The sequence below is a fragment of the Papaver somniferum genome, chromosome 9, assembly GCF_003573695.1.
Source record: "Papaver somniferum cultivar HN1 chromosome 9, ASM357369v1, whole genome shotgun sequence".
In the NCBI taxonomy this organism is placed as follows: domain Eukaryota; kingdom Viridiplantae; phylum Streptophyta; class Magnoliopsida; order Ranunculales; family Papaveraceae; genus Papaver; species Papaver somniferum.
Window position 1 is genome coordinate 92,109,567 of NC_039366.1, and position 144,179 is coordinate 92,253,745.

The 144,179-nt window shown below is 36.2% G+C and overlaps 8 protein-coding genes across 9 annotated transcripts; 4 read left to right on the forward strand and 4 right to left on the reverse strand.

Moving 5' to 3' along the window:
* Positions 1–37,156: 37,156 nt before the first annotated feature.
* LOC113312271 (pentatricopeptide repeat-containing protein At5g16860-like) lies at positions 37,157–38,554 on the reverse strand. The gene has a single exon (XM_026561031.1). The coding sequence runs from the start codon at positions 38,552–38,554 to the stop codon at positions 37,157–37,159; it is 1,398 nt and encodes a 465-aa protein (XP_026416816.1).
* A 195-nt stretch (positions 38,555–38,749) lies between these two features.
* Positions 38,750–42,824, forward strand: LOC113309639 (homogentisate solanesyltransferase, chloroplastic-like). Its single transcript, XM_026558093.1, has 10 exons — positions 38,750–39,095; positions 39,310–39,434; positions 39,520–39,666; positions 39,756–39,981; positions 40,532–40,605; positions 40,758–40,850; positions 41,134–41,251; positions 41,377–41,439; positions 42,382–42,414; positions 42,581–42,824. Exons 1-10 carry the CDS (start codon positions 38,856–38,858, stop codon positions 42,653–42,655), a joined length of 1,194 nt encoding a protein of 397 aa, XP_026413878.1. The 5' UTR covers positions 38,750–38,855; the 3' UTR covers positions 42,656–42,824.
* A 10,646-nt stretch (positions 42,825–53,470) lies between these two features.
* LOC113312272 lies at positions 53,471–54,589 on the reverse strand. Its single transcript, XM_026561032.1, has 2 exons — positions 54,391–54,589; positions 53,471–53,870 (listed from the first exon to the last, which is right to left on the reverse strand). Exons 1-2 carry the CDS (start codon positions 54,587–54,589, stop codon positions 53,494–53,496), a joined length of 576 nt encoding a protein of 191 aa, XP_026416817.1. The 3' UTR covers positions 53,471–53,493.
* A 6,750-nt stretch (positions 54,590–61,339) lies between these two features.
* LOC113312273 lies at positions 61,340–62,770 on the forward strand. Its single transcript, XM_026561034.1, has 2 exons — positions 61,340–62,166; positions 62,398–62,770. Exons 1-2 carry the CDS (start codon positions 61,340–61,342, stop codon positions 62,768–62,770), a joined length of 1,200 nt encoding a protein of 399 aa, XP_026416819.1.
* A 2,203-nt stretch (positions 62,771–64,973) lies between these two features.
* Positions 64,974–73,100, reverse strand: LOC113312274 (probable serine/threonine-protein kinase kinX). Its single transcript, XM_026561035.1, has 8 exons — positions 72,747–73,100; positions 67,532–67,699; positions 66,845–67,093; positions 66,614–66,742; positions 66,372–66,568; positions 66,162–66,257; positions 65,933–66,022; positions 64,974–65,757 (listed from the first exon to the last, which is right to left on the reverse strand). Exons 1-8 carry the CDS (start codon positions 73,098–73,100, stop codon positions 64,974–64,976), a joined length of 2,067 nt encoding a protein of 688 aa, XP_026416820.1.
* Positions 73,101–76,655: 3,555 nt separating this feature from the next.
* On the reverse strand, positions 76,656–80,218 carry LOC113313818 (IQ domain-containing protein IQM2-like). The gene is made up of 8 exons (XM_026562612.1): positions 79,988–80,218; positions 78,958–79,531; positions 78,662–78,842; positions 78,455–78,543; positions 78,268–78,358; positions 77,934–78,173; positions 77,738–77,839; positions 76,656–77,628 (listed from the first exon to the last, which is right to left on the reverse strand). The coding sequence occupies exons 2-8, from the start codon at positions 79,428–79,430 to the stop codon at positions 76,879–76,881; spliced, it is 1,926 nt and encodes a 641-aa protein (XP_026418397.1). The 5' UTR covers positions 79,431–79,531; positions 79,988–80,218; the 3' UTR covers positions 76,656–76,878.
* A 48,218-nt stretch (positions 80,219–128,436) lies between these two features.
* Positions 128,437–130,560, forward strand: LOC113307822. Of its 2 annotated transcripts, none has more exons than XM_026556278.1 (6): positions 128,437–128,750; positions 128,832–128,934; positions 129,022–129,145; positions 129,261–129,324; positions 129,793–129,846; positions 129,964–130,560. In XM_026556278.1, exons 1-5 carry the CDS (start codon positions 128,664–128,666, stop codon positions 129,832–129,834), a joined length of 420 nt encoding a protein of 139 aa, XP_026412063.1. In that variant the 5' UTR covers positions 128,437–128,663; the 3' UTR covers positions 129,835–129,846; positions 129,964–130,560. The 2 variants fall into 2 exon arrangements, with proteins under 2 accessions (XP_026412063.1, XP_026412062.1); XM_026556277.1 differs by having other exon boundaries at positions 129,793–129,825.
* Positions 130,561–133,247: 2,687 nt separating this feature from the next.
* On the forward strand, positions 133,248–134,669 carry LOC113312275 (F-box protein At3g07870-like). Its single transcript, XM_026561036.1, has one exon. The coding sequence runs from the start codon at positions 133,248–133,250 to the stop codon at positions 134,667–134,669; it is 1,422 nt and encodes a 473-aa protein (XP_026416821.1).
* Positions 134,670–144,179: the final 9,510 nt, after the last annotated feature.

Sequence of the window (144,179 nt, forward strand, 5' to 3'; positions counted from 1 at the left end):
AGGAAAGCTCAGAAACGCGTGAAACAATTTTGGGAAGAGATTATTGCCGTAACTGCCAAGGAAGGAAAGAAGAGATTTCGAGGAGTTTTGGGGAGATTAAATCGCTATGTTTGTTATATATAAATTTCTGAGAGGTCAAGGAAGGGGGTCGAACAGTTTGGGGTAGTTTAGAGAACCAAAGGAGACAAAAATCAGAGTTACAGACATTTGTTTCTGCTGCTGTAGAAGGAAGAATACGAAGAACATCAACCCACAGAAACTGTCGCAGAAAACTATCGTTGTTCTACAACACTTCCCTTCTATCGTTCTTGTAACAGTCTGCAACAATTATTCCTGTTAGAACTTTCCTGTAACAGTCTGCACTCTCTCTATAAAAATTATATTTGTTGCAAAACTCGCTGCTTTATTAGTTTTCTCTTGTTTTTCACCTATTTGAGCTATGAACACCTATTTTGAGAACGTGAATAATATGAGGAGCTAAACCCCAATACTGGGACAAAGAAGGAAGCTATTTTTCATGCATGTGGTAATTCTATTTATTTCTTGTATGACTTTTCGCACTTGATTTAATTGTTTTATGATTTTCACTAATTAGTTGTGATTTCGTTTGATAACGTATGCTTAGTCTTAATACTTTTGATGCGTTATGCTTGTGATTTACAATTAATCTTTTAAAAATCCACCTTGGAAAAAGAAGAAGAGTCTATAAAAAGTTAACTTTGGAGCTATAAATGTCTAGAATAATTAGTTGAACCACATGAACATGAGAATTGGTGGAATCCGAAGTCCTAATATCTCTCGTTATCGTGACAATCTTGTGAATATATTTTATTTATTTTAGTATTTTCTTTTATTAAGTCTAGAATCGAGTCTCTACAAGTCTTTGAACGAATCTTATTTACCACTTCTACAATCACATCAATTTTTGGCGCCGTTGCCGGGGACTTGTATTTAGATTTGTTTTAGGTTTCTTTTTATTTTTATTATTTTTTGTTCTTTTTTACGCGTTTTGGTATTTTTCGATTCTTTTCAGATTTGGAGCGAAGCTACAAGGGAAAAAAAGTGTTATAAAAGGAAAGCATCGCCAAAGAAGGAAAGAAAAGTGGAATCCGAAAGGAGTGAAGAAGAAGATTTTGTATATAGTTATTTTGTTTTATTTTTAGAAACTGTAAATAGGGTGTTATTTTTGTAATTTTTCTTTTCCTTTTTGGACATTCTTGGACATTATTTTTAAACCCTAAGGAAGGGTCAAAATTAAATATCAACTGTTTGCATGAAAGGACGATAGTTACGATACTGTCTCGGCCCCTCGGGTTCGTACACTGACATCGGAGTCGGTGGCCTGAGTCGACTTCAACGGTTCATCGCCCGTCTGGTGCGGGAGGTAAGATTCTATCCACCCACGAATCCCCTGTCAGTGGGTTTTATTTTGTGTGACAACTCACACCCCTGCAATAGAATGTCGAACTGGTATTACAATAGCCAATACAACGAATATCAGACTGAGTTTCAAAATGGACGTTACTACTTTGACCATAGTGTGAATAATGGTTGGGAACATCAGCCTTTTGAAGCTTATGGTCCATACCATGGTGAGCCCAATTTCTATCCACACGCCAACCGGCCATACGAGCAAAACTCCTCTCTACTAGAGTCAACACGTAAGTTAGCTGAGTCGACACGTAAGTTAGCAGAAATGAATAACTTAGTTATGGATGAAAGCAATGCAATGAGTGAACTTTCTTTCCTAGATTCAATCAGGAAGTCATGTGAGTCGACTCAAAATATTTTGTTAGAGGCCCAGAACATAACTGCTCTTAATTTCCAATATAGTGTTTCCAATCTTGAAAATGAAGATAGTTATTCACATAATCAAGATAACGAGGATAAAATTGGTAACACTACTTGTTTAGATGAGGTTCAACCATTTTCATGTTATTATAATGATGATTATGATGAGGATACTGTTGATGAAGAATTTGAAATAAGTAGGCATAATGATCAGGAATTTGTTACTCCAATTGAGCTTAATAATGATAATGTTTCTAGTTCAAATCCAAATAATTTTAATAATTATTCACCTATTCAAAAGGACGAGGATTTGACTAGAGATACTCCCGTTTTAGACGATGTAGTATTTCCTTTTGATTACGAAGCTAATAATGATTTAGAGGAACGAGTTTTTTCTGAGAATATTGTTTTAGAGTCTAGCGATTTAGAAACATTAGTCTTAGACAAAGAAAGTGAACTCGTAGAGATGAGTGAGGATGAACCTGACTTAGAAGAATCAATTGACCATTTTCAGGAATCATATGACCTTAAAATTAGGGAAGTTGTGACTAGTCTTTTTAGAGACACTGAAAACTCTAAGTTTGGGGGTGATTATCATTCTCCATGTGCTTTAACTATTAGAAAGGTCCCTCACTTGGGACTTGACATATGTGCCTCAACCATTTTACAAGATTATCTTCATACATGTTTTCCTGAACCTAGTGATGTCCATAAGGAAGTTCAGTTGTTAGAAACCCATCCTCTGGTTGATGTGGTTTACCCAGGCTATGATATCCAGATTGACTTTGTTTTCCCACCAAATATTTTTCGACCAATTGTGGGAACGTATAAGTTTCATATGTGTCAATTATTAAGTTTTGAGACTAAACCTAATTACTTTAGGAGATTAGGGTCGACACATTTATTTAAGGAAGACCACCACTCTCATTGTGGTCAGCTTTGTGAGTCAAAACTGATTGACTTTAAGGATCCACAATTATTCAGGTTATTATTATGTGCTTCTAAGTTTTTACTTGAGTTTTTCCAGAATCTAATACCTGAACCAGACCTTAGCTTTGAGGAATTCCATCGCATGAAAATATTTTATCTAGACCCTTTCATAGAGCCTGAACCTGAACCACAGCTAGATGTAGTTGTCTTAAACAGGAAACTAGACAAGGGTGCGCTTTATTTGTTAATTTTCTTGGCATGTTGCAGATTCCTTTTACTTGTGATAGCTCTATTTGGTTTTGATGACCCACAAATATTTCGGCTATTACTTTATGATACGAGGTGATTAATCCTTTCTTATGTCTGGCTGAAGACGTTAAACTTAGCACTTCTTGGGAGGTAACCCAATCTCATGCAACATGGTAATATCTTGCCTTATCTCTTTTGCTTCAAATGGTAACAGTTTCTCCTTGTTCATGCTTTTAATTTTATCTTTAGAACATTGAGAACAATGTTACATTTAAGTTTGGGGGTATGGGAGAAACTTTTTAGTTGCAATAAATAAACTCCAGAGCCTAGAAATTTATGCCTATTAAGGATTGCACTAACCAATCTAAGTGGATGGAAGCATTTTGATCGTAGGAGTTGAGGAACCAATCTGATTAGATGGAAACATCTAAAGAGTCTATTCATAAGAGCACAGAGTTCAGGTGTTAGAAATAACATGGTAGTTTCGCCATATCTCGTTGAGTCCTTTTCACTTCTGTTTTTATTTTTCTTTTCAAATATGTTTTTAAGTGATTTGGTGGGGCTCACGATTCAAGTTGTTACTAATGCTAGGGTGAATTAGAGTGATTGAGATACAATTAAAAAAGTTAAAAAAGAAAAAAAAAAAAAAAAAAAAAAAAAAAAAAAAAAAAAAAAAAAAATTGAGACCAGACCATTTGACCAAAAGGAATAAATTCAATAAAGTCGACCACTGGTACCCTTGTATATGCCAGTTGTGTTAACCTATAGTTAGGTTATCGAACACTGGTTCCCTTGTATATGCCAGTGTGTTGATATTAGTCAGACTAGTACCTCAATCCATTAGTATAGGTTCATTTTGGCGGAGGCCTTCAGACAGATATGGGAAACGCCGTTCACTTAGTAAACATCAAAAACATTTATGTTTTTCTTTATATCCATCTTCTTGATCTATCCATGTGATTAGTTTTGACTCCGGATATTGATTTCCATAGTGCGACTATCTGAGTATAGCTCTGTCACTTTATATGAATTTTAGTATGCTTGAGTGCAAACTCGTGTACAACAATTGGAATTTCGCATCAGGGTACTTCCTCTTATAGTCAATAAGTATGCCAACCAAGGAGATTCTTTAGTGCCTTCCAAGGTTCTGCGTAGATAGTTAGGGTCTGGAGTAAAAGTTTTGTGGGTATATCTCTTGTAAGCCCTCCCGAGACTATAACTCGGCCACTAGGGCCACCTAGGGGTTTAAAGGCTTATTGCATACGCTAAATGCAATCGACGATGCCTGCGACAGTGAGTTAGGATTTTATTTTCTATTTGATTTGCTCGAGGACTAGCAAATAATAAGTTTGGGAGTATTTGATAGGCACATTTTTGTGTCTTATATAATCTCAATTGTATATATATTATTAGTGCTCGATTTTATATTTATTATGGCTTTTTATGTCCCTGTTGGTATTTTTGGAGAAATAAGCTTTTGCGGCGAAATTGGCTAAAAAAGTGGTTTTTGCGCTCGTGGGAGAAAATTACTATACGGACTCTCACTTTGGATAAGGGGTAACCTAATTACTAAGGGGTGACCCATATCCATGCATCTGCTAAAGGGAGACCAGCCACAGATAAGGGGGAGGTCACTTTCTTCCCAAATTCAAATAAAAATTTTGGCGGGAAAATATTCATCACGTCTGCATGATTTTTGGGTGATGATTCGATCGAGTTCCAGAGCGATTCAATGGCTGAAATTGATTGGGTTTACTCCTTAGGCCTAAACAGGCCTGGTGAAGTCTTTTGTTTGAACCCAAATTGGCTAGAATAGCCGGAAAAAGAAATAGAAGTCAAGTTATACACGGTTTGTTGTTGAAGCTATTTTTGGGAGTTCTAGGGAGATTAAAAGAGGGATATCCTTCCCAAAGATACATATCTATCTAAGGAAGAGTTTGAGATAAGTAGGAAAGCTCAGAAACGCGTGAAACAATTTTGGGAAGAGATTATTGCCGTAACTGCCAAGGAAGGAAAGAAGAGATTTCGAGGAGTTTTGGGGAGATTAAATCGCTCTGTTTGTTATATATAAGTTTCTGGGAGGTCAAGGAAGGGGGTCGAACAGTTTGGGGTAGTTTAGAGAACCAAAGGAGACAAAAATCAGAGTTACAGACATTCGTTTCTGCTGGTGTAGAAGGAAGAATACGAAGAACATCAACCCACAGAAACTGTTGCAGAAAACTATCGTTGTTCTACATCACTTCCCTTATATCGTTCCTGTAACAGTCTGCAACAATTATTCCTGTTAGCACTTTCCTGTAACAGTCTTCACTCTCTCTGTAACAATTATATTTGTTGCAAAACTCGCTGCTTTATTAGTTTTCTCTTGTTTTTCACCTATTTGAGCTATGAACACCTATTTTGAGAACGTGAATAATATGAGGAGCTAAACCCCAATACTGGGACAAAGGAGGAAGCTATTTTTCATGCATGTGGTAATTCTACTTATTTCTTGTATGACTTTTTGCACTTGATTTAATTGTTTTATGATTTTCACTAGTTAGTTGTGATTTCTTTTGATAATGTATGCTTAGTCTTAATAATTTTGATGCGTTATGCTTGTGATTTACAATTAATCTTTTAAAAATCCACCTTGGTAAAAGAAGAAGAGTCTATAAAAAGTTAACTTTGGATCTATAAATGTCTAGAATAATTAGTTGAACCACATGAACATGGTAATTGGTGGAATCCGAAGTCCTAGTATCTCTCGTTATCGTGACAATCTTGTGAATATATTTTCTTTATTTTAGTATTTTCTTTTATTAAGTCTAGAATCGAGTCTCAACAAGTCTTTGAACGAACTTTATTTACCACTTAAAAAACTACATCAAGTACGCATACTGGTACGCGGACTTAAGTACCCGAAATAAGTTTGTTTTCAGTTCACAAACTCCAGCAGAAATTCACGGAATGTGAACTTCCGACAGTACGCGTACTGGTACACGGACTTCAGTTCCGGTTTTCCTGAGCAGCAAAGTACGCATACTTTGGTTCAAGGAATAAGAACTTACACACGTATGAGTTATCACACAATATTTATATCCTTTCAAGATTATATTCTAAACTCTCATTTCAATCATTGAAACATTCTTAGAGGACGTTATATAGTTGTTGTTCACAAGCTATTTTTCGTCAAAGTTATTTTCAAGTAATTGAAACTAATATGACTTTTGTCACTAGTAAAGATGAACTTTCCCAAAGCGAAAGCTTACCAACTCATATTTCGAGAAATAGATAAGCGAGATAAACTCGGCTCGAAATAGCAAATGTGTATAATCATAGTCTATATAGCAATACGACTTTTGTCTCAAGACAGGAGATAGAGTATATAGACTTTTGAATGATAGATAAGTTCAAGTCTTCACATACCTTTTAGCCGATGAAGTTCCACCAGTTCGTTGAGTAGTTCTTCGTCTTTGTATGATGATCGTCATGGAGTCTAGAGCTCAACTACACTTTCTATCCTAGTCCGAGACTTAGTTATGAGTAGACTAGAAATCAAGACTTACAGTTTTGGAAACTAAACTTTACAACAAGCTTGAGATAGCAACGCTTGCGAGTTCGACCGAGAAGTGCTATAACAATCTCCCCCTTTGTCAATTTTAGTGACAAAACTATCAATACATATGGAATACAAAATAAATAAATAAATAAACTTTTGTAGCTTCTCTTCCACATGCATGATCTCCTTGGTTCTTCAACATTACTCAAAATCTTCGTCATTTCCAAGTACTCCAATGATTCCAAAGGTTGTAAGTTTAGCATCATCGTTGTTGAAAATCCGTAGCTATAACAATGAAAAAACAAGAGTTCTCAATCATTATTCACAGTGTCATAGTATTATTACACAGTATCAAAGTTCAATTGTATCACAACTTCGACAACAATACTATGGGGATATGTATCACTCCCCCTTAGTCAATACTCCATCTCACATGGAAACCACTCCCCCTTACATAATGATCCGAAAACCATATGTATTTATAGTGTGAACTACACATTAATTATCCCCCTTTTTGTCAATAAAATTGACAAAGGTACGAAAACTAGTGGGATCCTAATGAAATTTCCATAGAGACATTTCATGACCAAAAGAAAGCACATATCAACTTTTTAGATGCCATCATATAGCCGAATATAAATGCATTCATCAAGGAGTTTATAAAGATACAAGATAACCCCTATAATATTCCACAACCGCACTCACCACAAAGTTTTGGAAATTAAGCACAAGTTCAATTAAGAACTCTCCCCCATAAAATGTCATTCCCGAAGAAAAACAAGAGCGAACTTACTTTCACAAGAAAAGAAGGATTTCTTTGGACATAACAAATCACATACGAATATGAATTTGAATCCAAAATACTCAATTAAATTAACCACAAGCAAACCCATGATTAATTTAATCGGAAATGCTCAACATAAGAGAACTTATGGAGCCGCACAGTATATACATAAAAATATGGATCATAGAAGATCAATACTGCGAAATAAACAAGGATTCATTCTATTTTCCATCACTATTTGCACAATGACATACAATAAACATAATCCTCGTAAACAAAAGTTCATCCTATCTTCCATCAGTATTTGCATAATGACATACAATAGGCTTAAATACTTTTGTAATGTCAAAAGTTCATTCATTCTTTTAACAATACTTGCATATCGACATGTGAAAGACTTAGCTTTTGACAAAGTATGTTTGTAGCACAATTTAGCGATTTAAATGAAAGAAGCAATAATCATTCAAAGCTAAGGTGCCATTAAAGTTATTACATCACCATAAAATTAAGTTCAAGAAGTTTAAACAAATAACATAACCAGTTTTAACAACCCAAGAAAAGCCAGCAAGAGATTAACTTGAGCAGAGATCACTCACTTCTCCCATAATAATCTCTAGCAATTTCATAAAACTTCTCGATTAGATTTGGATTTTTTGCTTCAGCATAATCCAAATGCTCTTTCATGCAATCAACTTCATTTTGAAGACGAACCAGTTCAGTGTTAGTAGCTGCAGAAGAACTTGATGGTGCACTTGATGAGGATTGCTTCATTGCATTGATAATTGTCATACTCAGAATCTCTGGACCACCACTCTCGGATCCAAAAGGAGTGATCTTAAAATTACCACAAATCCTTGAGATGAGGCAGGGGAAACATGGAGTTTTCTTCGGGGTCTGTTTCACACTTATCATCTGATTGACAATAAGTCCACGGAAATCAATGTTTCTCCCTTCAACAATATAACAGACCAATCTGCAAGAGATCTAGTCCATAAGTTTTTGTTGATGGTGCTTGGCATCATGTTGGCTACAATAAATTTTTCTACAACTTTCAGAAAGAATTCAGCACCACGAACATTGATCTTTCCATCTTTTCGAGAAAAATCTCGATCAAAGAGGCGATTAGACATCACTTGAGGAGTTAATCTTTCATTCTCAGGAGGAGGAAATCGATCACCCCCAACAGGTACATTCATCAGATAAGCAATAATATGGCGATCCACAACAAATGTAATACCTCCTACCATAGTTTTGAACATACAATTTGCAGGATCCATTTCATGCGTATTCGCATAAAACTGCGCAACCATTTCAACACGAGCAGTTCCTAAAGGTTTGTGAATGATTCCCCAAGAGTGTCTTTTGAAGAAATCAGTTAAACCTTTTACCTCAATCTCTGATTCATCATAGTATCTTTCAAAGATATGTTGTTTGTCCATATACTCCAAATAGAGTACACGAGCAGCAGGGTTGACAAACCTAGCACATACACGGATCATAGAAAGAATCATCCCTAGCATGACCACTTGGACTACTAACATAACTAGTTCTTCTATTTTCCATTCTTAGTCTGAAAAATTCTCAAGGAAGAGACGAAACACTTACCTGGTTCGAGAACTGTTGCTAATGGTGGAGCACAAAAAAGAGAGTGAGAACAAAAACCGTTTTTGACCAACGTGCACAACCTTCCTCTGATTCTAATGGTGCAAACACCACGCAAAAATATTAAGAAACAGGAAGAGAATAAGGGATTAGTACGTGAACAATTGGCTTTTCTATTGAGTTCTCGAACTGAAGAAGAATGGTGAAAAGAACGAGGAGGAAAAAAAATCTATTTTAAGAGACACGCGGTGGTACACGAACATGACGTGTTCGAATTGGAACAAGATCCATTCCGACGAACTCAAGGTATTTGATCTGCACATGTAACATAAGGACATGTTTGTTTTAGTACAAATATTAAAGGGCACAATGAAGTTGAAGCAAAGCTCACCGACACAATACCCTTTGATTTATCACAACGTGCATACCATGGCACCAAGAGAGGGTTTCTTTCCAACAAATCTCAAATTTTCTAGAAGCGAGATACACCCAAGAACTTGTCTATATATGATTATCACAGAACTTCAAGAGAACCCAAAAGAATTTGTGTTTCTGATTTTTCGTTTTCCATCTTCTAAAGAACAATTTTTGCGGATAGTTTTTAGTACTACGATGGGAACCTTTTTTAGTAAAAAGGGACATTCTAACCTCTTCATCCATGAAGACATTACAACCATCTTGATAGGAAATTTCGGGGATTGAGCACTGAATCAATTCATGTTTTAAGATGATATACTCAGATGACTGAGATTTAAACTCTTCTTGTAAATCATTTAGTTTGTTACAACTAATTGGATTACTTAGAGGAGGATCAATGTTCTCACTGATTAGTAAATCAATGTCGACCTCAACATAAATGTTATTCATCATAACTTGATTTAGCTTGTCAAGAGAATCTTGTTCTTTCTGGAGATATGACTCATCATCAGAAGATAAACTTTCAAGTTTCTTCTCAATTCCTGAAAAACTTCAAGGGATTTTAAAACTGGTGGAGGTTTTGATAGAATTTCTTCTACAGATTTTATTAAATCATTCATGGAAAATAATTCTGGAATTCCTGGATCTGGTGGTGCATTTATTGAGATAGCATTACTGTCCATATCAGATCGTTACAAGCACAAACTTATGAGGTTTTTAATGTGTTTTCCTGCTCTAATACCAATTGAAAAAGCGGGGGTCTAACAACCACACCCAATATTTCGCTTAACAATCTGTATGGAAAAACTCCAATATACTTTTAAGAGAATCAACTAGTCAGTCAGTCTCAATCTTAGTATATCAAAGAGTTATATCTCACTTTGCCGATTCAATACTTACTCAACCAAATAGAAATCTGCGAGTTTAATTGAATACAAGAGAAATCACTTGAACGGTACCAAAGACCAATGTTCAAGGATCAATCAATTTTAATCAACAACCAAAGGTTGGATTTCCCAATTGATCGATTCAACGCACAACCTGTGATATTTCAATTATATAACAAAATATAATGCGGAAACGAAATAACACAGACACCAGAAGTTTTGTTAACGAGGAAACCGCAAATGCAGAAAAACCCCGGGACCTAGTCCAGATTGAACACACACTGTAGTTGAACTAACTTCGGTCTGGACTGTAGTTGAACCCCAATCAATCTCACATTGATCCAAGGTACAGTTGCACTCCTTACATCTCTGATCCCAGCAGGATACTATGCACGTGAATCCCTTAGTTGATCTCACCCACAACTAAGAGTTGTTACGACCCAAAGTCGAAGACTTTAATAAACAAATCTGTATCACACATAAAAGTCTACGGTAATAGATAAATCTGTCTCCCACAGAAATACCTACGAGATTTTGTTCTGTCTTTTGATAAATCAAGGTGAACAGGAACCAATTGATAACCCGGACTTATGTTCCCAATGAACAACCTAGAATTATCAATCACCTCACAATAATCTTAATCGACTAGCGAAAGAAGATATTGCAGAATCACAAACGATGCGACGAAGATGTTTGTGACTTCTTTTATATCTTTCCTATTGTAGAAATTAATCTCAAGCCATGATTGTACTCAAACACGATAGAAACAGCAAGATCAGATCACACAACTACAAAGAAAATAGTTGGGTCTGGCTTCACAATCCCAATGAAGTCTTCAAGTCGTTAATCTACAGGGTCTCGATAGAAACCTAAAGTTAAAGGAGAATCGACTGTAGATAATACAACTAGTATCACACAGGAGGTGTGGGGATTAGGTTTCCCAGTTGCTAGATTTCTCCTTTATATAGTCTTTCGAATCAGGGTTTGCAATCAATGTTAGCTTAGTAACAAAGCATTCAATATTCATCGTGGTATGAAAACCTGATTAGATTCAAGCTAATATCTTTCAACCGTTAGATCGAACTTAGCTTGTTACACACAAATGAAATGCATGTTTATTTAGGTTTGTGAAACCGTACCCAAACATGTACATTTTGTTGGTTCAATAGTAGTTAACCAAATGGTTAGCCATATGAGCACTTTCATATCAACCATATTCATCTTAACCATAACTAGTTCAAATGACTCAAATGAACTAGTCAGAGAGTTGTTCAATTGCTTAGATCTCATAGAAGTATATAAGACACAATCGAAGCAAAAACGATTTGATTCACTCGAATCCTTTATAGCCATGGTTTGCAAGTATGCATTCCTTAGTTTATATAAGTTTAAGTTCACGAATAATCGTTTTTAGAAACTAACCCACTTAAGTACGCATACTGGTACGCGGACTTAAGTACCCGGAATAAGTTTGTTTTCAGTTCACAAACTCCAGCAGAAATTCACGAGATGTGAACTTCTGACAGTGCGCGTACTGGTACGCGGACTTCAGTTCCGATTTTCCTGAGCATCAAAGTACGCATACTTTGGTTCAAAGAATAAGGACTTACACACATATGAGTTATCACACAATGTTTATATCCTTTCAAGGTTATATTCTAAACTCTCATTTCAATCATTGAAACATTCTTAGAGGATGTTATATAGTTGTTGTTCACAAGCTATTTTTTGTCAAAGCAATTTTCAAGTAATTGAAACTAATATGACTTTCATCACTAGTAAAGATGAACTTGGCCAAAGCGAAAGCTTACCGAAACATATTTCGAGAAATAGATAAGCGAGATAAACTCTGCTCGGAATAGCAAATGTGTATAATCATAGTCGATATAGCAGTGCGACTTTTGTCTCAATATATGACATAGAGTAGATAGACTTTTGAGTAATAGATAAGTTCAAGTCTCGACATACCTTTTAGCCGATGAAGTTCCACCAGTTCCTTGAGTAGTTCTTCGTATTTGTATGATGATCGTCGTGGAGTCTAGAGCTCAACTGCACTTTTTATCCTCGTCCGAGACTTAGCTACGAGTAGACTAGAAATCAAGACTTATAGTTTTGGCAACTAAACTTTACAACAAGCTTGAGATAGCAGCGCTTGCGAGTTCGACCGAGCAGTGCTCTAACAGATTCGTGTGAGATAATTATTTGATGTAGACTCGGAATGTTTCGTATTGATCATTCGATCACTTGAATATTTCTTTTGAAGCTAATAGTTTGTGTGGGACAGTTATTGCCACACAAACTATCCCCCAGTTTGTGACATGTTTGATGTCTCGAATGTGTGGATCGTGGGACCCACAAAAAGTAGCATGTGATGTTAGACTAAATAACTAAGTTATTTAGGAAGTCGATACTTGTGAAGTATCGTGTGTATTTTATGCAGGTAATGCATCGAATATATTCATCATGTGTGAAGCATCGCTGTTTTAAGGCTTAACGAAGTAAGCCGCGGATTAAGCATCTTAAAATAGCACCACGTCCATCGTTTGGAGGCTGTACAGGTAAGTCCTGACTTGGACGATCACTTTGTGTGGAAGAGTGGTGGACAGTGATCGTGGTGATGCCTTACTGGTCACCTAACTCCTGTCTTAGGATGTCCGTCCAAGCTGGTGAAGTTGGATGGACGAGATGGCTTGCGACCCACATCTGCGACCGTCGGATTAGGGTTTAGGAGGTGCTTGAACACCAACCTTTAGCTTGGTCGAATCCAAGCATGAGACCGTCCAGGAGTGCAGTCAGCAGGCCAGTGTACACGTCCGTACCTTACTGTCCCGTGAAGATGTGATCTAAGCCACTCAATTTTTCCGACAAAATTGAGTGGTCGAGATCGATTTGCAGTTGCAAACGCGTGGCCATGCCTAGTTTGGGCGCACGAATCGAGACGACCAACCATAGTTGGTCTTGACCGATTAGTCATGTATGTAAGCGGGCCCACGGTGATTGTGTTGACATGCTCTGGGCCCTTTGAATCTACATCTACACCCTCCATCTATGCCTGCGAAGATGGATGGTTGAGACTTATTTGTGACACATGTGATGTCCCGCAATCCCTAATTAGGGTTTCACGTCCACGCTGCTTTGGCTGGACGAATTGGCAAGCCTCGCTTCTCTTTTGGGAAGGCCGACCATGTGGGGCCAACGTTGGGCCGGTGGTGAACACGCCAATACCTGCCTGGTGGCTATGGGTCCGATCTAATCCATCCAATTATGTCGGTGAAGTTGGATGGTCGTGATCATTTCTAAGACTGACTTAGACAGTCCAGATGCTCGATCGGGCTAGTATAACACACCGAGAGTTGTAGCATGTACGCGTATTTCTTGCATGCCTCATTATTAACGCTTGGAGATTCATGTTACTCTGCTGAGAGCAACACTCAGTCGTCATGACGCACAAATGAGAGTTCAGCGGAACAGGAAATACAAGGCTAGTCATGTATTAATGCTATAAATTCACAGTGTACAAGAGATTGTTGCCACATGCTCCAACCTGGATGAATCAGCGAAGTGAAGAAGTATTCATCATTTTATTAGTGGCTTTATCCTTTGCAGGATGTCAGCGCGTAATTTTGGCTTTTTCAATTTTAGCCTCAAATGAAAATCCACCATCAACAGGATTAAAGGGTTTCTACATCCCTGAACATTCCAAGCCAGGATTTTCATTGTTCTTAGATTAAATTAGTAATTATGCAATACAAGTTGAGCATATGATCAAGAGTAAATCAAGATTGTAAGGCTATAATTAGTGTTTCTAGTCAAGTCTCTACACCTAAAAGAAAAGTAAGACAACACTGAAAAATTGATAGTACTTAATTAAAATTAATTCAGAATTGGGGAGAATACCTGTGTCGCTTCCTTATGCTTTGATGAAGGGGATAGGGAGAAGGATAAATATAAGTATGGTATTTTTCCATTGAGGCGTTTTTTTAAGTTCGATATGTATTGATTAATCGAGGGGGCATTCCCAAATTTCGGAGAGATATAATAGTATTTTCGAAGCAAATAAAGAATAAATTCAGGAGCTGAAATTTGAAACTAGATTCAAAATGCAATTTAGGAGATGTAGAGATGCAAAGTTTAGGCTAAAAAGAAGGGTTGAGACCAAAGGATACGATCCTCTGATAAGGGATGAAATAGATAAAACAGAAAGAGAGGATTTGAAAGACTCCCTAGAGATCTCATAAGAAGAGATAGGAAAAAAAAGTTCAGATTGAGAAGAAAATGGCCCTGGTTTAATTAAAACCGGGTTAGAGATATCTTAGAGTAGATCCGTAGCTGGGAACAAATCTGATCACCGGATCAGGATGTGTCAATAACTCAACTAGGAATTACTGGCTAGTCCAGAAATGAGGGAATCGGTTACTGGCTAGTCCACTCCCAGAATTGATTTATCCTCTGGTCCAAAAACATGTTTTTGGACCAGAAACTTTATCCCCTAGTCCATCCACGTGCGGTTTACACAAGACCAGTTTTCAAATATTCCCAACATACCCTTCTGCAACTCAAAGTGACGAACATTAAACCAAGTCAGTTTCTTTCCTCTTTTTTTCTTCTTAGATCGGTTTCTCTCACTCACGTGTTGGATAGAATCAATTTCTGGTACTGTTTTTCAATCATCTTCATCTGAGCTTCGAATTAGGTTCTTCTTAGTTTCGAATTAGGTCATCTGAGCTTCGAGGTATTTATCCTTTCAATCATCCTCTTCTGATGCTGTTCTAGAAATCTTGATGAATAATTAGGTTTATTCTGATCCGATTTCTATCAGGATAATTGTATATGATGTACATTGTTATCTTTTTATGATTTCGTTTTATGATTTCTGTTTTATGATGATTTACAATGTTAATTCAGTTTCGAAGTAATTTCCGTTTGTTTTTTAAGTAATTTTCGTGATTTTTGTGTGTTTCAATTAGGTATTTGAGCTTCGAATTAGGTTTATCTCAGATTCGAACAAGGTATGATTTCTTTTTATGATTTCTGTTCTGTTTTTTGTAATCTGATTTTTTGTATTTTCTACGTTTTTCTGCTGCTGTTCTGTTTAGTTTCATTAGACAGATCGTGTAGTATGTATTACCAATACGTACTGCATATAGCGTGCTCTCTTTTCATTCTGCAGTAGATGCCAATACATATGAATATGAGTCAGTACATGCCAATATGTACTGCATATATCATGCTCTCTTTTCATCCTACAGTAGATGCCAATACATATCAATATGAGTCAGTACATGTCAATACGTACTGCATATAGCATGCTCTTTTTCATCCTACAGTAGATGCCAATACATATCAATATGAGTCAGTACATGTCAATACGTCCTGCATATAGCATGCTCTCTTTTCATCCTGCAGTAGATGCCAATACATATCAATATGAGTCAGTACATGTCAATACGTACTGCTTATAGCATGTCAATACAAAGACTATTTTTGTTTCATCTCAGTACATGTCATTTTTTACAGGGTTAACATGTCTGACGTTGCTCCCAAACCAGACTTCTCCATCTATTATCATGTATACCATAAGCAATATCATTTTGCATATGAGGTTACATCGTTTTCAACTTTAGAGGATTTGAAATTTTGCATCTGTAATATGTGGAGCTGGTTGACTCCATCGACTATTCTGGTTAACTATTTCCAGAATCAAGCGATAGTTCCTATTCTTGCCGATGTAACACTCCAGGGCATCTCTGCATTACATTCTTCAAAGCAATAAGCTTTCTTTGATTTGCACGTGGATGTAATTTCAAATGGCGCATCTAGGCGTATGGAAGTTGACAGTAATGCAGACTTAGTTGTCAGTGCAAAGAATAGTTATTTGAAAGAAGGTAAAGAAGCCCCAAGAGTGTTTTTTTCCAGATGGTTGGGATAAGATTTTTGATGATACAGATCAATTATTCTATGGTGGTGTTGATGCCGTATGTATAGCATGCCAAAAATACTGCATGAGAACTGGATATGAGGTAATTAAGAAGAAGAATGACCTTGAGAGATTCACCGCCATATGTAGTGTGAAAGGTTGTTCATGGAAGCTTCACGCAACTGCCATTGGTAGTTCTATTGATGTTTTTAAGATAAAGGAATATGTGGGAAGGCACACCTATGGCGGTGGTTATATGTTGAAGAATCCAAGAGTTACAAAAAAACCCATGAACAGTCTAATTCATGAGATGGTCAGGCACAACCCTCGCATAACACCAGCAGAGATCATAGATTATCTTAAAGTTGGTGGTGGCATCGAAATACAGTATCACCACGCATATCATGCAATTGAGTTGTCGCATAAACAGATTTTTGGTAAGGATGTGAAGTCGTACACTGATCTTGCTTGGTGGGTGAATGCTGTTAGGGAAACAAACCCTGGGTCATTTATTGATTTCGATTTCAATGATGCTACAAAAAGATTCAACAGAATTTTTGTTTTCTTTGGAGCTTGTATAGAGGGATATAAACTATGTCGTCCCATGATTTTCTGTGACTGTACATTTCTCACTGGAACTTTTAAAGGAGGTCTCATGGCAGCAACATGTCTTAATGACAATCAAGGTAACTGGTTTTTTTTTTTTGATATGTAGTGTCTGGTAGTTAGATCACTCATATTGACCTTACTTCACTATCTGACAATGAGTATTGACCATACTACATACTACATATTGACCTTACTGAGTATGAGATAAACCATACTGCATGTGAAAATGTAGTGTCAATCAGTTGCTTAACATGTCATTATGTAGTGTCAGGTTTTCACATATCAACAAAGAGGTAAACCATACTGCATGTCAATATGTAGTGTCAATATTAGTTGCTTAACATAACTAGTAATTCCTTTTTGCAGGGTTTTATCCGCTTGCGTTTGCTTTAGTACCCGGTGAAGACAATATCAGCTGGGAATGGTTTTTCAAGAAACTGAAGGAGGCTTTGAATGATGATCGCCCAATCACTTTTATGACTGACCGAGGTGAAGGGTTGGTTAAATATATTCCCAAAGAGTTCCCTGATTCTCATCAAAGATATTGTTACTTCCATTTGGAAAAAACTTACCTATCGCAAAGTCTGACGAAAAGTATAAGGAAGTGACTGATGCTTTCCGAAAGGCGACATATGCTCTTTCTCCTGCAACATACGAGGAAGGTCTTCAAGAAATGGTTAATTTGGGAAGGCCTTGGGTTGCTGACTACTGCCGCAACATTCCAAAAGAAAAGTGGTCCAGTGCTTTCTTCAAGGGCTGTAGTTATGGTTACACTTCATCTAGCGTTGCTGAATCGTTCAATAGCTGGATTAACAAAGAGAAGAAATTACCTGCGTGTGCGTTCGTTGACTCGATCAGGTTTGTATCAGTTTCCTTAGTCACAGTACAAGCTTATATTAGTTTTCTTTTGTAACAGTATTAGCATATATGTTCTGTTAATCTACGTATATTTTTAGTATAATAGACTTGCTATTCCCTTGTCGTGTAGGATACGTATGATGGAAATGATGTCAGAACGTCGTGAAGAGAGTCTCTTGATGGACCCAGAACTGCTAACCCCTACGTATCAAGCCTTGCTTGAACTACACATCCAAATTGGCCGTCCCTGGAAAGTTAGCCAGTCAGATGCTAATCGTTATGAAGTGCATTCTCCAAGGTTAGCGTTTACCCCTAATCTCTATCATCTGAATGTTATTTACTTTCTCTTTCTTTTTTTTAAGTACCATGTTTCTGTGAGAACATATTAATATGTACTGTGTATATTAGGTGTACTGAAAAAAACATATGAATATGTACTGTGCAGATCTCATATGGTAGATCTAGAGAGAAAAACTTGTACTTGCCAACGATGGCGCGTTTATGGTTTTCCATGCTCGCACGCTACTGCAGCTATTACTAGATCTGGAGGAAGGATTCTTGATTACGTTGAAGATTATTTCAAAGTTACCACTTTTCGTAAGCTATATTCAATAGCTATTAGACCCGTTCCTAACCACGACAGGTATGTGTCTTTAATCAGTACATTTTCATATTTTGCATAACAATATGTAATGGTAGATACCACTTACACATGTAATAGCAATTGAAACTGTCAACATAAACCTACTTACATATGGATGTTACATACTGATATGTAATGGTAGATACCACTACATTTTTTGATATTTGTTTTTTCAGGAACAATATACCGTGTACATATTCATATGTAGTTGTGGTTCATTCCATTTATATGATACTGTTTTTTTCTCACAGGCCCGATGAGTATCACGTAGACGATATCGTTCTCCCAGCAGAAGTAATTAGGGCTCCACCAGGCAGGAAAAAGGGGAAACGTATTAAGTCTGCATATGAGACTAGTAGAAAATCTGTCAAGTGTTCAAACTGTAATTTGAAGACTCATCACAACAAGGCACATGCAATCTTATCCGACAGTATGAACTTTCTGAAGAATGATTTTGTGTCAGGTATGTATTTCAGTCAGATACATATTAATGTCTTAATTAAGTAAGTATGATACAATACAATGTACTTTTAAGCAAGTAGTGTTCTGATTTCTCTTTTTCTTTTATCACAGGCTTGAACGTGCAGCAAATGTTATATCGATGATGTTGCCAGATTCCTTTTCCACAATTCTTTCCTCTAGCCCTTGTTCTATTCTACCGTTTTTCTTTTTGATTTTGTCAGTACCAACTGAATTTGGTTAATAAGTATTTCATTTACAGTACATACATTACAAGTGTACTGAAAATACTGTTTTTGTTGTTTCTTAGAACATCTTTTGGTTTTTGAAACATTATAAGTCTATCAAAATGTAGTTATTGTAGTTATTTTCGAATAATGAAATATGTTGTTAAGTCTATCAAAATGTCAGTATCTATCACCAGTAGTGAAGTATTTACATACTGAAATTACATGTCAGTATTGTAGTGTTAGTATCTACCACTACATACTGATATGTAGTGGTTGTAGTGTAACCATACTAGATGTTTGTAACAAGAAAACAATCAAATATGTACTGGTTTGTGGTTTAACCATCTTCCACTAAGATTATTTAGAACATATCATAATTACAATTCCACAAAAACTTTTGTTTCAATCAGGTTAGTACATATTAAAGAAAACAATCAGTACTTACTGATATGTAGTGGTTAGTTTAATTATGATATGTTCATGCTGATTCACCATTTTAGTAATTGTGATTAGTTTTAAACTTTTTGTGGTTTTCCAGCTGATTCACCATCTTCACGGGGGTCGAGGGGGCAGCGCCCCCTCGTATCAACAACACAAAATCATGTTTAAGTAACACAATTGAAATATCACTACATTAAAGTTAAACCCAAATTCAAATTAAAAATCACTACATATTAGATATACCAAAAAAAACATGTTTGGAAAAGCTATATGTTTTTGAACATTCTTGAACTCATGAAATGAAATGTAACCAAGAATAAAAAGAAAAGAAAATAGGTAAATAGTGATATGTACTGTCAGATTACTTTTAGCAAGTAAGACTATTTTGTGTCATCTGCCAACTGATTTCTGGTGGAGATGCTTTCAGCAATTTGCATGCTAACGGGACCCTTTTGTTACGAATCTTCGCTTGCACTTCTTCATCATCTCCCAAAGGCACTCCCACATATTTGCTTTTTGACTTCATCTTCATAAAATGCATCACAAACAGTAGACAGTCTGGCGATCCCCCTTGTTGAGGTGCTTCACATTCATTCACTATTACATTCTTCATTGTTACTTTGTTCTTCTCCAGCAAGTACACGTTGATAGGTACGTACATGTAATCTGCCATTTTGCAGGCGTGTGGATAACAAATACCTCCCCATTCAGCCTTAGAAGAATTGTAGTGGTTGAACACCATTTTTTCGCAGTCATACTCAAGTAGCGTCCAATGAAGATTGTGGTGGCACATTGGTACAAGAATCTTCTTGATACTTTCATCCATCGCCAATATTGGTTTGTAAACAGAATCATGTGCTGCTCCTTTGAGGTTATCCGGGAACTCGACATTGTACTGAAAACATGGATGTACTTGAAATAGTTTATATCTAATTTTGTTTTATGCAATATCGATATGTAGTGTACCTACCCCTACATACTTTTTTAATTTTTGAATATGTGTTGTAGTAAATATGCAGTGTAAGATAACAACTTACCCAAGCGGACGGATCCAGATGCAACACAGGCAAGTATTTCCTGTATACTTCGTGCATCGGTTGCTCATTCTGAAATTTGGTTAAGCTTGTATTGTGCGTAGTTGAGAAGATCTTGTTCTAATAAATCGTTCTGCACCAAGTCATCAACTGTAGTTCCACTTACACAAAGACCACCTTCTCCCACTCTCCAAGCAATTGAGCTAGAAAATAAACGACGTAAAGGTTAGTATTCTTTGTGTAACAGTACATACTGATATGTCTTTCTCAGTATTTTTATACAAATATGTATGTATATCAAAAGTACATACACAAACTAATAGTACATATCAATATAAAAGTGTCAATTGAGAACTCACCTAAGATTTTTTGCATTATTGATGTATGTGGAAAGAGTACTCTTTTGTTCATCGTTCATGTCATTATAGAATGGTGATTTAGTCAGTTTCCGGAAATACTTGCGCAATTTAAGCTTTCTCTTTTTGTTTAGCGGTATTGCTTCTGCTGCTGCCAGCTTTCGGTCCTTTATATGATGGTGAGAACTTACTTCCACTCTCATAAATATCATCTACCTTCTTTGCAGGATGGGAACGAGTAACAGGTCTGGTGGGTGTTGTTACCTGCTGCTTTTCGGGCTTTGAAGCGCGCTTTTTGTTCACTTTTACCATTTTTTGTTTCTGGCTTGGGCTAAACTGTTCCTGCATTTTTAATCAACATAAAAAAATATGTAAATATCTATATTGCATAAAACATAGTTACATCACCTAATCATTTTTGAAAGCATGTAGTGGTATATGATTGTATGGTATAGTGATTTCTAGTGCTACCATACTGATATACATATCAGTATGTAGTGATTTGTAGTGTAATATTAACTACACAAAATGAGATTTTTAGTACATATCATTCACCTGTGATGGAACCTCCAAAACATCTTGCGAGGGGACATCCAGAACATCTTGTGATGAAACATCCAAAGGATCTTGTGATGCAACCTCCAAATGACTTTTTGAACTGGTTGTAGGTATGTATTCTTGTTGCTTACCTGTAACTTCACCTGCATCTTTCGGTTCAATGGGTTCTTGTTGCTCAGTTGTTTCTTGTGGAATTTGTAAAGGCCGCAAATCTCTTCCAAACAGATTATCAAATTGTTCTCGTAAGTTAATACCAAAAAGACCATCGTTGTTATCTGGAAGGAGGTCTGCAAACTCTTCGACATAAACACCAATGCCAGAGTTTGCCATTTCTATAAAATCTGGCATAGACAGCTTTTCAATGTGTTCCAAACTCGACATCATAGTAAACAAAGGTACATCCAGCAAATGAAACTCTTCCGCCGCCAATCCGGCGTTATACTCTGCAAATTTCTGCGAATTAACTACAACTGAAGCCTTCGTTTCTAGCATAGTTGTAAGCAACTCCTTTGCTGCTTCCTGCCTAACTTCAAGTTGATCAACCTGCAAAAATCAATTGAAACTGTCAACAAAAACCTACTTAGCTTGAGTTTTTGCTATGTCTACCACCACAAGAATGTACTGTTACATATAAATATGTTCCACTACAAGAATGTACTGTTACATATCAATATGTAATGGTAGATACCACTACATATTGATAAGTAACAGATAGATATTGATATGTAACAGATAGATAGTGGTATACAAGAATGTACTGTTACATATCAATATGTAATGGTAGATACCACTACATATTGATATGTAACAGATAGATATTGATATGCTACTTAGACTACGTACTGATATGCTACTTACCTGTGTGTTTTCTTTGCCCTTTTTCCTTGTATCTCTTTGACTTTTTGCTCCAAATTAGATTTAGCCCAATTTTTAACCTCAGAACGCGGAACTTCAACATCATGGAACTTCAATACTGAAGTTGTTGACAATTCAACCTCAGAGGTGGCATTAGCATGAGTTTGATCTTTCGGTGTTGACAAACCAACTTCAGGAATGTTGACATTAGCATCTGTTTGATCTTCCGGAGAACCTTGCATTTCGTTCTCAACTATTTGGTCCACATTCAACTCTTCATTGGGGTTTCTTGGAGTAGGTGTACATCCCAAGCTAACATAATCTTCCTGGATGGCTTCTCTCTGCAAAGGGAAAGCTTTCCGGTAAATATCATGCAACATGAACTCAAGCTTTGAAGCGTCAACCGGTTCGCCCTCTTGCTGCATTGTGTTGAATTCACTCCATTTGGCAGATATTGTACTCCTCAAATCATCGTATTTAATCTTCCAATCTTCTCCCCCCAATACTGAGTCCTTCTTCTTTCTCTTCTCTCTTCTTCTTTCTCTCTTTCTTCCGATTCGGAATTGTCATCTAAACAAAAAGCATCATCATTTGCTTCCTGTTGAATCCTTCTTGAAATACGATTAAGGATTTGTCTTCTTCTGTGTGATCTCGTCTTTGAAATCAACATGGAACTGGTACAAATCAAATAAATGTAAAAAAGCAACTACATATTAGATATTACCAAAAAAAAAACATGTCGTAGTTCTTTCTCTATTAGATACACAGGGAGAACTACATATTGATATGCTAATAACTACATATCAATATGTATCACCACAAATTGATATGCTAATAACTACTATTGATATGCTAATATGTAGTAGCATATTGATATGCTAATAACTACTACATATTGATATGCTAATAACTACATATCAATATGTCGAACTACATGTACTTATCAATATATATTTTTATTATGACAAAATATGTACGGCAAGTTTACCTGATACTCAGAAAGATCAATATCCTTTAGGAACTCAGCACATATCTTTGTATGATTCCACCTAGCCACTCTTGGCACATACATTCCTGCAGGTTCTGTCACTATATCCTCGGGCTCCACCAAATGGGTATGCTCCGCAAACCATGGCTGCAAAATATTGATATGCAGTATTAGATATACTATCAAAATGTAGAAAACACATAAAACAAAAACATTTTGAAGTAGAATAAACAAATAAAATAAATTCTTACCAACAAATAAATAGCACAACCATTTGTGCGTTCTACAGATTCCACGTTTTCATTCAGCTCTTTCTCTAAATGAGAATGGATGAGGTCAGGCCATAAAATATTCTTAGCCTTCTCAAGATCAAGAACGAAACCAATATATTTTTCAATCAAATCGTTTGCATCACTTGTAGCGAAAAATAATGAAGTGCACATATACAGGCAGATAAGCCTAACAAGATCTTCGGCATATTCCTCGTCTTCCTCGTCTTCTTCAGAATCTTCATTTGATTGATCAACCACGCTTTGCAGAGACTCTTCATCAGACTTCTTCTTTTTCAGATTAATTGATGTTCGTTTAAGGATTTTCAAGATTGCCTTCACAATCATTGGCCTAGTCACTTTATCACCAGCTTTCATATCAGCAGGAAAAGTCCTTTTGAAAAATTCTGTTTCACGCCATCCACTTTTTTTATTGACTTGTGTAAGCCTATAATCAAGATATTCCCTATTTGGAATTCTCGGCATCCCATAAATAAGTGCCATTTCTTCTGGTGTGGATACTAGCTCATTCGGTTGGCCATGCCTTTTAAAGACAAATCTAAGCTTGTTTGGATCTTGACCCCTAACGTAACAGCGTAACATTTTCGTCATTGCATCTTCAATCTTCAACCAATGTTCCAACTCAAATCTTATGTACCAGAACATTGGGAACAGGTTACCGAATGATGCTTCAGAAATCATCTTCAGCTGCAACTCACTCAACTCAAGGTTTTCAGTGGACTTCGCAATAGCCTTCTTAGTGGTCCTAATAGTCTTCGCAAGCCCCCACAAGCCCCTGAAACCGCCACGGTATAAACTTCGTGGTTTTCCATCTCCTTTCTTATGTTTATTAGCACCTACACAATAACAAGAACCAAAAACTATTACAGTACATATCAATATGGTATATCAAATATGTAGTTACATCATCAATATGTAGTTGTAATATCTACCAAGTCTTGAAACTACATATTATTAACAGTACATACGAGAATACAAGTATTTACCTCTACATATTGATATGTAATATGTTATGAGAGTATAAGTATTTACCTCTACATATTGATATGTAATAGTAGATACCACTACGTATTATTTTAACTACATATCGATTTGTAATAGTACGTATGGCATATGTATCTGCTTTGATACAGTAAAAATGTAAAAACACTTAATACCAAAAACAAGCACAACAATGCATCATTACATACTCATAAACATATGTTATTAAGGATACATATTATTCATACGCTTTGTTCTTATATGTAGTTGTACTACATACCTTCTACATTTGCTTTCCCCCCTTTTGCTTTTGGTGAAGGAGTAGCAGCTCTCCAGGCAAGTGCTTTCTTCCCTTTCTCTTCCCCTACACCATATCAAATATGTAGTTAATGTATCTACCATGAACATGAAACAACTACATATCAGATACACAACATACTGGTAATTTTATAACTACATACTGATAACTACATATGAACCACAATTTACGGGGGTCGAGGGGGCATCGCCCCCTCGTTATTAAGAATTAGCTTCACTTTTAACATTACAAACCTTCTTTCAGGAGCGCTTTTGCTTTCCCCCTTTTTTCTTTTCCCTTTCCTTTTGGAGAAGGAGTAGCAGCTCTCAGGACAAGTGTTTTGTTCCCCTTTGCTGGTGGTGAAGGAGTAGCAGCCTTTGTCGCTGTTTTTCCTTTTGCTTTAGTAGTTGCCGCTGCTGTTTTTCTTTTGCTTTTTGCTTCAGGAGCAGCAGCTGCTTTCCTTCCTTTGGTTTTTGCTGTTTTTGTAAACCAAAAGTTTTGTACACATTACATATTACAGGCAGATAATAATATGTAGCACACATATCAATTTGAGATGCTATCATTACATATCAATAAGTACAAATTGCAGACAACATATTGATATGTAGTACAGATATAAATTGACACGCTTTGATATGTATTAGTTAAGCAGCACTACGTTTCAAAATGTACTGCACATATCATTTTTTGAGATGATATCATTACATATTAAATAACAGCACTACATTTCAATATGTAATGTGTACTACATATAACTTGTCACTATGAAGTACAAATTGAAGACAACATATTGATATGTAATACACATATCAATTGACATACTAGATTTTAGTATGTATTAGTTAAACAACACTACATTTCAATATGTAACAGTACATATTTCAGGTTTTGGAAATATTGCATGTCAATATAAAGTACAAATTAGGCTTTTGAATTGATTTACCTTCTTTCTGAGGAACCTTAGTCATACTTATTGTTGTGGGAGATTTAGCAGGTGAGGATTCTGTTGGTGAATCATCAGAAGATTTCCTTCTTCTTTTCACTGGTGAAGGAGATTTAGCAGCAGGTGAGGATTTTGTTGGTGAATCTTCGACAGATTTCCTTCTTCTTTTCGCTGGTGAAGGAGATTTAGCAGCAGGTGAGGATTTTGTTGGTGAATCTTCGACAGTTTTCCTTCTTTTTTTCGTTGGTGAAGGAGATTTAGCAGCAGGTGAGGATTCTGTTGGTGAATCTTCGTCGGATTTCCTTCTTCTTTTCGCTGGTGTAGCTGGTGTAGGAGACACTTCAGTAATTTCTTCTGTAATCGTCCTCTTAATTTTCCTACTTGTACCCATTTCTGATTCAATTGAATTAGGTCAGGAACTGAAATAGGAGATGAAACTGATCAATTTTGATTTGAAACTGAAATAGGAGATGAAACCGAGATGTTTTGAATTAGGTCTGCTATAGATTGAAAACTGTTTTTAAAGGGTAACCTAGTAATTTGAACTTCTTTTAAACTTTTTTGGACCAGACACTAAATGATTTTTCCCAGTGGACTAGCCACTAAATCGGGTCGGGTTTAGTGGACTAAACAGGAAATTCCTCATAACCCAATACAATTCAGAAATAATAGAGCAATCTGACTCCAGATTAGAGACGACAGAAGAATCATAATTTTCAGAAAAAATGAATGGAAAGTTACTTTTGTCTAAGATGCTATCAGAAGCTATGGTTGAAGGACAAAGAAAACCATGTAAAGAGTGTGGACCCTACAAACTACACAATATATTAAGTTTTGTTTTAACCATGTAAAGATACAAAACAAAGATAATTTGAAATTTGTACTCCGGTCGAACGACTCGGACCCATGAGTAGACAGATTAATACATAGATTGGTTACTTAAAAAGTTGGTTGAGATTCAGTACGAGACTTCAGGTTTGGATATTAAAAAAATTGGTTTGTCGAGCTGTGAATCTAGCTTCACCGATTCAAGTTCTCCCGTAAAGACGGGTTTTACTGTTCTATGGTTACGTTTCGATTGTCCGGTGGAGATTCTGGTTAAAGGATTCGGGTTACAGGAGATTCTGATTATGGGATTCGGGTTACAGGTTTCGGGTTACGGGATATGGTTTGAAAGTCACTTAGTTGTAAACTTTGTTTGTTTGGGATTTTCCTTGTAATTTCAGGGACTTCCCTGCTTATTTATTAAAAAAAAAAGGTTACTTAAAAAATGTGCTCCAATAAAGGATCAACAACTTCAAATGAGTTGTTCAACAAAACAGAGAAGGTACGACGGTTTAAATGTTGATAAGAGTCAAAAAGAAACTACTCAAGATTTTTGGAAAGAGGGACATAATTTTTGGTGAGGTCTCAAAAATTGACTATGATTATTTAAATTCTTAGAATCCAGGGAATAAAAAGAGTAGAATGATTAATATTAATTTTAGAAGCAAATTCAGATTTAATGCCTATCGTATTAGATAGATGAGGGGTTATGTTGCCAGAATGCAACCTACTTGAATTAGACTAGTCTCGGATTCAGAGCCACCATGAGAAGAGAAATGGGGGATTAGTCTAATGAAGGGACATTAACGAGAATATAAGAGGAGAATACAAACTAAGAGAGGCTTGGATGTTGACTTAGCATTTAATTTTAAGTACATATATCAATTATCCTTAATAAAACTAGAAAAGAGAAATGAGAAAATTGCGGTATGGATTTTGCATATGAAGAGAAGAAGGAGGTGAAACAACAAAAATGGTCGGAAAAATGTTGCAGTAAAAGGAGTTTTATTCTCGAAGATCGTCCGAGAAAATACCTTAAATTCTATTTCATCGTATCTATAATTATGAAATGCTTTGTGAAGACTCTAGATGGTGGAGTGATGGCACACACTGAGAGTGTAACATAACTTTTTATTTTATGCAATTTGGTTTATGTTTTTAGTTTAGAGAGAAAAACTATACCGAGATTAGAGATTTATAGGATTTTTAGATGATCGTTAATGCTCGAAGATAGATTTCAGCAGGACAAAAACTAGAAGAAGGTAGAAATCAAAAGTCAAAAAGGTTAAACTAAGATAATGAGTTTTAATATCAAAAAAGAGTAGAGAAGCAAAGCAAAAGACCATAATTGTAAGGAATCCATCCTTAAGATTATGAAGGGAAATCTAAGAACGTAAGTTCTGAGATCAACTAAACGAAGCTACAAAGGAAACGTCATGCAGAATGGGGATGCAAAGAATGGAAAAAATAGTTCTCAAAGTGTCAAAGTTCTCGACAAGTCTTAATATTTTCATTAAGGTTCAGGATATTTATACAATCAAAAGCCTTGGCCACCAAGACTCAAGACTTGTACCATATGGAAAACTCTTCCTAATATAACTCTCAATAACTTAAATTACATACGACTCAAATATAGTGTATTTCCTAATACCCTCCCTCAAGATGGAGCATGGAGGTCATGAATGCCCATCTTGGACAATAAAAACTGAAACTGAGCTTTTCCTAAGGCTTTTGTGAAGATATCATCCAATTGCACTGTTGTAGGAGTGTAGGAGGGTGATATAATCTTCCTTATTATGGCATCTCTTACAAGATGACAATCTACTTCTATATGTTTTGTTCGTTCATGAAATATTGGATTTTAAGCAATGTATAGTGCTGATTGACTGTCACAAAAGAGATTCATCCCATGAGTATGATGAACTCCTAAATCACCAAGTAATTGTTTCAACCATTTCAATTCACATGTTATTGCAGCCATATACCTGTATTCTGCTTCTGCTGAGGAACGAGACACTGTATGCTGCTTCTTAGTCTTCCAAGATACATGAGAGAAACCAAGAAGAATAAACCACCATGTTAACGAACGTCTAGTCAATGGACAACTCGCCCAATCTGAATCACACCATCCTTTTAAACTAAGACCATTATCATATTGCAACAGAATTCCTTGTCTTGGATTCTTCTTCAAATATCTAACCACACGAAGTGCAGCTTCCTAATGCTCCACTCTTGGTTGCTGCATAAATTGAGATAAAATATGCACCGAGTAAGCAAGGTCTGGTATTATAACTGGCAAATAAATCAGACGGCCTACCAATCTTCTATATTTTTCCACATCACCAAGTATGTTGCCCTTTGCCAATGCCAGTTGATGATTCGTTTCCATTGGAAACTCTGCAGGTTTTTCTCCCAATAACCCTGTTTCCATGATAATATCTAGTGCATATTTCCTCTGGCATATGTAGAAACCTTTTTTACTACGAGCCACCTCTATTCCTAAGAAATATTTCAACTTCCCCAGATATTTCATCTTAAAACATTGTGCAAGTATGTTTTAAATTTATAAAGTCCAACTGCCACAATCAAAATCATCAACATAAACTAAGACATTAAGCTGCAGCTTTTCCTTCGTCATAGTAAAAAGAGAATAATCTGAATATGAATGTTTAAAGCCATAATGCTTCAAAGTTGTGGATAACTTTGCAAACCAACATCTAGGCGTCTGCTTTAGTCCATATAATGGCTTCTTCATTCTACAAACCATATTAGAATTTCCTTTGACAAATCCTTGAGGTATCTTCATATACACTTCTTCCTCTAGATCTCCATGAATAAATGCATTATGAACATCCATTTGATGCACTTCCCAATTCTGAACTGCTGCAACAACTAGAAAAGTTCGAACTATTTTCATCTTTTCTATTGGAGCAAATGTCTCATTATAATCTAATCCTTCAACTTGATGATTCCCAAATATTACCAGTCTAGCTTTTAAACAAATCAAATTTCCATTTTCATCATGCTTCTCTGTATATATCCATTTACTTTCTAATGCCTTCTTACCAGGTGGCAATTCCACCAATTCCCATATGTTCCTTGTTCCTCTAAAGCTCGTATTTCTTCATCCATGGATTTTTTCCAACCTTGATGTTTCATAGCTTCTTTGAAGCTCTTGGGCTCAGTTCCAGCCGTTATTGATGTAAGATATTTTCTACGCACTGTAGAAAAACGATCACAACTAACATAATATGTCAAAGGATAAGGTATACCTGAGGTTGATGATTATGTAGGTTGAGTGGAAGGTGGACTATTTTCTCGTACTATATGCGTCACAAAACCCTTGAGTATGCTAGAAGGAATTTTCTGACATTTACCTTTACCCATCTCACTGTTGTTATTCTCTACCACAACTTCAGTTGACGTGTCATTGCTATTAAGATTAGACGAAGCATCATTCTCCTCAGGTTGTTCTTGAACTGTTCCTTATAATACTTCTGTTTCACAGTCAATACCAGACTGTGATTCATCAGTGCTTTGTTGTTTTTGTAACTCATATCGTTGAGGTTCAATAAATTCTCTAGGCAACTGTCCTTCTTCTCTATCCTCATCATTGCTCCAACATACTTCATTAGTTGATGGAGCAATATTAGTTGATTGTCCAACAATGGTAGTCATATATGGAAACTGGTGTACATAGAAACCCACATCCCTTGACACTAAAAATTGTTTTGTGTCTAAATCATAAACTTGCCATGCCTTTTTACCAAAGGGATAACCAAGAAATACACATCTCCTTCTCGGCTTGCAAACTTATCCCCTTTACTACTTTGATTATGTACATAATACAAGCATCCAAACACTTTCAACTGATCATATGGAGACAGCTTTCCAAACATAATTTCATATGGAGTTTTGTTATTAAGTAAAGGTGTTGGTGTACGATTAATCAAGTATGCTGCATTCAATGCACACTCCCCCCAGAATTGTATTGGTAAATTATCTTGAAATCTCAAAGCTCTTGCAACATTCATTATATGCTGATGTTTTATCTGAACTATCCCATTTTGTTGGGGTGTACCAACACAAGATGTCTCAAATATACTATCCCATTAATCTTAAAATATCCACGCAAAGCATTAAACTCTATTCCATTATCACTTATAACAATTTTGATTTCTTTGTAAAACTGACATTTAACAAGAGCAATGAAATTAAGAAACACCAATTCAACTCCAGTTTTAGTTTTGATCAAATAAATCCACACACCTCTTGATAAATCAATAACTATTGTCAAAAAATAATGAGCTCCACAATAAGAAGGTGTCTTGTAAGGACCCCATATATCCAGATGAACTAACTCAAATATACAGCTAGCTTTACTCTGACTAACATGAAAACTACTTCTACGATGTTTTGATTGTGGGCAAATATCACAACCATTATTATTCTTCCTAAATAACGTACTCACAGCTGGTATCTTTTGCAATACTTTCTCCGAAGGATCTCTCATTCTTTGTTGCCACAGCTCGTACGAATTTCCACTAACTGTAAGTACTTTAACAAGAGGCACACCATAGAAAATATATAGTTCACCTTGTCTCTCACCCACTCCAATCACCTTCCTCGTCAACCGGTCATGTATAAGACGTAAACTGTTAGCACATTGCACAACACAGACTAACTCATCGATCATCTGTGTGACCGAGTTTAAGTTACATGTTATTTGAGGTACATAAAGAACATTATCAAGTTTCAAACCACCGGGAAGAATCACAGTTCCAGTTTTATCAGAGTTCACATACTTTTTGTCTGGCATACCAACTGTGTTAGAGCACTGCTCGGTCGAACTCTCAGGCGTTTCTATCTTAAGCTTGTTGTCAAGTTTAGTTGCCAAAACTATAAGTCTTGATTTCTAGTCTACTTATATCTAAGTATCAGATTAGGATATAAAGTGTAGTTGAGCATAAGACTTCACAACGTTCATCGATTGAAGACGAAGAACTACTAAGGGGAGCTTGTGAAACTTCATCAACAAAAGGTATGTGGAGACTTGAACTCATCTATCACTCAAAAGTCTATCTACTCTATCTCCTATTTGAGACAAAATTCGTATAGCTATATAGACTTCAATTATACACACTTGATATTTCGAGTTGAGTTTAACTCGCTTACATATTTCTTGAAATATGTGTTGGTAAGCTTTCGCTTTAACCAAGTTCATCTTATATTCTTGACGAAAGTCAAAAAATGATCATGTGAAAATCACCTGGTAACATTTTACATGATTTGTGTGAGACAATCATTTGATGTAGACTCGGAATGTTTCGTATTTATCATTCGATCACTTGAAAGTTGCTTTGAAGCTAATAGTTTCTGTGAGATAGCTATTGTCGTCTTCCGAGAATGTTTCAATGATTGAAATGGAGTTTAGTATACTTAACAATGATTGGATAAAGCATAATATGCGTACTTCCATAAATGTAATCCAAGTCCGCGAACCATAGTATGCATACCCGTATGCGTACTGGTTAATTTAGTGAAAGTACGAGAACCTTGTACGCATACCAGTACGTGTACTGGCGTGAGGTTCATATCCGGGAATTTCTGCTGAGTTTGGAAGGCATGTGTACCCGTTCGCATACTGGCGAACCCAAACTTAATCCGTCCACTTAAGTATGCGTACCCGTTTGCATACTTGAGTAGGTTATGTTCTAAAATCGGTTTGTTCATGAACTAATACATTTATATAATAAGGAATGAAATCTTTTGAAAACCGTGGCTACAATGTTCATGAATTGATTCATGTGAATCAAAATCAATTTTGCTTCAATTGTGTCTTGTATACTTCTATGAGAATATAAACAATTGAACAACTCTGGAACTAGTTTCATTTGAGTCATTTGAACTAGTTATGGTTAAGATGAATAAGGTTGATATGAAAGTGTTCATATGGTTAACTTCGGTTAACTATTGTTGAGCCAACAAGGTGCACACGTTTAGGTACGGTTACTCATATCTAAATAAAGTCACTTTTCATTTGTTTGTAACAAGCTAAGTTCGATCTAAAATCTGAAAGATATTAGCTTGAGTCTAATCAGGTTTTCATCTAACGGTGAATATTGAATGCTTTGTTACCAAGGTAGCATTGATTGCAAACCCTGATTTTAAGACTATATAAAGGAGAACTCTAGCAACTGAGAAACCTTATCCCCACACCTCCTATTGATACTAGTCGCGACTTGAGTCGATTCTACTTTAACCTTAGGTTTTTCACGAAACCCTGTAGGTTAACGACTTGAAGACTTCATTGGGATTGTGAAGCCAGACCCAACTATTTTCTCTGTAGTTGCTTGTTCTGATCTTGCTTTTCTGCCATGATTGAGTACTATCTTCTCTAAGATTTACTCGAGATTTAATCTCTGATAGGCAAGATAAAAAATAGTCACAAACATCTTCGTCTCATCATTTGTGGTTCCATAATATCTTGTTTAGCTACCACACGATTAAGATTATTGTGAGGTGATTGATATTTTAGGATGTTCTTCGGGAATATAAGTCCGGTATATCAATTAGTTCATGTTAACCTTGATTTATCGAAATAAGAAACAAAACTCATAGGTTTATCTGTGGGAGACAGACAATAGACTTTTCTGTGTGAGACAGATTGGTTTATCAAGTCTTCGGCTTTGGGTAGTAGTAACTCTTAGTTGTGGGGTGAGATCATCTAAGAAAATCAAGCGCGTAGAGTCCTGTTGGGATTCAGATACGTAAGGAGCGCAACTGTACCTTGATAAGTGTGACATTGGTTAGGGCTCAACTACATTCCAGTCCGAAGTTATCTTGGAGTAGGCTAGTGCCTGTAGCGGCTTAATACAGTGTGGTGTTCAAATCTGGACTAGGTCCCGGGGTTTTTCTGCATTTGCGGTTTCCTCGTTAACAAAACTTCTGGCATCTGTGTTATTTCTTTTCCACATTATATTTGTTTATATAATTGAAATATCACTGTTTGTGCATAAGTTCAATCAATCGTGAATCCAACCTTTGGTTGTTGATTAAATTGATTGACACTTGGATATTGGTTTTTGATACCGTCCAAGTTATTTCTTATATTCAATCGGGCTCACAAATTCCTATTTGTTTGATTGCAGATTGAATTGAGAAATTGCGATATGAATCTTTGATATACTTTTTTTAAGATTGAGTTTGACTGTCTAGTTGATTCTCTTGAAAGTATATCGGAGTTGGTCCATACAGATTGCTAAGCGAAATATTGGATGTGGTTGTTAGACCCCCGATTTTTCAAACTGAACATGCCTTAATTTCTTTTACTTATATCATGTCATCTAAATTACTCATGGCATGATTCGTATCCCCTGTATCCACAATCCAGGAAACATGATTCTGTTTACCTTGTAGTTGAAATTTTGATTTGTTTGAATTCAAAAACTCAGGCACTTGTTGAAGTTGTGTTGTTGTCACTCCAACCAAACCAGTTTCATCTGCAGATGTCATACCACCTGACTGCTGAGCTGCTGGTACGTTCAAGTTATGTGTCCTAACATGATTGTTTCTTCCATGTCCTCTGCCACCTCTGCTAGATGCAGAGCCACCTCGACCCTACCACCATCTCTGCCTCCTCTGCCATATCCTCTACCACCACGAGGTCTGTCTCCCCACCAATCAGGATAGCCAATTAGTTGATAACAACCATCATCTGAATGTCCTTCCCGATTACAATGTTTGCAAAACTTTGCAGCATCGTAAGTATCTGAACCTTAAAATCCATAACATTGTCTTGCACTTCTTTAGATAAAATAACATCTCCCATTCTCAGACGTTCAGAATTAACTATAGTCTGGTATGCAGTATCAATCGATGGTAAAGGATCTCTTTCCAATAATTGTTCACCCAGTGAGCTATACATACTATCAAGACCAATCAAAAAATAATGAAGATAATCTCCTTCTCTAATTAGTCACCAGAGTCGCAATATTACAGGTGCAATGACCACACTTGCATTGTGGTATTTTCATATATGTCACCAGCTCATCCCATATCTCGTTTAATCTACCATAATATACATCTACACTCTCAGATTTCCCTTGTTTACACTCCCTCAAAGAAGATTTCAGTTGACAGATTTTTGTTCCACTGACAACACAAAATCTCTTCTTTAAGTGTGTCTATAGAAGACTCGCATCATCATAATCTCCCAGCATTGATCTGATTGAAGAATCCAGTGTGTTGTTAATCCAAGAAACCACCATTGAATGAACATCAATCCATTCCTCCAACTGGTCAGGATCTTCAGGTTCTTTAATGGTATCATCAACAAAACCAAACTTTCTCTTAGCTATCAAAGAACTTCTAATGGCTCTAGCCCATTCATCATAATTGGTTCCTTTTAAAACAATCGTGGTAGTAATAATACCAGGACCATCACTTGATCCTAGATGGTACACCGGATTCTTCTTCTGCAAATCATATGATATATCTTTTCCCTTCTTTCCCTTTGATGTCTCTGTTGCATCTTCTCCCATCGCTTGAAGAAAACTTGAAAAATTTAGGGTTAGGGTTTGAACCAGGCTCTTGAGACCATGTCAAGTTCTCGACAAGTCTTAATATTCTCATTAAAGTTCAAGATATTTATACAATCAGATGCCTTGGCCACCAAGACTCAAGACTTGTACCATACGGAAGACTCTTCCTAATATCACTTTCAATAACTTAAATTACATATGACTCAAATAGAGTCTATTTCCTAATACAAAGCGATAACAAGGAAAGAAAGGGAAAGGAAGAAAAATTAGCCCCTATCGATTGATCGAAACCTGTGAACCTGTTAAAACTGAAAGAACCCTTACCGGCTTATCCTCCTCCTCCATATCTTCCACCCGGCTTGGATTAGACACAAGTACCAGTGATTACTCAGCCATTTGAGAAAGTTTCATGAAAAAAATTTGAGAGAAAAAATTTAGGAGAGAGAGAAAGCCGTTAGAGAAATTTTTCAATGATATTGTTTTAAGTCAATTCATCATGTCTATAACTTCAAAATAAATCCTAAACCAACAGTAGATTTAGTTATTCACGGGTTTACCAAAACCATGGAAAATACACAAAGAAAGAACAAAAAAAAAGTGTTGTTGTTTCTCCTCAGAGGGATGAAACTGTAGTCTGCTTGTTCCTAGATTTTTGTTGTTGAGTATAGTCTCTCACAAGCATATGTATTGAGACCATGTTTCACCAATTTATGAGCCAAAATCATGCAAAAATTCCTTCTAGAATTAGCTAAGTCGCAGCTCAAAAATCTGAGCTCCTATTATAGATTTTCAAATATGTCTTCAAAAGCTTGTCAGAGTCGGCCGAGTCTCGGGAAAAAAATATAACTGATTATGGGGTTGAGAGAATCAACAACATGCATCTGAACTTAGTCAAAATTCAAAGTATGACTGTAAAGGTAACCAAAAAGTTGGAAAATACTCAGAATACTATCAATTTGATGCATGTCAGCCTTCGCAAAAATGAGGATGTCACCTTGAAACAGAAAATGGGTAATAGGAGGAGTTCTTCTTGCAACTTTAACACCCACGATAATCTTATTAGTCTCGGCATTCATTAAGCTTCTAGATAAAAAAATCCATAGTCAAAATAAATAGATAAAGCGATAATGGATCACCTTGTCTAATGCCTCTAAAAGGCATATACTCCTGACAAGGTGATCCAGTAAGAAGAACACCAATGCTAAGTTACATACAACCTCATTGAAACCAAAATGAGACAGAACTTTCAGAAGAAAAGTCCACTCAAGTTTGTCAAAAACCTTAGAATTAGAAAGATCCAGTTTGAGAACCATAGTTCTTCAAAATATTCTTTTTGTTTCATGGTATGAGTAAGTTCATGAGTAACTATACTATTATCATGGATAGTTCTAGCAGGCACAAAAACAGCTTCATAGGAAGAGATGAGATTCTTAAGAAAATACCTAATCCTATTGGCTAGGATTTTGGATACTATCTTATAAGAAACATCGCATAGACCAATAGGTCTAAAAATCAACTGTTTTATTTTTTTTTTGTTTTTTTCACCTTTGGGAGAAGACAAATGTACGTCATGTTCAAACATCTATGCATGAAACCAGATTCAAAAGATTTTTGGACAACATCAATAACAGATTTACCCACAATTGCCACTGAGACTAATAAAAATCATTTTGGAAACCATCTGGATCAATCAGCTGAACTCCAAGCTGGCATGGATCGAATAACTTAAAAAATTCATCTGCAGTTGGGATTGCAAGTAAACCAACATTATCAACATCAATAATAACAGAGGGAATAATATTGAAATCATCAGCAGGCAAAACAGGATTTCTGGTACAATCAATAGAACTAAAGTGATCAGTAAGGAGGTTACCAGTATCAACTATTTTGAGTTTAGGCTCTTAAATTTCAATATACATGTTACATTATATTGACAAGATTCACAAGTAGAAAGGCCTTGCAATGCTATATCACCCAACCATTCAGTAGGGTTGAAACTGAAGATACAAGTACCCTGATTTAGGTTACTGCCCACTGACATCAAATTTCTCATTTTCTCTCACTATAATACCCACATGAAAACTTCAAGATTATTATCAGATGAAATACCTCTTTTTGAATGCATCATGGATATACTTGCTCCCTATGGCATCTAACAACCTTTTGCACATCCTCAAGCAGCTCAAACTCACTGTAAAACTTCACAAGGCTAACTACAATAACATCTTCTGATAACCTACAACCAGATTTAATTGCTCGACCATGTATTTCCTTCCCATCTTTCAGACCTGATGTAGCAATACAAGCACTAATAGCAGAAGAAAGTGCAAAAGGATTTGGTTCAACATCTTCACAAATCATTTCAAAATATAACTCCATAGCTTCATGGTTCAATCCATTTCTTACATGCCCAGCTATCATTCTTGCCCATAACCCTACATGCTTCTCAATCAACTCATCAAATAAACGACGAGCAGTTACCATTTTGTCACATTTCTCGTATAGGTTAACTAGAGAAATGATTGTCTGCGCTCCGGGTTTATACCCAAATTTAATCATGTTTACATGAATTTCTTGACCTTGTTTAAGCAGTTTTTCGTTAGTACAAGGTCTAAGCAAACAAGTAAAGCCCAAATCTTTAACCATCTTCAAATCAAACCCAGACCTCAAGATCCTTCTAATTAAGTTGATCGCGTCCTTACTTCGGTTATTCACCGTATAACCATCAATCATTCCTGTACAATTAGGAATTGTTGGTACTTGAATCCTATCAAATACCCGACGTGCATTATCGGTCTTCCCACATTTAGAATAAAAATCAATCAATGTCGTGACAATAAAATCATCATTTTCACACCCATCTTTAACCAAATCTTCATGAATTTGAATACCCATTTTCAAATTCTGAATCTTAGCACAAGAACTCAATGCTATTGTATACGTAAAAAGATTAGGTCTAATTCTTGGATCAAATTTCATGGAATTGTAAAGGCGCAGAGCTTCTTCATGGAAACCATACTGACTATACATAGAAATAATACTAGTCCAAGACACAGTATTCCTAGCAGACATATTATCAAACAGTTCACGAGCAGTTTCTAAACATCCACATTTTGAATATAAATTAATGAGATTATTCACAACATAAGCATTGTTTTCTAATTGTGTTCCAACTATCTTAGAGTGAATCGTTTTACCTAATTCAATATTCTCCGCCTCAGCACAGCTCTTCAGGAGAGTACAGAACAAATTAGGTTCAGGTTCAATTCCTTGTGATTCCATTAAATCCAATATACCAAGAGCTTCTTCAATTCTTTCTTCAAACGACCAGTCATTGCTTGATGATGAAAAACGCTGAGAATCTCGATATTGATTGTTATTCCGATGAATTGGGACCATCGATGATCGAGGTAGTTGCAGAAGTAAACGGTATCTGCGTTGAGAGGGTGCCGGAATTAGGGTTTTTAATGTTTGTTGTTTCTGTAGGATTTGAAGGGTTGGAGACAGAAATGAGGTCGCCATTGTAACACAGACTAACTGGTAGCTGCGACGACCGTTAAAAGATCAAGGAATTTGGGATATCTAGAGAGATAAAAAATGAACGGTTCCGATGAGGTGAGTAATACGGAGTAGGTAGGATCCAGTATGTAAGTTAAAGAAAAAGAAGTTGTTGTAGCAGATCACTATTATAGTGTGCTTCTCTTTGGGGATTTGAGGCCAATTTCTCATCATTCATCATCCACTGAACCCAAATGGAGAGTAAGGAGGAATACTGAAAATACACCATTTCTTGATTGTGTCTGTGACTTGAACCCCTCTTTCGATGGATATATGTTTGAGTTCTCCGTCTTCTTGTTCTTTTCGAAATTCATCTGTGAATCTTCCTGGTCCTAGAACTAAATCTTATTATCATACGAAACTTCCTTCTAAACCCATTGAAAATCATAATCAGTCTTTGTTAAATAGCTCCAAGAATTATTCGTCAACCTTTGGATTATCTGAGTGTAGAAGCTGCAGCAGCTGGGGTGTTTCGCATAGACATTCAAGGCGTTTTTCAATCTGGGTATGTTTGTTATCTTCCAAATTTTCTGTTGGTTTTGCTTTCTTTGCACTGTGTTTCATTTTACATAACCGTTAAGTATGAATTGGCATATGAATTTGGTGTTGACAAATAAGTTTAAGTTTTGAGGTGGATGTATCCGAGTTGCCTCCTAATTAGCTAATATACGGATTATTAAGAGTTGATTTGGGTTCATCTGGAACTCGATGCTGGGCAGGGCTGCAGTGGAGTTGAAGCTTCTGGATCCGATCCTGGTGCATTGCATAAGGTTTCAGAGTTTAAGGATGCAATCTGGAGATTTTTGAGGCCTCATACGATTCGTGGGACTGCGCTAGGGTCTTTGTAAGTAATTACCTTTGGCAATTTATTGATCTATTTAGCCTTTTCTTTAAATGCTGACCAAGTTTATGTTTTGTTTTGCTTACAGTGCATTGGTATCAAAAGCCCTGATTGAAAATCCAAATCTAATAAAGTGGTCGTTGGTGACGAAAGCACTATGTGGTCTTTTTGCTCTTATATGTGGGAACGGTTATATAGTGGGCATTAACCAAATTTATGATATTGGAATTGATAAGTAAGTCCAAATACTGAATCATGCGCGTTGCGTTTTGTTGTTGTGATGGTTTATACTTCTTAGTTTTGCCATTTGTATCTTGTTCACAGGGTAAACAAGCCTTATTTACCAATAGCTGCAGGGGACCTATCAGTTCAATCCGCATGGTTTTTGGTGCTATTTTTTGCAGTTGCTGGCCTTTCAATTGTTCTGTTAAATTTTGGTCCATTTATCAGTTCTCTTTACGCTCTCGGTCTTTTTCTTGGCACCATATATTCCGTTCCTCCATTGAGGTTGAAGAGATTTCCTGTTGCAGCATTTCTCATCATTGCTACAGTAAGTTCATTTTTGTCAAAACCTTGTACGATTTTCTTTTCTCTTACTAGAAAACAAAAAAATAACTATTTCTTAATCTTGTCTACAGGGACACTTCTCATTGATAACTTAAATGCCTCAAATGTTGTAGTTATCACAAAAGTGTGGTTTTTGTTTTGCTATTATTGTTTTCATTTGTTTCAGGCTTCAGCTCATATTTTTTATGGTTTTAACTGCTTCAAAAATCATTTTCTATTTCGTGCAAATAAAACACAGAAGAGGAAAGTTCTCATTGTGCATAGACTCTACATGCTACTGAGGGTATTTAGGGAGAGCAATTTCTGTATGCTGGTTTACATAGTCCAAACAAAATATTTTCATTATATACTTTTTTGCCTTTGCATAAACTTTATTGGCTGTGCCATTTCCTTAGCAAACTTGCTCTAATGGTCTTAGTTGTCGTTAGATGTAAGCTTGTCAACTGGCAAAGGCAATAAGCACATTGGACCTTGCTTGTATAATATTGCCCAAATTTTAGCTTCAAACTGAGTAGAAAGGGTTGATTTGGCAGGTACGTGGTTTTCTTCTGAATTTTGGTGTTTATTATGCCACGAGAGCTGCATTGGGGCTTGCATTTGAGTGGAGGTGATAAATGATTTCCATCGATTATCTTAGTATTTTATATTCTGATTCAGTTAAATGACTGTCAGGAAAAAAGTATATTCAAGCATGTTCGTTCAAGTCATTGTTAATAATACCTTCCTTTTGATAGCAAATATCTCTATTTCTACTTGCAGTTCACCTGTTGCTTTCATCACGACTTTCGTGACGGTTTTTGCCCTGGTTATTGCCATAACAAAGGATCTGCCAGATGTAGAGGGAGACCGCAAGTAAGTTGTTTGACCAACTCAAATCGAGATACACTGGATATTTTCTCTTTCTGCTACTGTATTCTGTCACTCATTTTATAAATAATACCTTATCTGGTACAATGTTTAAAAGTATCATGTAAGCACGTTCATGAAGCTCAATTTAGAGTTGTGCCTTACTTGTACAGTAAGACAGTTCTTAAGTTGATGTAGGCCTTATTCAGATTGCGATGAATAGGAAAAGCAGGTTAATGATCACTTTCTAATAATTATTGTTTGGTAAATTTCTGAATTGATTTTGTAGGTTTCAGATATCAACTTTCGCAACAAAGCTTGGTGTTAGAAATATTGCACTACTTGGGTCCGGCCTTTTGCTTGTAAATTATATTGGTGCTATATTTGCTGCAATTTACTTTCCTCAGGTAAAGGCATCTTGCGTGGTGTTTTGATTGTTCGATTAATATTATTCAGCTGACACATTGACGAAGGTCCACAACATTTACTCCAAAAAAGAGCTAAACATTATTTTGACGTTTGTGTATTGCAGGCTTTCAGGAGTCGCTTGATGATCCCTTTGCATGCAGTTTTAGCCATGGGTTTGATTTTCCAGGTATGTAGTTGGTATTACACTTCTCTCCTTCCGTGCATATTTTACTTTTGTTCTTTTAGTTAACATCTGAAATCAATTGATGCTGGTGGGTGTAATAAACCGTTTACCTCAATCTAGACATTTTAACACGAGGTGTATTGAGAGGCATCTGAGTTGAATGACTGCATAGGTAATTCCAATGGCTGAATGTTTAGACATGAGAAACTTCTATCAGCTGCCCGAAACTTTGTTCAAATGAACTCAAACCGCCAAAATTATAACAATGAGAGATTTTTTTTTTCTCCACCTAAGGTTAAGCTAAGTGCCTTCGTTTCCCAGCCTTCCCTACGAATCCATGAAATATATTCAGGTAGTCATCTTAAAACTTAATCTAACCTTCAGCATGGAACATTAGTCATAGATACAAGAAAAAGCAAAAGGTTACCTCACGCTGCCATTTGTCAGAGCACTGCCGCAAACCCTCTTAAGGTTCAATCTCTTCTCATCTCATGTTTTGAGGCAAGAAGTCCAGCTAACAGGTCTCCTGACAGTATCATGAGGGCAAGCTGCTACTTATTGTGGGATGGCCTAGACTATATTATACACTGGAAAAGTTCTATTGTCATTGGTATTTGTCAATTCCAGTTCGAGTAGCATGCTGTCTTTTATGAGCCTTTGCATTTGGAAATATTTTCGGCAAAATGCATTTGGTTGCTGAGCCGCTGAAAGGGCTTCCGTGTTTATTCTTCAAGTATATCATTTCAGAGTAATTTCTTCTGATATTACAATGGAAACAGCTGAAAACATTTGCAGGTCTACTGTCTTTGTTTTTGATTCTTTCCCAAGTATGTTCTTTAGATGAAAAAAAGAGTTATTTTCTGAAGTTTGAACATTATTATTATGCAATTTCCTTTCCTCGTATCAGTTATAATCTAATATAAGATCAATTTTTTTTTTTGACAGACATGGATGTTAGAGCAAGCAAACTACACCAAGGTAATTACAATCTTCATCTGGCTAGAAATTTTATCAGTAGCATTGTGTAAAACCAAGCCAATTATACCATTTCTCGAGAACATCATTTCATACAATATACAGAACTTTTTTTTGTCAAACAGAATAAAGATCATCTCTAATACTCCATACACAAACTTTTTTACAGGATGCTATATCGGGGTACTATCGGTTTGTTTGGAATCTCTTCTATTCTGAATACATCATATTTCCTTTTATCTAATAGAAGTCTGTCTTTCATTTTATCAATTTTCAATCAGAGAAAGAAATTGTAAATTACCAGGCATTTTGTGTACATATGCATGTGCAAATGGACATGTCCCTTTGTCTATGTAATAAAATGTATCAGTAGTTTGGTGGGTAAATATAACTGGGTTTTGTCGAACTCTCAATCTATTGGTCATACTAAGCTATCTCAGATGATTTAGGCTAGGGACCATATCTCAGTTCATGAACTCCATGCGAGTGAAATCCAAATCAAACAGTAGCTGTAGTAACTGAGATTGTGGATTAGCTAATTTTGTGAATGCTTCTGCAGTCTTGTTACCTGATCTCCTCCAGTCAAAAGGAACACGAACTTGACCATTGTCTTCTAGGAGCATCATTATTGTTCATCCAGATAGTCATTTTGCCTTCAAAAATTTGATGCTGTGTGAGTATAACTTTCTGTATCCAGGTTTCAGAACTGTAGTTCTATTGTCTATTTGACCGCTTCTACAGTTCTACTGCAACCTTCTCTCTGCCCCCTCAGGAATATGAGTTAGAGCTGGCATCCTAATCCTCGTGCAAGAACAATTAGTATACCTTCCTTATCTGTTTTTATATCATAATCTGCCTAGTAATTAAGCTTGGTGTAGATACTAAATACCGCACGTCTATTATGTGTGCGAAGTAATGGTTCGATGAACAAGCGAAGGTTATCGCGTACAGTATATTTAAGATGACGCATCAGATGACGTCAGAAGAATCACGAGTAAAGTGTGATGATTGTGCGATATTGTAGAGTACGTGTGACAAGAGTCAAAGTAAGCGTGCGTTAATGACGCACGCCAGATCCGAAAATAAGGGCTTTATTAGCTGTCACCCACTATGTAAAATCTCTATATAAGGGACCGAGCGACCATGTAAAGAGAGAGATCTTTGAGAGAGCTTAGACTTGGAAATTAGGAGAGAGAAAGATTGTTTGTTCTCCAAGTTCAAGTTTCTCATAACTTTTGTAACCATATTGAAGATTTTATGAATGAATACATGAATTTTAAGATGATCACTTGAATTGTTATTGAGATTTCATTAAGGGTGTGGTTGTAGGATTTCCTGCAACTACATTTTGGCGCTAGAAACAACTTGGAGTGATATACCGTGGTGGTGAAAGTTTAGAAGTTTAGACCTAAAAGTTCAGAAGAATAGCCTCAGAAATTTCATCCTCATTGTTCAAATTTTTAGTTCTTTACAGAGAAGTTCATCTTTTAATTGAAAACAAGAAAACAAAAATGGTAAAGACAAAATTCTGCAGAAGGACAGGCGGTAACGGTTAGAAGGAGCAAGAGAATCGCTGGAAGAAGAAGGAGTGAAATTGCAGAGTCATCCATGATGGGTGAAAGAAATAATCAAGAAAATCAAGTTCGTCATCCGCTTCAACGAGAGCTTGAACCTCAAGAAAATCAAGTTCGTCATCCGATTCAACGAGCGCCTGTACAAGATAACGCTATTGACTACGATAGAGTGAGTGTTCATACTTCGCAAACAGATTCAACAGAAGAGGATGAACAAAGGACTGGAGAGAGAGGACTCATAGAAGGAACTGATGAAGATATGACAATCGAAGAACTTCGACAGAGGTTGGTTGCGGAAAGAAGGCGAGAGGACGAAGAGCGTGCGAATTTGATGCGGCAGAATAACGAGTTAAGAGAACAAAATATAAGATTACAGGAGCAGAGATCGAGAAGTACGACTCGCTCAAGGTCAAGATCAAGCAGGAGTACATCACGACGTAGTCAATCTAATCGAAGAGATCTCAGACAAGAATGACCTTTGATAATATTGCAGAAAATATTCGAGAAGATGATGATCTACAATATCGACGCGATGCATGTCGCATAGAGCAACCACCAATAGATGATAGGCATGTGCTACATGGTGAAGGACATCACATGCACGAAGGAAATAGAGGTAACATGCATGAACAACAAGGCGAGCGATATCAAGGTGAACAAAATGATCCAGAACAGGAAAGAATGATATTACAAGGTAGACAAATATTAAGAGATCAACACGAACGCGAAACCGAGGTTGAAAGGTATATGGCTGTACAGAATCACGCACAGGATAAGCGAGAAAGGCGCAGGAGAAGAAGACAAGAAATTGAAGAACAAGAATTGCTGAATGATGTGCGCGAAAATAACCATGACAATCGATTGAGAAGATGCGAGTTTAACCGCACACTTCCAAATCAGATTGTGGAAGATGAGGAAGAACAGAGAAGGGCTAGGTTGCAAGAAATAGAGATGCTAAGGGATCGACACGATCAAGTAGAAGAGGATGAAAGAGAAAGACGGAGACGCCGAAGAGATGCTGAAGAAGAAAGATAGATGCAGGAGGCTATACGTCAAAATAGGCATGACAACAGAGTAATGCAAGCAAGACTGAAAAGGCCAATGCAACAAGACCAGGTGGTGAATGAAGAAATCTTAAGAGAGTTAGCGGAAATGAGAGAAATGATGACAACAAGAAGAGAGGGAGGTAGGCGACATCTGGATGAGGCAATTGAAGAAGCAGGAAAAACACCATTTGCAAGGAAAATACAGCTGGCGGGAATACCGCCTAAATGCAATTTACCAGCATTCACCAACATCTTTGATGGAACAACCTGTGCGATACAACACATAAAAGCTTATGTGTGAACTTTATTGCAATGGGAAGATCATGATGCAGTTCTTTACAAGTATTTTCCGTCAAGCTTGTCAGGAGAAGCTTTGAAGTGGTTTGAAGCTTTGAAGTGGATTGTCAGGTCTACCTACTGGAACAATCAGATCATTCAATTATTTAGAGTCAATATTCCTAAGAGTATACATCAACAATAATGTATTACGACCAGGCATAGAGCAAGTATTTGGTTTGCGAATAAGAACAAATGAAGATCTGTGAAGTTTAACCACAAGATGGAGAACTATGTGCAGCGAAATGGCTGGACGAGTGGATGAAAGAAATCTCATATTAGCGTTCATCAATGCACTTTTCGCAACAGATCTTCTACACACGCAAATTTTCAGAATTAAAGAAACCATATCAATGACAGAGTTACGCAAGTATCAGGAAGAATACATCGCTCTTGAACGAAAGCAGAAAGAAATGGAATCTTATCCTGTGACAAATACAAACACAAAAGCTGGGAATGTTAGTTTACTTCCTTAAATAACGAACACAATCGCAAGCACATCTCAAGGAAGATACAAAAAGGCGATAAATGAAGATCAACAACAAATGGTAGCAATGGGTGGTCGAGATCAAGAAGAGTGGGAAAGAGAAAACAATTCAATAATCGTGGAGTAATAAAATTCAAAGACTTGATAACTAGCCAGAAGGATATGGGGGCCAAAAGAAGTATTTTAATCAAGGTCAAAGAGGCAATAAAGTAGTTTGAGAGCCTATAAAGATGACGTATCTAAATGCTACAGTAGAAAAAAATATGGGAAGCTATAATTTTGATGGAAGAAATACCGGCACCACCAAATGCGGGAAATGAGCCACCACCAGGGAGGAGAAGTAGAGAATTTTGTGCTTATCATCGCTTTCATGGTCATACAACAAATAATTGTAGGGACATAAAGAAAATCATACCGCGAATGATAGATCAAGGAAAGTTAGATCACTTTCTGGTACATCAACAATAGAATATACCACCACCTCCTCCAGAAGGTCGCACATAAGGAACGGAGACAGGAAGAAATACATATTTGATAGAGATGGGTGCGAAGGCGAAGAATCTATACTGTAATTCGATAATACATTCGTTCAAGAACATAAAAGACTTTCATGATAATATCTTGAGCACAGTTTACGCGAGGGATAATGATGGAAGAGAGATATTGAATCTTGCGAAAGTATCTCCCTTAAAAGATTGACAGAAGCAACTTATTTCCTTCAACGCAGAAGAAGTACCTGGAGGTGGAGAGCCACACGAAATTCCTTTAGTGATAAAGTTGGAAATCAACCCAAAAGCAAAAACTGATGAAGATGAAGAGGAAGACGTGGATACATGGGCTATTAACAGAATACTAATAGATCCTGGTAGTTCGGTGGACATCTTATTTTACCATACATACAAAACTATGGGTGGTCGAGATGAAGAGCTTATTCCCTCTACTTATAAGATATACGGTTTTAACGACACAACTAATAAACCGAAGGGAGAGATAACAATGCGGATTCGTTTAAAAACTATATCATCTGAAATAGTATTATGTGTTGTTGATGTAGAATCACCTTACAATGCTTTGATTGGAAGACCGTGGTTGCATGGTATTCTAGGGGTGGCTTCAACTTTCCACCAATGTATCAAGTTTCCTCTTCTTCAAGGCATAGGAGTAATAAGAGGAGATCCAAATGAAGGAAAATCATGCCATGAGATTGACATTGACAAATGTGAAGAGCGCTCCAGAAAGCGAAGAAACTGGAAACAACATATTAAAGAATGTCAGCGAGGTGAAAGGTTGATGGTAGATGTTGTAAACAAAGAGAATGAGATAACACATAATTCTGCACAAGCGATAAAAACTGTACAAAAACGAAGACGTGAATTCCAAGAAGGAGATCTAGTGTTGAGACAAAAACTTGGATATCAAAGAACTGGTAAAGGAAATATGGAAAACATGTGGGAAGGCCCATATAAGATCAAAAGAATTGTTAACAATGGGATGTATGAGCTGATAGATGAGAAGGGGAATCCATCTGATGAATTATGGAATCGAGTGTACCTGAAGAAATATGGTCCATGCAAAAATACGAATCAGTATATCCAATAACATATGCGAACTTAAAGAAGCAAACTAGTTATCTCAAGTTACCAGTCAAGCGAATACGAAAAGAAAGATGATGTCAAAATTGTATTAATCAAGAATATGAATGCAATCAAAAAATATCTTTTTCATTATAATGATATTATATGAGAAAAAGGTAAAAATAAGACTCCGATTAAGGCATCATAAATAAAAACCTTCACAGAAGGCATCAGAAATAAAGACTCCAATTAAGGAGCCTAGCTATCTGATTGTGGCGTGCACCCTAGTTCGCATATAGCAAGAGGCAAAATAAGACCTAACGCGCGTCATAATTCGAAAGCTAGTTAGCATGGCTCAAGTGAAAGCTACACCGACCCTGGAGCTTGAGTCATGGAGATTTGGGGTGAAATAAAAACCCATCCAAGAGAGGCCCCTATATCGAAAGATTAAGGTGACAAGGTCTCTCCTAAGGAGTGCAGAAACTCGATCAAGGCGCCGAGGTACACAGTTGAGTCAAGGGTGCCTGGGGCGTCTGGAGCGTACCTGGACGCTCTTGATAAGTCTTGACTATGATGCACTCCGTCCGAAGAAACCCCACTTAGGGTGCGGTCTTGTAACCATAAGCCATATCGGCGGAGGGATAAGAGGCCGCGAAAACAACTGATTGTTGCATTACTGGATGAGAGGATACCATCCTAACCCGACAGGGGTACGTCTCCTTAAAGGGGTAATCAAGGGGAATATAAGGACGACACCCTCCATTAGGGAGCTGAATTGTGTCAAAAGACGCAAATATTATGAGACTTTTTACTCACGGGAGTATTAAGATTTTTCATATTTGCGCAAAAATAAACCCTGAAGAGGAAATAATACAAGAAGATGATAAGGCCAGATCAATGGGCCACTGCGCGAAAGCGTAAAGGCGTCCTGCGTTTTCTTCGCGCAGAAACAATATCATATACTAGGAAAAATAAGACCTTTAACTAGGAAGGCTAAATAAGACCTCATGAGAAAAATAATATAGAAGATAATAATTATTGTTTTGCAGGATGAATATAACTTGTGAATATAGTCGCATGGTTATAAGACAAAGAGAATTTCTCACAAGAGAATTTCGCATGGTTATAAGACAAAGAGAATTTCTCACAAGAGAATTTCGCATGGTAACACAAAGAACATAGCTGAAGCAAAAAGCAAAGGTAAATTTGTAAGAGAACGAAAAGGTACAGTGATGAAGAAATGATATTAGTGTGCGTAAGATATATAACCTGATATATAATAACAAGACGTACTATGACAAAAGAAGAATATGTACAGTTATAATAATCTTACATATTAGCTTCATTCAATCATCTGCCGTCGAATACCAGATGCAAGTATGGGAATGCAAACATTTAGAAGGGTGTTATTCTCCCCCACATGATAGATTTACGCATAAGTTATTTGTCATTATAAATGGGCGTCACCATGCACATTTAAAAAGATGTTATCCCAAGTTGATCTCATTTGCTGGAAAATAAAGTTTTTTATACAGGTATATAACAATGAGAATATACAATAAAGGAGTACCAAATATTCAAAAAGATTACATTAAAGAAGCAGTTCTCAGAAGATAGTACTCGATGAACGAAGAATTGGTAAAAGCTTTGCAAGTGCGACAAAATAGAAAAGATCTTCAAGAGCAAAGAAGCTACTTCTTGCCTGCGTTATCTTCGTCAATCTCATCAGTCTCAGAACCATCATATTCAGATTCATTATCTTCTTCATATTCTTCATCTTCTTTTTTCACTATCAGAGATATCAGAAGTATCTTCATTAGGAGGGATGTCAGTAAACTTATACTTTGAAAGAGGAATGCCATTTTCAGTACAGATCTTCTTAATTGCTGCATCACGAACGCGAATAACATCCTTGCTATTATTTGAAATGGTGGTAGCAAATTGTTTCTTTAACCTGCGATATTTAGAATCACGTGCGACAAGCTTCGCCTCCAGACCTTTATCAGCGGCAATCTTTGATTCCATTTCCTGAATTTGAATGCGAAGTTCTTTCTCAATCACTGCAAAGGAAAGTAAGAAGGTTAATATCACTTACAAAAAATTGATCAAGAAATAACAAATGGAAAGGCATAATGAACAACCTTCTTTATTGGAAATAATATCTTTAATCAAAGGAATGATTTGACTCAAGGCTAACATTCAAAGTTAAGTCATTCCTAGCATTATCTAAGACTCTAGCAGCGTAGTCAAATTCGACATCGCTTTCTATGAGAAGTCTAGAGCGAATCATGTTTCCTCGTTCAACAAGCGCGTCCCTCTTGCTTAAAGCTCGATCTCGTTCCATTTGAACTTGAAGAATAGTCTCTTGGAATTTCTTTAAAGATTTCGCACCGTTGAGAGCAACTTGATCTTTCTCGGCGATAAGAGTGTTAATCCTGTCTTGCAAATTTTTATTTCTCTATTTAATTTCTAAAAAGAGACGTCTAAAATCATTACTATTAGACAAGGCACTCTTATGGTGAACATTAAGATATTGGTACTTCGCCTTAAGCTCCTCCAAGGAAAGGGTATCCAACTTGATATCAGCAAAGCTATTCAGAGAAGTATTAAGACACTCTAGAAGAATATCACCATCAAAAGGATGAGGGAGAGAGAGAAATAAAGAAGTTGTCTCATCAGTAAGGCTGTAAATCTCTGCAGGAATAGATAATTATAATAGGAAAAAAAGGCATAAATAAACAGATTGACAAAAGAGGTAAAAGATTACGCACCAACTAATTGATCATTCCTTTTTTGAAGATCGGATATCTTGTTTGTACAAGAAGAGACATCAGATTCAAGTTGATGGTTTCTCTTGCAAAGATCAGCAATATCATTCTCATGAATGGAAGCTTGGGACTTAAGTTCATTATTTTTAGCTACAAGCCTGCGAAGTCTCCTTTCATAGTCTGAAGAGACAACGTATGATGAGCGAGCCACCTGCGAGGTTATTAAATAAATGTGAGAAAATTTTCGCATGGTGCAACTTTAAGGAAAGTGCGAAGGTATAAGAAATTACCATAGAAGCAAGCGAATATTGAAAACTGGGGCTCAAAGCTGAGGAAGCTCCGCGAAGAGAATCATCATCCAAAGTAGGAGCATCTATTATCTTCGCAAGAGTCTTACATGTATGAGCCAACGAATCATCTCCAACTGCTGTCATGGAGTCAGAGAAAATACTAGATATTTGCTCCATTGCAGATTTAATAGAGGGATCTTCACCAAGAATACTATCATCATCATTGTCGGACTGAGAACTTGAAGAAGAAGAGGAAGGTGTTTTCCGCTTCTTAGAAGGATTCTTGGAAGAAGGTTTAGAAGAAGTCTTGTTACTGCGAATTGCACCTTTTCCTTTCACACTTACAGTTCCACCAGAGCCACGAACCTCTCTAACAATCTCCCCCTACGCGAATAATTAAAGATAAGAAACAGAGGCAATAATATTGTTAAAATGAAACAAAAGGTATTTCTTACTTCATTATAGTGCGAAGGTGTCGCTCGAGACGATTTTTTGGCCTTTTTTGCTTGATCAGCCATATGAAATGAGGAAAATAAGTAAGAGTTGTAGAAGATAAAAGAAAAAAGAGGGAAATAAGGATAAATAAAGATAGCATACCACTTTCTCTTCTTCGGGCCATCTGAATACCCAAGGATCATAAGCAGGAAGTCCCTCAGGAAGGGGAAGAGTTAAGCCATGTTCATCCCTACCAGTTATGTATGGGCCTACCAAGATGATTGGATAATCTAACCATCGCGTGTCGTTCGACCAACAAGCGGTATTATTTGTAGTATCATGCCAATCGACATCTCGCATGATTCTTTTCTCTTCAGCAATACCATCTTTCTTGACAAGCGAACACCCCATTTAGAGGCGCTACTTTTCATGATGGTAACTTCGTAGTTCTTGAAAATAATTTCTAGGGTATAATTAACATGATTAATTTCCTCATCTCGATGATCAGGATTCGCTTCTCTACTGGGTACTGAGATTCTAAAACTTCTGCGCGACGAGTATATTCAAGAGTTATTATAATACTATCACCGCTAAGTTGAGATATGCCACGCGAAAAATTCGCATGTGAAAGGATCTCATAAAACAACGGAATTTTGGGATCATAAAGGGGAATAGGAAGACCAGCAAGAAGTTGTCCCACTGTAATGATGATCTTTTGGTCACTCCATTCCTCAAGAGAAAAACATTCAGGTCCAAGTTTAGATGAAGGTTTTGATCCATCAGGGGAAGATAACGGAAAACCCCGTGCACCAAACTCGTTCTTCAATCTATCAAATGCCTGTTTGTTCTTCCAACCAACTTCAGGCATGTTTTAGTATGTAATGAGGAGTAAGGAAAAGATAATCAGAAATGATCAAGAAAATCAAGATCAAGATGGTTGAGATTTGAGAAATAACAGAGGAAATGCGAAAAAATAAGATAAAAAGTAAGAACGACGAAATCAGAGGAGTAGCAGCAGAACGAAATATTTGCAGAAAATAAAGGAAAGACCGAGAGTAAAAAGAAGTATGAAGAAGAAGGAGAGTACATAAGATATTTACTCTCGATTCCCGAGATATTCACCCATTAATGCGATGATTGAGAATGAACAGATAAGAAAAAGCGGTTATAAAGGACGTGTTAGTTCAAGAGTAGCTGAAAAGACACGCGTAAGTTCTCACGCTTAAATTAGGGAAATATGTCAGTAGAAAAGAATATGAAAAGATGAATGAGTGCGGCATTTTAAATTGGAGTTTTTCATATCGCTCCCTTTCCAAAGAAACGACATGAGAAGAGGCAAAATGTAGATACTAAATACCGCACGTCTATTATATGTGCGAAGTAATGGTTCGACGAACAAGCGAAGGTTATCGCGTACAATATATTTAAGATGACGCATCAGATGACGTCAAAAGAATCACGAGTAAATTGTGATGATTATGCGATATTGTAGAGTACGTGCGAGAAGAGTCAAAGTAAGCTTGCGTTAATGACGCACGCCAGATCCAAAAATAAGGGCTTTATTAGCTGTCACCGACTATGTAAAATCCCTATATAAGGGACCGAGCGACCATGTAAAGAGAGAGATTTTTGAGAGAGCTTAGACTTGGAAATTAGGAGAGAGAAAGATTGTTTGTTCTCCAAGTTAAAGTTTCTCATAACTTTTGTAACCATATTGAAAATTTTATGAATGAATAGATGAATTTTAAGATGATCACTTGAATTGTTATTGAGATTTCATTGAGGGTGTGGTTGTAGGATTTCCTGCAACTACACTTGGGATGACCCGTTACTGGTGGATATGTCCATTGTCCAGTATGCAACAGTGTTGTTTAGGTAAGTATTTTGAGAAGTGCTATAATCTGCATTTCGATTAAGCTTTAGCTAGCCATTTACCGGTGGACTCTATCTAGTGCAGGACAATGACATTTAGATGATTACTCTGAATCATGATACCTTTTGGGGTTAACAGAGCATAAGATTTTTTATTGGATCACATCTGGCTCTCCAGATGTAATACGGAACAGGTCTTTAACAATTTACTAAAAGGAAGAACCCCATTTGGTTTGGTAGTGAACCGTGATGTGACCCAAAATGGCGTATTTATCAGAACCTACCTGAAGGTCCTGAATTTCCGACTGGACTCGAAATCGGTTCTAGTAGAATTGAAAGTGAGCCCGTCACGGCCGGTTGTTTGGGACTTTTGGGTTGGTTCTGACAAAGCCTCTGAAGTTGGAGTGTAGAGTTTTGTATTGTTAATTTTTGAGGGATTGTTATAATCACCCTACTGTCCATGGATCCTACACAAATCCCCTTATTTATTATGTATATACCCCTCACCCTTTTTTTTTTGAAGGAAAGACGGGTTTAAGAAAGCCCGAAAGCCCGACACTTTATTAGACTACCTCATTAAATTGAGGTTTGAAGAAATACAAGATGGTGGAAAATTTGCATTTCACCTATTATTTAAATTATCTTGCATTGTAAATTGGCATAACTCTTGTGCCAGATGATTAACAATTTTAGGGACATGTTAAAACTTTGCATCATCAAATGAAGAAGCTTCATGTTTAATCTCCGGAATGACGGAACATATATTCCAAGGAATATCACGAGAATCCCCTAAAATTGCAGTTGTTACATTCTTTGCATCACCTTCAAAGATGACATTATCAACGGATAATATTTTCGCCAAAGTAATCCCTAATCTGCAAACTATAGCTTCATCCATAATGGAGGAAGTAGCGTCAAAAGTGATTGTTTCACGGCCTAAGAATACTCCTCTGTGATCTTGAGCTACCGCCCCTGTTGTTCCTTTATTGCGAATCAAAGCAGCATCGGTATTAATCTTCACATAATTATCATCTGGTGGAATCCATTGCTGTTGCTGCGGATTTATACCTTCCCTGTCTATTTCATCAAGATAATTAACCATGCAAAGACCAACATCATGAGAAACTTTTTTAAGGATTAAAATAACAGAGAAGTTCACCCCTTGAAAAACCATGTCGTTCCTCATTTTCCATATGTTCCAAAGAATGCAAGCTCTACGAGTAAAACTAAACCTCGTATCATGCTCCATCCAATCCATTAGAATATCATTCACATTCTCAAGTGTTCCACCAATGTTAAAAGATAGAGAGGCACTATCAAATACCATTTTTGACATAGGACAGTCAAAAAGAAGATGGAAAATTGACTCTAAGCAACCCTTACAGAACGTACATGAAATATCACCATTATGGACAAATCTGTTAATATTCATCTTCACAACAATGTCATTATTTATAATCCCTCCAAATTAAAATGTGTATTTTTTGTATTATGTTATTGAAGGACCAAAATCGTTTCCATGGAAACTGACTGTAAGAAGATGAAACAGGAATGTCATTTGTAAGCAGACGATAACACGATTTTGCAGAGAAAATACCTGACGGAGTGCAAGACCAGGTTAGAATATCCTCTTCATCGAGATTGATAAATATCGAAGTTATATGTTCCACAATATCAGGAGAAAAGTTCTGTTGTAGGATTTCTAAATCCCACGAACCTGTGTTAGGGTTTATGAGATCGCAAACTCTCTGAATATCAGTGGATGTCGCCGAATTTCCAGATATAAGATTATCCATATAGTTCGGTAGCCACTGGTCTTCCCCTCACCTTTTATTTAGTTTGTAAAAACCGCAATAATCCGGAGAAGTCATAAATTACGTGTTTCCTATTCGTGGTTACATTTGTTCGGCGAATATTTACGGGACGAATTAGTTCGCGAATATTCACAAATAATTCGGCAAAAATTCGAAAAAGTTGCTAACTAGACCTGAGGAGACTTTTTGATAGAACCAAATGAACTGACGCTATACCACTGAGTCAGCTCAATGAACTGACGCTATACCACTGAGTCATTTAGGGTTTGCTATTAAAGTTACACATATTTTTTTTGAAGCATAGATATATAGGGAGATAGAAAGAGAGGAGTGTTGTTTGATTTACATAGAGTTTAAATCATCGGCTCTGATTTTTGAAGAAAAATCATGCAGATCTGAAGGAGAGGGGCAACAAACAAACCCTCAATAAAAACTCCCACATCTCTCCTCATTAGTTACACATATGGTATATATATTCACATTTCAACATAAAATGTAACTTATGTTTAACATTAACCGTGTATATTGAACATAAATTGTGTTTTTTTAATTATTTAATATATGCCGAATTTCAGATGCCGCATTTGTATCCTTAAAACGCATTAAACGCGAACTAACGAGTTTTCGAATTTCTTCTGCATTTCGCAGATTTTGATCGCATAGTTGACCGAATTCACATTTTGTTTAGCGGATTAATGCGCACATTTTTATCGGTCCGATTTTTGTCGTACGCCGAATTGCTAACCAGGTCCTCAGGTAATTGATATTGGTATTTTTTTCAATATAATTTTCTTGAAAAATAAAAAAAACCAATATAATTTTTAAATAACTAAATATTCAAGATGCAAATGCGTAGAAATATGTCGACCATTTTTCGGACAATTTGTGCTGGGTCAAATACACATTTTGGGTCACAACGCATATCTTGTTTTACAATGAATATTTTGAGTTGGGAGATAAATTTTGATTCGTGATGTATGTTTTAGTCCGGTGATAAATTTCAAGTTCCAAATACTTTCGAAGTACCACACATATAGGCAGAAGGATCAATTTTTTTAGAGTAAGAAAATTATTCTGAATTCGTAAGTATTTATGTTTTTTTTTTTATGTTTCACCCTTTATCATATTCATAACACAATTATCCATGTATCATAAATAAGGGTATAAGTAGAAAAAATCATCTTGGAAATAGAATTCTGCATATCTAATGAACAAGCGAAATACAAACTTATGCCTTTATAACGGGGACGAAGGGACTAAATTTGAAGTCACGTAATAGATTTAAATTTTTTTGTTTCTTGTTTCGATACCCTGTTCACGAACCGTAGTGAAATGAATTTTTATGTTGGTGTAAAAGGCTTACGATTGGCGAATCCAGTTCACTAACTGTGTCCATTTGAGTCCATAAACCGAGTATGGTTGACGAATCCAGTCCGCGAACATTGTACATCTGAGTTCTAGAGCTAGTATGGTTGGAGAACCGGTTCACGAACCGTAGCACCCTGACTCGTGAACTAGCCTTACGGTTCACGAATCGTTTTACCAACGGTCCAAGTAAAATTTAGCAGATGCTCAAAGACTTACTTTTTTTAAATATGTTTAGCATTGCTTTGAACCTCTTAAACCCCGCTAAGACATCATTGATCACTAAAACACTTATGTGTGTCCATCATGATTAAACTCTTAGGTGTTTAAATGAGCATCAATTTTCTTATAGTTCGAAAGGCATATTTTCCAAAACAGAACGGTTATTATATGCAGTTTCATAACCGGACCACAGTGTATAATCTTTTATTGTATTTTCAAGAAAATTCTTCCATACTTACTTGAAACCCTAATTAGAGTTTCATCTAAATAGAGAAAGTGTTTGCTTGATTCCAAAGTTATTTTAGCTTGATTTCTAAGAAACTCCCAGTCTTGAAAAACTATAAATAAAGATGCTCTTTCGACTGGGAAATTCAATTCCTGAAACTTTGTGTCCTAGTTGATAGCTAGAGTCGTCCTCTATTGACCTAGGTTTCCTCTGAGAAATGTAATTAGGTCTACGACTAAAAGACTTCGCTTTTGGGGTTCGTGAAGCCAGGTCCAGCTATCTTTTACCGTTATAGTTCGTCTATCCTAATCTTGTTTTTCTGTTATCGAGGTTCTCGTAATATCTTCAAGGAAAGATAGATAGAAATCACAAAGTTCTCTTCGTCTTAGACTTTGTGATTCCTCAAGATAGATATCTGAAAACTATTCTTAATTGGTAAGTTAAAGATTGTTTTTGCGAGATGGTAAAGAATACAGGATTCTCATCAAAGTGAGTGTACGTGTTCCGCATTTGTGAGGTTTTCTAGATTTGTCTACGACAAATGAATTTCCAAGCCTCGACCTTTGATCTAAATGGAAATCAAATACGCTTATTTGTTGGAGGCAGATTGGTACCAAAAGTCTTCACTGAGGTTGAAGAAACTCTTAGGCTGTAAAGGACGTCAGCTAAGGAAATCAATTGCGTAGAGTGTTGCGAAGTTCAAGAGACGTAAGGAGCGCGACTTTAACTGAATCGCTTGGAGGGTGGATTCGGTCTCAACCACAATTCAGTCCGAAGTCTGATAGTAGGCTAGTGTTTGTAGCGGCTTAATACAGCTTGGTGTACAAATATGGATGAGGTCCCGGGTTTTTTCTACTATTGCGATTTCTTCGTTAAGAAAACTTATAGTGTTTAGTGCTTTTCCCTTTCAACATTATATTTTTTATCATTATAATAATATTTACACAAGTAGTATGTTTTCAGTCTAAATAGACACGTCCTTATAATTATAATCGATTACAAGATTTGTTTCTTGTATAATTCGTATCTTGAAAGATAGATAACAAGTTTATTACTTAGAAGAATTCCGATTTGATTACTTGGATACGAGTAGATTGATCTTGGACATCGATTATTTGGATATGAGTAGTAGATTATTTGTTTCTTGGATATGTTGAAAGATAGATAACAAATAAGGTTGATGAAGCTGCTAGGTTTTGATTATGACATCAAGTATAAGAAGGGTATCGATAATATAGTAGCATATGTGTTATCTAGTAGACTAAATGCAGGTGCAAGTTGCAACTATTTGGCACTCTCAAAACCCTATTGGACGTAAGATATATGCTCCATGATCTCACAAGTTCTAATCTCTTCTAAAACTGTGGAGGATTTCATATTTCGAGATAAAGTGATAAGGTGTAAGAGCAGATTATATGTAGGAAAATAACAATAATGTTAGATCAACTGTTTTTGCTTCAGTTAATTCTTCTGCAGTATGGGGTCACTCAGGGATGCACGCTACATATATCAGGGGCAAGACTTACTTTTTTTGTCCATGAATAAAGAAAGAAGTTCTCGTATTTGTATCTACTTGTGACATTTTCCAGAGAAAGAAAGGATATCACAATTTTCCAAGTGGACTGCTACACTCTTTACACATCCCTGATCAAGCTTGGAAACATATTACGATGGACTGTATTAAAAGGCTACCTGTCAGTGAGAGGATAAATGCGATCTTACTGGTGGTGTATAGGTTATCTAAGTATAATCATTTTGTCGGGTTGCGTCATCCTTACACGAAAACAATTGTAGTAATTTTTTTCTTCTGAATCAAGTGTTTAAACTGCATGGACTTCCTTCATCAATTATTTCATAGATAGATAAAATCTTCACCACCAACTTTTGGCAAGATCTCTTTAAATCTTTGATACCAATTTGAGTTTGAGTACAGCCTACCATCGTCAATCTGATGGGAAAAAAATGGTGAATGCTTGTTTGGAAAATTACATAAATGTGTACCAGGGCATCAACTCAGAAAGTGGTATTAATGGACTTAATTAGATTCCATTAAACATTAATTAGTCTCACATTAGCTTTTATTAAATGTTACATTAGACTTAATTACTAAATCATAAAAACAAGGTAATAGAGCATCCTCCTTCATGGAGCGACTGGTGGAGCATCTAAAAGGCAGAATGAGTCGAACCTGTGATGACCTCTAAGGTTATTAGAACAACCTACAAATTGAAAAGGTATCCCGTTAATTTCCTGCCACATCGTTGAAGCTCTTTGGATCAATTCATCTTCAGTTTCACCGTTAATCCTATTTCGGTTAACTTGCATTACCATACCAAGAAATTGGTTGACAACATGACTAATTGATTGAAAACAAGCATACATTCCAGTAACATCACGGTTTCTCAGGTTTTTTGTTTCTGCAACGAACATTGCAAAAACTTGTTGCTAGAAAGTTATTTGCATAAAATTCGTACTGTGGATATTATTTCTTGTTTGAAAAACATAAGCTGTGCAAATTGCTGAATCTTCTTCCAGAGAAAACTTAGGACCACGAACTCTGATAGCCATTTTTTTATATTGAATGATGAGGATTGAAGTGAAATTATGAAGAATTTGTAGGTGTAGAAGGTGTGATTTTGGAGTTGAAATCAATTCAATTTATAGGGAGTGGATTCATAGCCGTTGGATGGACTAGTCGTTGTCGGCTCAGTCTGAATTGGTCGTCTCTTCTAGAAGCGATGCTCGACTCAATATAAGCTAGTCAGTGCTATTAGAACCGATTATCTCAGATTGAGTCGATCGACTATGTCCGAGACGCTATGAACAAACCTCTGACTTAGAGGTCCATCCGTTGTAATGGTTTGCCGGCCCCATTGTAGGTGTATAATGGGTAAATCTACTGGTTTGGGTCTCATTGGAGTTGCTCTTAGTAGTATTAGTCGTTAGTAATAATTGAACAATTAGCTTATAGTAGAAATTGATGTTTAGTCCCAAAGTTACTGGGCTTTGGACGTTCTAGTCCATCCATCAGAAGCCTAGTACAGTCTAGTCCAAAAAAAACCCGCCCAAAACAGATTAGTCCAAACCTGGACGAGTTACTCCAAATTCACGGACGAGTCCGATTTTGCGAGTTTCCCTATACCATAATTACTCTTGAACGATTTATGGTATATAAAGCCTGATTTCGAAATCGAATTTTCTAGATCTGAAACTTGAATTCAAAACAGGATGCAGCTCTGAGATGATTTGGGAGGCGATTTTACAGTTTCAGTAAGGATTTAATAGTTTCTTCATCATATTTCAACTCAGGTTACGTTCGATCCAGTTCTAGAGTCGAAAATTCTTAATCAGATTTGAAGAAACCACAGAGTGAGAGATAGATCGTTCCATGTTTGAATTCAGAGGTGATTTATCAGATTTGTAGAGCTTAGATTGGATTTGATTGCTAATGGAGCCGAATTCAACCTCAGGTTAGTTTTATTTTGGTTGTAATTCAATCTAATTTTCAGGTATTGTTTCTGATGTTTAGTTTTTTTGAGTTTATGAGTTAATGATATCAATTCGTATGATCTTTAGTTGATATTTTGTTATATAGTAGCTTTTGATTCTCGCGATGATGATGATTTACTGTTAATACTAGATAAATTCGATTTTTGTTACTTGATGTTGATTTTTTAGTTTTATGATGCATGATATGAAATCGAACTGATACTATATCCTAGTCTTCTATTTTTGTTCCAGTAAGATTCTGGAGCTTAGTTGATGGAGTATTTTTATCTAGGTTTACTGTTACTTGATGTTTTTGGCATTTTTTAAATCTGTACTTTCATGTACACCGTTTACTTTTTAGGTTGTATGAAATTGAAGCTTCAGATGTTTATAATCATTTCTTTTGTAATATGTAGGGGTACCAAATAAGCCTGACAAGTTTATTAATGTTGTTTTGAATCATGGTGAGCATTCTGCCGTTTTTCGTGTTAATACTAAAATAACCGTATAAGAACTGAAGCATTTAGCATGCAAGCACTGGAGGTCTTTGTCTCCTGGGAGTATATGTTTCAGCTATATGGACAATGCTCAAGTAGTTTTTGTGACAGGTGATATACAACTGCAAATCTTAATTGGTTTCATGATTCTTATTGATAATGAAGATGTCTATTTGCATGTGTATATGATTCCGAATCATACTTCTCGTTCTAAGTATAGTTGTAGCAGAAGTTCTGGTTCTAAGTATGGTTGCAGCAGTAGTTCTGGTTCTTGTTCTAAGTCTGCTTGTGAAATTGAAAGTCCTAAGATGGTAAGGGTGTTAGATCATGATGTATACAAGGGGAAGCCTCTTATTATCGATGAATGAAATTATGTATTTGACGAGATTGGTATAGAATTCATGGGTGGTGTTAAAGTTGTTAGTATTGTTGTCAATAAGTACAAGATGGCTACTGGTCACAAGATTTCTATTCTTAAAAATGACAAAACTCGTTTTACTGCAAAGTGCGAAGAAGATTGTTGTGCTTGGAGGATTAATTTTGGGCCTGTGAATGGTGATACTTCTCGGTTCTTGCTGAAAGATTCTAACACTCACATGTTAGTCGTTTTCATACTAGTCCACATTACTTATCTTTAGGTGTAAATTGTGCATCTTATATATGTAGATTTGTTTTAGGTGTACATTGTAGTGCACTGTACTTGTTGTACTCTTAAATTACATGTTCTTGCTTGGTTTGTGTGTATGTTCATAGTGTTGGTTTTGAGATCTTAATAGGTGTAAACTGTGGTGCACATTACTTATTCCAGTTTTTTTTTTTTATACTTGTGGTGTTGGTTTGAGGTTGAAGAGTCCTGCGGTGACAACCAAGTTAGTCAAGCATTTGATCGCTGACAATTTACAGGGTGATCCTAGCTTAAAACCCAAATAGATCATGTCACTTTTCAAGAAAACTTATGGGTCCAATATTAAGTATCACCATGCCCGTAAAGGGAAAGAAGCTGTATTTGAAGAACAATATGGGGATGACGAGAAGTCGTATAGAGATTTTACTTGGTATGTCAAAGCAATTGAAGAAAGTAATCCCGATAGCTATGTGAAGTTTGAAGTTGAGGATGGAACCAGTAGATTTCATAGGATATTCGTTTGTTACGGTGCTTGCAAGCATAGCTATAGGTATCTCAGGCCCATGATTTACTTGGACGCTACTTTCCTTACTGGTAGATACATGGGTACTTTTATGGCTGCTACATGTATCAACGGAAACAATGAGTTTTACCCATTTGCTTTTGCTATTGTTTCTTTTGAAAACAAAGATAATTGGTTTTGGTTTCTGGAGAATCTTCAACATGTTGTCGATGGTCGTCCGATTGTTTTCCTTAGTGATCGTCATGAAGGACTTATGCAGGGCATTCCAAAATATTTTCCTAATTCACATCACAGCTATTGCTTTTACCACATCAAATGCAATCTCCCCATTGGATTAGGTGATGCGAATTCGAAGCCCGTTCTTGATTTATTTTACAAAGCTGCGTACTCTTACACACCAGCAAACTTTGAAGAAGCTTTGAGGGGAATGCATGCAATTGGAGTTGGACATGTTGCTAACTATATCAGGACTATTCCAAAGGAGAAATGGGCAAATGAGTTTTTCCCTGTATGCAGATATGGTGCTCACTCTTCAACTCTTGCCGAGTCCTTTAACAACTGGGTTCTTCCTTTCAAAAAGTTGCCTGCTTTTGTTCTTCTCGATGCGATACGGTGAGTTTTATGTTTAGTTTTTTATTTATGCAAGTATGTCTACATTGTTGCATACATGGATTTGCTTGTTCTGTAGATACTTGTACACGTGTTCATCTGTGATTCTGCAACTGTGTGTACATTATTGTACACATGGATTTCCTTAATGTGTACAACAATGTACACATGTTTTATCCGTATTCCTTATGGATCATGTTTTTGATTTTATGTTTTGTGTTTTTATTATGTTAGTTTGAAGGTTATGGAGAAAATGTCTGAGAGAAGGATACTAGGTCTGGAAACATTAAACACTAAGCTCACTCCTGAATATGAGGTTTTACTAAAGGAAAACATCGACATTGGTCGTACTTGGACTGTTGTTCAGTCCATGGAAAGATTGTATGAAGTCGGGTCTCCCCGGACTCATTCTGTAGATCTATTGCAGAAAACTTGTACATGTCACAGGTGGCGAGTGAATGGTTTTCCTTGTGCGCATGCTTGTGCTGCCATTCAAGCTAATAGAGAAGACATTTATTCATTTGTTGAGCCATACTTCACCACCGAATGGTACAACGGGACATACCAGGAGATCATCTTTCCAATCCCCAATTATGACAAGCCGTAGTCTTATGATCCTAGTGATAGGGTTATTGTTCCTATTCCTGTTCCTCCACCGGGTAGACGAAGAACACAGCGCTTCAAGAATGCATATGAGAAGCAAAATAGGAAAATGATGTGCACAAAGTGCTTCACTCTTGGTCACCATAACAGAGCTACCTGCCCCCATGCTTTGAGGATTTTTTTCTATGTTTCATTTGTTCAAAGATTTTGTCTTTTCAATTTGCTTTTGGCGTGGATAATTAGTGCCAGGACATGTGTACCATTATGTACACCTTCCTGCAAACTTCTGTTTTTCTTACCTGTCTTTTTACAGGTGTACGACTATGTACACCTTGGTGTACAATGGATGCTTCTAGTCTATTTTTCTCAGTAATATTATATGTTTTCAGATCTGTATATAATTAGTAATTACTTTTGTTATGTTCAATTCTCATGTTTTCAGTTCTACATGCTATACAAATTTTAGTAATATATTTTTATGTTTTCAATTTTTATACTTTTGATCAAGTATAAAAATTTGTCAGTACATGTGTACTATTATGTACACCTTCTAAACATTTTCTGTTCTATCAGTAACTGTGCACAATCAAGTACACCTTAATATTTCAAAGCCTGGTGAATGAGATAAGTCATAAACTTGTAACATTAATATTGAAACTAATAAAAATATTAATGTAAGGTCTTTTAGTAGTGATAAGTCAAACAAATTGATAAAAACTGAAATTTGAAAAGAGATAAGTCATAAACAAAGTGACACTGAAATTTAAAAAAATTGTCTGAAGATTAAAAATATTTAGAAGAAATTCAGAAAGTGATCTTGAATGAAGATTAAAAAATCTTCTTCCTCTTCAATGGATGCTTTCTTGTAGTCTTGCGCCACTGATTATGCTCCTTGTCCTTTGCTATATCCCACACCTTTTCATACCATCCGCCTTTTGTCAACATCTTGGCCACCAATTTTGATCTCATTTGCTGACAAATATCTTCGGCCCTCTGCTGACCTTTTTCCATACCTTTTGTTGTCTTCATACTTCGTTTCATAAAGTAACAAGTATATATTAGACAGTCCGGGTTGATTCCTTGTGAAGGGCATGGCATGATGTTTAATTCGTGCTCTTCTATAGGTGGATGACCCTTCAATGCTCTCTTCTTGTCGAGTTCCACTTGTACCACAATTGCTAGTTGCTTTGCATCATCTTGATATGACTGCTCATTTTCTGAGTGCAACGAGTTATACCATTTCCATTCATTGGCTTCAAAATCAAAATTCAAAAGTGACCAGTGCAATCCCATCCTCGTTTGATCTGTATAGTGATTGATAGGGATTACAAGAACTTCCAGGTTCTCAGGCATGTCCCGTATGAAATTAACCACAAGCTTTTGCACCTCGCTGGTGACATTATACTTGACATAGTACTGCAATTAATAATTTGTTAGAAAACAAAATTAATTAGGCTCACCTTAATCAGAAAACTAACAAGCATGTACACTACTACAGAAAACTAACAAATCAAACATTGCAGGCCTGAAAACATACCGTATATCCATGTATGATATACAGGTGTACACCTATGTACACACCTATATAAATCTAACAATCAAGAATTAGCAGACCATGTGTCAATCATAGATGCATATTGGTGTACATCTATGTACATAGCTAAATAAATCTAACAATCAACACTTAACAGACCATGTGTCAATCATATATGCATATTGGTGTATATTAGTGTACACAGCTAAAGAAATCTAAAAACACATAGAACATTCCATGTCAATCAACTATGTACACAATACATATTAAAGTAACTATACATGACATTTCTTATTTGTTTTGAGAAACTTACACATGCAGTAGGACTCATAATTTCACAGCTCAGGTACTTTTTGCCATCTGGAGGACGCATGCTATCTCTGACAAGTGCTCTTCTACGTCGATGGATGTAGAACTGGAGTACCTCCTGGTCCAGATATTTGTTGAACATCAGTTCACGAAGTACTCTTTCAGCAATCAAAATATCTTCCTTGACTGTTGGATCATTCAGGCTTGTTAGTTGCCAAGCTACAGAGTTGCGGAAACATAAAGGAAATTTTAACATGGTGTACAAATTTGTGCACATAAATTTTTTTATAACATTCAATCATGGTGTTTTGCGAACTTACTCCAGGCTTGCATAGTCAAAGAATTTTTGTACCCTTTTTTTTTCCTATCCTGCTTGCATAGCTTGGTATAGTGGTGATAGACGAACATCTGGCAATGGATTGTGAGGACAATATACATCTCCCTTTATCTTTATTGGCGCAGGATAGCCTGGTTCTTGTCCCTCTTTGATCCCCTTGCCTTTTGGATCTTCTTTTATCACAACTCGTTTGGTTTTACCCTCGGCAGTGAAATCGGGATCTAGCTTTCTTTTTGCATTTCTCTTTTGTGGTGTCTTGGACAACTTGCCAGCGGCTTGTGTCTTCAACATCTCTGCTTCCTTCATCCTCCCTGCTCTTGTCCTCACTAGAGTCGTCTTCTCTTCTTCTACCTCTTGGCTACTAAAAAATTTACTAGGATTTTGTTGAATGAACTGCACTGCTTCTTCAATGATCCTTTCTCGTACATCTTCATTGGATAATGATTTTTGCGACGAATCTTCTTGGATTAATAATGCAAAGCTTGGACAATCGTGGCGAATTAGGGTTGCCATCTTTTCCTTTACTTCAGATGGTGTCGTTCTGTAACAACCTTTTTCAAGCTTTACGAACACAGTTTCAGACAAGTTATCTAGAAGGTCCTCAATTGATGTATAAGTCTCATTCTGTGATTCTTCTCCTTGTGTGAGTAAAATGACTTCTTTAGGATCCAACTGACATATGGCTTCAGCTGCAATTATAGTAGCTTCATCAATTTCAGCTGTTCGAGTGCCATCCATCACATTCCAGTCATCAAGGTTCACTTGGTCTTGTTTATCTTCATTGATTATACTTGTCTTTGGCATTGAAGTACTAAAAAATGAAATTTTTATGAGAATTTTCAATGGTGTACAGAGTTTTACACCAATGTACAGGTATGTACACAAATTCAGAAGAAGTCATAAAGGTGTACATCCTTGTACACACATACTAAAAACAAAAATATATACATATATATATATATAAGCTGAGATCATTTTCTTTATACCTTTGCTTGTTAGCAGCTTCACACCCATCTACTTTGTCAATTTCATCAGTTTGAGCTTCAGCGATTTCAACTTCCTTTGGCAGAAGAGTGCTGAAAAAAATGCAATTTTTTTAGAAAATGAGAAATCACTAAGGTGTACATCTTGATACACACACATAAGAAATCACTAAGGTGTACATCTTGGTACACATATATAGAAAATGAGAATAAATGCGAGCTACACATATACCTCGGCTTGTTACCAGTTTCAGACTCAACTCCTCGGCTTGTTCCATCCTTGCCATCCTCTTCTTCATTTGCCTCATTGGTCTTTGGTGAAGGAGTGCTAAAAAGATTCAAGTTTTGAGAAAAGGTATTAGCTTTCACACACTGGTGTACGACTATGTACACACATAAAAAAAAGAAATGACTTGCAAATTTAAAAAAACTGATGTTGTACCTTTGCTTTTCAGGAGTTTCAGACGGAACTTCATTCCTTTCAGATTCAGTTCCATGCTCGTCATCACCACCTTTGCTACCCTCTTTGTCATTGTCATGATCATGCGTATCACCACCCTTGCTACCCTCATTGTCATTGTCATCACCATCATCATCATAATTATGATCATGCACATCACCATCTTCATTGTGCTCCTCCTTGTCATTGTCATCATCATCATCTTCCTTGTGCTCCTACTCAACCTTGTCATCCTCCTCCTCCTCCTCAATCTCATCATCTTCCTTGTGCCCCTCCCCATCCTCCTCATCCTCCTCAATCTCCTCATCTTCCTTGTGATCCTCCCCATCCTCCCCATCCTCCTCCTCCTCCTCCTCCTCATCCTCCTCAATCTCCTCATCCTCCTCAGTTTCAATCCGTATTTCCTTTGCACATTTAAAGATTTCATTCAAAGTGTTATTACGGAAATCATTAACTTGTCTTTCTGTCAAGTTCATTAGACCAACTTCATTAACTTTTAGTCTTTTCTCTTCAATGAAACTAAAAAGCCTTTCTTGCCTATCCAGAACTTCAGTAATCTCATCATGCAACTCCTTTCTTCGCATATCTGAAATGCGCAAATTTTCCTTCACATCATCTATACTATTTTCTTGTTTCTGCCTCCGGTACTCATCCAAAAGCAATCGCTCTTCATCAGTATAAGCCTTCACCCATCCTGGTTGCATCTGAAAACATGCCAAAGTATCAACATTGATCACAGGTGTACAATTTTTTACACATGTTGTAAGAGTGTACATTGTTGTACACAAGACAACTTTCTTAAAATCTATCAACAATGTACAATCCTGTACACCTTCTTAAAGGTGTATATCAATGTACATATACTATTCTAAGAAAGTTTTTTGAGATACCTTTTTCAAGCAATCATTCAGTTCTTTCTCGTTTGTATTACTGACATCGCTGATGATCCACCTAAGAAGCCTTGGCACACCTTCCTCATTGCTTGGCTTCATGCTTTTGTTGTGTTCAGCAAACCAATGTTGCATTAACAAATAGGTGAATAGTTAGAAATGTAAGAGAAAGGAACAAACACAATGAACAGAATTATTTAAAATGGTGAATGGATATGTCAGGTGTACAACTGTGTGCACATGTAAACTCACCAACAGATAAAGCACACAACCATTAACTTTAATTGGTGAATCCTGATGTTTCTTAATGCTCGCCATGAGATACTCATGTATATGAACTGGCCAGTAAGTTCTCTTCATCCTATCCAAAGAATCAAAATAGTGTGCAAACTGGTTCTTGCTAATCATACTTCTGTTTGCCTGGGTAAAAAAGACAGCGATACACAAGTACATAGTAAACAACACCACTAAGTCTTCAACATTTCTTTCAATCTCCATTTTCGACTTTGGTTTTAGCTTCATGATACGTACGATTTCCTCCTCCACATCTTTTTTTCCCAGCTCAGTTCGTTTCTTAAGAGTCAATCTGTTTATCAGCGTGTAGATGGTGGATTTTCGACAAGGGCTAAAATCATAAACTCATAATTATACGAAGATCTGATCCAGCAATCAGACGTGAGTATTGAGACACGGGTCTCTCATCGAATTCTCAACGGAGAGTACTTTCTCTCAGAGTACATGTAGATAAGTAGTCTCACGACTGGACAACGGCATATCTCATGAATACTTAACACTTTCACTGATTATTTCTATATAGTATCACGAGATGGACGGCTCCTAGACAGCTTGCTCTGCTAGTATAGAGCGATAACGTCTTCAGAAACAAACAGCGAGTTTACCCTGACTATATAAAGGATATGACTTACCGACAAGCTCAAATCGGGATAATTAATGCTCCTAGACAGCTTGCTCTGCTAGTATAGAGCCACAAAGTTAATTATTCCTAATTAAGATTAATTCTGCCGTGACATTCACTACTGAATTCCCAGAATAATCTATTATTGCTCCTATTCCATGGTCGAATCCACGACTGGTCCCATGGAATGGCAATAACAATTGCTCCTATTCCATGGTCGAATCCACGACTGGTCCCATGGAATGGAAACAAACAATTTTTATGATTCTATGATCGAATCCACGGCTTGATCTCATAGAATAGCAATAACTATATTATCTCATTATTCTGATTTCATGATTGAATCCACAACTGGTCTTATAAATGGTAATAGATAAATCTTAATTACTCCCTGGTCGAATCTACGATCCCATGGAATGGTAATGATCGCTTTATTATTCGTAGTCGAATCCTCAGCTGATCCTATGAATTAATAGTAAACGACTATTTATTTTTATTACTCAGTTTCATGAATTATTCTCCACAGAATTTTATAAATTAATAATAAATAATCAACAACCGGGCGTCTGAGCTACCTCTAAGTAATCCCCAATTCAAATGGTGAAGGTGTATTCAACGACGATACACTAACAGTCACCGCACGAACGAGTATTTCAAAATACAACGAAACGATGAACCTATGCAAAATAGGGAAGAAAATAATAAATAATTAAAAATATTGACCAGGGTGCTGGGAGCACGGACACACGACCGACCGACTGTGTCCTGGTCAATCCCACGCCAGTTTTATATTTTTAATGCATTTTTATTATTTTCCATGATTTGATGAAAATTCTCTCGTTTTATCAAATCTCCTTCGTCTCGAGGAAACTCCTCGGCTTCATGGTGTTTTCATAAACCCATGAAAATAATACAAAATTAAGAAAAAATAGTGTGGGGCGTGACCATTGGCCAACCGGCCATGCCTTGGTCCCAGCCGGCCCCACACCTTATGGTTCCTCATTATTTTTTTATTATTATTATTTCCCTGATTTCATGAAAATTCCTTCAAATCATGGTATTTTCAAAATACATAAAAAATAATAATATAAAATTAGGGAAACACGTGGGACCGGGCCTCAGCCGGCCGGCCATGCCTCAACCGGTCCCACACGCCCATGTATTTTATTATTATTATTTTTAGGATTTCCTTCATCCCATGAAACTCCTTGATTTCATGGTATTTCTCTCAAATTAGGAAAATCCCTTCAAATCATGGAAAATACATAAAAAATAATAATATAAAATTAGGAAAACACGTGGGACCGGGCCCCAGCCGGCCGGCCATGCCTCAGCCGGTCCCACACGCCCATGTATTTTATTATTATTATTTTTAGGATTTCCTTCATCTTATGAAACTCCTTGATTTCATGGTATTTCTTTCAAATTAGGGAAACTCGTGGGACCGAGCCCTAGCCGGCCGGCCGCGCCTCCACGGTCCCACACGCCCTTGTTTTTATCATTTTAATATTTTTTGCTTCCCTGAACTCATGAAAACTCCTTCAATTCATGGAAACTTCCTAAATTCATCAAATTTCTCAAAATTCATGAATTTTTCTTAAAATCATCAAAATATTATAAAATTAAGGAAAAGGCACCACGGGACCGTGGCCATGACCGGCCTACCATGCCTTGGCCTCGGCGGTCCTACGCCTCCTCATTCCTTATTTTATAATTATTTTCCATCATCTCATGGTGTTTTCCTCGTCGAAACCCTAATTTTGGCATATTTTCTCGAATGGATGCTCAATTGCACGCCAGAAAATATCAAAATTCTCAGGACTGAGACGCGGACGCCTTGGGGACACGAGCACACTATCTTGACCGACCAAGATTGGCTCTTTGGCTTACAGAAGCCGATCCCAGCAATTTTCACAGAAGACTCTTCCAAACACTTTGGATTTTCATGAATTGATCATCAGGCGATCACGTGACTACCCAGGGTCGGTTTCATAACCCATGGTCAGTCCCTCACTCCGTCATAATTAATTAGGTTTTCTCACCTAAGGCTCAGACGAGCATTTTCGAATAAATGATTAAATCATCATTTGATCATTCTTTCACCAACAAATCGTCAACTCTTCAGGAATTCTTTGTATTTTCTCACTTGAGCATATGGACACTACATGGTTGATCCACGGTCCCATGTAGTCGCTCCCTCCTTCGTCCCATGGTTGAAATTCTGACGAACCATGAATTGATCATCAATTGATCAAATTAGGGTTTCTGAATCCAAGGATCATCATTCCAGATTCCAACCTTAATAATTTCACGACGACCTCATGGTCATTAAGTTTATTAATTATGCTCTGTTCAACGACCAGTATTCTAATTAATATTTTTGGTACGCTGCCAATAATCCATCAGATGAGCAACACATGCTCAGACGATCAAATATTCAACAATTCATCACATGAGCAACACTTGCTCAGATGATAAATATTTGCTCAAACCAAGGGATATTGGTTCAACAATCAATATTCAACGATCCATCGAATGAGAAATACTTGCTCACTTCATCGTAAGAACTATACCTCTGTCTCATGGCATGTTCAACTCATGAGTTTCAGAACATCATGTTCAACTCAGCAACTACATGGGCTCATCGTCCCATCAAACCACGAAGTCATCAATTGACTAACATACCACGAGACGTCAATCATGTCACTTTGGGGATATCACTTAGGGTTTTGGTATGGCGGTCTACGACACGTGTGTTCAAACACACGATGGAATGTGAGCAAGTCGTGCAATCAGTTGAAGGAATTCACGAGGTAGTGGGTGGAAAATCGACCAAGTCTCCACACGTTGAGCAACTGGTTTCATACACGATCTCCACTTCCCCACTCCTTGATTCCATCAACTGTCACACTTCATGGGGTCATGGTGTCTAAAATTACAGCAATATAAATAAGTCTCTGAATCATGATTGAATCATGAGCATCATCAATCTCACGTCTCATCGACAACGCGAGATCATCAACTCATCAATTGAGCAACTACTCTCAATTGAGAAATTTCAATCATTCAGAGCTTATCATATTCAGAATTCACACAACCACAATCTTTGATTACCATTGATTCCACACATTCCCAGCTTCCCTCCTACAGATCAACCCATCCTCTCTTGTGACCGAATTTACTCTGGAACGATCATTGTCTTGATTTAGGCCGGAGTACTACAGATTGATCTCTCGAATCTAAAGCACCCTCTTTGCAGCGGTGCATCTGTGTGAGATTTAGCATTTCGCTGGGTTCGAGGAGTCTCCTACGTACGGTCGTCTCCTCAATTCCTTAAAAACCAGCAAATCATTTTTCCCCATCTACACAGCGGACCGTATCTTTTTTCAGCTGCAGTTTTTACATCTTACCCTTTTTCAATTTCCATTGGCACCATCTTAATCCCATAAAATAGAAACAAATCCTTAGGTTCACTCTTTACTGCCACTTGCTTGTTCTTCTTGGTAGTATCAAACATGAAATAATGTCCCCCCTGAGTCACAAATTTCATGGCGGTACTGTCTCACAATTTTCAGAATTGAGTTTGGGTTCATAGTCCATATATCATCTCTCTTTTTACTTGTATCTTCCTCGTCTTTTCCGGTCTGCTTTTTTGTGGACAAAGATATCTATAACAGGACAGAATGGTCCTTCTTTTTGCTTCTCTAGTTGATAATTGGTGAACCATACTTTTTTACCTCTTTTTGTTTCATCTTCCTTAAGGTTTTTATTCACAAGGTCACTGAAGGCATGGAAACTTGACCTATATGGTTTGTTGGTATCTATGAAAATGAACCAAGAAGAATAATACATTCATTATACTCATATAAGTACAAATAATATCACGGTACACATAAATAGGACCATATCATACAGGTGTATAGCTGTGTACACTCCTACAGAAAACTAACTAAAGCAATATTTGTTCCCACACAACATGCCATAAATCAATGTGCGTGTAAAAATCTTTACACTCATACAGAAATCTATCAAAAATAGCTTTAAAACACAGACAACAGGAAAAATAAAGGTGAAATAGCATGTTGGTTCAAAGATGTGTACACCAACACCAAAAACGATGGGATAATATGTTGAGAAAACACACATTAGTTCATATGAAGATGAAATAACAGGTATACAACACATACAACAGGCCATATGAAGGTGAAATAGTATGCTGGTGCAAAGGTGTGTACACCGGTAAACACAAGTGACGGCACAACACACACATTAGGCCATATGAATTTGAAATAGCATGCTGGTGTACAAACCAGTACACTGCTACAGAAACATCTTTAAAACAAACATAACATGACATGAATCACTACAACAACATTGTGGTGTACAGATCTGTACACACCAACAACAATTCCCACAAAAATTGCTCAAAAACAAGATAGAACTATATATGAATTACTGCAACAACATGGTGGTGTACAAATCTGTACACATGTACAAGAAATTGAAATAAAAATTGCTCAAAAATAGACAGAATTGTACTTGAATTGTTACCTTTTTTGTTGAAGGCTTTGAAGACTTTGGAGGCTTTGGAGGATTTGAAGGCTTTGAAGGCTTAGATTTCTTCTTAGCTGGTGATTTTTTTGAACTTTCTGGTACTGAAATTGATGTTGAATCTTCTAATGATCTCTTCAATCTCGTTGATTTCCGAATCTCTTCTGCAACAACTGATGGAGTTGGGGATGAAATTGGTGTTGAATCTTTTAATGCTGACTTTGCTCTCGTTCTTGGTGATATTGATTTTTGATTTTCTTCTACCGCAACTGATGGAATTTCTTCTTCAGTTGATGTTGCATCTTCCACTGTTGGTGCGCTTGTCTTTGAAACTACTTTTTTTCCTTTCAACATATTGTTACTGATACTGCAATCATCTAGGTATTTTGATTAGTAAGATTTTAGAGTTTTTGAAGAAATGTTTTCAATAATTTGAAGAAATTTCTAGGGTTTGTCTGCAAAATTTCAACCGATTTTTTTCTTCTGCTTTTAGTCTGCAAAACAATTAAAATGGATTTATTATTTTGTCCGTCACGCCGCAGTTTCTTTAATTCAGTTTCTTTTTTGAAGCAAACGTGTCGCAACCACGTTCATTGTGTCAGTTACAAAACTGATTCCATTCGCTGCACGTGTTCTTTATTAAAAGCGTGCGAAGGATAACAACATCTTTATACATTTTGTGGACTAATTGTTCCTGGTTAGATCGGGGTGGACTAATCTGTTCTTTTTTGTGCGGTTTTGGACTGAACCCTTTTTTTCCCAAGCTTATATTACTGTTTCGGTTGGTCTCCCGGATGGTGCCATACGTCGTAGCTCAAATGGATGATTTTAGGTTTCAAGTGTTTTTGGTATAAACGTGTGAGAAATTAATTTGGTGCTTATCCAAAATTTATGAAAAAACTTAATTAGATTGTTCTCAACTGAAACATAGGTTACATAATTTTTTTCTTCAATTTCTTTCAATGACTAGCTAGAGATGAAAATTTTATATCAAAGGCATAGCAATTCACTGCAAGGCAAAACTAATGTAACCTAACAATTATTTATTTATTTATCGTAAGACAAATTACCTGGTCACAATGCAAATTTTAGCCATCCACAGGGACTTGGTAGATTTTGAGTTATGTTGGAAAATTTTAACTTATATATTTTGGATTTGATGCAGAGTGTCGTTAAGCAGATTTTGGTTCGTGAGACAAATTCTAAATCATTAAACTAGATTACTGCCGCACCAGTGAAGACCGACGATGAAAGGGAACTGCTTTTTAATAAAATGATACTGAAATTGATCGATTTCAATCGATCTGATGGCTATTTTAAAGAAATTTGAAATGTGAATTTTTTTTTTGATGGTGTTTGACTGAAATCTGTAATCAATTTGATTGATGATCCTAAGTTTGAGCTTAATTTCATGAAATTGTGATTTCCAAAAAGCCAATTTCAGTTTCTCTGCACAAACATTGTGACGGACAAACTCACCATTTTTTCATCACTAAGAGACTCCTCCCTTTGGTCGTCGTCCAATTATTGGGTCACTCACCGAATTTTGTGTCGCAAAATATTTTTCCTGAGGCAATGCAAATTTTAGATCACATGACATATTTTGGATCTAAGAATAGATTTCCGGGTAGCAGATGTGGCTTATCGGAATTTTCAGTTCATCGAGTACTTTTCAGTTCTTTTTCCGGACAAACTAGTTACTGTCTAGTAATTTACCAACGCGTGCTGGGCTTCAAAGTCTCACCTCCTGGATGGGGTTATAAGATGCACGTTAAGCAGGCAGGACACGATATAAATGCCTAGCAAAAGTTACTATTGCTAATGTTTAATGCTTTTCTAGTTGAATATTTTGAGTTTTATTCATGTGAGACTGGACAGAGCGAAAGAGGTAATGAAAGACCCAACCAAAATTAACTTGCTAAGAGCAAGGGCTATGGGGTTGAGAGTCTCCTTCAAAGTGAAAGAGTTGATCAAATTTGATCAAATTAAATCCTATTATGGGTAGAGAGAAATCCCATTTCACCCCAAACTCAATCAACCTCTCTTTCGAACGAAAGAGTGAGGGAAATTCTTCCATATACGGCTAATAGTTTGCTGTGTGGAATAGGTAAAGAAGAAATTTGCCTTTGTGTTTGTTTTCTTGTTCAAACGGCTATTAGATTGTCGTAATATTAGGTTTGAGTTTTACACGGCTAATATTGTGTCGTATTTGCAGGAAAAGAAGAAATTTGCCAGGGGAGAGATATATTTTTTTTTAAAAATCTATTCAAGTCCGAGAAACGAATCCCTTATTTATCCCTTAAAAAATACTATACCATTTGTTACCAGTTGAAGCAATTTGAATAACCATCACTTCTCAAATCTAACAAGCAATTTGAATAACCCTCTCTTCTCAAACTTAACAGTGATGAAAAACTCGAAAAAATGTATCGAAGGTTTGATTAGCTGACAAAATGATTCATTCATGCCCTTCCTCACAATAACAAAATTCAGAAAAAATAGAAAAAGGTGAGATTTTCTCTTTTGGCTGCTGCTGCCCGTGAATTAGGGTTAAAGTTGTGATGAATTAGTTGGTTTATTTTCTACCGGACGGCTAATTGTTAGCTGTGTAGTCCTTTCTCACTCTATTCCACAGTCAATTTTTTCACTCTTTCACATAGACTCTCACCCGTTTTGATAGAGATAGACTGTTTTAGAGTCTATTCCATAGTCCTTCTTCTAACGAAAATTTTGTTCAAGTTGACATTTCACTCAAACTAGACCAAACCATTGGACTTTATAATTCCATCTTATCAACACTAACCAACTCTTGTAATAATAACCGATTCTCAATTGTGTAGATTTTCCAAGAAACTATAAACACAATGGCAAAGCATTGTCTTTTTGCTAGGAATCCAACTAAGCTTAAAGAAGAAAAATTATATAGCAGTAGTTAGTGCTAGTACTCCAACAACAAATATTTATTTAAAGCCCCTGTTTCTTGAAACAAAGGTCTCACAATTATTAGTATTAGTGAGTGAGTTGTTTTGATTTGAATCCATACAAAAATCATAACTCTGTCAAGGAATCATTTTCGACAATGCTTTTATCTTAATTTTTAAATTTGGTTTTGCATATGAGAATCACTTTCCTTTCTTTTCTAGCTAGTTCTTATCCATAAGACCTCTTCTTAATGCTCTACTAATTAGTTAGGGAAGCTTATCCTTCAAGAAAACAAAAACTACTGCAATTATACTTCTTGATTATCATCACCGACAACGTAAAATTCCTCGAGTTTGTCCTTAAACGCGTCGAGAAGAATTGTGAACTTTGCTGATGTATTCCTGGAACTAGTCGTATACTTGGTTATTAATCAAACTTACTGTTGCAATATAAAACATAGGAAATGGAGTGACACAATAAATGCTTATGTCTATTCTTATTGCTGAAGGTTACCTTTAAAATTTGTAGTTTTGATCACAAATATCTCTGATGTTGCTATAATATCCCTTCTTTGTTCAAGTAATCTTGAATGAAATCTTCCACAACCAAACATTTGATGTTCCTATGTCACATCTCTTCCAAATTCAAGTAATCTAAATCTTGTTCAAGTTCCAACTGTTTTGTACTTTCATTTATTTTTATATTAAACTCCAATAATTCACTGTATGACGTAGACGGATTGGGAAGCATGCCGCATGCGGTCGTATTTCTAAAACTCGCATACACGTGCAGCTTACGCTTCCAGCATCTTCTGTGGTTACCAAATTCTGCGTGGTAATGGTAATCCATCATCTACTGTGGTTACCAAATTCTGCGTGGTACTGGTAATCGTGTGAAATTTGGCTAACTCTTGGAAAAACCCTGGTTACTCATCTTGGAGTGTAATATTGCTTTAGCTCATGGGTACATTGAAGTATAACAAGGATATAAAGAATGAGAAAGAATTAATTTCCACTATTTAAAGGGCATTTGGAACCCAACAAAATTTCTACACATTTCGCGTCATAATTCACCGTAAGATCTACAAAAAGAATTGTAGTAAAAAAAATGAAAAAAAATAATTAAGAATGCAAAAGAATTCCTATATTTCTTTTACTCACAAAAGAATGGATGGATGAATGAATAATGAATCAATTATTTGCTTTCTGTTTCATCTAAAATTTGATATTGTGGGTGTCACTGGTGGCGTTGTTCTTGTGGGTGTCGTCATGGCATCTCTCCAAAAAATGGTCGGAGTTGATGGTTTCGGACTACTGAGACTACTCTTACCACCAGGCCGTGGAGATAGATTTACGTGCTCTAATGCACGGAATTGGAGCCCTGATGGGTAATCCCTCACACAACCTATACGAGGACCGGCACCTGTTGTCCATTTGAAAGACAATTGCTTCCCTAGTTGATATGATTCTAACACTTTCTTCGAATTGATCCTCCGAAGAATGGACTTCTTTGGAATGATTTCCTTTTGTTCTTGTTCTTGTGGTTCTTCACCTTCTTCATCTGATTCGATCAGTTTCCTTGTAGGAACTGCGTAATCTTCGTCGTCATCCTCTAGCGATTCATCGGCAGTCTCGTAACCAACCAATGGAGATCCCATGGAGAAACGGTTACAACTTCTCTGTGATAGACTAATTTCTGAAGCCACAAACAAATTGACTCTGTTTGGTATTTCAAGTGTAGTCAGCTTTTCGCTGAAACGTTGAGACCGCTTTGACTTGGGTTTATGTGGTTCAGTATCCGTTTCTTGTTTATCCGAGTCAGTTTTTTCTTCTTCATTCAATTCATCAGAATTAGTTTCTTCTTCTGTTTTCGTCAAGTCTTCTTCCGATGAATTGCTTCGGAGGCTGATATTACCGTGTTGGCTTGTTTTGATGCTCTCATCCTCGTCAATTGAAATTCTCTGTAAAGTTACAAAAGTTCAAATCAGTTCACATGCTTCAATTTTGCTTTTTGGCCTTGCCATCTGGAGGAATGTGGAAAGAAAATGAAGAGTATAATTAACGGGTTACCTTAACATCGGTGAGATCAACATTGTGTTCCGTGAGAAATGACACGAATTCCTGAAAGTTTTGCTCAGTAGGTCTGTAATGTCCACTATGAGGCCAAACTGCCTGTTCAAGATAAAATGGAATTATTTGTTAAACCAATATCCATAAACATTATATCTTTATCAAATTTGAAGGAAAATGTGTTTTATTTTTATACCTTCAGTATACCATTTTCGACGACTAATCGTCCAGCTGCTGATGTCGCTCCACCTGCCAAGAAACTTGAATGTTGGAATGTGCCTTTCTTTTTCTGCCCAACATACAAATTCTTTGATGTGCTTAGAACGAAGATCCACTTAGCATCATCTGATGCTTCAGATGTGTTAAGCAGCTCACCACTCTGCTTGTACATGAATTTGCCATCGTCCACTATAACTTCATAATTCTTCCTTTCAATCTGCGAATCGTGATTTTCTTTAAAGTTAGGATACAAGTTTGAGTTTTCAGAGAAATGAAAATATTGATCGGGAAAGTAAGAAGATGAGACTCACCGGACCAAGATACTTGATGCACTGTTGTTGAAGCCTTGACCGAGGGCATTTATCCACAAGATTGATCTCCCTTCCATCTCCTATATCTAACCTGCATTTTCAAATTTCAAATATATCCTTAGTAAATCTGAAATTTCCATCTATACTGTAATCGTTCAAGGAAATGATTTTCTTTTCTATAACCTACCAGTAGAAGAAAGGTTGTCTACTATCACATCGGAGCCAAGTTACATAGTAGAAATGTAGGTTATGGCCATACCGGTGTCGTGGATCAATCTGTTTGTATCAAGAAAACACAGACAAAAGTTAGTAATAATCACGAAAAACACGAGTTATTAGCATATAAATGCATATCTTATTCGGTTTGAAGATTATAGAGAGAATTGATGCTTACCGCTTCAAGCCAATGCTGCAAGGCAAGCTTTTGAGCCTTGTCATCCTTGGATAGACCTTTTCCAACCTTTGCAGCTCTGGTTCTTGCTCTTGACCATCGAGAAATAGCAGTCTCATGTTGCTCATCCTCAAAGAATGAAACTGAACTCCGTTTCAGTTCAGCAAAATCCAGTAATTTCCACCTACAGATATACAAACAAACCAAACCCCGTTAGACTTTCAAAATGAATTCGAGAGGATAGACGACTAATAGTATTAATTATACATATGGACACAGGGTTTTGAAACAAAACTCACCATCCTTGCTCCACAAGAACAGCACAATCTGCAAGCTTTCTTCGTGTTCGAAAGCTTTTGTAAACTTTCTGCAATTTCAAAGCAGCTTCATGTTTGGGATGACCGGAATCCAACTCGGGTGACCACGAAATCTTATTGGTGGTGAGACTATCTGATTTTGAGAATGGAATGCTAACATCCTTGTTAACAGGCTTAACAAGTACATTGTTTTCGATATCTGATGGAGAAGATTTAAGTGAGATCATTGTTTCCATATCATTACTTTTTAAACTCACAGATCCTTCAAAGATCATTTTTCCAGAACCAACTGATTTCAGAATGGTTGGTTTAGAATCTCTTCCATTAAAGCTTACGGATCGAAGCGCTGTTTTGACATCATCACCGTGGAAACTAATAGATCTCACAATAACACCGTCAAAACCTTCATTCAAAACATCATAATCAGCTCCAGGACAGGAAAAAGATATTCCCATTCGATTATAAAACCGATACTATTTCTTGCTCAAACCTTGTTTATTACTCCTCAGAGGAGTCTCGGTGGTCGACAGATTGATCAAGAAAGATCTCCCAATCCCTACAGAAGGGAAAATGAGAAAACAAATATAAGTTACAGCTTGAATATCAAGAAATGTTTCTATGTCCTCCTGCTCATCCCATTATAAATGGGTAGGAATCTTAAATTCCAACATTTATACGGAAATCATATGCATAAATTAATCTATAAACTAATGTGAAAGAAAAGAATCCCAAGATATGAGGATCAAAATTTATCAGGAAATAATATTAATCAAGGCCGGGTTTGAATAAAAAAATTTACTCTGAGAGATAGTATCAAACACACAGATGACAGAAAACTGGTTTTAATTTATTGAATAACAGCTAGAAAAATGCAACAAAATGATAAGTTTGCAGCAACCCATTATCATCAAACTTTCATTAAAATGAAAAAGAAAATAGACAGAAGAATGATATACCATAAACAGGATAACAATAACCCAAAGCCATTAGAAATGTAGGTAAAAAGCATTACCTTTAATGAGTTGGGAGACGGAAATGACGAGAAATGAGATTGGTGTTTGTGAAGAGTGAATGTTCAGAGAGATGGAGACGAGATCGGAGATGGGTTTCTGTGAATGTAAGAAAATCCGAATAGAATGGGAAGAGAGAGAGGGAGAATGGTTTTTAGTTTTGCTTGGAACGTGTAGATTACAGAGTGGATTTTTTCGTCCTAGTCTAGGCTAGTTAGTTTTCAGAGCTCTAAAAAAAGAGATGGATGGAGTATTAGCTAATCTTAGACTAGCTTATTTATATACATCCAGAGAGAGAACAGTAACAGACTGCCAGTACTCCCTCCAACCACGTGTTTTGACTATTGAGGGAAAACCATGTTTCACACTGTGACTCAAAATAACTCGGATAGGAGGAGGAGGGTACCAAATGAAATTTAGTGGGAATTTAACTAGGGGAACCGGAACCCCCCTTCATTGGAAATGTCTACTTCATTGTGATACTATTGGTGTTACTAAATCAAACATTTCCGTCATCAAACCGTCGTCAACCCTTTCTTTTCTTCTTTTACGAGAAGATACAGAAATTAGGCTATGTCAAAAGATCCATTGCACAAACTTCTCTTTCATTTACAAAAATGTTTAATACATTCCACTTGCTAGCAACCTATTTATCACCGGTGCAGTCGCATTTTTTTAACCATTTGTATCCATCCGTCCAGAGTACAAATTAGCTGGGTTTTTAATTAGTGTGTCCACATAAAAGCATTTGTTAAAATAAATTAACCTGCATTAACCCGAGTTTGTTTTGCTTCTTTCTGTTAGTTGGTCGTGATCAACCCAGGAAACTTCCAGTTCCCATCTTATTTTAGGTGTTGGGTTGTAAGGATGAGTTCGTGTACATGATACCGTTTGGTTGCAAGTAGGTTAGGGACACTATAGACAAGACGTACCTTCACCACTGTATTGGACCCATCAAACTTAGTTATACGTACACTCGCAACGTATAATTTTACGTATCTTAATTTTAGGCGGGATTATTAATTTCATTTCGGGTTTCTTTTTGTTGTTTTGTCGGGGACAATCGATTAAGGTGATGCAATAGTGGTTTATAGGTGAAGTGATCATTTCATAATCATTAACTGGTATACTCAAGACAATATTATGTTATTTATAATATTTTTTGAATGAAATAATATTAAGTTTCAGGTATCATTTCGTAAACATGAAATATTATACTACTATTTGTGAATTTGTAGTGCATTTTCATAAACACGTACACACACATTTACACCATGTTTGTTTATTCATCTGAGTCGTATAGATCTGACTCATCTGACTCAAAAATATATGAGTTAGTGGTTTAGTTTTATGAGTCAGGAATATTTTATTACCTAATTTAAACACAAAATTGGTTAAAAAGACCAACAATTCCTGGGTGAAATGGACAGTTAGATTTTGATACTGTTTAAATGGCCAAAAATGTAAAAATAGGCGGGATGTAACTAATTTCATCGTGCCTATTTTCAAATATTTTTTCTTATTTTTAATTTACACAGGATGTATCCAGTTTCATCTTTGCTATTTTTTTAATTTAAGTTAGGTGAAACCAGTTTCATCCTTACTATTTTTATTTTTTTTGCCATTTCACCCAAATTATTTTTTACCCGTCCATTTGAACCGTGATTTAAAAATATTTGGACAAATGACCCATTTTCCGTAACTCAAATCGGTCCGAATCAGAGGTTATGTCTGAGTTAAAAGTCAAGTCAGATCTAACCCAAAATGAAAAACAAACGGTATGACTTCTGACTCGGTCCGAGTCAGGGATCAGCTCAAATTCAGATGCCGAATCAGCCATAAACAAACAAGGTCTTACTCCGTAAATAATCGATGTTTAATGCAATTACAGACCTTATCACATGAAGAATGAGTGTATTTTCCAAAGACTTGGCGATTCCGAAACTTAACAAATCAAGCAATATTACATGTCGACACTCCTGATGTCACTTGTTGTGACTATGATTTATTTGGCTAGGTGGCTTAACTCCCAAGATTCTTAAATAATTTTAGTGTAAACTAATGCTTTTGACTTTGGCCTTGTCAAACAACAATCTACTAACACTAAATGACCCATGGTGTCATCAGATACTCAATATGTGAATTTAGGGCTGTGGTTGGTTTGATGATGCAAACACGGACGTGTAACTCTTTGGACGGATTGTGGAGATTGAAAGCAAAAGGATAAAAATTTGAATTGACCAAAAAAAACAACCAAAATGTCCATATGTTATTATTTATAGATTAGAGTGGGTGGTCACTGTCTAAACATTTTCTGCACCGCGTGCATGGTATCCACATCCATTTTGCTCAACTGCAACACCCATACACCGTATAGTCTTTTTCATTTACTTTCCTAGACAAGGGTATTCCAAAATATAATTGTACGGACAAAATACTTACATGTAATAGCTATTTAGTCTGTTTTCCTGTTTTTTTTCACAAAATTAGTTAAAAAGACCAAAATCAACATTCTTTGGGTGAAAAAGACTTGTATATTTTGATACTGTTTAAATGGACAAAAATTAAAAAGATACTGTTCGATAAAAATATAAAAATAGTCAGGATGTAACCAGTTTCATCCTACCCATTTTCAAATATTTTTTCTTATTTTTAATTTATATGAAGATGCATCCAGTTTCATCCTTGCTATTTTTTAAGTTTAACCCGCGATGAATCCAATTTCATCCTTGCTATTTTTCTTTTGTCCATTTCACTCATACTAATTTTTACTTGTCCATTTGAACCATGTTTTAAATTCTTTTGGACAAATGATCCATTTTCTGTTTTTTTTTCTCATGCTTCAAAAATTAAAAATTTGTACAGACGAAATACACTCACTATACAAATTTTGAGATTTAGCTCTAGTAATTGTTTCCGCACTGGTACTTTGGCGGCCCCTGGAAGACAGCCACGGCACCAAATGCTGTAATTTGGTTTAGTCTCTAAGAGCAACTGCAGTGGTGCGATCAAAACCAAAGATCAAAGATCAAAAAAAAAGACCAAAATTTGGGTTTAGTCTGTGGTGTGACGCAACGGTACATGATTAAAATTTCGTCAGGCGGACTTTAAAAGTCCGCCCCATTAAAATTCCATCAGGCGGACTTTAAAAATCCGCCCCATCATTTGTAAATTTTAACAGGCGGACTTTAAAAGTCCGCCCCATTCTTTGCAAATTTTAACAGGCGGACTTTAAAAGTCCGCCTCATTCCTTTTTTTTTTTATTTAATTAAAATTTCATCGGGCGTAATTTAAATCTCCGCCCGTTAACAAGCGTACTTTAAATTTACGCCCAGCATCAAGCGTACTTTAAATTTACGCCCGACTATATTAGAATTTGGGATTTGGTCGCGACCATATTTGGTCTGGAATTTGATCTTTGGTCCAAATTTGATCTTTACTCCGTCCCACTGTGTTAGGATCTCATCCCATAAATTTGGTTATACTCGCCCACTGTGGATGCTCTAAAACATGCTTTCCCTAAAAGACAAACTCCATGTCCAGCTTGAAAGGGTCGAGTTATACGTGTACGCATATTAGTATTATTTTGTAAACACACTTACGTGTAACCCGCTAACTACTAACTAATAAATTATTCTTAAACTTTCCAATTAGCATATAATTGGCATTTTCGCCATTTGCCATTTATCTTATGCCGGTGAGAGTAAACGACGTTTATTTGTCCGTCGGTTGCCATACCCATACAGCTTCAACAATACAAGAGTGGATTAAACTGGTCAACAATCAACACCGCAGGCCAAAAAGTTAGACTTTACACCTTTTCACTTTCTCTTTCGATTGATAAGAGAGTTGGCACTTTACACTTCATCATTAAAAAGTATCGAAAAAGGCCTAAAGTTTGATTTCTATGACCAACTAGCGGTCTCAGCGAGTGGTTTTGATTTATTGTTTCTATCACGAACCTCGTTGTTGAACGGATGTGCCAAGTAGCCCGCTGAATCCAAAGATATACACATATACCGTAGAAGATAAATTAAACAAAAGTATTTAATTTGTTTAAAATAAAGATTTTTTTTTCCTTTTTCTTTTATTTTTACTCGGGGTGAAACGAAAAAAAAATTTATAAAAAAAAATTACCGCGGAAACTTAGATACACCACAACAATCAACTGCGTATCTCTATCTCTAATGACTTAAAGGCCTAGACAAATAAAGCTCACACGTTGAATGGTGAGGAAACCCTTATTTTCTATTGGCCGAAATAAACCTTTTTTGAGTTTAGTGAAACGAGCGTTTTGGTGAGGACACTTGGCAACATATGATTGGTCTAAAAAGAATAAAAAAATATTAAAAAAAAGGAAACCAAATTCAATTTGGAATTCGCGAGGACACTTGGCAACGTATGATTGGTTTAAAAAGAATAGGAAAAGATAAAAAAAGGAAACCAAAATCAATTTGGAATTCACGAGGACACTTGGCAACGTATGATTGGTCTAAAAAGAATAGGAAAAGATTAAAAAAAGGAAATCAAATTCAATTTGGAATTCGCGAGGACACTTGGCAACGTATGATTGGTTAAAAAATTACAAACTCAAAAGGAAAAATTAACCTACAGGGAATTTATGAAAGTCCATATTCAATTTGGAAATCGAATATCTACCGTATAAGGACTTTTTTTTCCAAATTAATATCTAAATGGGAAAAAAATCCGCATATTTTCTGCGAAAATAAAATGAAAATAAAAATAAAATATACACATATTCTCCACCTATTTAATGTGTTTTCCCGCCACACCAAACTAGAAATACATCGCCACGGGGGGACGAAGCCCCGCGCGCACCAAATAAAAAATGCATTGTCACAGGACGGGGCGAAGCCCCGCACACACCAAATAAAAAAAAATCCCACAGGACGGGACGAAGCCCCGCGCACACCAAATAAAACATGCATCTCCACGGGACGGGGTGAAGCCCCGCGCATACCAAATCAAAAACGCATCCACACGGGACATGGCGAAGCCCCGCGTACACCAAATCAACAATGCATCCACACGGAAAGGGGAAAGTCCCGCGCACACCAAATCAAAAATGCATCTTCATGGGGAGGGGCGAAGCCTTGCTCACACCAAATCAAAAATGCATCCCACAGGGTTGGGCGAGGCGAAACTCTACGAACACCAAATTAAAAGAAATAAAATGCCCGGTGCGTAGCACGAACACAAATCTAGTACACATTAATTAATTCATTGAAGCTCCGAACAGAATGTTACGCTCTCAATGCGACATAATATAATTGATGAGAATTAGTGGAAGAGAGCATAATGTATACTCGAAATCGATCCAGTTTATCTTTTTGTTCATTCACATGTACATGTACTTGACACCGTAATTTTTGGACTTTGGCTCATGATAGACTTCCGAGTAGAGATTTGTTGCCCATACGAAGCTTACATGTTCCCAACGATGTGATTTTTGTCATGAAAACGAGATTAGTATTTATCTACTATTCCATTGTTCTTTTACATCTATATCGTGGATCCACTTCATGGAAAATCTGAACTGGTAACTTTTGAATCCTCCAAATTAACATCATATGTAGCTAAATCATGGCAGTTAATTTGATCTTCCAAGGCCAAGTACTATGGTTGGCCGTTTTCTTGGCAATAGTTCCTGTATAGCTAGTAAAAAGACAACAATATTGCAGCTACTACAGTACTCCCATTTCGCTTGGCCTAATGGGATGGAAACGCAGCTTCCGTTAGAACAATACAAAAACTAAATTTTCTTATGGGTTGAAGCATTAACCTTTATCGGACGGAAACTCAGTTTCCGTATGCAGAGTATAAAGACTCAGAAGAAGCATGGGTTTGGCAGTTTTCCAAGGATTTCCACCCAAACTTGTACAAATCTTTCAATTATGTTTTTTTCTAATGCATGCACTTGTTCACAAAATAAGTTAACCTTCTTTCTTTAGACACAAAACGCAGTAGCAAGATTCTTGTTTTCTAGAATAGAGTGTCGATTTCTCGATTTAGATTGCGACATTTTCATCTACAAAAGAGACGGAGAATAAAAATGGAAGAAAACTTTAAGTTGAACAGATTTAAGGAGATTTAAGTGGAAAAATCAAGTTGGAAGAAGATGCTTTGGAGTGATTTGAGAAGAAATACTAGTTTCTATTTATAGATGTTTTTGCCAAATTTTTCGAAAAAATATCAGTTGGGATCCGACGATAGATGATCTGTTATGAATAATTGATGGTTATGATCGGACGCGATAGGGGTGGAACGAAAATAGGCCAAGCATATATGATATGCATATGGAAAGTTTCCATCAGTTTTGTGACGAAAATTTGTTGACTTATGAAAACTGAGTTTCCGCAATTTACAGAAACTGAGTTTCCGTCAGGCCTTTCTTAACTATAAAATAGATATGTTCCCCTCTTAAGCCGTTAAGAAATACATCCACGTTATGGCCCATAGTAGTTTTCCTTAGTTATAATGTGGCTATAGCCAAGAAAAATACACTACCATAGTGCTTGGCCTAAGTGGAGATAATGTAAGAAAACAACGTGTTTACTGTTTTGGTCCATTTTCACATTGGGACGAGTTCATAATCTAGTAAAAAAATAATTAATCTATGAGTTTCTTATACTTAAGAGATTAATACTTGGTGTATTCTTATGAGGTTAATACTCGTGGTTAAGTTTTGTTTTCATCTATAAAACAGACCAGTATTCAGGGTGTGAAGATATCTAACCTAAAAGAGTGGTAAAACCTTGCATTTAGGTATTTGGTTCATTATTGTGAGAGTTAATATTAGTGATACAGAAAAACTTGGGTGAGAAAGTATTTTTGGGTGCTAGTGTACGGGGCTTTGGGGATTTCCCCGGCCAAAGTAGTCTCGGTGTTTTTCCATGTATCTCCAATATTATCAACCATGGATATAGATGTGAGAGTTAGACAAGAAGATGGTTTTGAGAATATAAAGATAACGATTTTCTAAGGTTTCTCAATTGGGATACTTGGATACATCTTATGTTCTCAGTAGGTAGGTAGAAAGATATCGTTGTAATGATTCTAATACATAAATGTTTTTAGGGTGGTAGTGTTGGCCATGGATGTATCCTTCGAATATAAACCATGTATATCTTGTGTTATGGTTGTGTGCTTATTTATCTCTCACATGATATATTGTAATATTTGGTTCAAATCACCATTTTACCCTTCGTGACCCTGTGTTTCACTGCACGCAAGGTGCCAAATTCCCAAAAGATTGCAACATGGAATTTGATATCAGTTGTAATGAAATGCGGAGTTTAAGGCATGAAAGAAATACTAAATTCTTATGCATAAAACATTTCAATTGCAATCATATATAAGGCCGAGTATATATGATTTTACATGGACATTAATGTTCGGGGAGTTCGAGTCGCTCAACTTCATGATATTTATATGAGTAAACTTTGAACCTATTTAGTGCAATTTAGTAGCTTTTTACCACAATTTCATTTTCTCTCTTTTGGTTACGATAATCCAAGCATTTTATCCATTTTTCTAATCAAAATATTTTCTTTGGCAATCAAAATATTTTTTTTATTAGCACCAAAAGCTAATCAGAAGCCTATAAGACTGTCAGGACTAGTCCAATAATCATGGTCTATCTCTATGCAGGAAATATCGCCCCAAAAAATAGTACCTAATCCAAGAAGTACATGTATGAACTTTGATCATGTGTGCATCTTTTGTAATTGTAGTGAAAATCATACTTCAGTGTGATGAAAGAAAAAGCTATAAAAAACTTGTTTGTAACTCCTTAAAATTACAATAGGTTTGGTCTGCAACAACCATCCAAATATTTATGGCATGGTCTTATTGTAACTCCAGATATATAGTCAAATTTGGCTCAATATTTGTTATGCGGCTTTTCAGGATATTTGGAACGAATATAATGAGAAGGTTGTTTGGGTCTGAATCTAAATCCTTAGAAAAACTAATTAAAGCTTTTAAGAATATATAATATCTCTTCAACATTCACAACGAGACACATTCAAGCATGTCACAATCACACTATTGTGAATTATACTAGGATCTTATTGATTATTTGTGCGTAACAGAGTGTTGCTCCCGTTTTTGTCTTTACATAAAAGATGAATTAACCTCTCTTTTTTTGTATACATGAGGTTGTTGATGGGGAAAAACGATTCGCTGGTTTTTTAGGAAAGTGAAGAGACGACCGTGCGGACGAGACTCCTCAACCGAGCAAACTGCTTACTCTCAAACAGATGCACTGCACGGGAGTGCTTTGAGTTCGAGAGATCAATCTGTAGGACTCCGGCCTAAACCAAGTCAATGGTCGTTCCAGAGTCAATTCGATCACAAAGAGGGAGATGGGTTGATCTGTAGGAGGGAAGCTGAGAATTATGTGGGATCAATGATGATCAAGGATTGTGGATGTGTTGTTGGTTTCTGCAAATTGATGAACTGGTGAGTGTTGAATTCTGTGAATAAGTTTCGATCGAGAGAATTATTTTGTAGACGAATGTTGTTCTCAGTCATCCATTTTGGACTTATTTATATTGTCAGAATAATGAACACATTGATCCCGGTAAGTGTGACTGTTTCTTGAGTGAAAGAGTGGGAAAATCAATTCCATGTCGTGTGGAGACTTTGGTTGATCGTCCACCCACTACTTTTCTAAATCCCTCAACCTCTTGCACGATTTACTCACATTTCTCATCGTGGATGAACACACGTGTTGTAGGCCGCCAGACCAAAACCCTAATTGATATCCCCCATGTGACGTGATTGATGTCTCACGAACGTGGAGTATGCAAAGCAGACATGTATTTGATTAGTCAGTTGTTGACTTGATTAGTCAGTGAGTCTAGGTTTTGTTGAATTGAGCATGATTTACAAATGTGATTAAAGATTTAATGGGGGTTGTAGTAATAAAGGTTCGAACTCTAAGACTTGTGAAGGTAAAGGATTTTTTTAGACTTATAAAAATATATATACAAAATATTAACAATTTTGGGCGAGAGGTAACCAAGACACTAGATTCCACTACTACGCAAGATTGAATGATAAATATTTCAAAACTCTATTCAATTCTTAAGTCCTCTTTTATCTTTAATTCACTATCAATCATACAAATTCTCAAACATTATTTGTAAACCTTAAGCATAGATTATCAAGAGATTAAACCAAGAATAACCTGTCAAACTGAATAACAAATAATTAAGACAATCATTCAAACAATTTAAAACTCTGCAAAAGCAGCGATTAGGTGAATTATATAATTAAATGAAATAGTTACCCATTTATGTTGCGTGAATAGCTTCCTCCATTGCCTTGGTTACGAGGGAATTAACTCATCATGTTGGAAAACCTCTCAAAATATTTTATTAAGCTCAATTGATGTTTACAATAAAGAGAAAGATAAGTAAATGTTCTAAAACAGGATTCTGCGACCCACATAAGGCGTCCAAAATTAACGACAAAGCTGAGGTGCTGTTGTCGCTGAAATGCTAAGACCCACACCTACGACCCACGGAAGTGAGTCATTTTCACTGTTGATAAACGACTGCTGCTGCGAGTCCGTTCTTCGTGTTCTTGGTGTTCTTCATCAGCAGCAGCAGAGTTTGATCAACTCTTGATTTCTGCGTCTGTGGCTCTCCTCTCTTCTCCCAACTCTCGACAGCCTCTCTAGTACTCCCAGGGAACATATTTATACACCTACAGCTCGTTGAATCTCCCTCAATTACTCCATATAATCTTCATTACTCGGTGTTTAAAGAAAATATTTTCCGAATATTTTCTTCCCTGAAATGATTCTCCACGCGTAAACAGCCTCTGATACTCCCTTATTTAGCTTCTACACGGTCCAAAAGTGTGCTAGAGTCCTCCATGCATCATCATAACACGTCCGAATCCCTCAAAAAATCCTCTCAAACCCGTGACTGCCATGTTCTCTGATGATGACTTGTTTAGACGATTCTAGCCAAATTCGATCGATTCTGACACACATACTGTATTCCTTAAGATATATCACATCTTCCTACCAATTTTTAGCCATTGAATCGCACCACAACACCTTCATTTTGTTGATTGAAAATCTGCCAGAGAGAGAATATATTTTCCCGCCAAAAATGAAATTTGAATTATGAGAAGAAAAGTGTCCTCCCCCTAATCCTGTACGGGTGTCCCTTTAGCAATTGGGGTGGAAATAGTAATTTTGGGGTGGAAATAGTAATTTTTCTGGGTTCCTCCGGTACATTTCTGGGACGCTTCCGGTGCATTTCTGGGGTGCCTTTAGTACTTTTCTCCGGGGTGTAAATCATCACTTTTTTGAGCTCATTTCGCCGCAAAGGCTTATTTATCTAAAAACATCTACAAAAACACAAAATAACACAATAAGTACTTAATCGAGTCTAACAATACAGAATATTGAGAACAAAATAGACACATAAATGCGTCTATCAAATACCCCCAAACTTATTATTTGCTAGTCCTCGAGCAAAATTTATTCTTGAAAAGTGACCGAGTTAATCTCGGGTGGGTTTATCAGAGGTGTACCCACAAAAACCAATACTCCAGACCCTAGCTATCTACGCAGAACCTTGGAAAGCACTAAAGAACCTCCTTGGTTGGCATACAATTATTGACTCTAAGAGGAAGAACCCTGATGCGAAATTCCAATTGGTGTACACGAGTTTGCACTCAAGCATACTAAAATTCATATAAGTGACAGAGCTCTACTAAGATAGTTTCACGATGGACATCATACTCGGAGTCAGACTAATCACATGAAAAGATTAAGAAGATGGAAAAAGAAAAATGTAGATGGTTGAAAAGTGAACGGTGTTTCCCATATCTGTCTGAAGGCCTCTGCCAAGATGAACCTAACCTAAATGACTGAGATACCGGTCTGACTAATATTAACACACTGGCATATACAAGGGAACCAGTGGTCAATAACTTAAATTTAGATCAACAAACTGGCAAATACAAGGGAACCAGCAGTTGACTACACATAACAATAACCATTTTTTTTTTTTTAACTTAACGGCATGAATAGATCTTTTGGATCCAAGCGCATGCTTCTTGTCAGCAGATTACACGATAGTTCCCACGGGTCCTGCATTCCACGCTTGCTTAGGCGACGGAAACAGGGAGAACACACGCATATTGCTATCCAAGTGTTAATACTTATTCCGATTGGTCTAACTGGTCCGGTCTAATTTTTTTTTTTTTTTTTTTTTTGAAAAGGTAACTCAGTCACTCTATTTCACCCTAGCAAAGGTAACAACTTGAATCGTGTGCCCCACCAAATCACTTGAAATAAAAGAAAACTAAAAATAGAAAGTGAAAAGGACTCGACGAGATATGGCGAAACTATCATGTTATTTCTAACACCTGAGCTCTGTGCTTTTATGAATAGACTCTATAGATGTTTCCATCTAGTCAGATTGGTCCCTCAACTCCTAAAACAAAAATGTTTCCATCCACTTAGATTGGTTAGTGCTATCCTTAATAGGCGTAAATTTCTAGGCTCTGGAGTTTATTTATTACGCAACTAAAAAGTTTCTCCCCATACCCCCAAACTTAAATCTAACATTGTCCTCAATGTTCTAAAGATAAAATTAAAAACATGAACAAGGAGAAACGGTTACTATTTGAAGTAAAAGATTTATTGAAGGATATTACCGTGTTGCGTGAGATTGGGTTACCTCCCAAGAAGTGCTAAGTTTAAAGTCTTCAGCCAGACTAAGAAAGGTTTAATCTCCTCGAATCATATAGCAATAGCCGAAATAATTGTGGGTTATCGAAACCAAATAGAGCTATCACAAGTAAAAGGAATCTGCAACAAGCCAAGAAAATGAACATGTACTGCATACCCTTATCTAGTTTCCTGATTAAGATACCTATGTCCCATTGTGGTTCAGGTTCAGGTTCTATGAAAGGATCTTGATAGAAAATTTTCATTGGATGCACTTCCTCATAGCTAAGATCCAACAGTTCAGGTTTAAAAGTCTGGAAAAACTCAATTAAAAATAAAACAACCTGAATAAATGGGGATCCTTAAAGTCAATCAGATTTGACTTACACAGTTGACCACAAAGAGAGTGGTGGTCTTCCTTAAACAGATGTGTCGACCCTAATCTCCTAAAGTAATTAGGTTTAGTCTCAAAACTTAATAATTGACACATCTGAAATTTATATGTTCCCACAATTGGTAGAAAAGTATTTGGTGGGAAAACAAAGTCAATCTGGGTATCATATCCTGGGCAAACCACATCAACCAGAGGATGGGTTTCTAACGACTGAAATTCTTCCTGGACATCATGAGGTTCGGGAAAACGAGTATGAAGATAATCTTGTAAGATGGTTGAGGCATTGATGTCAAGTCCCAAGTAAGGGATCTTTCTAAGAGTTAAAGTACACGGAGAATGATGATTACCCCCAAACTTAGAGTCTTCAGTGTCTCTAGATAGACTGGTCACAACTTCCCTAATTTCTATGTCATCAGATTCTTGAAAATGGGCAATTGATTTTTCTAAGTTGTAATCTTGTGGGTGATTCTCAGGATAAACCGGTTCCTCTAAACCACCATCATATAAAGGATTATGAGAAAAAGTTTCTAGTAAAGGCTCATTAACTAAGGTGTTAATCATAGTTACTTCCTCCGATCCACTAATAAGTTCATCAAATAATGGATTGTCCAATACTATGTAGGCTAAAGGATCATGAACTACATCGTCTAAAAAGGTGGTATCCCTAATCAAATCCTCGTCCTTTTGAATAGGTGAATAATCATAAAAATTATTTGGATTTGAACTAGAAATAATATAATCACTATAAAGCTCAATTGGATTAATAGATTCCTGATCACTATGCCTACATATTTCAGATTCTTCATTACTACTATTCTCATCATCATCATCATTATAATAGCATGAAAATGATCGAACCTTATCAAAACAAGTAGTGTTACCAATTCTAACCTCGTCCTCTAAATTAGGCAAATATTCACTATTGATATCAAGGGTAGAATTAGAAACCCTATTTTGGAAATTTAGATTATTTCGAGCAGCATTAGCTAACTGTTCATTTTCTGCCTCTAAACGTGCTTGAATTTCACTGAGCATAACACTTATATGTTCACAAGTCTCATTGAATATCTTAGACCGTTGTGTACTCTCTTCTCTTGAACTATCTGCACGTTCATACTCCCTTCGAATTTGTTGGTAGGTTTCTTCTAGAGATTGAACAGGTTTATAAATGTCATAATCAGGACTAGTTTTTAAGTAATTTTCCAAAAACGCATGACTAGTACTATAATATTCCTGATTTTCTTGCTCGTAAGACCAATTCGTGTGTGGATAGTAATTGGGCTCACTATGGTATGAACCATAACCTTGAAAAGGTTGGCGTTCCCAACTACTATTCCCACCATGGTCATAAAACTGATGATGTCCATATTCAAATTCAGGTCGATACTCATTGTATTGGCTTCTATCATACCAGTTCGACATTCTTAATTGCAAGGGAATTCTACACAACCACAAACAAAGCCGACTCGACTCCACCAAAACAAACCTAAAGATTTCTAGCAAACAAAAAGCATGATGGCTCCACTTAGATTGTTTCTAGACCAGCTTCTATCTTTCGAAAGGGAATTCGTTGCAATTTGAGCAAACCCCTCTGGAATCAATCCGAGTCAAAGTAAGTTGAATTGAGGCGAGGGAAGCTCAGTGGAGCTTTGATACCCAAGGCCTCACCGCTATCACAAGGCGGCGCAGTCACGCATTCAACTCACAGAAACCATCATGAACTTTGGAGTTTGCTTAAAGAGCAACCAATATTTTTCGAACGAGTTTCCTATTAAGCTCGTTACCCTATCGGTCTCGTTCTATTCCAAATTTTAAAGCTTAGGTTCGCGTTCGGTTTCGTTTTCCTAAGGCGGGCAAGAAGAGAACGGTGATGAAATCCGAACCCTTATCTTGTTTAGGCCAGGCCTTGCCCTTTACTAGGAAAATAAAGACAGTCCGGTTCGTCCTCAAACAATTATCACCTTAAGGCAGACAGTAACCCGCTTGCAGGAGATTCGCGGGTGTTTCGATTGGACTTACCTCCCGTACCAGACGGGCGATGAACCGTTGTCGTCGACTCGGGCCACGACTCCTATGCCGTGTGCGAACCCGAGGGGCCGAGACGATATAGTAATCGTCGTCCTTCCCTGCAAACAGTTTGTATTTAATTTTTTTTTTTTAATTTATAACCCTTCCGTAGGGTTTTAAAAATAATGTCCAAAGTCCAGAATAAAGTCCAAATAAAAAAGAAAGTCCAAAATAAAAAAAATTACAGTTTTCCTCACACACTCTAAAAAAAAAATTAAAAATTAAATCCTAAAATTGTCCTTTTTTCTTCTCTTTTCGCTTTTCGCTTTAAGCTTTTTCCTCTCCAAGTCCTTAGTGCTCCACTTCGAACCTGTAAATCAAAGACAAAAAGACAAAGTAAAAAGGAACAAATAATTCTAAAAAAAAATAGTAAACCTAAAAAAAAAAAATTCTACCTAAGCACAAATCCGCGTCGGCGGCGCCAAAATGATTAAAGATTTAATGGGGGTTGTAGTAATAAAGGTTCGAACTCTAAGACTTGTGAAGGTAAAGGATTTTTTTAGACTTATAAAAATATATACAAAATATTAACAATTTTGGGCGAGAGGTAACCAAGACACTAGATTCCACTACTACGCAAGATTGAATGATAAATATTTCAAAACTCTATTCAATTCTTAAGTCCTCTTTTATCTTTAATTCACTATCAATCATACAAATTCTCAAACATTATTTGTAAACCTTAAGCATAGATTATCAAGAGATTAAACCAAGAATAACCTATCAAACTGAATAACAAATAATTAAGACAATCATTCAAACAATTTAAAACTCTGCAAAAGCAGCGATTAGGTGAATTATATAATTAAATGAAATAGTTACCCATTTATGTTGCGTGAATAGCTTCCTCCATTGCCTTGGTTACGAGGGAATTAACTCATCATGTTGGAAAACCTCTCAAAATATTTTATTAAGCTCAATTGATGTTTACAATAAAGAGAAAGATAAGTAAATGTTCTAAAACAGGATTCTGCGACCCACAGAAGGCGTCCAAATTAACGACAAAGCTGAGGTGCTGTTGTCGCTGAAATGCTAAGACCCACACCTACGACCCACGGATGTGAGTCATTTTCACTGTTGATAAACGACTGCTGCTGCGAGTCCGTTCTTCGTGTTCTTGGTGTTCTTCATCAGCAGCAGCAGAGTTTGATCAACTCTTGATTTCTGCGTCTGTGGCTCTCCTCTCTTCTCCCAACTCTCGACAGCCTCTCTAGTACTCCCAGGGAACATATTTATACACCTACAGCTCGTTGAATCTCCCTCAATTACTCCATATAATCTTCATTACTCGGTGTTTAAAGAAAATATTTTCCGAATATTTTCTTCCCTGAAATGATTCTCCACGCGTAAACAGCCTCTGATACTCCCTTATTTAGCTTCTACACGGTCCAAAAGTGTGCTAGAGTCCTCCATGCATCATCATAACACGTCCGAATCCCTCAAAAAATCCTCTCAAACCCGTGACTGCCATGTTCTCTGATGATGACTTGTTTAGCCGATTCTAGCCAAATTCGATCGATTCTGACACACATACTGTATTCCTTAAGCTATATCACATCTTCCTACCAATTTTTAGCCATTGAATCGCACCACAACACCTTCATTTTGTTGATTGAAAATCTGCCAGAGAGAGAATATATTTTCCCGCCAAAAATGAAATTTGAATTATGAGAAGAAAAGTGTCCTCCCCCTAATCCTGTACGGGTGTCCCTTTAGCAATTGGGGTGGAAATAGTAATTTTGGGGTGGAAATAGTAATTTTTCTGGGTTCCTCCGGTACATTTCTGGGACGCTTCCGGTGCATTTCTGGGGTGCCTTTAGTACTTTTCTCCGGGGTGTAAATCATCACTTTTTTGAGCTCATTTCGCCGCAAAGGCTTATTTCTCTAAAAACATCTACAAAAACACAAAATAACACAATAAGTACTTAATCGAGTCTAACAATACAGAATATTGAGAACAAAATAGACACATAAATGCGTCTATCAAAATGCTCAGTGATTCATGGATTAAACGATGTTGATATTGCTCGTCTGAGCAAATATCGTAAACTCGACAAATTACTGAATATTGATAGTTGGATTAATATTCGAGCAACTGAGCAAGTGTTGCTCAATTCGACGAATTACTGAATATTGATAGTTGGATCAATATTCGAGCAACTGAGCAAGTATTGCTCAATTCTGACAATTTACTGAATATTGATAGTTGGATCTTCGAGCAACCGAGCAAGTATTGCTCAATTCGATAAATTACTGAATATTGATAGTTGGATCAATATTCGAGCAACTGAGCAAGTATTGCTGAATTCGATAAATTACTGAATATTGATAGTTGGATAAATATTCGAGCAACTGAGCAAGTATTGCTCAATTCGATAAATTACTGAATATTGATAGTTGGATCAATATTCGTGCAACCGAGAAAGTATTGCTCAATTCGATAAATTATTGAATATTGATAGTTGGATCAATATTCGAGCAACCTAGCAAGTATTGCTCAATTCGATGAATTATTCGTAACGTGACCCAATAAAATATTAATTAAAATATTGATAGCCTACCAAATATTATATAATTAATCCAGATGTTGATTGCTTGGATCAACATAAATTTATTAGTGTTTGAAACTGCTCAAAATCATGATTTGCAGAGCATTTGTTCTAAACTGTAATTTTTGATCAATTGTTCGTCAATTGCTGAATTACTGAAAATAGGTCACTGAGTGAAGGAGGGACCGACCACATAGGATGATGGATGACCATGTGGTTCCCAAGTGCTCGAATGAGCGTGCACCAGAGTCCTTTGTTGGCTGGTTGGTGAAAGGATGATTAAATGCTGGTTTGATCACTTATTAGAATAGTGCTCGTTTGAGCATTAGGTGATAAAACCTAATTATGGGGAATCGAGGGACCGTCCAAGGGAGCATAAAACCGGCCCTTGGTGGTGTGGGACCAGCTGACGGTCGATTGAACAAATTCCAAGTTGGTTGGAAAGAGTTTGGACCCAATATGAGCAATTGAGCAAATTAGGTTAGAATTATAAAGATGTGTGGGACCGTCTCCTTGCAAGCCTTAGGGCCGGCCTTGGTCGGTCAAGAAGGCATGCACGTGTCACTATAATGTATGTGTCTCAGTCCTGAGAGTTTTGGTATTTTCTGGTGTGCGTTTGAGCAATTTTTTGGATTTTCAGAAGAGTTTGATCTTTGACTGAAATTCCGAATTTTGCTCGAATGAGCAAGTAGAACCTTGCTCGTTTGATCAGTATTTTGAGAATATTAAAATAATAATAATAATTTAATATTTTCGTGAATAGCCTAGTTGGTCATGTGACCATTTGACTTTTTGGCTTTTTCATGGTTTGAGCAATATTTGAGAAAATATGAAAAAACAGGGTTTTTGCTCAAACGGAGGAGTCTCATGAGATGAGGGAAATAATAATGAAAACAAGGGATTACAAGGTGTGGGACCGGCCACCGCTAGGGCATAGCCGACCGTCTAGGTACCCCGGTCCCATGACACTTTCCCTTATTTTTTTATTATTTTTCATGAAACCGTGAAAATATGGAGAAACCGTGAGTTTTGTTCAAACAAGAAAAGTTGCTCGAATGAAGGAGTCTTCATGAGATTATGAAAATAATAAAATAAGGAAAAATAAAGGAAGAGGCGTGGGGGACGGGCCTGCCGGTGGGCCCGATCCCTAGACGCCTCTTTTATTTTTTATTATTATTTCCTCTCTTCTGTTTTGTGTAGGATTCCTCGTTTGTCCATATTTTCGAATGCTCGTTCGTGCATATGGGTGCTCGTTCGTGCATCATCGTCGTTGAGTACACTTGCACCATTTTATTGGGGCTTACTCGGTGATAGTCCAGATGCCCGATTGTTGAGTAATTATTACTAATTCATGAAATTTAGCGGAGAATGATTCATGAAACGAAGTAATAATTATGAATTGTGCATCTATTATTAATCCATGAATCCAGCCGGGGAATTCAGGGAACGCAGTAATGAGATATAATAGATTATTTTATAGGAACTCAGTGGATGAATGTCACGGTAGAATCAATATATTTGCAGAATCGAGATATGAGATTGTTGAAGCATCATACTCGTTCTGGAAGGGTGCATAGTCAGGGAACAACGTGCAGCGTCGACGTCCTGAAGGCGTTTAGCCCTCTAACAAACAATTATGTCTAGAGAACCGCCTGAATCTATACACGGTCTCTCTATATAGTCAGGGAAAACGAGTATCGTCGACGTCCTGAAGGCGTTAAGACCTATTACAAACAATTATGTCTAGAGAATCGCCCAAACATTATTCTATGTAGAGGCGCGTCTCTCTATGTAGTCAGGGAACAACGTGTAATGTCGACGTCCTGAAGGCGTTAAGCCCTCTGACAAACAATTACGTCCAAAGGACCGCCCAATCATTTTATTCTACATAGAGGGCATGATGAAATGTGCAGCATTGAACGCTCAGCTGGGGAGGCCTTTCGAGAAACATATTCATCATGGCTCTGAGAGGAACACTCACTCAGTAAGAGATCGTGAAACGATTCACGGATCGTAAAACATGAATCGTCACATGCGTTCCTGAAGCCGGGTCAGAAACATGCAGTATCATGATTTTATGATTTTAACCTTTGTCGAAAATCCACCATCAACAGAGGCACATACTACAAATAGTTACACTTTCATATAGCAATATAAAGTTTACGTGATTTGATTTTTCACTTTATTGGTTAATCCATATGAAGATTTTATTTTTACAAGTATGGGAAAAGGTTCGTGGTATATATTACTTTGTAGCATCACTCGCTTACTTTGGAAGGAAAGATATACTCGGTGTTTCAATTGAAAGAAAGATTAGTTGAAAATCTCATAGAATATTAAGGTCCAAACTCTTCATCAAATACCTTGCAATTAAGGAGTCTCTAAAGGGGATTATCATGGTCGATATGATCAATAACTGGAAAATAAGGTTTTCGATCCATACTAATTAAGTTTGTATATCTGTATTGTAAGGATGGACTGGATTTGGATCTTTTTATTCTTTTTGGGTTAGCTTTCTAAGCTAAGGTATTTTGTAATTTGATTGTTGTTTTTACTTTATTTTAACCATAAATTATTATCGAGCAAAACAAATTGAAATTTGACTTGTTTATTCAAAACCTTTGGAGTCTGAAAAACATCTTCGATAGTTTTTCAGGAAAATCCTATATAGAGGCCTTTATACGACCTTATTCATCTGTGATACTATTTTGTCATTTAGAGGCGGAAATCATCTCCAATGGTTAGGGTGATTATTCCAAACAAAAAGAAATCATATACGGATAAACAAAAAAAATATTAAATATATTTATTAAATTCTAAATCATATTTACAGTAAATAAGAAAGATGACGTGGAATTTGTTGGAGGTCTAAGAAAAAGTCTTATTTGAAGCTTCTCTAATGATAATCAATATGGTTGTTTCGTATATATGTGACATTACTAAGAAGACATCCTCTTAGTTATACGGTGATGTGAACTCCTAGATACTTGGGAGCAGAAAACTTTGCATCATCAACCCACGAATTTAGTTATCTCTTCTTCCCATTTTTGTCATTGTATAATTAATTCAAATTGTTATTTTCAAATATATCTGAACTATTTTATTAGTACAAGTGTGATTACGATGGAAAAACATCATCTTGATGAACCTCTAGAATGGAAGGTTCACCAAGAGATGTTGTTAAAAATATTTTCCAAGTATCATATATATAGTGCAACATTTTTAGTCTGCGAAGCTAGCTACTGAAAAAGCTCTTAGGCTATGATTTCCTCACTACTACTTATACATAAAATGGATATCTCTATGGTTCATTGACGTTTCTCTTTGCGATTTTACTAGCAATTGATGTCGTTGTATTTGAGTCTTAATTATCTTGTATCATGGTGTTTTTGAAATGTAATTCTCATTAGAAAAAAATTATTCTCGTCTATTTCATCGTTTCTAAACTTAAAATCCCTATTATTAGAGATAGATTTTTAGAAACATTAAATCCTAAATCATATTCAGGAATTAAGACCCTCTTCAACTATGAATTAGAGATTCTCGAGTTCAATTTTGTGAATATTTTGTAACGAGTGTGCATACAACATTTCAATATCTCCGTCACTGATTTTTACAAAGTTATAGAATGAAGGTTGAGATTCTAAACATAGTTGGTAATGGGGTTATCAATTGACTAATCAACCAATCAAATGAATATGTCAAATTTACGGTTATGCATAAAATTGAACCCGAGAATCTCTAACGTCGTCTGAAACCAGTTGAGGTGGCACCACCTTGGATTCTTGGACCTAGTTTTACAAAGAAGCACAAGACATTTTTTTTCTTTTCAGGATCAGTTGAGGTGGCATGAGTTACTTGATATACCGATCTAGCAAATTACATAGTAAAATTTTGAAATAGTTCATCAAGACTCGGAACTACTATAATTTTATTTTATTTTTTAATCAAAGGGCAAGCTATATATTACAGAAACATATTTCTTACATCATGATTTATGTAAGGAATTACTAAGTCAGGAGGATAACCCCACCAATCCCCACATAAATTATGTTTACGAGCTGCCTTTGCTAAAGCATCTGCAGCTTTATTACAAGACCTGTAAACAAACTCACAAGACCACACATGATGATTATTACATATAGTAACATAACTTCTAAGAAGAGGTAAACATTGCCACTGACAGAGACTAGTTTGATGCTGTAAAAAGTTACTGACACTCAGATTGTCTGTTTCAAAAATGACATTAACCCAATCATTTGATGCTGCTATTTGCATAGCTTCTAACATAGCCCGGACTTCAGCTTGCTGAATATTACTTTTTTTATTTTTTTTGAAAAGTTTTGCTGAATATTACTGATACTCGGAACTACTATAATGGTTCAATTGTCAAACGGATTCGACGTGTACATACTGAGAAAGCTATATTTCAACTGCCTTCCCATTTTGAGTGGAATCAAAGTCGATTCAAAGTCAAGTTCAAGTTTACTTACTAGTAGTTTACTTAAGTTCAAGTTTAAGGACACTGCGTTTCACTCGGTGATGCTCTAGCTTTTTAACTCGGAGAATTCAACGTTTAGTTGGCCTTTCCACACCACCTCATACGTCATACCCTATGTTTCAAAAACCTTATCTGCAGAGTCCTACATAAAATAATAGAATTGGCCATTGGATTGGGCAGTTTTATCATAAGGGACCATAGGCCAGGTGGATTTACATGTGTATTTTTAGATCGGTTTAGTTGGCATTAAAAGTCGAGTTCTAGAGCACTGCCGCCATGCTCAAAACACGCGCGTTTAGACTTTTGATTCGTTGTTTAGTGCAGTCTTTTCAATATTGCAAGCCCTAAAAGTTTAGCATCATTTCTAAATTAAGGCATTAATAGTCAATGCACCACCTTTTCAGCTGTGAGTTTTTGAAAGAATATAAGTGAAACAGACAAAACATCGTTACTTACAACTGTCTTTCAGAATCTCCATGCAAGAACAGATAGGTACTTTATACCGTACCCTATGATCATGTTCTCATCATCACTGTTAGCGTGTCACTTCCACAATTATTTACGTGGTTAATTATCATGCTAGCAATTAGTCGTACAGGTCCTACGCATTTACGTACCAAACCAAAAATGAGATGGGATTGGATCGTACCAATAATTAATTTGCTATATTAGATGAGTCGCTTTGGGTCATTCTACGTCTTCACTATCTACCATGTGTACTACCTATAAATGAACATATCCCTAAAACGTCGCCGAGTAAGGCATCGTATCCTTTTTTGCTTAGTAAGATTCCTAGTGGTTCAATGGTCCCATCCTTCATTCTGGCTATGGTGAATATATCTTCCATCACATACAACATCATGTAACACAACCGGAACTGACAAAAATCGTATCGGATATTACCCTATGCATCTCCCGAACTAATCTTTTGATTATATTCTTTTTATTTTTTTAAGTATTGATTTTAGATCGATAGCAGTGGCCTCCACCGTTAATAAGCTAGTGTGAAGTAGCATAAGACTCCTTAACCGTCAACGAACCAGCTGGATAGCAGACATTAGCACACCCACCAAGAGAAACGAGGGAGTAGAGATTAATGATTAATAAAAGCTAGCAGCTGTACTAGTAAGATACTGTTATTTTGGTTTCTAGAAAAGAGAGAGAAATTTCGGATCTGATTCTTCAGTCTTCACATTACGGAAAAAAAACTGGTGCAGCAGTAGTAGTACGGCTAGGCATTAAGACTTGAAAGAGTGAGAGACAGCTTTAAATTTCAACGCGTATTCCGCATCAGCACCTGCACCGCCCCCTTTCTCTTGCGGCGACTCGTGCCTCCCCCTTGTACTCGAAAAAGAATGTACTGTTTTTGTTTCGTACCGAAAGTACATTTATGAATGTCCTTTTTCACGGGACCCACGTTTGTGGTAAAATATGGGTTCGATGGGAAATTATCCGTACCACTTCGCTTGTGAGAGTAAGGGGGTTGTGGGCTTTTACTAAACTAGATTTTGTTCCCGTGTTGTGCTACGCATCGGGCGGATCCGAAAATCATCTACCATCATTTTTTACTAATCATGTGTTTTGGTTTGATGTGATGTTGCTTCGCCTCGCTCCGCGTGTATTTTGTTTGGTATGTCTCCGCTTCGCCTAGCCCTGTCCCAATACATGCTTAGGATTTTTGATTTGGTGAGGCTCAGTTTCGTCTCTCTCCGTCCCAATGCATGCTTGGTTCGGCTTGACCTCTTCCCGTCCAAATGCATGCTTGGCTCGGCTTGGGCTCGCCTCGTCCCGATACATGCATAGGATTTTTGTTTTGGTGTGGCGAGGCGAATGCATGCTTAGGATTTTTTATTTGGTGCGGCTCGGCTTCGCATTCCCCATCCCAATACATGCTTAGGATTTCTGATTTGGTGTGGCTCGGCTTCGCCTCGCCCTGCCCCCATGCATTTTTGATTTGGGGTGTTCTTTCTCTTGTCATGGCATCCATACGAAAGATATAAATGTTACTGTATGAAGGAAAAAAAATCACTGAACAAAGGGTAAACGCAAACCGCAAAGACTTCTCTCTAAAAGAGAATTACCTAAACGATCATATATAGGTATGGTCAATGATTATTCGCGAAGGCATGCATAGTAGAATCAAAATGCAACACTATATGGGAAGCCCACAAAAGAACTTACGACCCTTATTGTCTACTCCCTCCGTTACTTTTTAATAGACCAATTTCTTTTTTTGAGAAAATTAAGGAAATTAAGAGAACTAATTATTGAAAGTGGTCCTCTAGACACTTGTCAATAAAAGAAGTGAAGTGAAATGGTCCCCATGACACTTATCAGCCAAAGAAATAAGTGAAATGGTCCACATAACACTTGTCATCAAAAGAAGTTAAAAGAAAAGTGGTCCCAGAAAAATAAAGTAACATCTGACTTTCAGGAAACTGATATATTTTTTTGAAATATTTATTTATAGAAACTGGCCTATTAAAAAATAACATAGGGAATATTATTTATGCCTGTTGAGGATACATTACGGTAGATCTTATAATTATGTCATCTTACTGTTCACCAAAACAGTATGATGTTATCATGGTGTTATAAACATCCTTCACCAACAAACTCGAAAAATTAGAATACAAAAGTCTGATAAAAACAAAGGCTGATGAAAATAGATAGAACGAAGTCCTAAACATTAGCATAGATACAAACTATTAACGCCGATAAATTGTATAAAGAGTTTGTTTGCTCTTTCTTTGTTCTCTTCTCGGTAGACATCGCATAGCATGCTCTGCGGCACTATCATTTACTTCCCCAGAATTTTCCAAGACATAGATGATTGTTTTGGTAGATTTACTCTATGGGTTTGTGCAACATACAATGTCAGTGGATTTGGCGGAGGTTCACGAAGGACTAAAAGGATAAAGCGCGCATCAAGAGTTACATATACTTATTGCAACAAGCAATGGACTGTAGGTACTGATAACAAATTGAGAGACGTCAGGTTATGTATACTTGCTACGGGTAACAAACTCTTACCTCCCGAACTCCCCAAGTTCACTCCAGTATATATATGTCGAACTACTACATTTGCGTACCGAACAATTAAATTGACAGAACCCTTCGATCCTAGCGAAGAAGGTTGTTGACTTTTGAAAACACCTCTGGACGATCAAATCCATGCTTATAAGTCCTGTATAGGGAGCTTTGGTAAGCTAACTAATTGTGCATTTTGGACCAATCATATCTCGTGCATATATTTTTACAACAACCATAACACAAAAGGAGACAATACAATGCTTAATCAGATAAATAACAATTCGAGTGGACGGCCAGAAAATGATGGTGCACTAAAAGCAAATGCTTGAGATGACATGTATCTAATAGCCTAAATCCTTAAAATCACATAATTAACTTACCTCAACAGGCTTACTCCAACCAAACACAGATCTTGTTTCTAGAATCCCGAAGAAATCATCAATTAACACATACAACCTGAAAAAGTCTCGACAACTTCTGAATACATCTAATAAATTCTCTCAAAGTAGATCATAATGGTTCTCACCACTGCATATAAGTCTCACTGCTTACCTAGAGTTAACAAACTTCTATTCCTTGTACATTCAATTTTTAGGTTAGTAAAACAAAAAATAGAAATGTATATGGACTCAGTCACCTGTTTTGTTGGTGGAGATTCAAGCAAACCGGGCAAACAAATTGGTGACCTCACAAAAAAGAGAGCTCGGTTCAGTGACTGAACAATAGGAGCAGCTAAACTGGTCATTCACTCGGGCCTTTTTACAAACTGATGGATAGTAGTAATCATGGCAACCATTGTTAAAAAGATTAAGAACCAAGATAACTACAACTATTTAAGCCGTATTTAATCTATCAGTAAGAGTAATCTCAGTAAGCTTACATACCTTGATCAAGCTTGGTTTTTGTGATTTTAATTTGCTTCCTAAATCAAAAAAAAAAAAAAAAAAACCCTGTCAATTCCCCTGTAAAACAAATCACAGTAGAGTTTAGAGGGGTTTCCAAAATCAAACCCTAATACCAATTGCAGCAGACAAACATCTTCTTCCTAAGCAACAACTTCCTGTAACAAATTCAAGTAAAACCCCTCTCAAATCTCTAATTTCTTCGTTAATCTTCATCAAACAGTTCACCATCATCTCTCAAATCTGCCGCGAACCGAAATTTCCATCTCAAATCGAACCCAGTAAGACCCAGATACAACCATCACTGCAGATTCTCGATTTCAGATTAGTTGTTAACTGCTATCTTCTTCATAACCGCTTTTCATTGAAGAAGATAACCAAAACTGAGAAGCTTTAAAAAAACCTGCAGCGTACGCGAATAAGAATATGAAACTGGTATCTCAGTTAGGGTTAAATTTTTAAGGAAGTATTGTCCACCTAACTGGCATTAGTAACGTCGAGTTAAGTATTTAGTGTAAACCAAGTGTAAATAATTAATTAGGTCTAAATCCACACATAAGTGTTGTACACCCACGTTTTTGCTAACGGTGTTACTAACAGCCAGTTAAATACATGGTGTAAACGGGGTGTAATTCAAATTTTAATGCTCCGACCAATAGAGTCTCGCCACTTGTCCTCTCCAGAATTGCTCTAATTCAAAGTTTTTATCTCATTTAATTTGAGAGGGATGTTACATTCACCGTGCGACGTGGGAGCTCATATGACTTAGTGTTTTAAAGGAGGAGAGATTTGTAACACCAAATGAAACTACATGAGCTCTAGTCACACGAGTATTCTTCTTATTTTTGTGTTTGGTTTGTTTTTTAAGCAAACTTAAAACATCATCATGTTATTTCATCATCAATATAAGCCTCTAAATCCTTCGGGAAGCTAAACAACATAATAACATGGAGCAGAAAGGAAGTTTAAAATATATCACAATTACTTTTTCTTTCCCCAAGCAGCTGGGTGATAGCACTGAAATTACAACCTCTAGGGAGAAAACAACACTAGAAATTCCTAATACGGAAAATATAAAATTTGACATTTTCCACCAAGCATTGAACGTGTTAAAACCATCAAAATCGTGTAAGCTGATAATTTTCTCAGTTAAAGAGAATATCACTCTCCAACTAAATAAAACCTCCATATAAGAATACTCTAGAAAACAATAAACTCTGTAGATGAATAAAAAATATTGGTTTCAACTTGACTTAATCTTTGTAAAAATTGTCTCTATATAAGAATAATCTCTAAAATGAATATTTTTTTTATGGTCTCGAGGCTATTCTTATATAGAGGTCCTACGGTATGAGTAAGTTTTAGGTCCACCATCCTAACTCCATGTAGCTCATCTAATTTTGTTGAGTGGACATTTGAAGTATTAGTTATAGAAGTATAAAATGAGCTTGCAACAGTGATCCCTGAAAGACAGTAACCAAATACAATCCACACTTAAATGAAATACCTCTTTTTTTTTCAAATTTCCAAAATTATCACCTAACTAGATTATGTCCTCTAACTTAATTTTATTTTGTTTTGCAGTCGTTTTTTTTCTTCATGTAGTGTTAAACCATCTTCTCCTCCTGTCAAATAGATAATAAATTTTTTTCTTAGTAATCCAATTGAGGTTATGTGTAAACTTCAGTAAACTATATATGATTACCCCGATAGACTTTAGAATAATAGAATTAACCATCTTTTCTTTTAAACTTACCCTCGGTCCATTAGCTTCAGTGCAGAAGCAGTGAAAAGATCCTTCACTTTTACGATTTTTACTCCATAACTGGAAAGTGTCTGAATTTTAAATTTTAATCCATTCAGGTCTTTATGGATTTAATTTTAAAAGGAAAAATTTCGTGATCTACAAATATTAGGTTTTGCTTGGCCTTTGGCCTTGCAACACGAGTTGGTTTTGGTTGCTATTTCCGACGTCGATGAACTATGGTATGTGCCTTATCCCTTCATGTAACAGGTTGGGTAGGTAGGCAACTAAAATGTGCTGCAACATCTGTGGTCCAACACTTTGTCGCTCATACCATCTAATTGAGAGGTGATTGCGATATTTTGTAAATTCATATTATTTGGGTCGGTATGCGATATAAGAGATGATTGTTACCTTATTTGATGAGGTAGTTGTAGTCTATTGTCTAGATGCTCATACTTCTTATGAAGTTATGCGATATATTTATGCGCCAATTGCGAATTGGGCATGGTCGGAAAAAAAAGCTAATCGGTATGCAAGTTAGGGGAGCTTGCATAAGCCACTTACATCACAAGGATGATGTAAGGCAACGATGGCATGAGCTTGGTGATGCGCCCTTGGCACGAGGAAGATCAATGCATGAATCTAACTCAATATCGAAGGGAAGTGAAGAAGATGAAATAGGCTTGCAATGGCTTAGGTGCAAGTCCAAGGCATGGACAACACTTGCGAGATGCATGCAAAATGCATCACCATTGGCCTTCAACACTATGTACCATATGCAGAACAAGGGTAAGTTGGAATACTGTGAAGCTACGTATGAATACTACGTTTAAAGCATCATGCTTGCAAATCATATTTGAGAAGGAAAATCAACATGCATTTTCCAAGTGAGAAGTGAAGTTTTACGGTCCGGTCATTGCCTTAGAATGGGGTATCGGGGAGTTCCGGCTAACGCAGTGCGACACTGGAGGCGAATTTTCCAGATCGTCACAGTGGGTCTAGTCCAGGATCTAACTGGAAAGGTCTATTCATGAGAGTTAATCCCAATAGTGCATAATCAAAAAGTAAAAACATATACGTCACAAAACTAATACATTTCGACTTAAATGCGAAGATACATGTTTTAAAAGAAAAAAAAAAGATACTTATATAAAGTAATGGTTTTTGTTATCTTGTGCATTCATGCACAAGATAAGAACTAATCGTTGGCATTGAAAGTGATAAAAAACAAGAAAAAAATGTGAGATCGAATTCCAAAACTTATTTGTATTCCCTTACGTATTGTGTAGTATAATAGTATGCAAAAAAAAAAAAAAAAAAAAAAAAAAACTAGCATAAAATTATTAGATTTGAGGGTAACTGAATCTAAATATCTTTTGAAAACCTGATTTAAATGGTAACCCAATGTGTGATCAAACTGTAGTTTTGGGTTTCTTATATCGGGTACCAAGTCTTCATTAAACCATGTTTATGGAACAATATTGGATATCAATGGTAATATATAGACGGCATCGTGATGAATGAAGAGAAGAAGAAGACGAAGAAGAAGAATGAAGACGGAGGTTTCCGAAGATGAAGGTTATGATACAGTGTCTTTTATATATCTAACCTAAAAAGAGTTATACAAAAATTGATTTGAATACTTTGGATGGGATTTAGGGATGGGAAATAACGTATTCTGCCTTACAACCGTGATTAACGATTAAATATTTTTTTTTGATGAATAAAAAAATTATTATAAGAAAACACTTGTAATCATCATAAAATATTAATGGTAGAACCAGAGGGAAATAGAAAATACACGAAAGATTAAAGTGGTTCGATCACTTGACCTACGTCCACTATGAAACCCCGTAGGGTGATAATATTATTGATCATCAACCATCACTGAGATAATTACATTTACATTAGAGGATTCCTATTTATAGTGACAATAGGATAAATCAATATCCCTAGAAGATAATTAACTTGACTAGATAATACTTGTTTAGATTAATTGTAGGATCTTGTAAGCCGACTATCCTCTTTTCTAGCATCTCCTTTGACTGCACGGTTTCCTCGGTCCATTGCACTATTACCTCGGCTACTTATGTAGGGTAATATACTCTGACACCCCCTCAAGTTGAACACGAATTTTTTTGAAGAGTACAACTTGAACTTCGTATAAAGGAGCCAATCTTGAACGACACCCATAAACAGATGAAGTAGCAAATGAAAACATACCACTCTTCAATCATGTAAGTTGAACAACATCACAAACTTGAGTAAAATCTTCTGAACCGTGTTGCCTAACACCTCAACTTTGTAAACAGAATTCCAATATTGTTGTCGTTTTGTCTTCAAGCAAATGTGAGTCAGTCTTTATGTGCATCAACAGTGGATGCGAAAGGAATGACGATTTTCATGGTTGAATGGGAGTACTGACACAAAATCACATTTAAAGTGATGAATAGCAGTGCCCAAAAGAAAATTAGAAATGATTCTAGCGAAAAGCTAAAAACAAAATTCTATAAGTTTTAAGTTGTGCCATAAATTAATGGCCAAACAAGCTACAAATTAACCAAGGCTCTTTATGGAGATAGCAAGAGAGAAAGAAATCATATCTTTTATCATCATACTTTCTAAGAGCATGATAGTATATATTTGCAGCCATAAACCACAAATCAATCAAGGAGTCAGCAGATCCTTGTATGTTAAAATCCAAGAACATCAAGAACTTGTAAAACAATCATTAACCACAGTACTGCACCAAATCGATGCCATAATGAAAATATACATCTGACATGCTTGTGTATTTGACAAGTCAGAGAAATAAATGAATGCGTGACTCATCTATATCAATGAATTAGATTCAGAATTGATTGTTTGAACCCAACCAATGATTCAGCTTGTAAAATTAAGATAGAAATAATGGAAATATCCAAACATGAATATCATGGAGGAACAAAACATGAATTTAGGGAAATAAAAGATGTTCAGAAAGAGAGTGAGTTTGAAAAATTGCCTAACTCATTGATTACCTATTACCAACAACTGGTGTAGTTGTGTAGGGATAGACGTCAAGAAAAATTCCTTAACTGAATAAAATAACAAATATAGGAATAAGATTGGAAAAGTTCAAGTTTTCGAGAGATGAAAATAATTAGAACCAGAAATATCTTTTGAGGTAATGAACAAATGACGAGATAGGGATGATATCCTCAAAAAATCAAATGATTAATCAAAATCATAGGTAATAAAAAAAATGACAATGGTCATAAAAACAGGTAAACCGAAGTCCTGTGATATAGAAGTAAGATTCTGATGCAAAAGAAAAACAAAATCTCAAAAATGATAGATTTGGTAAAGATTTCGTAGGACATAAATCAATTAGAAAACCAAGAGATATAGGATTTTGCTTGGAACTTCACCTTTAGTGAAAGTGTACGTGTTCAAAACACCAAAATAGAAATCGACTAAGACATATATCGATTGAACATATAAAGAAGAGCTGCAAAAGCAAATACTAGTTCAGTATGAAGAACATTATTACTAGCACGAATAGGGTAGGAAAAAAAAACTAGAAAGCGGAAGAAATTTTGATCATGATCTTTTCCTACTCTGTACCATCATAAAATATGAATGGTAGAACCAGAGGGAAATAGAAAAGACACAAAAGATTAAAGTGGTTCGGTCACTTGACCTACGCCCACTATGAAACCCCGTAGGGTGATAATATTATTGATCATTAGCCATCACTGAGATAATTACATTTACATTAGAGGATTCTTATTTATAGTGACAATAAGATAAATCAATAACCCTAGAAGATAATTAACTTGACTAGATAATATTTGTTTACCTTAATTACATGATCTTGTAAGCCGACTATCCTTTTTTCTAGCATCTCCCTTATTGTTCTAGCATCTTTTGAGGTAATTTTGAATGGGCTTCCATAAATGGGCGAAGATATATGACACGGACACCAGTAGACAAGCAAGAAGATTGGCCTCCTGATGTCCTAAGATTCGGTTAAAGGGTTTAAATCAATCGCTGTATGATCATAGATGGCAATGATAAAGACTCCTATCATTTATTAATAGTATAAGTTATTATTTCTTGCATATGTACGTGGTATGACACTATGACCTCCCATTACTCCCGTACATAGCTGAACTGAGTCCATCACATCACCGTCTAGTTATTGTTGTTTTTGTGTAGTCACTGGACGGTGATTTGTAGTGTCTGCTCTTAACCAAGTTGGGTGATCTCTCAGCCATGTTAAGTGAAGTTAGAGGTCTAAGGGCGCCTTCGACAAACACGGAAAAAAGAATGAAATGAAGCTGGAAGGTGGGAGATAGAGGAAGGAAATCCACAAACGAGCGTTGTCACAGTTAAATTTGATAGAACAGGAATCGGCGCAAATATTTCCACTCGTATAAAATAATGTTCGTTGGCATAGCTAAGGATGAAATTGGTTTGTCCTTAATACGCATTCCCAGTGCCCACTAGTACATGTCAATCATACTCGAAACCGTGTGTTTAGGTAGGTCGTTAAGAATTGACGGAAACTATTTTAAAATACAAAGAATTCTACCCTATTGAAGCCATTCAAATCTCCAAGATCTAATACAAAAGGAAATTTGTTTTTGCTTGTATATTTTTGATGTAACAACATTACAACCAAATGTTGTCACAGTTAAATTTAATAGAACATGAATTTGTGGAAATATTTTAGAGTCCACCCGTATAAGATAATGTTCGCTGGCATAACTAAGGGTGAAATTGGTTTGTCCGTGATACGCATTCCCAGTGCCCACTGGTACATTTCAATCATACTCGAAACGGCGAGTTTTTAGGTAGGTTTTTAAGAATTGACGGAAATACAAAGGATTTTACCCTATTGAAGCCATTTAAATCTCTAAGATCTAATACAAAAAGAAATCCGTTTTACTCATATATTGCTCGTGTATTTTTGATGTAATAACATCACAACCAACCATTTTAAACATAGTAGCAGTGAGTTGGATGTCTGAGTGTTATAATCCTACATGGATTATCAGCAAAGCAAAAGCAAATTATATAATTTTAAATTAGTTAATTATTATATGACTTGGAATAATATCTTTTAAATGAAAACCTAGTCCAATATCGTGAGATTGAAATGATGTCGTTCATATCTCACAGTGGTTGGTTGCAATGCTAAAAATGCTCGAAAAATTTTGCATACCAAAAGGTATACACATGGGTACAATATTAGATACCGGGAGCGTTTAGGAAAAAAGAGCTAAAAATATGTATTTTGCAATAAATCAATAAATTTAAGTTCAAATATTCAAATTTCAGGTCTCTAAGTATGAGAGTCAAATCCTTGATTAGCTGAAATACTCATTAGTTAAGTTTGAACAAATTATTTTATTTTTGATTTTTTTCTCCTTCCATCTAAACATATTCAAGAAGGGATGCACATAGTTGATAGATGCATTTATGTGTCTATTTTGTTCTCAATGTTATGTATTGTTAGACTCGATTAAGTACTTATTGTGTTATTTTGTGTTCTTGTAGGAAATTTTAGAGAAATAAGCCCTTGCGGCGAAATGGGCTCAAAAAGCAGTGTTTTACACCCCGGAGAAATGTACCGTAGGCACCCCAGAAATGTCCCGGAGGAACCCAGAAAATTACTATTTCCACCCTAATTGATATTCGCACCCCAGCACTCTGGATAAGGGGAACCTTCTTCAACAATTTGAATGTGTGTTTTTGGCGGGAAATGAAGTTTTCAACTGGCAGAATTTTGATTGTCAAAATGAATGGGTTAGAGTGCGATTCAATCGCTGAAAATTGGCAGAAAGATGTGATTTGGCATAAGGAACAAAGTTTGGGTGGTGGTTTCGATCAAATCTGGCTGGAATACGTGTTTTGATTCTCGAGTTCAAAACAGGGAAAGCATGCACTGGAGGATGATAATCACGCGTCATGGAGAGTTATGGACATGTTCTGATGATGTGGAATGGCTCGAGCATCACTTTTGGTCGTGAAGAATCGATTTGGAGCGTGGAGGGAGGAAGTTTACGCAAGAAATTCCAAGTTTGGTAAGAAAATATTCGGAAAATATTGTTATTCACTGCCCGCATAATGAAGAATTATATTGGAGTTATTGGCGAGATTTGGAGCTGTTGTTGGGTATAAATAGGCTCTTTGGGTCTACTAGAGAGGGTGTCGAGAGTGGGGAGGAGAAGAGAGGAAGCTGCAGAGGAAGAATCACCAATTCTCTCTGCCGCTGCTGCTGTTCGTGATGAAGATGAAGAACACGAAGAACAGACTTGCAAGAACCGTCGTTTATTGACAGTCGTAGTTACAACGCGCGACAACGACACTTCAGATTTTTATCGTTCCTTTTGTAACGGTTGAACAACGCCTTTGCAACAGTTATTTCTGTTGCGATTTTTTTGTTCAATTGTTTTACTCCCTTTAATCAACTTTTGAGCTTTATACATGTATTTTGAGATTATGATTAATATGAGGAGCTAAACCCCAACACTGGGGCGATGGAGGAAGCCTTATTTCACACTTGGGTAATTATATTTAATTCTTTTCATGACTTTTGCATTAATTTTAATTGAAATTATGATTTAAATTAATTAGTTGTGATTTGATTTGATGGGTCATGCTTAGCTTAGATGATTTGATGTCCCATGCTTAACATTTACACCTAATATTTTGAGAATCTATCTTGGCAATAAATTAGAGTCGATATATTTAATATATTTTTCGAGCTATTATTGATAAAAGAATTATTATTTGAACCTTAAGAAATGAATTTGGCGGAATCCTAGTCCCAGTACCTCTCTACCAATTTTTCAATATTTTTGTATATAATTTTTATAAATCTAAAAATCCTTCACCTTCACAAGTCTTAGAGTTCGAATCATCCTTACCACTACTATTACAACCCCATTAAATCTTTAATCAATAGTACAATTTGATACAGTTTTGGACCAGTACCGAGATCAAGCGGAATAGTTTTAGGAACCCGAAACCATAACAAACCATCTAAATCATTCCAAGTTATTTTAAAAATGGTTGAGTACGAAACCTTCTTTTTTCTAAAAATCGGCGACAAAAACAGTATCCAATAAATCAATTTTCTCAGAAATTATATATGTTATTGGTACCCGATAATAAAACTTGTCATAGTTATTATTGATCAAGCCGATTCATATGTACCGTCTTAAATGTCATAGTTATTACGGTGCCACTATGGGTATACCTAAATGGCAAACTCAATGGAAAAGTGGAAAATTTGCTGCTCGGTAGAGACTTGATCACGTGATCAAGTTCATGTCATCAGCTATATAGTTTTGGTTGCTCGGTGAAATATGTTACTCATTGTTTAATCATCCAACGGGCCAAAATCCATCCCATATAATTTCATCCCCATTTCAGCCCACGCCGTCTCTACACTTCTCAATATCGTACTCATATTTCTTCTGATCTAAAACAAAATTCACTATTTTCACTCACTCTTTCCTTACACTTCGTCATTTTCTAATTTTCGGTAATATTGGTTCTCAATCTCAACCTTAATTTGACCGAAGTAACAAAGTCGGGGATGAAAAGTCTACCGTACCAGAAGATGACTACATCTGCGGAAATTATGTTTGTCTTACGCAAGATAATATCACTAGTGTACAACAACAAGGTAACACCATATGGAAAAACATATTTCTGAAATATCAAAAATAAACAATGAACATTAATAATTGTGATGCAAATAAATTTTCAGGTTGCTTCGTTGTAATCAATTCTCAAGTAGCCTTTATGTTGTTGTGATGATTCAATCCAACAGAAACCGAATGAGTGGTGAAACCCATATTGATATGGTAAGAACAATTATATAACATGTTTAGTTTAATTATTTAATTTTTTTTTGTGATCTTTAATAAAAGGAAATCGTAAACTACCGGAACAAAAGGATTGGCACCACAAAACGGATAAACTCTCAAATATGAAAGTTATTGCACTATCTTTAAGAAGTTGCCAAAATATAATCTAGTCTTGTTAGCATATATGCAGCAAGTAACACTTATTCTACTTCAAAACCAAATTCACAACCGTCGATCTCAACTCGCTTCACCACGTAGATTTTCTTCACCAGATACCACAACAAACACAAATGCCAACTTAAATGTTAATACTAATAAGAGAAAAAAAAGTGATTGGTTTTTCATTACTTGAATTTTTCATTACATAAAAAAACTTAAAACAAGTTAAACGATGGTGTACAAATCTTCGATCAACTCATTCATCAAAATTTGATCGAATGAAGTTAACTTCTTATTAAAAAAAGGTCGAATTTTGTCATTTCATTGAGGACATCAAAATGAGCTTCCTCCATGAAGTTTGATCATTTCCATCGTCGCAATTCCTCTCGGGATCTCGTTATTACTTCATCCTCAGTTTCTTGTCGCATTCGAAATTGGTTGACATTAAAAGTTAAAGCCTTAAGTTCATTGCTTATTCTTATACATTGACAGAACAACCTAGCTCTATTATCGTTATTCAGGTTACCAGTATCAGTGCAGAAGTTTTCATAAATACTCTACCAAAAACTCCTACTCGTTAAACAATTTTATCGTCGTTCTGCACTCCTCTTCGGATAGTGTATATTACATAGTTTTTTTCAAAGAGATAAATCTTCATTAAGAATAAACTCAGAACAACCATATTTCTGGAGAGAGAGTAAAAGAATATTAGAGTGAGAGTGAAAAATACAAGATGTGATTTTAAAATGTGTACAAGGATATATATAAGGGATTGATTGAGAGTCGATCGGTTAAGTGAAAACAACAAATATTCATGTTTCAAATTAATATTACACAAACTAAAAATTAACATTTGAAAAGGCGAGGGTACCCAAATATACCTCAAGCTAAAAACTTTTCCTACCTATAAGTCCTTTCTCCAAAAGTGATTGCCTATGGACTGAGTCGAGACAATACAACTAATCGATTCACACTTCGTGTGATCGTCTATGGATACAAGATCGACAGAATACAACAATGAAGTATGTTTACTTGATAAGAGGTTCGGACTTAACCAAACACAATAGGATTACTATCAAGTAAAATAGGAATAAACATTTGTGTAATTTACTTTAAATTATAATAACAAACAATTATAATTGCGAAAAATAAAAGTAAATGACACAGAAAGATTTTGTTAACGAGGAAACCGCAAATGCAGAAAAACTCCGGGACCTTGTCCAGAATTGAATACTCTCAGGATTAAGCTGCTATACAAAATCAAACCAACTTCGTATAGTTGAGACCAAGCAACTAAACCTATAGTTCACCTAGTTCCGTCTGTATTCCCACGCCTCCAACTTATGAAGACGTCACGTACTTGGAACAATTCCTTTGGTTCGTATTCCAAACAGTAAAGGAACAACAAATCTGTTTGGTAACAACTCTTTTCAACCAAGTGATGTGATTCCGACAAAGGCTCTTCTTTTTATCTCAATAAACTCCTTCATCAGGTTCTTAGATCTAGCTTATTCTCAACTACCAAAGGTAATTGTTAAGATTTTGCAATTAATACTTTTAATTACAAAGAATTGTATTGATGCCGATCTACACAACTAATCAATCTAATTTACCACAAGGATAAACCGATTATAGTTGGATCCTTTATACCGAAACAAGTATTGTGCACACCAAAGATTATGAACCCCAAATCAGAAATCTTCAATATCTTCTTTGTCTTCAAATCTTCTTAGATCTTCAATAAACGCCTGCACACAACAACTTGAATCTCTTGTGATTAATCACGCACAGAACGGAGTTTGTTAACAATGGATTATCACAAGACGTTTTTAGATCTACAAACAGTCTAAAGATCTCTGTCGAAACTTCGATCTAGTTTGAGTGTATCTTATATCAGAAGAGAAGATTCTCAAGCATAAACAAACTAGGTGCAATCAAAGTTCAACTACCGTTAGTCAATCAAATCAATCGAAAACACAAGATAAGCCGCAATTATCTAGTTTCCCAACAACGGTACTAATAGAGCTTCTCAATCCCGAAGAAGACTTTAAATTGAGCGGCCGTAAGAGATTTCGCTTAATTAGGTTACTCTCCTCTCCGAATAGGCGGCTTCACCAGTAACAACACAACCGAGGAAGTTAGCTGTCACGAAGGATTAGTTTGTTAGAAATGAAAACTTCAAGTATTTATAAACAAGGAAGTTTGAACACTAAGGAATTTCCAAAACCGAAAATATTCTCAAGATATGCAATATATTCCAAATTCGGTTTCCATAATTCCTGAAAATGCTCTGTCCAAAATAATGACTGAAAATATCTTTGGAAAATCTTCAACTAGTAAATGCACATTACTAATTCTCATTTTCCTAAAATAAAATTAAAAACCTTAAATAAAAGATTTTAACTTATTTATTTTTCGACCCTGGGATTTTCTTCCTTTATCTATTAAGGAATAACTTTGAACAATTAAAGATAGACGTTACTGCATATGTTCAAAGTATGTCGACATCCTTACTTTATAAGTCCTTTTTCATACTTACAACCTTGAAACCGATTTGCCACACTTCCAAACAAGTTTAAAATTGGTTCATCTGACTTTCAAGAACTATGTGATTGATCAAGAACACTCAATCACAAATCATGGGTTTCACGGTTCTACCAAAACAAGTTTCGGTTCTACCTTCATGTGAGTATTGTTCATAGTCACACTATCTTTCCAAAATTCGGTTGACTAGGTACTAGGATCGGTTCCCCGCATATATATGGTATCTAACTTGAATGTATTGCACATGTCCATAGGATCGGTTCCCCTTTCTGCTAAAACATGTTACACCTCGTACAAGGACCGATTCCCCTTTGTGAAGTGTTGCACCTCTTACTAGGATCGGTTCCCTTTTACCCAGAGTTGGTCTTACACAAAATCACAAACTTGATCATACCATCTCAGGTGATTACTTAAGATCGGTTTCACTAATAAAAGTCATACCAATATAAAAGTCGGGCCTTTGTGAATAGTTTTACCAAGAAAACAAACAAGTCATGAGCGGTTATACTTGTAATACCCCGATATTCGACAGTGGTTGGCCGAATGAAATATAAGTAATGATTTGTCCTTTCCTAGAACCGAGGCATTTTCAACACAATTGGCTCCAGAGTTGGTAGAAAACTCTGCAGTTAAGCGTGCTCGGGAGGGAGTAATCCAGGATGGGTGACCATTCGGGAAGTTTCTGCTGAATTACCGCAGCGATGCCCGTTGAAAACCCCACACTGCCGGATGACCGCAGTGGCCAAGTGGGGACAATATCGGTGCAGGGTCGGGTCATTACAAATGGTATCAGAGATGACGACGGTTCACCTTTCGAGGGTGAGAAGGTACGCTGGACGGGGTTGGTCCAGGTGCTTCTCATGAGGGGCAGGGAACGTCGGAGATCTGGGATTGCGAATATATTCTGGAGCCGAGGACGACTCCAATTTAAGGTGGTGGTATTGTAATACCCCATATTCGGCAGTGGTTGGCCGAATGAAATATAAATAATGATTTGTTCTTTCCTAACATCGAGGCCTTTTCAGCACAATTGGCTCCAGAGTTGGCAGAAAACTCTGCAGTTAAGCGCGCTCGGCCTGGAGTAATCCAGGGATGGGTGACCATCCGGGAAGTTTCTGCTGGATTACCGCAAGGATGCCCGTTGAAAACCCCACACTGCCGGATGACCGCAATGGCCCAGTGGGGACAATATCGGTGCAGGGTCGGGTCATTACAATACTAATCACACATATTGGTTGTTCACAAGATATGCAATGAATAACAATACCAATAACGCATGGCGATTTCCTTTTCGATTCATAAAACAAGTTCATGAATTTACTTCCTTAAAACACATGTAATTGTTTGCTAGGATGAAATCCTCACCTCATACCCATACATAATCACAATAGCATTTAAACGATTATGTCGATGTCTTATTTACAAAGTTTAATGGTTAAGCAATAAACCTCGTATTGTATTCCTTAATACTATGTCTATCTCGAGTGTTCATGCTTCGCAGTTTTGTTTTAAATATGCACGACTTGAAAGATACGTTAGGGAATGAAACAGTTCAAGTCAAATATCACTAACCTCAAGTGGAAGGATGATGTTGTCGTTGTAGATTCTTACTTCTTCACTTATTCAAGTCTTCACAATACTTGTAATGTTTCATATCCTAATACTTTCAAGCTAACCTATACGAAGTTGACTCTAGTACATAATCAAGCGACTCTTTAAATGAGTTTTGATTCACTAAAATGGTGGGTTCAACAGAGCTATGCTCTAACAATCTCCCCCTTTGTCAATTTTAGTGACAAAACTCTTACATCATATGGATAAACAAATTACAAGAATTCATTACACATACTCTTGATTCCCGAATTCAACAACACAATATCCTGTATACATTGAACTATTAAATGCCGTTGTTGACATTATAATAACAAAGAATATTACTCCCCCTAAAGGTAAGATAGGTAGATTTTATCAATCCGCACGTCTTTGTTATTACTTTGTAATGATATGTTACTCCCCCTTAGTCTATGTTTTCACTCTTTCGTTAAATAAACGTTTAAGCACAATTGTCCTTTCCCTTAGTGATACCAATCAATATAAAATCAATGCCAGTATCACTTGTTTACTCCATATATTTCTCCCCCTTTTTGTCACAAAATGACAAAGAAACGACAAACCGAAAAGAATCTTACAAATCTCAAAATAGACTTGCAACCTATAGAGTTAAGCACGAGGGTTCCACACACCATTTTTGATAACCAATATCAAAACCGAAACTACAAAGTAATTTGTTTTGATATGTTATCAAGGAAACAATTGCCCGAAGCAATTTTCCCTAATAGTTTAGCAAACCAAAAATCAAGTAAGCACCTTAGTTCCTTTGCTAAACCGATTGTACAAATACAAATGCTTGTTCGATAAGACCAAAATAAAGATAACTCTATTTTTCTCATCAGGTTCTAATTATCCATATAACTTAGACCTTTAAGTTTTAAACAAGACAGGTACTAGGTTAGTTTACTAGCATTTCTTGTTAAGGCATTCGATTAGACTTGAATAACTGAAACCTCCACTTTGATAAGTCTAACTAAGATCAGAATTAACTTAGTTTCTCTTATCCGGAATTGAATTGGACTAAACAATTCATCCCGTAAACCTTTTCTTTCGTTAAGCCATAAACAATTCATACAAACCAAAATAAATCAACTTGCATAATTATTCACCTCAACCGGAAGCAATTGAAACAACATGGACATTAAAGCACCGCAATTGCACCGAAACTTTGTAAGCCTAAACAATTGATATCACACAATAAAGCAAGATAACAATAGTTTTTCTTAACCGGAAACAATTGAATCACACACACATCTATACACACATAATAGAATAAAACATCAATTGTACCGAAATTTTGTTAAGCAAAAGAAATAAATATATGAAATAACATCAGGCTTTTCTTAAACAGGAAAGCAATTAACTAACAAGATTGTTACCTCAAATTTCGCATCCTCTTCTCCAATATGTTTGCATCTTCTTCCAGAGAGAGTTGATATCGAAATATCATTATGTTGTCATCCTTATGCAAAACAAAAGAATAACAACAACCAACCTTTACCAGAGAAAGGTTGAAAATCGGTTTTTAAGTATTGCAAGCAAAAGTTGAAAACCCTCGAAACACATATGCTTTTATGCTAAACCAAAACCGATTCAACATATTGTGACTTTTTCACATATTGTTTCTATCAGAACCCCTCATGATCCTTTGATAAAGCCTACCAACATGGGCTAGAACTTAATCCTGCTAAATCAAAAAGTCACCCAAACCATAAGGGTTCACAACATTATGAGATCGAATATCAAGGTAATAAAACCGAGATCAAACATCCCATAAACATACATAGCAATAATAAAGCATTCAAGCACAGGCTATGTAAATCAAAAACTATCACAAGAAAAATTATAAATCAAATAATTTTATTCATAATAGACCTAATACAATCATTGAAAGAAATCAAAAATTGATGTCTATTCTCCTGGATTAAGTATTACAGCATATAACTTAATCTCTAGTGGTGCTCTTGTTGTTCACTGAGGTTTCTTCAGTGTTCAAACTTTTAAAGCATGTCTCAAGGGACTTGTCAGCAATCACTTCTTGTTTTTCAAGTTCTTCAATTAGAACCTTGAGTTCAGCAAGAACACCTCTTGTTTGAACAATTCTTTCTTTGAGCCAGTCTCGATGTTGAACGACCATGATGAGATCGGTTCTCTGTTCTTCAGTTAAATCTTCCTCACTACTTTCATAAGACGAAAGCATTGCATCACAGGGTTGTGACATCATAGGAGCATAATCAGACCAATTTATAGTCCTTTGTATTCCTTTTTTTTTAAAGCAGCAGCTCAAATAGGAAAGTTTTTCTACACAAAAACCAAAACGAAAACCTAGCCTAAACTTACGAAGAGGCTATCACAAGTTTTGAGAAGTCATAGAGTTACGGTTAACTCCCCTTTTATCTTTCTAGAGTTTAGTAAATCGTCGAAAGATGCTTTCACATTGATAGCATTAGACATTCATAGTCATCTTTGTCTAAGAATAAAACCAGATTGTTTTTCTTAGAATCTGTTTTAGATAACTTCCTTTTGGACACCTTCTCTGATTTTGATATCAACTTGTAGGTGGATTTTGAATGAAGGTTCTTCATTTCTAGTGACATTGCATCTTTCCATCTTGAAACATCATATCTCATATCCATTTTGATAAAGTATTACCTTTTATATTATTTTTCCTTTTAGAAATGTTACTTTTAGGATATGATTTTGAATTTTTGTAAAAATTTGTTAGTCTCACAGGATAGTGATGATCTGACAGGGATTTGGAGATGACACTGTTCAATTCTTTAGATACAAATGATAGAGTGTTTTGCATCTTTCGAATTTTACAATCCCTTTGCATATGACCTTTATCTCTACAATAATAGCAATGCTTATTGAAAGGAATAAAGTTTTTAGTTTTACCTTTATGAGATGTTCGGCTACTATACTGATCCTTGGTTGGAGTCTTCTTCTGACTGCTTCCGGAGATGTTTTGCATTGGAATCTCAATAGAGTACTTGGGTGTCTCAGGCGTACAAGCTTGTTCATGTGGATTTTCTGGAGTGGGTGGCTAACAACCTTGACGAATTTTACATCTTTGTTGATTGACAACGTATCAATTCCATCATATCCTAATCCACGTTTGTCGCCATGAATTCTTCCTGCATCCAACATGGAAGATAAATTGATTGTGCTATCATTGGGTCTTCTTAGCCTTACAACTTCCTCTTCTAAGACCTTGATTCTTTCAAGAGCTTCAGCTAGTCGATCCTCAAGAGATTTTTTTATAAAGAAATCCGACTCATGTTGTTCGTTACTCGTTGATTGTTGAGAGTTAATATTTGTTTCTAACTCAACAAGTTTCTTATTCAACAAGTAATGTTTCATGTTGAGATTCTCAAACTCAAGAGTTTTTTAGTGTAGACTTTCTTTGTAGTCTTTAAGTAGATATCTGGAATTATGATATCCATAAAAGAAGACCGAAAATATTTTTCTTAGTTTCCTATTCTCTATGCTGAGAGGAGCAAGAAGTCCAATTACATCTGAGGAATTCAGTATTTTTGTGGAGACAGCTCCTAGCAATGAAGAAAATTCAGATAGATCATCTTCAACATCTTGATCAATTTCTGAGTCACCATCTTCAGAAATCTCATCAAGTTTCTTTTGAAGGCAAGTTTGCCAGTCACCAGAGTCTACATTATAGGGGTCAGCATGTTCAGTAGATTCACAGAAGGTGTTATCCTCAAGTGCTGATTTATCGTCTTGACACGAAGTTTCTGCTGGATTACCGCAGCGATGCCCGTTGAAAACCCCACACTGCCGGATGACCGCAGTGGCCCAGTGGGGACAATATCGGTGCAGGGTCGGGTCATTACAATACTAATCACACATATTGGTTGTTCACAAGATATGCAATGAATAACAATACCAATAACGCCTGGCGATTTCCTTTTCGATTCATAAAACAAGTTCATGAATTTACTTCCTTAAAATACATGTAAAAAATTATTTCCTAGGATGAAATCCTCACCTCATACCCATACATAATCACAATAGCATTTAAACGATTATGTCGATGTCTTATCTACAAAGTTTAATGGTTAAACAATAAACCTCGTATTGTATTCCTTAATACTATGTATATCTAGAGTGTTCATGCTTCGCAGTTTTGTTTTCAATATGCACGACTTGAAAGATACATTAGGGAATGAAACAGTTCAAGTCAAATATCACTAACCTCAAGTGGAAGGATGATGTTGTCGTTGTAGCTTCTTACTTATTCACTTCTTCAAGTCTTCGCAATACTTGTAATGTCTCATATCCTAATACTTTCAAGCTAACCTATACGAAGTTGAATCTAGTACATAATCAAGGGACTCTTCAAATGAGTTTTGATTCACTAAAATATTACAACCAAACTTGACATACCAATGCTTGGTGGGTTCAACCGAATCTCCTGAATGTACCAACATCATTGTAACACCTTTTTTTACTGATAAGTTAGTAGTAGGTTGCCCATATTATGAAGTGGTGTTTAGATATCATCTAATTATTTTAATAATATCATTAAACCAAAAATAAGAGTATAAGTATTTAAAACCTGTGAGTTTATTCATTTGTTAAGAAAATAAGAGGCTAGTACATGAAAATTGTTGTCGTAGCAAGGAAAAGTTCGTTTGAATTCAGTGGAGAGTCTTAGGTACTTCGATCTCAAGTCTAAAGAAAGTTTATTCTTACTTTATCATCTACTATGAATAGTACATAGGTTAAAATTGTTGAGGCTTTTTTCATTAATCAAGAGATACAGTACAATAAGTTTAGAATGTCATTTCTATCAAAAACATTAGATAAAACACTTAATTTTCTGACTTTTTGCTTCAAATGTGAGGATATATGTTGAATGATCTTGATTTTTGCTTCCTTTACTATTATATCCACTGCCAAATTATATGATCTCTATATCCGCTGCTGAATTATTTGATCTCTAATATGGAGGTCTAGAGTTATAGAAAAATACCTTATACCTTCAAACCTTGAATAAGTACCAAAAAAATACTAAATAAATTTCGATACAAATTCTTAGAAAAAAATTTTAGATCCTAAAATACGAAGTAAGAATTATTGGTTAGTCCAGTTCTAGCAGACCCAGTTAATGGCTAGTCCACCCGTGGAAAAGATTTACTCTCTAGTCCAAAAACATGTTTTTGGACTAGATTATTTACTCTTTAGTCCAAAAACTTCGTGGAGACTATAAAGTGTATTTTAAAAATTCCTAAAACACCCTTCCAGGTCTAATTAGTATCAACACATGTAAATGTTACTAGTAGTATGTTACTAGTAGTATGTTACTACATACTAGTAGTATCAATACGGTGATACTACATATTAATATGTACTGTACTAGTAGTAACAAAAACATCTTATTGTTACTAGTAAATTATGTAACTACTTTACTATACTAAACTAGTATACTAGTATACTAGTATACTAGTAAACTAGTAGTAACTAGTACTAGTAGTAAAATATGTAGTATCAATACATAACAATTTTTTTTGATATGTAGTATCAATACATAACATACTACATATCAATATGTAGTATCAATATATAACATACTACATATCAAACATACTACATATCAATATATATATAACATACTACATGTCAATATGTAGTATCAATACATAACATACTACTGATGAGCACGAAAGTGCGACACATTTTCACCCATAAATACATTAGCTGGGACTCATTTTATCACTAATAAACTTGTTTGTAGGTGTTTTTGTGAAATAAGCTCTTTTGGAGAAAGTTGCTCGAAAAGTGGTTTTTGTACCCCGGAGGACACGTGTTATTCAGACTCTCACCGTTGGATAAGGGGCACCTCAATTACTAAGGGTCACCCCAGGTCACCCCAAAAAGGCAGATGATATTTGCACCCCCGGATCGGATAAGGGGCACCCATCTTCTTCTCCGTTTGAATTTGAAATTGGCGGGAATTTTTGAACTTCACGGAACAGAATTAGGGTTTGTGTTTGTGGTGTGAATAATGAGATTCAATCGCTGAAACTTGTTGGGTGAGTCTGTTAAAGCTTAACAGGGTTGGTATGATTGATGGAATTCATAAACTTCGGCTGGGTTTGCTAGAATCATGGATCTGAAGCAACACAGTTTTGGCGGGAAAGTTGTTCTTCACGGACCAGAATTAGGGTATGAGAATTCGAAGCTTTGTAGTGAGATTTAATGGCTATACTTGTTTGGGATAACTCCATTAGGTGAAACATGGCCGGTAAGGGTCTCAGAGTCAATCCAGGTTGGCCGGATAGTTGGATCCAAAGAAAACAAGGTTCACGGGTTTGACTGTATCTGCGTGTATTTTTGGAAGTGATTTGGCTGAAATTTAATCGGATTTTTGGTCGGAATTGGTTGCAGAATGACCTGTTTCATTCAAACAGGGAAGGTATGTGTGTTGGAATTGATCAAATATGGCTGCAACGTGGAGATTGGTTGAAACAGTGAAAGAATATTCTCGAGAGATATTTTTGGTATTTTGTTGAGATATTCTTGGTGGTAGCATGTGGCTGGATGGAGTTCAACTGGACCCTATTTTGCTCAACTGGAACCAATATCAGCCATAAAAGTTATTTCCGCTGATTTAGAACCTGATTTAGGGTGTGCACCTCAACTAGCCACATGCTACCACCAAGAATATTAGCCATAAAATACCAAAAATATCTCTCGAGAATATTCTTTCACTAGCCAATGCATGGATTGATTACTAAGGATTGTTATTTATGGGGAATGGACTCACATATATCTTTGGATGATTATAGTTTTTGCAGGTGCATATTTTCAGCTGACCGGATTGGTTGGGTTGATCCCCAGCTTTTCAGACTCTATATATATGATTGGCAGCTTACTTTGGGGTATCAACCTCATTTTCTTTGAGATTATGTGCTATTGAAAGCAGGGAAACAATACATTTCGCTTCGTGGGAGTCAACCCATCAGATTTGTTCCCTTTTCTCTATCTTTTTTTTTTATTTGTTTTATTTGTTTTTTTTTTTTTGCAATTTATAATTTCCCACCTTGATTTCTACGTTGGATGACTCAATTACATTGAGGACAATGTAATATTTAAGTGTGGGGGAGTGACACTTTGGTTAGGATTTAAAAAAAAATAAAAAAATTATGACCAGCTGTGTAGCGGGTCTAAAAAAATGATCAGTTGTGTAGCGGGTCTTAAAAAAAATATTATTATCGTTATGGTTTTTAGGGTCATGACCAGCTGTGTAGCGGGTCTTTTGTATGGTATTTTCTATGACCAGCTGTGTAGCGGGTCTCTCTCTCTTTATCTTATTATTTGACAAGCTGTGTAGCGGGTCTAAAAAAACAAGAAAAAAATGATATGACCAGCTGTGTAGCGGGTCTCTATATTCATATGACCAGCTGTGTAGCGGGTCAATTCTTTGTTTTGTTCGAGGACTAGCAAAATATAAGTGTGGGGGTGTTGATAAGCACGAAAGTGCTACATTTTATACCCATATTTATATTAGCTAGGACTCAATATTTTGACTAATGACACTATTTTAGTGCTTTTGCAGAAAGTACAAGTGAATTCGATCATCCAACGAATAAACATCAAAATGTGAGACTTAATGGTGAAGCGAGTCGATGTCAGCACACTAATGCCACCTAAGATTGGTCAAGAGTGACTTTATTATTGTTAGCATAAGAATGGAAGAATATCACCTCCATGACCACGTGCAAATGAAGAAAAAGGAAAGATTAATATATCTTGTCCTTACATAAGTTCTCTTGCTATATTTATATAAAGAATCTGAAGGAATATTTGAAGCCAACTGACGTCATTTTGCAAATACAGTTAAGGTGGGACCCAGCACATGCAAGAAAATATCATGCTTTTTAAATGAAATTCATATACTATGGAAAGTGGAGATTCGGTGATACTTTACAATGTCTCGTCATATTATGACACGCGACAGAACATCATTGGGTGAATTTATATTTTCATGACATGTGGCAGACTTCTATTGGGAGGTGATGTGGCGACGAAGAAGAAAAACGTGAATTCATTTGTGAGCTATATTTATGTGTTGTTTCAAAATATACTAAGGGGGCGCTCGACCACAGAGCTGGAAGAGAAACAGGAGAAGGATTTTGGAGTTTTTCTTCTCCATTTTTGCTTAGCTATTTGATTTTAATCTTTTTATGGTTTTTTGTGAAAGCCATGGCTAGCTAAAGCTATGTTAGGGTCTAGGTAGAACCCAATTTTATTATGAAAACTCTATATTTATATGCTTAATAATGAGTTGATTGATTAGTAGTTTTTCTTCATTTGGCTTGGTATTCTATTGTTGATGTGATTTTCTAGATTATTTATGCTTTTGAATTGATACTGCGTGCTTCGGTTAAATCCCTAGACGTGGTATGCAAGTATAGATAGGTAATGCTTTAGAATCACTACTCATGAAGCGAAGACAACTATAGCGGAGAAACAGTATTTGAAAAAGCATGAAATATACTTTTAAAGATTAGTAGAGTTTGCATAATTAATTGGTGGAAACCGAAAATCCTAATAACCCACACTCGTTTTGTTTATCTTTAAATTATTTATCATTTCATTTTGTTCCGAATTTCTAAAAATCCTTAAAACATTATCTTGTTGATTATTTAATTTTTGGTATTAGTTGGTAGAGTATTTCACACTCCCTGTAGGAACGAACCGCATTTGCTATCTATATTACTATTGACCTGTGCGCTTGCGGATATAACTGGATTTCATTTAATCATTAATTTTGGTTATCTAAAATCTACACCAACTACATATCAATATGTAGTATCAATACATAACATATTACTACTAGTATACTACATACTACATATGTTATTACTACATACTACATACTAGTTACTACTAGTATATTACATACTACATATGTTATTACTACATACTAGTTACTACTAATTACTACTAGTATACTACATATGTAATATGTAGTAACATCTGTATTATTATACGTAATGTTATATATTAGGGTTAGTAGAGTAATTTTACTCTTTTCAAAACTTTTTTGGACTAGGGAGTAAATATTTTTTGGCGCTGGACTAGCCAGTAACTCGGATCGGATTTTCTGAACTAAACAGTAAATCCCTCAAATACGAAAGGTATGGGGCGGGCGGGCATGGACTGCAGACCTTGGTCCCATCCCCACAACAGTAATTTCGGTTATTACCCGTACTTGAACTCATCCATTTTTAGACGGTAAAACCCTACCCAAACGGGATGGGTTCCGGTGGGGCAAATGACCATCCTATGAATAAGCCATAAACCTGCGTGGGTTTCTAAAGAATCTAACGGAAACCGACCTTCTTCTCCTTCCCCTTTCTGCCACCAGAAATCTCTAACATATGCAGAATTCTTAACCTCATCGGCGGTGCTCATACACAAACGCTGAGAAGTGAAATTGACACTGTAATTCGATTATTGCTCTCTTGCACTCTTCTGAGTTCCGAAACAAAACGACACCGAAATTCATTTCTTGCCCAATTTTTGAGTTTTGAAAGAAATAGAGATCAAGATCATAGAGAATGACATCCATTCGAAGTATCTGCTGCAACGATTTTCTTGAAATAACCCGTATGTCGATGGATCAGTTAACTACACTCGGCATAGAAGTAAGAATTTTTCTGTACTTGGATCTTATTTTAAGCCAATGAATTTCTAACTGATAAAAATTATGTATGTTGTTGTTATAGGGAATAGGATTTTCGCCTTTGAATACGTCTCTGTGTTACATGGCGGTACACTCTAATTACTTTCTTGTTGCTGTATCCCCTGGCCATCGATTTAAGGGTTACAGTGAGTAACTCTTCAAATTTACTCAGTTCTTGATAGTGATTCATGTTTAGTTATGGAATTAGGGTTGAACAAACTTTCCTTCTGTAGGCACTGCATGTATTCGTGAAGGTATTAATAATCAAAAGCGTTGCGAGATAACTGGGACGATTTGTCCTTATGGAGACTTGATGGAGACGTTTATCAAGACAATAGAGGAGAACGCTGACAAAATGTGAGTTTTATCTGGTACTTATTGTCACTTTTTTCATTTCAAGATTTATGTTTGTTAGTCCAGTTTTTGATTCTACTTTAGGGCTAATAGAAATTAAGCATTCTTAATTGAACAGTGATAAGGTAAATCATTTGGAAATATGGACCAACGGCGAGCATTGTGTGAAGCTCTTGGAACAAGTAAGCATCTGCATATCACAACTTTGATCAATGTTTAACATGCTTTAGATGGTCAATTTCTGTATTTCCTAATGTAGGCAATAGATACTTCACTATGGTGTGATACTGATTTATTGTTGGAATGTTTGAGTAGAGTTGTAAGCTTTCCCGAACAAAAAGACTCTGCTATGCTGTAAATTGGCATCTAGATGAAAAATACCCGGAGCCTAGATTAGGCACTAGTGACATTCCTCTGAATATCTAGTAATGAGGAGCATCCAAATCTGTACCAAGTCACTTCAGTTGCCAAAATCTGCTTGGTCCCCTGGCTGAAGCCCACACTAGGGCAGTGTACAATTACTACTCTTAATCAAATTTTACTGAACAATCTATTTTCATTTCTTGAATGATTGAATCAGTCATCCTGTCAGTCATCGACTGTTGGTTACTCATATGCTTAAACATGAAACCTACCATTTTTTTCTTCAGCTTGGGTTACTTGCGAAGGCAAAAGGCTTGAAGGTGAGATAGGAAGTATGACAAGTGAGTCTCCTTTTATAACCCAAATCTTAAATAACACAATGTTGGCCAGCTATGATTTCATATCGACAACAAACATGTGCATGTAAATAATCTAAAACTACTCTCTATGTTTCATAGGTTATAAAGTACTCAAGAAAGACTTGTCAGGAAAACATAATTAGACAGCTCGATCATAGCAAGTCTGGTGCAGCAGAAGCCACAACAATCAGAGGCGTCAAAAACTGGATTCGCAGTGCCTCCTCCTGGTAGTCAATTAGATGAGATTGTGACAATGATATACACGTTATAATAGTGACAATGATATACACGTTATAATAGTGACGATGGTATATAACAATACGTGATAAGTAGGATGTCAAGGTGAAGCCAAGTCTTACATTGTATGGATTCATCCTGTACTTCTGTTATAAAGCTGTTGGAAGATGGTGATAAGTAGTCTTCCATCTAGAGGACCTGTAGGTGTTAAGTGAATCTGTTGCCGTCTTCATCAATAGACTTTGTCGAGGTGGATTTAGAAATGCATGATAATTCATGTATCTGTATGTCCATGCATATAGTTTAACGATTTTCTCCAACACATCAGTGGTCACATGAAAATACTCAATGAGTTGGCTAGATTTTCCTGAGAGTTACCTTTGTGCTATGTTTAACTAAATTCATAACCACCTGCAATGTGTGCAGCATGTCTCACACCTGATCTTGTAAATAACTTTGTTGTTCAACCATTTTGTTTTCATCCACTTTTCAATTGAATACAGTATAAGCTACCTAAGAAAGGTTGGGCCGAAATCAAATCAATTGGGCCAAATAAGGAGACTTGTTCAAAGTTGAAACGCGCAGTGTCTGTCATACCAATTTGAACCCTAATTTGGGGCATACAAAATAATTTGGGGGCATATGTAATAAGACAAAAACAGGGTGGCTAATAGTATTTTTAGGGTAGCCCTTATCCTCATCTTTTCAAAAATGCGAAAATACCCTTGATTGATTAGTTTTAAATTAGTGTTAATTTGATTGATTAGCTGTTAATGATTGTAGTTAGTTTAATGTTTATTTAGGATAATAATTGATTTTTTAATGAGAGTTAGTGAGTTTTTTTAGAAAAAGAAGAAGAAGAAGAAAAGGAGGAAAAAAACTTTTTTTTTCCTTTGAGATCTTTGTGATTATTGAGAGATGTGTGATCCAAATTCGAGTGAGGAAAGTGAATCTTCATCACGTAAAGTTAAGAAAATACATATCAATTACGACGGAGATCCGGAAATGGCTTATTTGTTGGATTATGAAAATGATTTTACCCAAACTCAACTTTTTTCTCAAGCTCAAAATGATGACTTTATGGAGCCAAATCCTGAAAATGAGTACATGGATGAGGAACCCAATGCTAATAATACACATGTATGGTTGTAGACGTTGTTTAATGTCCGTTTTGTAGCTTGATTTCACCAAAAGTTATGATTTTTGCATATAGTTCGGCCCAACAGAGTTAGGTTCGGCAGGTATAATGTATGTCGAACCTTGTTAAATAAGAACAGTTCGGTTTGTGCAATTGAAATATTTATACGCCGAACTGTCATTCAATTATTTTGGCGCCAAATAGTCTTCATGGTTCGGCTTGAATAGGATGTGTTAATATAAGTCGAACCTTAAAAAAAATAATTATGCGTTACACTGTAATGTTCGGCTCACATGTGAACTAGCCGAACATATATTTTTGTTTTCATACATTTCAAGTATTATGGTTCGGCTTATAATATTAGTGTCCAATTAGCCGAATCCATGTATGACCAGTAGTTCGGCTTTATAAGTGAAACACGTATTATCCGAACTTAGTAGCTCGGCTTTCAAGTAGTACTACGAGTAAGCCGAACCTGACTCAAAACCTCTGTGATATTGTTGTAGATTGTTCCGGAAATGTAAACTATGGAGGATCAACCACCGCCTGTTGATGTCATTCATGAAGATACTAAAGATCACTTCCAAACTAACTTGATAGGTAACAGAATTTATGTTTTTATTAATTTTGAAGTATGTTGTATTCAAAGTCATTGATAAAACTTAATTTTTGTACTTGTGGATATATAGACGTGGAAAATTAAAGAAGAAGCCGTTAAATGGGCCGAGGAACATGGTTGGAAAATCAATTGCGTCTTAGTTAAAGGTAGACAAAGCCGAAAGGAGCGGGTTGACCTTCCTCACCAACATCTTCATCATTGTATTCCTCTTGTTCTACAGGTAAAGAGCAAGTCGTGTCAGTTCCCTTTTTCCCTGCATGTAAGTTCTTTGTGCCACCACCTCGAGGTTTGAGAATTTTTGACTTAGAAGGAGTCACTTCCATTATTCTCCTTTTAAGCTTGGCTTTCAATTTTCCTGGATGGGTGCAACCTTAATTAGTTTTCCAAATTAAATAAATATGATTCTACTACGCAATGTGATAAGTCACCTATAAGTGGACAAGTTTACAATAAGCTATTGGCCATACACAGAATAAAGTTCGGCACATTCGATATTTATCATTGTGAGCCGAACAATGTGCCCAACAGTTCGGCGCATTATCATACAAAAATATTATAAGCCGAGCACAAAGGTTCGGCGTAATCGATTTTTAAAACATAAGCCGAACTGTTCTTCGCCTGTAAAAAAAAAAAGAAGTTCGGCTGCTAAATTTCAGCCGAACACTACTCTGGAACTTCCAAAACCCAGAGGAATCATCGATTACATGTCACGAACCAACGAAATACGAAAAATCAAGCAATGGGTTTGTGGGAAATACCTTTCTATGTGCAATTTTAAAGAATCAGGCTCTATTTCTCGCTCTCCAATACCAATCAACCCACTATCCTCTTCATCACCATCTTTTCCAAAAACCCTAGATTGAGATGTTACAGGAGCAACACCAGGATTCGGCACCATATTTCTAGGGCATCGCTTAACACGAGGTGCCATCAATGTGTTTAATCGAGAACTTAATCGAACAAAGAAATTTTCAGAATTTTGTTTGTGTTTTTGGAGAAGAAGATGAGAAGAAGAGTGAGAGAGAAGGGTTAATTAGTAACAGTTAGTGAGTTAATTAGTGAGTGGTTAGTTAATTAGTGATGGATTAATTAGTGGGAAAGTTTTAGGATTAGAATTTAATTAAGTGGAAGGGTAGTAATGTAATTTAAACTATGCAGGGGTATTGTAGTAACTTAAACATCATTAGGACAGCCCTTATAGTTTTGCATTGGGTGCCATCATAAGTCTGTATGCCCCAAAATTTATCCTGTATGCCCCAAATTAGGATTTCGAACTGCTCTGGGATTCGAATTTATCAAGCGTCGAACTGCTCTGGGATTCGAATTCTCCTGCCATCTATTTATAGTTACGTTTAGCTCAACACTACTTAACCCAGGTAGAATATCGAGATGAGCATAGGTGAAAAACCTCCAATGGAGTTCCGTAATCATCGCACAAAGAAACCTAAGAAAGAGATGGACTGCAGTCGTCTTATACCAACAGAGATCAATCTAGATATTTTTTCTCGCTTATCCTTCAACCACATCTTGGAATGTAAACGAGTATGTAAAAATTGGCAAAGGCTACTTCTTGATCCTTGTTTCCCTCGTATGCACTTAAGGCCTAGTCAATTTCAACTTGACGATGAAAACAGACAAGGTAATAGTTCTTACAGGTTTTCTAATGTTAATATCATGAGTTTTCTTTTCGGTTGTTTCATTGAGCGTGAGCATATTTACGTTTACGGAGAGTACGATAAGAGTGATGGCCAGAAATTTAACAAGTCAATTACTGTAAGCAAACCCATTCCAAAAATTATGGGAGGTATGTTTCTTGGTTTGTGCGATGGTTTAGTTCTATGCCAACAACCACTGGTATTCCTAGAAAATGATGGTCAATCCATGGATGCATATGTTTCTCTCGTTGTATCAAACCCCATGACAAGAGAATACGTGAATCTTCCAAAATTCAACGAGCCATACAGACATCGTTTCATGATGTTTGGGTTTGGCTACGATTCTTCCACTAATGTTTACAAGGTTGTTAGAATTTTCTACCCTTGGCACCAAAAAATGCATGATGGTGGTTCCTTTGTTGGACAAATCTACGTATACACTCTTGGGTGTCGTGGCAGTGGATGGAGACCCGCAGGAAACATCGACCATCATTTGGATGAAAAACCAGGTGTCCTAGCAAATGGAGCTCTTCATTGGCTTGGAAAGAACAAGAACAGGATACTTGCCTTTGATTTGGCAGATGAGAAATTTCGAGAAATCGCAGCACCCCCTGGTTTAGACCTTAGTTATAAGCAGACCTCCCGATTTAGTCTCAGGGTATTTGGAGGGTGGTTATGTATTCACCATAAACTCAATGAAGAATCTCTCACAACGGACATATGGGTATTAAAGAAGAAGAATACAACAGAAAATTCCAGTTGTGGCCGTAGTATTATAGGCATCATAGGAAATCAGCATGCGGCTTGGAGTTGGACAAAGGAATTCAGTATGCTTGGATATTCAGAGTCGTTTATAACATATTTAAACCCATTAGCTATTACAAAGAACGGTCAACTTCTACTATTACAGAATAAGTGCATTTTAACACGAGACGAATATCGGAGATTAAGTATTTCACATTACAGTGCTGGCCTAACTCATGAACTTTTATCAGATAAATTCTTTCAACAAAGTCTTGTCCGTTACAACCCGAAAACTGAAGCCTTGGAAAAGACATGTGACACCGTTATGCAATTGCCAACCGTGGGATTTCCCTTTATTAAGAGCTTTCTTTCATTGAAAGATCTAGGAGAAAAAGAAGCTAATAAAATCTGAGGTCAGATGAGCATTTGCATTCTCCTGTTATTTTCTTTTGTCTTTCTGATTATTTGTACTTCTCTTTTTCCTTTGACAATCAATCCCCGTTGTTTTTTAGTTGAGTTTCTTTTATATGTCCAAATCACCCTTAGTATTACTGATACATAAGACAAATGGAAAGGGGCTAAATTAATTCCAGTGGTCCAGCTAGTATGGAAAGGGGCTAAATTTGTTTCCATCTTGCTGCATCTTGGGAAGTTAGTTTGCAAGGCATTGTTTTCTTGTTTGGTGATCTCCAGTGTCTTGTATAGTTGTACGGGGGATCATTTGGAGTGTAGGAACTCCACCTACTCGTACATACGTACGGAGTAAAAGACTTGGCATGTTCTGCCTTTAAATTCAAAATAACCGCATAGTCCGTCCTCAGTGTAGGCTCATGTAATTGTATTTGAGCTATCTATGATACTATGCCTAGTTCAATGTTAGTTTCAAGTGTATGCCACTGGTACTTGTTGGTTCATCAAGAAAGCAGATGTGAGAAAAAAAATTGTAAGAAAAAGATCAACGCCTAGCTTTAGTGACGCAGCTGACACGCTTTACAATCTAAGTAAAGAAGTAGTCTTGTCACTCTCAACTGGTAAGAATAACTATCACTAGGTAAAAACAGAGACTGGTAAGGAGTTTGTAGCAACTTCACATGCAGGTATATCAGTATATGAATAAGGTAGGTGTCCAAGCGGCTTCAAATAGGAGGCACCACACAAAAATTACAATTCGAGTACAGCAAGTCTGCTACAGGTTTTAAACAGCAGTATGATATGGATTATAGGTTTTAAACTGCAGTACAATTAAGCAAATTAAGAAGCCTTACCACAAGCAAATAATCTTTGTCCTAAAAATTACAATATGATATTCCACCATCTAACAAGATGGTATGATAACCAGCTTAGATAGTTGAACTCGAACATGTCAAAATCCAGTTTGGATTCAAACAGTTTAACAAGTTCAACACAGCTCTGCAAGCCAAAATGGCAGCTGATGTCAAAAATGCTTTCAAAACAACACTCAGAATGAAAAATCTGAAATGCATACTGATAATGAAATTCCTTACGAACTGTGATTACAGGGATCCATTACACCAGCAACAACAAACAACTTCCTCGGTGTATCTTTCAAAACTACCTTCCTCAATGTAAGAATATAAACCCAAGGCACAGAACAGAAAGTATTAAAAAGGAACAGAATCTAAGAATATTACAAATTCACTTAAGCTTTATCTGTCTTAGGAGCAGTAGTGACAGCAACCTATATATCAGCGGAGGTGTCCAGTTATCCTGGCATCACAGCAATAGCATGTCAGGCCTTCATCAAGCATCCTCCCTCATAAATGTAATTGACAATTGAGTACACCAGAGGTACTCAAAACTTTTAATTTGCAAACAGCTACCAGTCTCCTCCTAATCATCAGCAGGCCTTCTTCCCACTTTTAAAGACAGTAAAGCTACTGAGCAACTATGGATACCCATCTCGTTTAACAACCATACTTCTACCGGGCAAACTTTGGAAGTGTCTTCACAGGGAAGTACAAAAGAGAATGTAACATACAGAATGAAGTTATAGTGTGTTTTTTTCTTCCTAAACTAAGTCAGAGACTGCTAAAAAACCTGAAGTTATATTAACAATTTGAGCACGGCAAATCTCTTACAGTCAGCCACCCTCCTAAGAACATTCAGGGTCGACGCCTTGTCTCAAATCCTGAAGAAGATTATTTAGTTCCACATCAGATTCCTCTGGCCAGCTTCTCTCACCACATAGACCAAGAACATAAATCTGTAACCTCATGACACTATCAAGCCTCCTTGGAACGGGCAATACTGGACAATCACAACCACCCATCATACAAAACATGCTGACACTTGAAAATAGATCAGAAATCCCTCTTCTACCAACCACCAAAAGGTCAGCTCGACGAACAGCACATTGGGCAACAAGTGTTGCACCCACATTGCAACATTCAATGTTAAGACCATGGCTCCTAATCTGACATCCATTAAAACTTTCTTTAAGATAAAGATACAAACTCATTGTTACTCTTGATTAAACAACATATAAAAACTTGTCTTACTTACATTTCTCATGCTACACATATCCTTAAAATATTGCACCAGCTGAATTGACTCGGTGATATCCTTTGCAATTATGACTGCGGATGAAGGACCGCCATCCATGTTTTGTCCTACAAATCATTTATTGAAACCAACATCAATATGCAGCAGAATCAAGCAGTAAAGCAAAACCAATTTTTGATGGGGATTTTTGGTCGAAATACAACAAGAGGTTTCAAGATTTAAGGTCAGAACTAAACGAAGAACCTGAAAGTGATTTAGATACTCAATACCAAAAAGAAATTCAGCATTTTTTTAATAAAAAATCAAGATTTTCTAAATTGTTTCCTGATTGCAGTAACCAAAAAAGATGCAGCTTTCTTGAAATTATAGCAAGAACAACAATTAAGCCCTAAATGAGACCAATATAAACAAAACAAAAAAAACAACCAATTTTTGATATAACACAAGAGATTCAAGTTTTAAGATCAGAACTAAGCAAAGAACGTAAAAGTGCTTGAGATAGGATTTATGTTTTCCATCATACCTGCTGTTAATTCTAATGGTGCTCTGACATTCACGAGGATAATCTCAAATTCGTCAACATTGGAACCGATGATCATCTCTGTTACGTACTCAAAAGCTTGAATCGAACTTAGTGAAGGAAGAACTTCTTGATCCACAATGTTTGTACGATTCACCCCGATCATGATAATGGTTCTTCTAGGGTTTTCCATCTTCCTTGTTCTATCTGATGTTTTCTTGATTGTTGTAATGTGATATCTTTCCTGCTTAAAATTCTTCAATCCCACTCTAAAACACCCTTAATACAGTATGACTTTGTGGCGGTTGGGAGAAGGGAACACGGCGGAATTTATAGACAACAAAGAGATCTTGTGGGTCCAGTATAACGACTGAGGTCAACTTTCAGAAATTGAAATTGACTGTTGACATTTACAAGATGAGTCGGAATACTCCGTTTGAACGAGTCACAATTCTAGTCATAATATATGTACGGTCGTGATCGATCGTTAATTGATTGTAAAGGCGGCAAGTACGTTTGGGTCATAAAAAATGTGTCATTGAAAAAACGGTTTGCAAATAAGGGTAAAGTTTTGCAGTAATGGTATGTTGGTATAGTAGGAAGAGAATCCTATTTTACGGGAATCCTAACTCCCGAAAAGAAGGAAATTGTAAATCCATCGTCGTTCGTATTTTGGTTTCTGTTATAATCAAATTGACAAATTTATTAACGAAATATAAAATTTACGTAGATTTATCTTCTTGGACTGAAAGTTGATGAAATTAAGAGGAGTAACTTTTCATAACTGCCTAACTAAATTGCTTTTAGCATGTTTGTCTAGCATCCGTAGCGTCATTACAATTCCTAGAAACAAAAAAAAAATACTTAAGAACCCTGATAGTTACTCAAAATCTACTAATATTATAGAAGATTAAAGTCATGTCATTTTGAAAAGACAAAATTTGAAGATATGACTTAAATAAGGGATGTACAATCTCCTTCTACAATCACGTTTTTATAATTTTTCTTCTTGATCCATAGCGAGCTTTAAGCATTGCTAGAGTCTCAGTCTGAATATCATCCCTTGCATGGTCAAAAGTTACCATCGCCAACAATTCTATTATTCAAATCAAAAGTTACATCAAAATTAAGCTTTATCTAGTTAGGAAGTGGAGGGTTCCAATTATCCTTCATGGGTTTTGAATTCCCTTATTTCGGAGGATCCTAAAAATTAAGAGAATTACATTCATTTGGCTTTACATTTATAAACACATGTATTGAATCATATTCCTGAGAATATGATATGATTCCCTACCTTCTAAACAAACACACAGTAGGAGCTAATTCCGATGATTTACGGCTTTAGTTTTTTATAATACCTAAAGTATCTTTTGATATACCTTTATTACAAAAATAATTAGATTTTTGTTTTTGATGGTTTTTTTCCTCTCCTCTCTTTAGTTCCACCTAAAATAATTCTAGGTTTTTCTTAATTCTCTCGTAGCGAGACAAAATGAAGCAGCGACAGTGAATGTATAATAGTTAGGTTTTGTTGCTACTATGCTTCTATTCTGGGGAGAAGTCTATACTATTAAAAACTCAACTGCTTATGAGGCTAGGAAATAGGAGTTAAGTGTTATATTCAGTGGTCAATTGTTATTTCTTCTCTAAACGTGGAAGGTTTCCTGATATTTCCTCATATGCAAATTTGGAACCCAAAAGTGCTTCTGAAAACGTCTTTCCTAGTTTAGACATTATGCTATAATGGCACATCAACTTTGAATTTTCTTTTAAAAGCTGGAAAGGCCAGTTCCAGTGCTTGTCTTTCTTGTGCCTCTACTCCGTAAACTCATCAACACTTATTTTAACGACGCAAGGAAACTTGGACTATTTGAAATTACTTCCTGGATGTTTGTTGAAAATTTTAAAGTCGGTATTTTTGAATGGTCTTCTGAGAAGAAGTAAAAAAGATCTTGGGCCTCTTATCTTTCGTTATCTGGGGGCTATTTGGAAGGAGTTTTATGGAGGTGAAAAAAGAAACCTAGCTCAACTCAGTATTTATTTTTGTAAAACATACTCTCCTTAATTGGTCATGACACTCTGGGCACTTTGATTTGTAATTGAGATGTTGTCTTTAGTAACTGCCTTCCTTAGTCTTCTGTATTTTGTATTTGTTTCATAGCTTTCCTCTCTTGATATTTCTCTCTAAAAGTAAACATTAGAATATCCAATTCTAAACAGTAGAGATGGAATTAAGGAGAAATACCCAAAAACGTTTTAGAATTTGGCATAGATTTGGTTGACGGTTTTGATCAATTAGAATAGAGATATACTAGCGGGATATAGACCGTTCGGGCCCAATTAGAAAACACCGGCCCATTCAAAAATGTGAGGTTTTTCAGACTTGTATACGTGTTATTAAAAAAACTTATTTTAAGGGCGGGTGTATAAAGCGGGATAGGGTCATTTTTGTATGCAGTTTAATAACCCATTACCGGAATATCTTTGACAATGGCTAAAATTTCATCACTTAATTTGTGTAAATGATTTTAATTGCTTTAAGCAGTTGATTGTTAGTTGTTAGATTGGAAGAGTAATATAAATAATGGTATTGATATGGCATATTAATTGTGCACCAGTACTGACACGACAAAGTGTTGTTGCGTCTAGGTGCTGAAAAGGCATGTTGATGTGCCACTCAGTACTTCCACGGAAGAATGCTGAGATTGTCTATGTGTCGGTGTCCAAGTGACAACAAGGCATGTTTTCTTAAATTTAATAGTCATTTAATTAGAGACTTCGTATGGATAAATTTTCGACGTCTCTGAGCCGAATTTCCTCGTCAATAAATAAATAAAACTAAAAAGATAATGGATACAAACGATTGGTGTCTGAATCCAAATACCATGTACGGAGATCTAGATTTCTCAAGTTTATGTGTTGTAATAATTCAGGACGTAGATCATTTGGTTAGAGAATTGAAAGTATGGGTAAATTCTCTTGCTTGAGCCTAATTTCCCCATAAATAAAAAATAAATAAAAATAATGAAAATAAACGATTAGTGTCTGAACCTAAATGTCATTGCAATTTGTCAAGTTTGTGTGCTATTTTTCAGGGTTCATCCCACATTAACAACATGAAATGTCAAGTTTGTAAGAAGTCTACCTAATTATGTAATTAGGTGGATTTTATACTGATTAGAAATTGACGAGTTAACTTACGTTTAAAAGAAAAATAATTAGGTGGATTTCTTATAATGCTTAGAAATTGATGAAATAAAAAAAATTATTATGTTAACTTACAATTTTATAAGAACAAACAAATAATGTTAACTTACAATTAAAAGAAAAGAAAAAACGAAGTGTGTATGTTTACGTACAATTATAGATATCTTTGGGGGTACAAAAACACAACAAAAATAATGTTAACTTACAATTAAAAGAAAAAAAACATTAAAATTGTGTATATTAGGGTACAATTAGAGATATCTCCGGGGTACAAAACACACAACAAAAATAACCATACTAAATTATACCTAAACTAAAATAAGTTGGTTATGTGAAACATCAATTGTTTGGCTAGTGGCTACATAAAAGTACAAATAACCAGTAGATAATTCGGGTGGTCGCCAAAGGTGGTCTTCTTCGAGTCCAAATCTGTTCACACTCCTCTAACGAGTGTATATTTCACATATTTTTCTGATTGGTCGATTATTTAACTGATGACCCCATTACCCTCCATGTTTAGAATCACGGCCCTCGTTACATAACTCCCTAAATTAAATCAAGGGTAGAGATTGAAATGTGAAATATACACTCGTTAAGGAGTGTGCACGAATTCGCACTCGTCTTCTTCTCAAAACATCCAAGTTATTCATGAATTCATAACTTAAGGATACAATTACCACCTTTGCGACAACCAACATCAGTCGTATCTTTTAGAGTTTTAAATGGATAATAACACCATTAAAACTCATCTGTATTAGATTTGATAAATGATAACGAACCCTCATTCTTCACCGTTGATAGAATTTCTAGCTCCTAGCATTCCAATTCCCCTACCAAAGAAATCTTATCCAAGTTACGGTTTGATACCGCATCCTCTATGAACATTGTAGTGCAATTCTATTATGCAAATTCTGTAAAATTGCTTTAAAACTCAGATCATGCTCGAGTAATTGCAGCAGACTTCGTATTGCATAAGAATGGTTGCCATGAACTTTGATTAATGTGTCTCCACGTGAACTGTAAATGCTAAAAAAAACAAAAAAAAAAACAACGACAACGTAAGTCAAGATTAGATAATGTTTAGACTTTCAAAATAATGACAAGTCAATTTCCAAAAAGACAAAATAATAAAATAATTGAATAGAACAATAAGATTTGAATGTAATATGATAGCCTATGCAAGTAAGTATAGAATTATAAGACCCATATATCCATCTTGCATGCACAAACTAGTAATGAGTTCAATAATTAGTTGATATGAATGCTGCACATGTATATTAAAGGTAAAACATTCATCTTGCATACACAAACTAGTAGTGAATTCAGTAATGAGTTGATCTGAATTGTGCACATGTATTTAAAAAAAATAAAGCAATTGTCTAAATAAGCAACAACATGACAAGTTATTTGCAATTATAAAACAATATTCATGTTATTCATAGTGCAAGGTATATATACATCATTTAAGTACTAATTTTTCAAGAGTACATCGTTTGTGCGTTGATTTTCTTACAGTGCAACTGTAACACCCCATATAATTTTCGTACGGCATATGCTCAAAGATGTGTCAAGACCTGAGATTAAGCTTTATATGTAGCTTATATTGCATGTTAAGAGGGACATTGTCCTAAAGCCAATATAGTGTGAAGTATGGCGCGTCGTGAAGGATATTAGCCATATGCCAATATAGCGTTAAAATGACGCATTATGTTGGGTATATTGGCCAAGGTCCAATATTGCGCAATCATGGTGCATAAGGTATGTTACATTGGCCTAGGGAATGGTAGTTAGTTGAAGGTGCATATGCGGTCTATGCAAAAGTAAGTTTCATAACTTAGCAGGAGGAGCATAAGTGATGCTTAGGTCTTATTTATAGTTGTGTAGCCTTTCCAATGGGGCATATGGTGCGAAGGCATCATTATGCCATGTTTCGAACTAAGTAATGCATTACCTTTATACATTTTCGACAGAACTTCCCATAAGGACTATGCCATAATTGATAGGCCACGACCTTGCGACACGAGTTAGCTCAAGTTGTTTGTCCCTTTGAGGATGAACTATGGTCAATGCTTATTCCCTATAAAGTAGGGAAGGGTACGTAGGCATCCGCAATGAGTGGCGCCATCGCCGGTCCAGTACGTTGTTGCTCATATCATCTAATTGCGAGATGATTGTGGCATATTTGCCTCTCATATCATTTGGATGGTGATGCGATGCAAGATATAATTGTGGACAAACATGGTCAGTCAAGTTGCATTCCATTCTTTGGATGCTCATACTTCCTATCAACGTGTCCGGCGTAGGCATGTACCAATGATGCATTGGTAATGGCCAGGAAAGTAAGCAATATCCAAATGCAAGTTAGTAGAGCTTGCACGAGCCTAAGGAATGTACGAAATTAGCCTGATTTATGTACCCTTGGCACGATCAAGATCAATGCATGCTTCCAGCAATGCCTAAGCTAAGTAAGGAAGGTGGAATTAGGCTTACAATGGCTTATGCACAAGTCCAAGGCATGTACTATGCCTGAACAAGTCTCGGAAGCCAATAATGCAAGTAACATTGCATTGGCATTAGCCTTTATGGATTTATACCCTTCACTGAACAAGGGTAGGTTGGAACGGTCTCGAAGCGCTGCATCATGTAGGTCGAGAATACTTGCAAGGGAAAATGAACGTGCATTTGTCTGGCGCGAAGAGAAGTTTTAAAGCCTAGTAAGTAGCATTATAGTGGCGCATCGGGGAGTTGTGACATGTGTGCCCTGACGTGCTAGGTGTGATTTACCAGTCTGTCACAGCAACATATATGTACAATGATTTTTGTGGAGTGCAAAGTTTAATCAATGATTTTCCAAAATAGCGTCATTTATGTACTATCAAAATTTGTTATTTTCCGATTCATAGAATATGAGGAAATCTACAATATTTTGTAATAGCGGTATTAGTATTGTGGACATAACCTATGCATAATGATAAGAGAGGAAATGCTTTCATCCATAATTGTCAGTACATATTGGCCGCACTCATATTTTTAGTGAATTTTAACCATCATAATAGGATTGCATTTCGAAAAGACAACTAATTCCATCTAAAATCTATGCAAAATGTTAAGAAAGCAAATTTGCACACCACACACAAAAAAGATACCAAAATTTAGTCGCATTGTGAACTCATATTAGAATACTATAGCAAATCTGCATTGTTGGATCATGGACAAAAATGTTATATGTAAAAAATAAACTATTTTATTATTTTAAAATATTGCACATTAGAATATTAAAGTGTGCAAGACTAGATGAATTTATAAAAAGATGAATCACCTGACATATCAACCCCATAACTTAACATTTTAGCTAGTAGCGCCGTTGAATTGATATTGAACAGTGTCGTATATTTGCACTGTTGGATCATACACAAAAATGCTACACTTAAGCAAGATACTGATTTGAATTCTACACACTAGGATACCACATTTCACAGTAGTTTAAACATGGCAATTTAATTGCATTGTTGAACTAATAACACAAAGTATAGTAAATCTGCACTGTTGTCATGCACGGAAAAAAAAAAACTAAAACTAAAAAAACTTAACGTGCAAATATGATATATCCTCAAGCAAATACAAATATAACATCAATCCAAATAAAAAACAACAACAACAACAACAACAACA

What these genes read in the sequence shown, in the direction of transcription:
- LOC113312271 (XM_026561031.1), bottom strand. Translation starts at nt 38,554, where the DNA reads ATGGCGACCTCATTTCTGTCTCCAACCCTTCAAATCCTACAGAAACAA.
- LOC113309639 (XM_026558093.1), top strand. Translation starts at nt 38,856, where the DNA reads ATGGATATATGTTTGAGTTCTCCGTCTTCTTGTTCTTTTCGAAATTCA. An exon ending in CAAGGCGTTTTTCAATCTGG is followed by an intron (nt 39,096 to 39,309) that starts GTATGTTTGTTA and finishes GATGCTGGGCAG; the next exon opens with GGCTGCAGTGGAGTTGAAGC. An exon ending in GGGCTTGCATTTGAGTGGAG is followed by an intron (nt 40,606 to 40,757) that starts GTGATAAATGAT and finishes TTCTACTTGCAG; the next exon opens with TTCACCTGTTGCTTTCATCA.
- LOC113312272 (XM_026561032.1), bottom strand. Translation starts at nt 54,589, where the DNA reads ATGGATAATCTTATATCTGGAAATTCGGCGACATCCACTGATATTCAG. An exon ending in CTGGTCTTGCACTCCGTCAG is followed by an intron (nt 53,871 to 54,390) that starts GTATTTTCTCTG and finishes TTGATGAAATAG; the next exon opens with ACAGGGAAGGTATAAATCCG.
- LOC113312273 (XM_026561034.1), top strand. Translation starts at nt 61,340, where the DNA reads ATGTCACTTTTCAAGAAAACTTATGGGTCCAATATTAAGTATCACCAT. An exon ending in GTTCTTCTCGATGCGATACG is followed by an intron (nt 62,167 to 62,397) that starts GTGAGTTTTATG and finishes TTATTATGTTAG; the next exon opens with TTTGAAGGTTATGGAGAAAA.
- LOC113312274 (XM_026561035.1), bottom strand. Translation starts at nt 73,100, where the DNA reads ATGTTGAAAGGAAAAAAAGTAGTTTCAAAGACAAGCGCACCAACAGTG. An exon ending in TGAACTTGACAGAAAGACAA is followed by an intron (nt 66,743 to 66,844) that starts GTTAATGATTTC and finishes GAGGATGAGGAG; the next exon opens with GAGGAGGAGGAGGAGGATGG. An exon ending in AGGAGGAGGAGGATGACAAG is followed by an intron (nt 66,569 to 66,613) that starts GTTGAGTAGGAG and finishes GACAATGACAAG; the next exon opens with GAGGAGCACAATGAAGATGG.
- LOC113313818 (XM_026562612.1), bottom strand. Translation starts at nt 79,430, where the DNA reads ATGGGAATATCTTTTTCCTGTCCTGGAGCTGATTATGATGTTTTGAAT. An exon ending in AGACAACCTTTCTTCTACTG is followed by an intron (nt 78,359 to 78,454) that starts GTAGGTTATAGA and finishes TTGAAAATGCAG; the next exon opens with GTTAGATATAGGAGATGGAA. An exon ending in GCATCAAGTATCTTGGTCCG is followed by an intron (nt 78,174 to 78,267) that starts GTGAGTCTCATC and finishes CACGATTCGCAG; the next exon opens with ATTGAAAGGAAGAATTATGA.
- LOC113307822 (XM_026556277.1), top strand. Translation starts at nt 128,664, where the DNA reads ATGACATCCATTCGAAGTATCTGCTGCAACGATTTTCTTGAAATAACC. An exon ending in CCATCGATTTAAGGGTTACA is followed by an intron (nt 128,935 to 129,021) that starts GTGAGTAACTCT and finishes TTCCTTCTGTAG; the next exon opens with GCACTGCATGTATTCGTGAA. An exon ending in GTGTGAAGCTCTTGGAACAA is followed by an intron (nt 129,325 to 129,792) that starts GTAAGCATCTGC and finishes TTTTTTCTTCAG; the next exon opens with CTTGGGTTACTTGCGAAGGC.
- LOC113312275 (XM_026561036.1), top strand. Translation starts at nt 133,248, where the DNA reads ATGAGCATAGGTGAAAAACCTCCAATGGAGTTCCGTAATCATCGCACA.